Genomic DNA, 122977 nt, shown 5'->3' on the forward strand with positions numbered 1-122977 from the left:
AGCAGTGGCCTTCCTCTTCCACTCCAAGAGGGTTTGAAGGTATTTATCAGGAAGATGGATTCATGCCCCTTCCCCTGCTACTCCCTGCAATCTGGTTTGGCTCTCACCTGTGTTCAGGGGCTGCCAAAGCACCTTCAGGGAGGCTGCAGGCTGGAAACAACAAGCTGGGAGATGCACTGGTTCCTCAGGGCAGAGCAGCACCCACATCTCCATCTTCTGCCTTCCCCTTCCCCAAGGGCTCAGAGAGAGATGTGGCTTCAGCCACTTGAGAGGGATGAAGCCAGCCCAGGCACCCAGGATGAGAAATTTTCCTGTTCCCAAAAGGGTTTGGATTTTATCCCATGCTAGGTACTGAGGGATGAGAAATGCCACATTGGCAGTTTTTATCCCTATGGGAAGGCCTCCAAGGCTGACCCTAATGGGAAGATCTGCCTTGAGCCATTCCCAAACAGTGCCTTCCCTTTCCAGGCTTTCCAGCCATTTCAGCCTGGCTTGATACCATTTAGCTGCAGATGCTGAAGGAAACATCACTTCAAATTAAACCAAAGGGGAGCACTTCGGCTGGACAGCTTTGAAGTAGGAGGCTTTGATAAAAGAATGTATTTCCGCCCCCTCTTGATCTTTCTTTCTTCCCCCTCTCCTCTCCAAATGGTGAGTTTTGGCATGGCTGCTCCTGCACAGCCACGGGAAAGGCTGTGACTCCCCCTCCAGGGGCATCTTCCATCACTCAGCCAAACAGCCTCTTCTCCAGGATGACGGACTCAGTACCAGCAGCTGAACCCAAGTTCAGCCTCTCCAAATCACCCAGCAGATTTAAAGCAAAACCACCCAGAGCTCTGTTGTCCCTCCATGTGCACCCTAACAGGCCAGCTCCCTGCTGCTGGGAGGGTGCAGAGCCCAGAAGATATTTCCAAGGACTTCAGTTCCTAGAGGAAAGGTGCAGCACAACTATCCCAACCCATTGCCTGCCTGTCCCATGACTCACCACACACTGAGGTTGTCACATTGAAACCAGGGTAGGATGCCCTCTCCAGAGCCACAAGCGTTCTGCCATGGGAATAAACAAGGAGATACTTTCAAGCTGTCATTTAGTTACCCTGTGTCTTCCAGGCAGCTCCCACGGCCCCAGGAGGCTCCCATCACTCCAGGCACTTTCCCGAGCCCGTTTGAACCCCAGTGCTCGGCCCTGAGCGGGCTGGGCTGTCAGAGCACCAAGCAAGCCCCCAGTGCTGACCTTGGATGAAGGCTCATCTCCCATGGCCTCCTCACCAGCCCTCCTGGAGGGCAGCAGGAGCAGCCAGACGCAGGCAGCACGTGTGCCTGCCGGGGAGGTTGTGTAGCGAGGGCTGAAGGGCTCAGAGCTCATCCTCCCTGTGCGACAGCTAAACGAGCCGAGACAATTAAATGTGCCGTTTGATGGCTGCCTGGCAGAGCCACAGCCTCTCTCTCTTTTAATAAAAGGGCTCTTCCCCAGAATCGCTCAGGCTGCAGTGAGGGCTGCAGCTTGTGAAGTGTGAGAGCTCTTCACATTTAATTAAACAGCCCGTCCAAGCCTGCCTCGTGTCAGCAGATGCCCTGGCACCTTGCTCCCACTGCCTAAAGCACCCCTGCCTCCTTCCATCCTCACTCCCAGCATGGACAGAGCTGTGTCCCAGCTCGCCTGGACTGCCTGAGCCACCCCAAACTGCTGTGCCCCCAGACAGCAGTGCCCAGAGGGTGTTTAATCCTTGCAGAGCTGATAACCCCCTTGATGTGAGCCAGGCTCTCCAGGGCGCTGAGACCCAGCGGCTCACTCAGTGTGTGCTGCAGAAATGAGGGGCTGCTGGAGTACCCAGGGTGTGAGACAACCAGGGATAGGGAATCTGCCAGTGGATCCAGCCCCATGGTGAGCCATAGCACCCCTCCACATCCTGCCCTGCAGCCACACAGGCCACCCCACAGCTGGGACACCACGGCCTCCCCTGAGCCCTGTGCTCTCAGCCAGCTTCCGCCTGTCCCCAGCTCTGCTCCTCGTCAGCCGAGCAGGGGAAATGCCCTGCTCTTGCCCAGGGCAGATAAGAGAGATGGATAAGGGTGGGGGCAGAGGGGAGGCCAGCATTTGGGTAGCTTGGCTGACTTTTCAGAGAGCACTTGGTTTGCTGAGCCCTGTGGCTTAACCCTTCCTTCCCCAAGGCCAGGGCAAGCTGGCAGTGGGAGAGAGCTGGAGCTTTGGCCAACTCCTGATAATACCATCCTCATGGGCTCAGTGCTATTGGACCTTCTCCATGTTTAAAGTTCCCTGCTGAGCTGGCATCACTCATTTCTGGTTCCTCCATCCTTGGGCAGGGAAGGCAGCATCCCTCCCTCCCAAAATGCTTGCAGGGGAACTGCCACTCCCATCCTGCAACACAGCAGCATGGTGTCTGATGGTTTGTTTTCTACAGGCATGGAGGCCTTCACTCCACTGTCTGCAGCTGTGCTTGCAGGACGTGCCAGACCAGGGAGTTCCCTGGACCTTCTTGGTCCCCCTGACACCAGCTAAGATGCAAAACCAGAATTTTTCTGTTTTATTCTTCCCACCTGAACTCTTCCCACCTGGCTCCAGCAGGTGTCCTGGAGAAACACTGAACAGCCACCCCAGCCCTTCACCACATGTGGCTGCAAAGTGGGAAAGGTGGATGGGGGGAATGGGATATGCAAGTTGCAGCTTCTGCCTCTCCTCACAGCCATAGCTGTGAGAGGGAGGTTTTTAAAGGGGAGGGCTCAGGCTGTGCTTTGATAGTGGACATCCAGCCAGGTGAATATTTGGGGTTTTCACAAGTAGCCCAAAGTTGCTGTCCCCTGCTCCCCTCCCACATTCTCGAACCGGCAGAGCAGCTGGGGGAAGCTGCTGACGGGTATGAGCTCTTCCCAAGCCGCCAGGGCTCAGGGGCTGCTTTGCAGAGACCCCATCACTCACGCTTTCAGGCCTGCCAAGCCAAAGGCGCAGTAATTGCACGGCAGATACCCCCCCACTTCCGAAGCAGTGTGCTCTGGCAGGGACCAGGCACGGGGGCTCCCATTTCCGCCTGCCTCCAGCTGTTACGGAGCAGAGAAGTGACAGAGAGCAGCCCCGGGGCAGAAAGGGCTGCGAGGAGAGACAGCAACCAGCGCTGCGATAAGGCGGATCCCTGCTGAGCACCGCCTTGCCTTTGAGATAACGCACCCCAGGCGCTCCCTGAAGGATACCCGTGCGCCCTGCAGGTTGTGCCCTCACATGGGTTATTGCCTGCTCCAGCTCAGCCCCCTCTCTCCGTGGAGTCAGACCCCAGTCCCAAATTCCATGCCCATGAAGAAGGGAAAGCCCAGAGCATAGGGAGCAAACCCAGGACATCAAATGAGCACACAAGAGGAGATACAACCAAGACCATGCCCACACACTACTAAGGATAGGTCTTTCCCCCACCTGATCACAGGTGAATGTCAAAGAGTCACCTGTGATGCAAGAAGAGTGTGGGGACCCTCCAGCCCTGCCTGGGCTGGTGCTGCTCCTGAGGAATCTGCACAGGGATCATCACCTCAAAGGGACAGGCAAGATACTCTGTCCCTTCACTGGATCCAGATTCAACATCCCACTCATAGCCTCAGTAATGGTCATGGATACAGTCACATCAGCAGCTCTTGGGCTTTTCAAGCCAGAGGAAGTGGAGCTTTCAACAGACAGAGCTGAGAAAAAAAAAAAAAGCAGTCTCAAGTTAAAACCTTTTACAGGCTCCAGCAGGCACCGGTGCTGGCAGAAGCAGAGGGTGTTACCCTGCCTCAATCCCAGCATAAAACCTCTGCTGTCAACACCAGCTAAAGAGTCCACAAAAGCTGCCCCACGCACAGCCCTGCCAGCACTTCAGCCAGGCTGGAGGACAGAGGCTGCTTCCATGGCTTTATCTGCCTGGAAAGCCCTCCTTGAGATAGGAGGCTGCTTGCTCTGCTGGAAGGAGCTGCAGGTGCCTGGAGCTGGTTTAGCCCCAGACTGTCATTTGGCTGCACTGGGACAAAGCTCCCCATCTCCCAGAGCCTTGGTAGAAAGGGACTATCTGTTGTCTGATATAACACAAGCAAAGCTTGTGTCAGGGGAACTGCTTCTCCTTGAGACCACTCCTTAAACCAGAGCACAGAGCAGTCATAGATACCCATTTTCATGGGGAAACAGTATGGGCAGTCCTGCACCACTTCTCACATCTCTTCCACCTGCCGTGCTGTTCTCTGCAGGAGTGGGTACTGGGGTTGGCAGGGTTGCTCCCAAACAGAAAGGGCACAGCTAGGATACAAGACCAAGGAGAGGAGGCAAAAAAAGCCACAGAGGCGAAGTGCCAGCATTCTAGTGTCCAGGTAGGCCTACAGCAAGGACAGGGAGAAAGCAGCATCTGGATCCTGCTAAGTGATGAATATGGGATGGTGCAACATCCTTCAGCCCTCACCTGCACACAGAGGTGCCTCCAGACATAGCTGGACCTGTTGAGCCACCTCAGCTGAGCCACCTCCCGGATAAGCTCTTGCTTTTCACCAGCCCTTGAACAAATCCATGTCTGGAGGGCCACCCATGCAGCCCAGTGGACAGCACACAGACTTGCTGCAGCACCAGGCACCAGCTGTTCCCTGTGCCTCACATCATCTCACCTTGCACAGCCTCTCTGCCTCCAGGAGGCTCAGCTTTCCCCTCTGCCTCCTCCTAAAGGCAGCCCAGGGCTGGTAAGGGTGGAGCAGAAAAGGGCTGCCCAGGTGGAGCTGACTTAGGAAGGGGTGTGGGTGATAAAGTTTTGCAGAGAGGGATTGAACCCAAGGCTTTAATCTGACCTTGCAAGCAAGCTGTGAATCCAGGGCAGAGCTCTTCCCTGGATGGCTGGGCAGCCATACAGGGTGCAGCATTTCACACCTTACCCCTGTCCTTGCAATAATCCCCATTTCCCCCGGTCTGGCTCACGTCTCCATGCACTGCCCAGGATTCCTGCAGTGCCAGATTGAGGGGCACTCAGCAAAGCAAACCCAGCTCAGCGTGTCCCTGCAGCCAGCTCGCCCAGCCTCCCCCCACAGCCAGCACCCTGCCACTTGCTGTGACTGATACAGGGAACCTGGTGCTTTTATTAAACTCTTTGCTTCCTGTTTTAAGCTTAATAATAAATTGCATGTCACATTACGGCTGTGTTTATTAAAACCCATTGGCGTGGGCTCTGCTCTGCAACAGCATTTGAATTATTGAAAGCAACCCCCCATGGAGACCTATTTGCTGCAAACGCAGGAGGATTTATTTCCATTTTGTTTATCAGGCAGTATAAGTGCTGGGTGGAGGCAGGGAAGCCGCCTTGCTGCTTTATTTTCTCTCTGAGCCACTACAGCAGGGGGAAGAGGTGCCATGCAGAAGGCAAGGGGAAAAAATGCCACTCCCAACAGGGGAGGGGACAGGTGGGAGACAGAGGCCCTGGGGGTAGCTGGTCACTCTGCTGTTGAGTTCTCCATGCATAGTTGCTTTTTGCCTCAGTTTACCTGTTTGCAGAGCAAGGCTACAGTGCTGCTTCCATCCAGGCATGACCAGTGATCAGCTCAGGCTCAATGAGCCTCTGCCAAGGCCACTGATCTCCCATGGGAGGTGCCCATGGCGTGGGGGGATTGTCAGGGTGGCCATGAGGGGCGTTTACCCTTTTGCAGCCCTAGCTCAGCGCAGACACCCAAGGATTGCAGCTGAACATCTCCAGGCTCTGCCTCATCCCAGCTCTGCCTGCAGCAGCCACCCAAAGCCAGTGACAAGAGGATGCTCTGGCTCTGGGACCATCCCGAGGGACAGCTCATACTCGTGTCCCTTGTATCACCCCTCCCAGCAAGGCAGAGGTTCTGCCAGGGGCAGGCACGGATGGATCTGAGGGTCGGGGTGCCCAGGGGTGCCCAGGGGTGCCCAGCGCGGTGGCCGGCCCGGCCCGGCCCGGGTGGCTGTGCCGGGAGGTGGCACTGTTTAGCGGATAATCGCCGCCCTGGCCCGGCACGGACCGGGGGGAGGCGCGGGTGCGCCGCAAGAAGCACGGCCAGCAGGTTGGGGACGGTGATTCTGTCCCTCTGCTCTGCTCTTGTGGGACCCTACCTGAGTGCCGTGTCCAGCTCTGGGGCTCCCAGCATTAGAAGGATTTGGACCTGTTGGAGTGAGCCCTGAGGAGGTCTGTGAAGATGCTCAGAGAGCTGGAGACAGGCTGAGAGAGGAGTAGGCTGGAGAAGAGAAATCTCCAGGAACACCTTAAAGCATGTTCCAGAACCTAAAGGGTCTAAAGAGAGCTGGAGAAGGACTTTTGACAAGGGCATGTAGTGATAGAAAAAGGGTGAATGGCTTTAAACTGGAAGAGAGTAAATTTAGGTCAGATATTAGAAATTAATTCTTTTTGTGAGGATGGTGAGGAACCAGCATAGGTTGCCCAGAGAATTTGTGGACTCCCCAGCCCCAGAAGTGTTCAAGACCAGGCTGGGTAGGTCCCTGAGCAACCTGGCCTAGTGGAAGTTGTCCCTGCCCATGGCAGAGGCATGGAACTAAATGACCTCTGAGGTCCCTTCCAATCCAAACTATTCTGTGATTCCATGTGCCTCCTGCCCAGGCCAGACAGGGACAGGTCCCAGCACCCCCAAGGGCAGGGAAGCACAGGGGCAGCATGTCTTTGTTACAGGAGTGTATTTACTTGCCAGACTTGGTGGGTTTTCCCTGCAGACCACAAAACCCTGTGATTGACAGCTGCTCAGAGGGTGCATCTCCAGGTTTTTTCAGGTCCTGGCAGGACAAGCTGCCTCTTCTTTGTACCCAGGCTTGCAGTGACCTCTGGTGCCCTGGGAAGTACCCACACCCTGCTCCTCCCAGGTGGCCAGGAGGTGTGGGTGCTGTGCCTGGGCCAGCGGCCATGTCAACACTTCCCAGTCCAGCTCTCCTGGTCCCTGACATCAGCCTGACCTCTGGGCTCACCTGATCAGGTGCTCTGAGTGCAGTCAGCTGGGCTGGCAGGAGATGCTCAGCTTCCTCTGCCCCCAGAAAGCAACTGCACCAAAGATCAGCCAGGAAAGGAGTTTGGTGCTGCATGCATTGGGGCACACCCTCTGAACCCACAGGGACACCAGGTTTGGTCAGGTCCCCAGGACCCTCTGCCTGCCTGGAGCTGAGAACAGGATCTGCAGAGCCTGGGGTGCCCCCTCCTTGGGGCTGCAGGAAACATCTGAGCAGCCAGCAGCAGAGGTGACCAAATGTTTTGAGAGCCAACAAATAACCTCAATTAAGCTCTGTGGCAGTGACCGATTCCAGCCGTGCAGCAATATTGGCTTCTTTAATTTTTAAGTGACTGGAAATGGCAACCCTGGGAGCTGGGATGAGGAGAGGCACAGCCCTCTCTGTGCCCCTGGAGCCACTCTGCTGCCCTTCACCTTGGAGTGGAGCTCAGCTACTGGCTGAGCTCCATCCTGCCAGTCAGACAGTGGGATCTGAGGAGTCTGGGACACCAACCCTTGGTTTGGTTAATTTTGGCCAAGAGCTTTTGCATTAATTCCCCCCTCTCTCGGTCACCACATTCCCACTGCTCTTCCTGCCAGGCAGGAGCCACCAGCATTCCCTGCCAGCTCCCTACAGGGTATGAAGGCACTGGGTGTGAAGCAGAGGGGGGCAAGGCTGAGACCCAAATGCAGATGCCCAGGCAGGGCATTGTCCTGCAGAGCACACGGAGAGCCAGGGATGGAGCGTGTGGCACATTCGACTCTCTCCAGCCAGACCAAAGCTGCACCCACACCGGCACGACCTGGCTGTGTGCCAACACAGGCAGGGCAAGCCTGGCCCTGAGGAGGGTTGGCATGGCAGCCCTGGCTGGGGGCCAGCCCCGGGCACCGGCAGGGAGCCCAGCAAGCAGCTCCTGACTGCTGAAGCTCCAGGAGGCTCTCAGATTTCCCCGCGGCAGCCTCAGCCTGAGTGTGGCCCAGTTCCACCAGCTCATTTGTGTGCAAAACAGGAAAGCGATCAGGATGGATAAAAAAAGGCCCAGCTTCTCTGAAAGAATGTTTTACACCCAAAAAAAGCAAAATAAAAGCCAATGGCACACTTCTGTCCCTGGTCCCTCCTAAACACCCTCTGACTCTGATGGAGCAGCCCAGGAGGATTCTGTTGTGCTCTTAGATGGAAGGAGAAGCTGAGGCATCAATGGCTTTCGCATTTCTCTGGCTGAGAAGGGGTTTTCTGCCAGAAAGGGTAGGCACCCCAGCAGGCAGGGAAGCAGTGCTCCATCAAGCTGTGGTGCAGGGGGCCAGAACTGGCCCAGCCTCACCATCTGCAGGAATTTTGCTCTGCTGCCAGTTCCAGACAAATCCCTTTTATTTACTTGTTCAGGTTTCAGTGCTGTAATTGTGTCATCTGAGCCAGCTCTCAAGAGAAAAAGGAAGAAAAGAAAAAAAAAAAACAAACATGTGAAGGAGAGTAGCACGGGACCCGAGCCACCAGCCTTATTGCATCCTGCCTGCTCCTGCCCAGGGTCTGCCAATTCCTCTCTCACAGGGCCTGGCTCTCTGCCGCAGCTCTGGACCTCCCCAGAGCTGGGACTGAGTAACTGGGAGGGGTTTGGTCCATATGGAGCTTTTGAGCACCAAAAGTCATGTAAATGTTGCTGCTTTGGGGGATAAAGCACCCCTTGAATGTGAGCTCAGCCCCAGAATGCCCAGAGGAAGGGTCCTGGCAGCCCTCTCTGGGCAGTGAGCAGCACTGTGCAGTTCTGAGCTTCCTTCCTGTGCTCCCTCAAATGAAAGTTTGCTCTAAATCACCAGCTCTGGGAGGTAGGTGGGATTTTTTTTTTAATATAATGTTTCCAGTGGAAACTGGAGCACCCCTTCACCAACTAGTCACAGAGCTGCTTCACACTTGACAGAGCTGTGGTCACCTGGGTGAAGACCCCAGTGTCACAGAACTTAGGACCCCAAGAAGAAAATGGGCAGCAATGGGATGGAATCCAAACACATGGGAGTGCAGTGATTGGAGCTGATGCATCACCACTACACAGGAGACTGTGCACTGGGCACCCCGATCCCCAGGTGGGGTGGGAAGGGCAGGACCCACACCAGGACCAGCTGTGAGCACCGGGATGGGCAGGAGGGCTCCTCAACTCAAGCACCCCACAATGGACAAGGTAGCATCCACAGTTTTTGCACCCTTCCTCACCCCCATAATCATTCTTGTGGATGCAGGACAGTCAGCCAGCCTTGGCTTTGACCTACATGTATATTTTAAATAACATCAACTGAAATGACAAAGGAAAGCATGAAGTCAGTCAAAGGCATGATAGGGAAAAATTAAGTCAGCCAAAAAAAGGCCAAAGTGTTTCTGACCTCAAGGGTGGTTCAGCTGGAGAAAAGACAGCTCTGAAAGCCACAAGTGCCTTGTTCCTCAAATCACTACTTTTCTGGTTAAAAACAAAATAGAAGAGAAGGGTGTTTTGGCAGCAGGTTCCTCAGGCTCTGGGGAGAAGCTGGGATGTGTCTGTGCTTGGAGGATACAGAGCAGGTGGAGAGGGGCAGGGGGGTGTGACATGCTGGTTATCACAGTCAGGTCCCAGCTCTCTGCTCCACCTTCCCCAAAAATTATTCACACAGGACACAATGGGCCTGCCCTGGCCTCACTCTCCCAAAGGAGGCTGTCTCCATCTCCAGCACCAAGTCCTCATCACACACAGCACAGCTGTCCCCACAGTGTCCTACCTGCCATTGTGTCTCCACTCAGTGCCAGAGGACAGACCCACCCTGAGCTGTCCCTGGTCCCAGCCCTTGCCAAGCAGCCAGTATCCCATCCCCCAGCACCTCAAAAGGTTGTGTCACCCTGTCCCCCACCCCAAAAACCAGGCTGTTGTGCCAGGGTTGTTCAGAAAAGGAGTTTTGGGCCAGAGGATGCTTGCTCCAGAGATGTCCCCAAGCCCAGGGAAGGGTCGCTGTGGGCAAGGTGGTCTCTGCAGCTGAACATGCCATCTCTGGGCTAGTAGTAGTCCTCCTCACTCTCCCTGTAGTCCTCAGGTGTCGTGCGGGGCTTCAGCAGGGAGAAGTCTGTCAGGTTGAGTTGGTCTGAAATGGCAGCATGGGGACAGTGTGACCTTGCCGCCCTGCAGTGCCTGTCCCCTTCCCCACCAGGACCAAAGCCAAACCATGCACAGCAGCATTCTGAGGCGTCCCCAGCACAGCCCCGTGCTCCAGCAGCTCCTGCCATACTGGTGCACTGTCCCCAGGAGATCAGGGGGACAAGGACGTGCTGCTCACCCGGTGTGAAGACGGTCAGGCTGGCCAGTGCCACCACCTCCCCGAGCCTGTTCCTGGCGAAGCAGCGGTACGTGCCCTCGTCTGTCACCCGCACGCCCTGGATCTGGAGCCAGCCTGTCACCTCGTATTTCTGGGGGCCGCCTCTGAACTGCAAGAAGGGAGGGTTTCTGTCAGCACTTGTGGCAGGAGCAAGAGGGAGTCTGTGCCACAGAGCCCTGGGTCCCCTTCCCGCAGGCACTGAGGTCCCAGGATTGCTCTGGCAGCAACCATGCTATTTTCTGTTTATCCCCAGGAATAAATAAGCTTTTCCTGACCCAGCTGGGCTGCAGCTGTGTTTGCAGGCTGCTATTATGGTCTGGTGGCCAGGGGTGGAGGACAGTAGAGTTTCCTCCAGCCAGGCAGGGTAGTCCTGCTTGGGGTGAAGACCCTCAGTCAGACCCTGCAACAAGCTCTGGGGAGGCTTGAAGGACAGAATGGGCCATGGTGTGGGTTCCACCTGCTCCTCTGGCTCCCTCCATCCATCCCACCACAGTTTCTTCCTTGTTGGTGCCTGGCTGAGGTGCATGGCCCCTTTGGCTCTGCCCACACCCTCTAATAGCTAGGTACACCCAGCTGGGTGCTATATTTGGGGCTGGCCACAGGCAGGATGCTGACCCCTGGGCCTGCCAGCTCTGGGAGAGAAGCCCTGCTGATGGGAAAAAAGGGCAGGAACTGCCTGAGTGTGCTGGTAGGACCAGAGGACAACCCAGGCTGTAAGGCACTAGGGAAGTCCTCTTTCCTCTTTCCCTCTCTCTTTCCAACCCTGCCAGCAAGACTGCAAGTGAAGCCAGCACACAGAGCAAACTAAAGGCAGGCAAGTGGGAAACTCCCTGCTGCAGGACTCTATGAATAAGTTCAAAAATTACTAGAGGAAATCACAGAAGAGAGCTATGCTGATGGCTCCTACCACTGAGACACCAGCACTGGCTCAGTCAGTCCTTGTGTTATAGAGCCTCCAGTGACCCCTTCCCACCCCCAGGCAGCCAGGCTTGGCCATTCCCAGAGTATGACCACTCTCAGGTCTGGTTGTCCATGAGCCCTGAGAAGCACTGGGTCACTCTGGGGTTGTCTTCAATGCCCTGGGCACACCCCTCACCTGGACAGAGATGTGGGGGTCATCTCCAGGCAGCAGCATCTCTGTGCCATCCTTCCTCCACTCAATGGATGCCATGGGGTAGGCGAAGACCTCGCAGCCGAAGATGACATCCTGCCCGGTGATGTTCCATGTGTCATAGGGAGGAGAGGTGATCTGAGGCTCTGGGAGGGGGGTAGAGGAGAGCAGGGTGGGCTCAGAAGAGGTCTCACTCTTGGCAGGTCCCACAGACTCTCCTGGGCTGCTCCCTGGAGCATTTGGTTCACACAGAGATGCTGGGACCCTTCCCATGTCTGTCTCCTCTCCCTCCCACGGCACACCTTCACCTTTCCAAGGACATGGTCCCTCCTCACAGCTGGGACTGGGAGCTCCCTCCCCAAGCCCCCCCAGCCCATGGAGGGTTGCCATCCCTGCTGGCCTCAGTTTCTGTGCCTGTGCAGTGATGCTCAAGCAACACACACAGCAGGAAGAGTTGCAATGAGTTTTGTAACATTGCAATGACAGCAATGTTACAAACAAAGCTCTCCTGAGCCATTGGAGCACGCCCCTCCTGTAGGAGAAAGGCCAAGGGGCACTCATCCAGCCTGAGGCTGGTGAGGATGGATGAGGTAGTTGAGCTTCCAGCCAAGTGAGGCCTCTGCTCTGACACAGGGCTGGTGCCAGCAATGAAGGGAGTCAGCAGGTCCCCCTGTCCTGGATGGAGCCAACAGCTCCATGTTCCACATCCCTTCCCTGGAGGGACAGAGTGAGGACTGTCCTTCTCACACACACTGCTCCGTGATCTGGCCCATAGCATGAGCCAGAGTTCAAGGGAAGGTTTCCACCTCCAAATATACCTGGCAAAACAGATGATGATCTACAGAAAATAAGGTCAACCTTGGCACCCCTCAGGCTGCAGTGACATCACTGGGTGACCTGTGCTGGACTGGGCAGGATGGGGCATGGCCTTCCTGCTAGAATGTCCCCTCTCAACCCCCACCTGAGTTTTAACTGGGAGATGGAAATCACACAGCCAAGCCAAACCAACCCTGGTTTCTATTTGCAGGAGGCAGGCACATTTCTCGGGAGCAACAGGCCAGTGTGAACCCAGCCCTGCCGCCAAGAATTCACTAACAATTCCCTGGAACTTCCCCATCTGCTCCAGCAGGATTTGTTGCTTCCATAAACTCCACTCCCTCTTGGCAAAGCTGCTCCCAGATTCCTCCAAGCACTGGATCTGCAAGGGGCTCCCCCAGAGCAGCAGGGTGGGGGCACTGGTGGGAACCTGGCACTGCAGGGAGCAGCCCCCAGCACAGTCCCGTCCCTGGTTTTGCTGCCAGGTGAAACAGCCTGGCCAGACCCCCTTGCCTGGGTCTTCCCACAGCTCCAGGGCCACTACCTGACTCGCAGGGACCTTCATGGGCCACGGTGAGGTTGGCATCGGGGTGAGCACGGGCAGCCTCCAGGAACCGGCAGATCTGGGCGTAGGTTTTGCCGTCAGAGCCACAGAGGGCCAGGTGGGAGAGGCAGGCGCACTGGGGCTCGGGCACCTCTCCGTGATGCAGGTCCCCAGCATCCAGCCGGCACTCCAGGTGCTCCCCACACTTGCCGTAGAAGTGGTTGGTGTTGTCCAGGTCACAGATCTGTCCCTCCAGGTTGGCACATTCCCAGCAGCAGTCGCAGGCATCCCGCACCGTGCCTGCCAGGCACCCACGCGGCGTCGGGCACTCTGCTGGCTGGCACTCGGTGCAGCCCTCCCCTTCCTCCAGCAGCCGCTGCCAGCCCCGCTGGAGGTAGTCAGAGGTGCTGGGAAAAGCCTGGCCCAGCTGGAGCAAAGCCCAGTGCAAGGAGAGCAAGGAGAGCACGAGGCAAGAGATGCTGAGGGGCTTGGCTTCAGACATCCTCACGGCAGCTCCTCTATCCCAGTCCCACTGTCACTTGGATGGGGATTTCTGGCACTGCTCTGGTCTCCCTGTCTAGATCTGAGGAGCCATCCTGGCCTGTGAGGAGGGAGAAAGTGTGTTACTGGTGCAGGAAGTGTCCCCCACTCCTTTGTCTCTGGCTGGCTTGTTCTGAGCAGCAGCACTGCATGATGTGCAGAGGAGGGTTGGTCCCAGCCCCTCTCGCCCCCAGCCCTGCAGTCATGGCCTTTGCACCCTGGAGCTCCCCAACCAGCTCCTGTCCTGAAACACTGAGCATCTTCTGGAGAGATAGTGCTGATGACCCCAGCCCACGAGGTTTCATCCTTGTTCCCTTGGCAGCCCAGCATGCAAAGTCCAGCCTCCTCTGACCCCAGCATAGCCTGGGAAGCCACAGGGCTGGCAGGGCACTGGACAGGCTGTTCTACAACATTATGGATCAGCTCCTTCATACCCTGCTCCTGGTCTCCTGTCAGAAAGTTGCTCTCAAGCCCCTTTCTTTTCCCCACTGCTTTGCAAGAGTCACGAACAGTTTTTTCCTCCCTCACCATGCATACAACCACAATGGAGTGGCTGATCCTGCAGACAAGGTGCTCTTTCTGTGCTGGAGGCAGCCAAGCCAGGAGGATGCTCCCACTCATGCCTGGCTTTTGTTCTACTTCTCTCCCTCTGCTGTAACCCCTCTTTTTAGGCACCACCTATTTGAGCAGAGGAACAAATGTCCACTCCCCAGAAGGTTTTGTGACCCCCTCAGTTATCCCACAGGCAACTGAAGCTGAGCATGGAGGAGCCCAGTGCACAGGTGAGCAAACCACTGGACTGAGAGCAGACCCCGTGTGATCAGTGTGTACGAGCACAGCAGGGTCCCTGCCCTCAAACCCCGAGTCTGCATTACCTGCTCAGGCAAGGAAGAAGCTGATCTACTCCGGGCTTCCCATCTCTGCCTGGGGGGTAAACGTGGCATCTCAGAGCCTGTCCCCAGAGAGGGTGACAGTGAACCAAATCCCTTTGCGAACATCCCTCCCTGCCCCCGTTATACCTTGGCTGCCTTCCCTGAGATGGGTGAAATTACGGTCCTCCTCCCCGGGGCGACTCAGCAGAAGCGAGCGGGGCTGGGGAGGGGACCTGGGGAGACAGGCTGTCCCCTCCCTCCCTCCCGCTGGGAACAGCAGCGAAGGGCAAGCTGCAGCCCCCCAGCTACACCCCCACTCTCGGGGCTAACACAGCCCAGAGCTGGGGTGGGGATGGCCCGGATATTGGGTTACACATATGCATCCCCCGGATAAAAAACCGTGCAGATTTGACCCCTTTACCAGAGACCACCAGGCGCCCCAGGGGTGGAAAGGGGCAGAGGGTCCCAGTGCCGGAGCCCTCCCCCTGCCCACCCTACCCCAGTCTGTACGGAGTAAGGCTCCATCCCGCGATGGATGTGGGGGGCCAGAGAAAGGGTACGGGGGAACTGCAAAGTTGGTCTCTGGCTCCGCATGTCTGGGGTGCAGGCGCTGGGGGGGCTGGAAGAGCGCTGGGAAGGGGCACGACGTCCCTTGGGGTCCCCCAGGAGCCCCCCCGCCATCAGCCGCCACTTACCGGAGGCGCCGGTGCCGGGGGTGCGCAGTGGCCGTGGCTGCTGGCCCCCGGGGCTGCTGGCCCCCGGCCGCTCCAGCACCGCCGTGATGTCAGCGAAACGTGAATCCCCCCGCCCCTCTCCGGGCCCGCGGCCCGTCCCTGGACCGGGACACGGGCTGGCTGGCACCCCTTCCCTGCCGGGGTCCCGCCACGCACCCAGCCTGGCCCCGGGAATCTTCCGCTCCGCTCCCTGGCACCGGCACCTCCCCGCTGCAATCACCCCCGGTCGTGTGCGGGACCCGGGCTGATGCTCCGCCCCATCCAGGGGCAGGAAGGGACTGGGGTCCCCTCCTTTGCAGTCCAACTTGGCAGCAGTCCTTGGGGACAAGTGAATGGGAGAGGAGGCCATGGCTAAGGAAGTGGTCAAAAGCATCTCTCAGGCTGTAATTTGGTTAGGAAACACAGACTGAAAAGTTGAGCAGCTGCTGTAAGTAAATGGGGGGATAACTCCTGGGAATGTCTGCACTCACCTCACACCAGGAGCCACAAGTGAAGGGGGCATTGGGGTGTAAACCACGGCGCTCCCTTGGCTGGAGCGGAGCTATTGGGAGCAAGGGTGGGGCTGCTCCATGCCACAGCAGTGCAAAACCCATGTGCACAGGGCTGGGGCTCCACACCTCCCCAGAAAGCTGCCTCACTGCTCCCTGCCTCAGTTTCCCTCTGGAATTGGCGCTGAGGAGTGGGGGAGCCAGCCTGCCTTTGCAGCACAAACACACACCTTGCCTTTGCATCTTGCTCTGGATGCCATGCCGGGGGAGGGGGGCAATCACACAGCCTGCTCCTCTCCAGGCAAGGAATTTGTGGGATTTAGTTCCCCCATGAAGCTCAAGCAAAGCAGGACCCCTCTAAGGATCTGGTTTCCTTCACCATCCTGCAAAAATCTCCTTTTGCTTTCCAACACCCTCCTGCAAATTTGTTCTGGGTTCCAGAGCTTTTGCTCGGTGACATTGTGAGTCCAGCCATGTCTAACGAACGGAAAATGCAGCAGGCTTCAGCCCCCTTAAATCTGCCTCTGCTGGCTAAGCTCCCCTCCCCAGCCCCCTGCTGCAGAGTGGGGTTTCCTGCCAGCTCTGCCTTCAGCCTCACGTCCCACTCCCCCTCTGTGGCCCCCAGCCCCTTGGCTCAGGGCTGCCTCCCCCCCTGGCTCCCCTTGTCCAACCTATTGAGTTCAGTCCCCACATGCCACAAGTTTTCAGGTCCAGCATCCACGAGTTTCTGAGCAGCTGGGGCTGCAGCTGTTTTGGGAGCAGGGAAAAAGTCAGGAAGGGCTGAGGTTTTCCTACATGCTGGGTCAGAGCCTGAGCAGAGAGGAGACAGACAGGAGTGCTGAGCCTCCTGGGCTATCCCTCCACAGCACTCTTCCCACTTTGGAATGAAGAACTGCCTGCATGTTCAGGCATCCCTGCACACCCTCACTTGTCCCTGATCCACACAGGGGGCAAAGCAGTGAAGCAAGCCTGGCCCTGTATGCCACCTCCTGCTCACAAAGCTCCTGGCCAGCACAAAAACAGAGCCAGCACTTAAATCCCAGGCACTGCTGAAAACAGACCATCAGTGTTTTGGGTTGTTTGTGTCTCTTGCCCTCAGCAAGGGGGAACAGGCCCCATTGCTGCTGTTCTTTCCCACACATGGTTCCTCCTCCCATGTGCCATGGCCCAAACACTTGCTGTGTCTTATCTCCATGGGATTATCATGGCCTCTGGGTGGCTGAATTCACCTGAGCACCACAGCAGCATCAGCCACTAACTGGGGAGAGCCCCTGGCCAAAGGTGAAATCCAAACACAGGTCTGAGCAGGAGCAGCTCCAGTTGTGGAGGAATACAACCCAGCCTCAGAAAGCCAAGGGCAGCTTAGCTCAGCTCAACAAGATGGAGCTCAAACGTGGCAGTTAATTAAACCTCCTGCTTAATGACACTATTGAATGTGTTAATAGACAGTAGCAGCTATGAATGAGAGGTGGAAGAGCTAACCTATGCTTAACAAGGAGTTCTGCTCAATCACACCTGAAGTCAATCAACACAGCCGTGGCTGCAAATGGGGTTTGTGGCTTAGGTTGCTTGAGAGCTTTGTGAGGAAAAGGGTGATCCCAGCCCTGCATGGCACTTGGGTAAATTGCATTCCTGGCTCCCTACCAGTGCTGGCTGGTTATCTCTCTTTCCTCACTTCATGAGCCCAGTGAAGCCCCTGGAGCTGGGCTTTGAAGGCTGATCCTAAACCACCAAAGTCTCCTTCCTTCCTGGTGGGTTGCTCCCCATCACTTTTCCTCATGTCGTGATGGTCCCAGAGAAGCCAGGAGTCCATGGGTGCTCCTGGCAGGCCCACATCCTTGGCATCCCTGCAGGGATCTGCCTTTAGAATGAAACACATCACACCCAGTCAGGGGTACCACACTGCTCCTGGCCCCACTGACACCCCTGCAGCTTTGGGCTGACCCCCCAGACACCCCATAGCAATCTGGGGTTTATAGAAGACAAAGCCAAGGGAAAAATCCACTCTGGAAAAAAAAGCCCCAGCCCTAGGCCAAGTGACTCAACGTACGTCACGTCAGGCAGGGCTGGCGAGCAGCACTGGGGCTGGGCTGGCGGGGTTGGGAATGTGGGTTATGTCACAGCAGAAGCACATGTCACCAGAGATCCTGGGACAGAATGCTGCCGGCACACTGCCTGGGCCGTGGGGGTCTCCTTCTGGTAATAAACCAAATCTCTCTCATTTCACATCAAATACACTCTCTGCTTCCTGCTGTCTGACAGCCTGAAACAGCCCGGTTCTGGCCAGCCCGGCTGGATGGTTCTCGAGGGCCCCCAGCCACATTCCAGGGTTCCACTGTGGGGACAAGGCAGGGGCAGCAGGCAGGTCACCCCGCCTGCGTGCCAGGCCGGACCTGCTCTAGGAAGCAGCCAGGCTCCGGTTTCTCCAGGCTTTTCCAGACCAAATTCCTCTGAAGAACCAACCCGTCAGCAAATTCTTGGGGAAGCGGTTGCAGCTGTGCGCAGGGTCACCCGGCCCCGAGGCGCGTCCCGAATGGTGAGGGACGCCCCGGTGTCCGGACTGCCCGGGGTCCCCGGCAAGAGCCGCGGCTCAGCTCCATCCCGGCAGGAATCCTGAGGTTTTCCCACCAGCCCCATCACAGCGCAAGTCTAATAACCCAGGGGGTAGGAGCCGAAAAGACGGCGGGGGCTGCATTCCCGGGATGTCCCCGCACTGGCACGACCGTGCTAATTTTGACACTGCGGTGCTGGGTGAGAGCGGGTTCCACGGCCCGGGACCCGCCCGGCTCCTCCCGCAGCCCGCGGCGAACGGGGCCCGGCGAGTCCCGCCCGGCCCGCAGGGCTGCCCCGGCTGCGGGGGCGGTGGCGGCTGCGGGGTCTCTGCTGCCACCTCCAGGGCACTGCTGGCCTCGTCCCCGGCCCGTTGCGGTGACACTGACCCCGTACCCGGGGGCTGCAGAATCTGCAGTAATGCATGGACACCTCAGCCCCACCACCCTTATCTTCTGCGCGCTAAAAGCCCCACTGTCAGCCGAACCTGGGAGCGATGTAATGCCCTGAGGGGCTTGGGCACATCCTCCTGTGACGGTGGAATCCTCTGTTCAGCCTGCCCTGGTGCTCAGGGCTGCATGCCCCCCCCAGACGGGGTGGGTGCTCCAGAGGGTGCTGCCAGCTCAGTAGCAGCGCGCCCGCTGCCGCCTTTGCCACCCTCCCTTTCCCCAGGCTCCAGAAGCGCCGGCAGGGCTGGGATGCAGCCAGGGAAGGTGACCCGCTGCCAGCACCCCGGCACCCGCTGCCACTGGGGACGGGCACTGGGGAGGGGGAGCCTGCCCGCTCCCCCCTGCAAGAGGCTGCCCATTTCCAGGCGTCATTAAAGAGCAATTAGCTGGAAATTAAGCTGAGAACAAGTATTGATTAGCTCATTAAGGCTGGGGGAGCCGGCTGAGGCGGTAGGAATTGCTGCTGCTCGCCCTCATTATGGGCAAGGTTAAAGCATGTGGTCGGGCAGCTCATTAAAAATGCCAGGGACCAATCAATGTCCCCAGCCCAGCGCCGCCCAGCAGCCCCAGCACCCCTGGGGACATCCAGCTGCTCTCTTTCTGGGACTGGCCCTTGACCTCTGTGATGAGCCAGCTCGGGAGGGACTGAGCATCCTTGCTCCCCCACTGCATCCTGGGCCCCCCTGCAGAGGCAGCAGTGTCCCTTTTGGGCTTGTCAACCCCCAAAACTCACCGGCCAAGTAAGATTTCTCTTCCCCAGTCAGGGGAATCCAGGGTTCCCCCTAGTGCAGTGAAGTGGCTGAATCTGCACCGCTGCTGGCTCCAGGAGAGAACAAACACCGTGGCTGAGCAGCCCAGACCTGCAGTGCTCCGTACTGAGTTTTTCATGTCTCTGCTTAGTGGTGCCAGCTTGTGCAAGTGTGGGACAGACCAAAGGGGTCCTCAGGGATGGAATGAAAGCAGGTGACAGATGAAGGACACTCAGTGGCTCTGTGTGCCACACCACACTGCCCTGTATCCCAGCCTCACGGTTCTTGGGGGTCCCTTGGGGTTAGCCCAGACTCAGCCTGGCGAGACCCATGCAGCCAGACCCAGCCACCCCAAGCATCTGTGTCTCTGGTCCCATGGCCCTCCCATTTCCATCTCTGCCTCTCGTGACCACCAGCAGCTCAGGGCAAGCTCCCAGCCAGCACACAGAAGGAGGGTGTCCCTGCAAAGCTGGGTGGTGTGTGTGGGAGGAGGCAGGTGTCATCATTATTTTTGTTTTCTTTACACTGCTCTGGAAATATATTGTATTCTCAGATAATCCCGTTCAATTATACCACAATAAAACACATAATAAAAACGTAATTCATTTTTCCTGAGCGCTCCATCTCCCTGTGCCTTGGCAAGCTATTAAAAATTTGTCTTCATTTTTCTGGCAAGAGGCTTGTACCTTTTCATCTTTAATTTATGAGAGCAGAATAGCTACTGACAAGCCCTTATTGCACGGCAAGGGGCTGCATTATTTATAAGCTGCCAATGGCTGGCTCAGGGGAGATATTTGCAATATTCCGGGGCTGGGAGAAGGAGGGGGACAGATCCCTGATGTGCCTGTCCCAATCCACTCCCTTCCCCACCCTGGGCAGGTGCTGGGTGCAGGTGTTTTTCTGCTGCCCCTTGAGGGAAGCAGCTCCAGCCTGGCCTCTGCCAGCCCCTGCCAGCTGTGGAAGCTGTGGCACAGGGTGTCTTTGGGCTGCCTGGCCCTTGTCTCATCGTTGCTGTATCTGCCCATCTTGGCCTCTGCAGTGATCTCACTCCATCCTTCAGCATGGGGCACTGCAGAGCACGGCTGCCTCCATCCCTCCTCTCCCTGGCCGGACATCCACTGCTCCTTCTGACTGCCCTGCCAGACAGAAAGCTGAGGGGGAGGCAGCTGCTGCCCGCAGGCTCGCCAGGGTCCTGCGACAGCAGTGATGTGCTCTGCAATGTGCTCTCTGATAGCTGTACATAGAAAGTGGGATAAAAATAGTCCTGCAGGGAAGGCACAGGAGAAGGGCCAGAGTTGTCCTGTGAGCAGGCTGCAAGAGGGGGTGTGAGTGTGGGCAGAGCCAGGGTGACACTCTGGCCTCTCCAAACCAGCAGCATCCAGGGCAGCAGCTTAGCAAAGCTCTCTGCGCAGCGGCGAGGTCCAAAGCCGACTGTACTAAAAAAAACCCTCCTGACAGCTGGATAAGCTTAAACACATGCCAGGCCAGCCAGAGCTGCTGCAAAGGCAGCGGGCTGGAAAGCAGAACCCAGCCCCAGGGGGTGCAGAGGCACCCCAAAAGCCAGCCTGCCCCTCTCTCCTGCTCCCATCCTCACCCCAATAGCAGTCCCTTTCCACCATATACAAATTAGGTAGCAGCACACTTCTCTTTGCTGTTGGTTTTGTATAAACAATCTGCCTTTATTGTTTGGTATATATAGGTACATTTATATGTATATCAAAAATATCTAGAGGAAACCACAGTGCACTTAAAGCTATTTGAGAAGGTCCACCTGAAAGCAAGCACTCCAGGAGGGGGTAGAGTAACCCCTCAGGGGAAGCCCAGCCCTGAACGCAGATGGCATTAAAATGAGAATAAAAACCAAGACTCTACTGGGATTAAAATGTGCCATTTGCTCTGGGGATGGAAGCAGCAGAAAGCCAGATTAAATCCCCAGAGCAGCCTGGAGGAGAGCAGAAGGTGAGCTGGGAGCACATGCCTGGGCTGGGAGAGCCCCCCACTCTGAGTTCCAGCCACTACGTGCAATCGATCACTCACCCCCAGCTATTTTGGGCATGGGGAGCTTTCCTCTCCAAAAGCTGCTCTGCCATCCCCAGGCACCAGCTGTTGAACCGCTGGGCACTGTAGGGTGCCTGCAGAGGTACTCTACCTTCAATTGCTGATTCTCTGCTGCCTCCTAAAGCTGGGGAGCACCATTGTCTTCCTCATCTCACTTTTATTTTTCCCTCCAGCACAGCTCACAACGTCCCTGGTGTTGCTGCCCGCACTTCCCTGCGCACTGCACAGAGCCACAGGCACACACAGAGAGGAGGAGTGCACCAGGGTGCCACACAGGAGGTCCCCAGAGCAGGGCTGAGCCAGGCACAGGGACAGGGGTTGGTGTGGTGCTGCATGGCTGCAGGCACCCCGGGAAGCAGGGCTGAGCACCTGGGACCTATGGACACACAATGGCCAAGGGAAAGCGGCAGCAGCCCCAAGGGGATCCAAGGGCAAAGCTCAGCAATGCGCTGGCCTGGCAGCCACTCCAGGACCTGCTCAGAGCCCTTTGTTAAAGTAGACAGTCTCCAGCCATGGATCTTTCTTCCGGATCTGGTCTTGGACTTCAGGCTCCAGCCTGCTCACAGGCATTGAGCTGTAGAGGAAACATGGATACAGAGGATGGAGGGGTATAGCCACCAGTGGCCTCAGGTTGGAAACTACCTGCTGCATCCCACGGGGAGGCTGTCCCCATGGCCCAGCACAGACCCTTGGTAACAGAGATGTGTGTGCACTGGCTTAAGCCCCTGACTGCTCAAAGAAGCAAAAGAACCTCTTGGGAGTCAGAAAGCACCCCCATCCCACACAGGAGCCACACGTGCAGGCAAAGTGCCAGTCTGTACCTTTTCTGTGGGAAGAGTGCACAGCACAACGGGGTGGCAAACACCAAACTGCAAAGGAAAGACAGGGAAAGGTGAAGCTGGGCTGCATAAATCACCCACACCCACCCATGGCCTGATCACAGAGCAGCAATGAGGCAGGCCAGAGCTGTGCTGGGTGTCCAGCCAGGAAAGGGCTACAGAGATGCCCTCTCCAAGCTCCAGACTCTGCATTTGGCTCCTGAAGAGGGGCAAAGTCTGTCCCCTGATGATATGGGGGAACAGCAATGCTGAGTAGGAGCCCATGGCAGGCTTGAGAGACACCAAGATGAAGCAAAACAACTCCTAGCGCCGGAACATCATATCCCATCCCATCTGCCCGGGGTGCAACTAGCCTGGCCAGGCTCTGGCATCCCCCCAGGAAACTTTGGGGCAGTTCTCTCCCCCCACTGCCAAGCAGGGTTCCCAGCAGCACTGCCCCATACACTTGGGCTTGGTATCTGCCCAGGGCAGCAATGCCCACCAGTGGAGGAGGACTTACCAGAGTCCCACCAGGCTGACCTGCAGGGGAGCATTCAGGTACGGGTACCGCTGCCAGGGACAGGGAGAGGAAGTGTGTTAGTGCGGTGGACAGGGCAGGAAGGTGTCTATTCCCCAACAGGGTGCCAGCCTTGAGGGTGCCAACAATGTGCCAAGCTTGGTGGGCGTCCCTACGCCCACCTGCCCATCCCAGGTTCACTGGTACCTTCAGGAAAGCTCTCTTCTCCAGCATGTTCATGATCACCGGCGGAATGGCTGAGGCAGGGAGGAAGGAGATGAGCTCCCAGTGCTCACAGTTCCCTGCCAGCAGTGGGACTCCATCCCACTGCCAGGGATCAGCTGCAATCTCCCAGCACAGGCAGAGGAAGGGACACTCACCCATGGCTGGCGCTGCCATGCCAATGCGGGACACCACCACCTGGAAAATGGCCTTCTGGGCAGCTGCTGTGGATTCACCCAGGCGGTTCCCATTCTCATCCGTGACAGGGATCCCCAGCTTGAGCTCTCTGCAGGGACACAGGGGGTCAGGGGGCCACAGGGCACAATGGTGAGGGGATCAGGACACAGGACAGGGACATGTCTCCAAGGGAGACTGGCATCCTCCTGTACCCCATCCACACAATAAATCAGAGGGGTCTCAGCTGGAGCCACATTCACATTTGGCAGCAGCCTCAACAGGGCTGTACAGGGACCAATAACCCCCTGGGTTGCAACCAGGTGCTGGTACCCTCAAGCCATCCCCCCATGCTAAGGATCAGCAAGAAAGTCCCCGCATTCCCCACCAGTGCCTACAAACCGTGAGGCCAGCCTGTCCCACCTCGGGGGCTCACCTCTGCCTCATCAGCGGGATGTTGATGCAGTTGGCAGCTGCCACGGCCGCAAAAGGCACATACCGGCCGATGATGGCTGGCAAGTGCTGGGGGGAAAAGCAGGAGAATGTCACACAGAGGGTCTGGGGACACAGCTGGCTGTCCCTGGGTCTGCCTCTGTCTTCCTGCAAGACCTTGGGGTGTCCCAGCCCCACTGGGGGAAAAGCATTTCCTCCTCCCCTGCAACCCTCAGCTGGTAAAAGCTGCACAGACCAAAGGGTCTGGGGGGACTCAGGTCCCCTGCCAGGCCTGGACAGAGGCTGAGGGGTGAAAGAAGCCTGGAGATACATCCAGAGCAAGGCTGGGGGGACAGGCCATCTCCACAGCCATCACTGGGGAGAGCAGTTGCCTTGTGTGGGCAACCTCAGCAAACTCCTTTTCTTCATTTCTCCCCCACTCCAGGTGAATTCCCTGCTCAGCTCGGAGCTCAGGGAGATCCCATGTGGAGGGTCCACATCCCCCAGTTGCGATGGCCAAGGATCAGCTTACCTTGGTGAGGGATTTGAGTCCCAGTGCTGTGACAACTGCCCCCGTGGTTGCACTCACATAGGCTGTCCCCAGCTGGCTGAAAGAGCAGGAAGTGGCACCAGTAATCCAGGCTCTCCCCATCCCAGCTGCCCCTCCAAAGGAAGGAACAGCATGCCCTTCAAGAGCATCAGGACATCTGGGTTCCTCTCTCAGCTCTACCACTAACCCTGACAGTCCCAATGGCATCCATCTCTGCCTTCACCAGGTCTCCATTGTCCCATCTCCCAGCACCCTGCTATGCAAGGCACCCCCTGGTGTTTTGGGCTGCCTCGAGGACCTGGTCAGAGAGATGCTCACCTGGGGGTGATGGGTGCATCTCCGCTGCGGTTGGTGTAGTTGACAATGGCATTGAAGGACTGGTTGACCCACTGCCAGAACAGCACAGCTGGTGTGGTCCTGCCAGAGAGAGGAGGGTGCTGGAGACACTAGGGGATGTCACCCATGCTCCTACAGCATGAATACGAGTGGGGTACGGGACACGTGTCCCCTCCTCACCCCAGAGCCAGGAGGATCCTCCAGGCATCCTCTCGGTCCTGAGGTGAGGAGAGGACAGGTACCTGTAGAAGGTCAACATGCAACCAGTGATGGTCATGTTCATGGGGACCTGAGCAGACATGCGCCCCACAAGGATCATCTTCTCGCCCGTGTCAGGGTGGAAAGCCGAGTCATAGATGTACTTTGCCCGCCAAAGCTGGTCCTCTGTCAGCCCAGGGTGTACGGTGCCTGCCCTGCCAGGTGAGGGTAACACCTGTTGAAAGACCCTCTGCCAGCACACATGGCCAAACTGGTCTCCCACACCCTTTGGGGCAGCTGGGAGATGCTTTAGGGACCAGCCAGGCAGTTTTGGGGGCTTTGGCTGGGGGAGCCAGCATCACTTCTATTCCCACTCCTGGGAATGGCTCCTGCCTGGGAGCAGTGCTGAAGGTACATCCACCCTCCCAGTGGGTACCTGTAGTCCTCCACCACCCGTCGGGCTTCCTCCAGTGTAGCCCCTGAGAGCAGCAGGTTTCGGGGGTCAGTCACCATGAAGAAGTGCTTGGCCCGGCCCTGAAAGGTGCTCTGGTCCCAGCGGGGCTCCCGGATGTTGATGGTGGCAGGCAAGGACGGTGGCATCTTCTGGCAGGGCAGGGGATGAAAGGGTTATATGGGACGTGGTGCCTGTGTGTCCCCCTGCCCCATCCCTGCTGCAGCAGCTCTGTGCTCTCCCCGCCTGGGGGGACAAGGGGTGAACAGGAAGCCCCTTTGTAAAGGAGCTCAGCAGCGACTCTTGGGCCCTCCCAGCACATGAAGCATTTTGTGGGTGGTGCGACCTGTAAATGGGACTGCACCTTGCAATGTGCCAAAGAGAAACCCCCGACCTTGCCCACACCAGCCGCCAGAAATCAGGGACCCCCCACCCCAGCAGAGCACCCCGGTCACACAGGAGGGAACAGGGACCCACCACGTAGGGGTCACAGCTGCTGCCAGCACCGGGAGAGCGGAGTGAGGAAGGGCACTGGAAGGAGGAACGTCCCTCCCGGCAAGGCACCGACACACCCGGCGCGGCTTTATTTCCACACCGCCCTGCCCCGAGGGAAGCGGGGCTCTGCTCCCTGCCTTCCCGCGCCGAGCATCCCTCCCGCCACGCGTGACCCCCCTGCACAGGGACCCGGGGCAGCCCCCGCACTCACGGCTCCCGCGACAGCGCCCGCTGTGCCCGCGCCGCCGTCGCCGCCGCCACCGCCCCACTCCCGCCCCTGCGCGCGCTGACGTGAGGCCTCGTCACGGGTGGGCGGCCCCGCGCCGGGCGGGCGGGGCGGGACGGGGAGGGCGGCGCGCGGGGGGCGGCGGGGACCACGCGTGACCGGGGCCGGCGGCGGGGGGAGCGGTACGTGCCGAGCCACACGCGGTGCCCGCGGCCCTCCTGCGCGTCTGTGGGCGTGCCCGTGGGCGTGCACGCGCCTGCCCGTGACCGCGCGCGTGTGCTCGCACGTCGGCTCGGCCTCCGCTCGCTCGGGTGCTCGCGCGCGCGTGTGTTTGCACGTGGGTGTTCACGTGCGCGTTTCCGCGCGTCCCTGTGTCAGCCGCGCGCGTGTCCCCGGGGTCTCGATGCCCGCGCCACGCGCGCGCGTGTGTCCGTAGCGCCGCGGACGCGCGCGCCGCGTTGGCGTCCACGCGCGTCGCGGTTGTTGCGCCGGAGCGCGCGGGGCCCGCGCCTCCGCGGGAGTGGGCGCCGGCTCGAGCGTGGGGCGGTGCGTGCCGGAACACGCGCGTGTGAGCGGGGCCACGAACACGCGTGTGCGGTGCTCCGCGGGCGTCCGTGAGTGCGCGCAAGGGCACGGACACGCATGCCGTGGACGTGCGGGTGCATGGGGTGTGTGTGCATGTGGGTGCGTGTCCCCACGCCGGCCGTGCCCCCCCAGCCCCTCACCCCGGCGTTGTCGGGGCGGCCCCCCCGCGCCGGCCCCCGCCCCCGCCGCCCGCCCGCAGCCCCCCCGCAGTCCCCGCGGCCGCCGCGCATCACCTGAAACCGCCGCGGTGTCGGGTTCGCGCTGGCGGCGCCGGGCCCCGCCGGGGGGTCACGGCCGGCCCGGGCTGGAGGCGATGCCCCCCGGGAAGGGGGACACGGGGGGATACCGGCTCGCATCACCGGAGTGAGCGAAGCGGAGGGACGCGACACCCCTCCTCCCCTGACCGTGCCTCAGTTTCCCCCGTGTGCCCCCGGGATGCTCTGCGCTAAGGGAGGAGGTCAGGGGGGACGCCACATCCCTTGCCACACGCAGCCTCCCCGGGGGTCGCGCCCCCGGACCCCCTCGCAGGGGACACCCACGGGACTGTCCCCCCCCCGCCAGCTGCAAGGCCAGCCCCGGCCGCTCTCGATTGACAGCTCCCGCGCCCGATGGCCTCTCCGGTCCCACAGGGAAAGCCAATCCCCGCGGCCGGGGGGGCAGGAGGCGGTGCTGCCCCCCGGCCTCGCCTTCCCCCCCGCGCTGCTGCCAGGTGTCTCTTTCGCAGGTGGCACCATGGGGACAGGTGAGGAGGGCACGGGGCGGGGGGAAGGGAGGGACGGCGGTAGGGGGTCCCCTGCGCCCCTTCTGGGAGGGGGCCCCCGCGTCTGATGCTGGCGGGGGGTAATGGGTGGGCGCTGTGTGGGGCTGGCAGCGGCGGGAATACCGGCGTGTCCCCGCGGCCGGGGCCATCACTTATTTATTGAGGTCAGGCAGGGGCGAGCGGGGAATGAAGTGGGGGGGCACCGCGGTGGCGTTTCACCCACGCCTGGAAAATCCCCGCGGGAGCTGCGTTGGGGACTGGTGCACCCATCTCCAGCCGCATGGCGTTGGGAATTCAGAGGGGCTCCGGGGAGGATAGGAAATGGCCAGAGGGATCAGGTCCTGCTCTCTAGCATAAAGCTGATGTCCCCGTGTTCCCTCTCTGGAGCCTTTCCGGATTTGTGCTGTCAAGTAAAGCCCCTTTGCATCCCCTGTTCCAGATTTACGCTGCGAGGGAGAGCTCCTTTTCACCCCAGCATCCTTACCCCAGGGCAGGGCAGCCTGTGCCCACACCCCCATGGTAGTACCCAGGAGCTATGTGACAGTTTGATCCTTGGGACAGCATAGGACAGGAAGGGATCAGGCTGGAGAGGAGGTCACAAAGCTCCTTGTCTCTCCAGGCTGTGCTGCTGCACCTGGGACCTGTCTTGCCAGCGGCGAGTGCCCAGGCCAGCTGCCCCCAGCATTGCACTGCTAAAAAAGAGCGGTGCCCAAGCCCGGGCATGTGCTTCTGGACTATGCCATGTCCCCCGCTGGCTGACGGGCAGCCCTGGCCCTGTGAGGACACAGCCAGCCCTGAGCCAGACGCCAGGACGCCAGCGTGCCCAGCACCACCATGGCCCAGGAGTGGGACGCGGTGCTGTCGGGGATGACGACAGGCAGCCGCTCGCGGAGCTCCAGCAGCGAAGCCAGCCTGGCTCCCCGCTACCTCCTCAGCAAGCAGAGCCGCCTGCTCAATGGGACCACCCGGAGCAGCCGTGCCGCCTCCCCCATGGGCCGTGTCATCCTCATCAATGCCCCCATCGAAGGTGTGTGGGGTGTCCTGGCCCCCTGCCTGCCCCCATGGCCAGGAGGGCCCCAGTGGCTGAATTCCCTGGGTCTAGGGGCAAGGAGGGCTGTCCTGGGCCTGGGGATGTTTCCAGGGAGAGAGATACCCCTTGCCCTTGGACACACAGCATGTGTGACTTGTCTGCTCCCCTGTCCCCACAGCCAGCAGCAATGAGAGTGATGTCATCAATGCCATCACAGTGGAGAAGAGCGTGGACGGCAAACTGGGCTTCAGCGTCCGTGGCGGCTCGGAGCATGGGTTGGGCATCTTTGTCAGCAAAGTGGAGGAGGGGAGCACTGCCGGTAAGAGGGTCAGGGTGAGGGACACCAGGCACAGGCCAGCAAGACCCTCTCAAGGAGCTCCCAGTGACATGGGATCACAGCAACAATGCCGCCCTTCATGGTGGAAAGCCACCATTTGCTCCCTGCTGCCTTTGGCCATGAGATTTGCAGGCTGTCCAAAGTGAAGGGCAGGACATAGGAGTAGACAGCCCTGTGCCAATGACTCTGAGCTCCATCCCCAAGCCACTCAGGGCAGTTGTCAGGCACCCCTGCCTCTGTTCCCAAGGGGTTCAGAGCAGGTTGAGGAGACATTGAGGTAGGGGATGTCAAATGAGGGCATCAGTACCAGGTCAGGTGCCCAGATGAGCCGTGTGTCCCCTGTAGAGCAGGCCGGGCTGTGTGTTGGCGACAAGATCACAGAGGTGAACAGTGTGAGTCTGGAGAACATCACGATGAGCAGCGCTGTCAAGGTCCTCACCGGCAACAACCGCCTCCGCATGGTGGTCCGGCGGATGGGCCGTGTGCCAGGAATCAAGTTCTCCAAGGAGAAGACGGCGTGGTGAGCAGGGCATGTCCCATGCCAGCACCCCAAAACCCAACCCCATGGAGGACATGCTGGGGGAGGTTGGTGAGGAATTCTGGGCAGCAGGGACCCGTGGGGGACACCCAGGGTGGAGTGGCATCAGAAATCTCTGGCATAGATGGGGAGAGACAAGAGTGGGATACAGGATGGGATAGGAAGGTCTGGAGCAGGTAGGGTGAGTGCAAGCCCCATCCTAAATATCCTCCATCCCCATCACTCTCCTCCTCTGGGTGCCACCAATGGTCCCATCCTGCTGGAGGACAAGACCCAAATCCCTGAGACTACCTACACTGTACCCATGCTCCAGGGTGGACGTGGTGAACAGGCGCCTGGTAGTAGAGAAAAGCGGCTCGACACCATCGGAGAGTGGCTCCGAGGACGGGCTGCGGCGCATCGTCCACCTCTACACCACCTCTGATGACTACTGCCTGGGCTTCAACATCCGCGGTGGCAGAGAGTTCGGCCTCGGCATCTACGTCTCCAAGTACGGCTGCCCCGGGGCGCGAAGGGGTTGTGACACCCCAATCTCTGCTGTGCCCATGCTGGGGCTCAGCCCCTCCTCTCTGGCTGAGCCACACCACTATCACAACACTTTGGGCATTACCACCATGGGTGCTGAGCCACGGGGCCACCCAAGTGGAGGCGTGGGGCAGGAGCAGGACTCCAGCAAGGGCTTGGCCCCATCCTGCTCCCCTGCTTCCCTAGGGTGGACCCCGGAGGGCTGGCAGAGCAAAACGGCATTCGGGTGGGAGACCAAGTCCTTGCAGCCAATGGAGTCAAGTTTGAAGACATAAGCCATAGCAAGGCAGTGGAGGTGCTCAAGGGGCAGACCCACATCATGCTCACAATCAAGGTACCCACGCCCTGCCCCATGGACCTTCGGGTGAGGCAGGGTTGGCATGTCCCTTCGCTGGCACTGCCCCTGCTCAGCCGAGTGCCGGGGGCTGGTGCAGCTGCTGGCTGGTTGGGTTTCAGGCGGGTGGGAGGGGGGGATGCATTATTCATGGCTGGCACCAGATCGAGTTCGCCGGGGCAGCCAGCACTCACTGACCCCCTTGTCCTCTCCCCCTGTGCCTAGGAGACAGGCCGGTTCCCTGCCTACAAGGAGTTGGTGGCCGAGTACTGCTGGCTCAGTCGCTGTAAGGGCAGTGCCGCGCGGGTACTGGCAGGGGCACTGGTCTGGGGCACGGTGGGGCTGGGACTCCCATGCGTGTGATGTCTGACCACTGTAGGGAGGGAGAAGGTCTGCATGCCATGGGGTCCCAAGGCCTTGGAGGAGGCAGGGAGCTCCCTGTGCCGCTGTTAGCTTACCCACAGGCCTGATGGACTTGCAAGGTCCCAGCTGTGCCCATCCTTGGAGGAGGCATGAAGAGCCCCCTGCCATGGCCAGCAGCCTTGTGGTCCCTGTGATCCCACAGCATTCTACATGTCCACTTTCTTGGAGAGGACATGATGATCCCTATGCAATGGCCAGTAGTCCACAGGTCCCCATGGCCCTGCGGGTTCCCGACATGTCTGCTGTCTTTGGGAGGGACATGGAGCTCTAAGTGGCCCACAGTGTGTCACAGTGTGTCCTGCTGTGCCTTTGCAGTGACCAACGGGCAGCTGCAACAGCTGGCTCAGACCTCGGAAACCAGCTCCTCCATCTCCTCCTACTCCTCAGGACCAGCCCCAGGGGCGGTGAATGGGCTGGGGGCAGCTTCCCCAGTGCCCCCAGCCCGCACCGTGGATGTGGCCATCTCCACGGAGGACGGGCCACGGCGGGGCTGGGTGCGGGAACGTGCTGAGCGGGCCATGCAGACCGAGCCAGCCACGGAGGGGCTGCCGGAGACACGGCGCACAGTGCGGCCCCCCGAGCTGCTGCGGGACACGGCCATCCGGGGCCAGGGCACCCGCGAGGCCCCTGGCACCCACCCACGCCGCACCTTCACCCACTCACCCAAGACGGCGCTTCTGCTGGCGCTGAGCCGGCCACGGCAGCCCATCACACGCTCCCAGAGTGACCTCACTGTCGCCGGTAGGCACCAGGGCACAGCCCCACACATGGGACTGAACCCTGGCTGAAGTCCCCTTCCAACCCTGCACACCCAGCCCTGGGAGTCCCACAGCTCAGGCCCTGCCCCATGTGGAGAGCCTGTCTCCCACTCAAGCATCCTATAGTCCCTGACATACATGGATACCTGCCCCCCCACTCCTGGGCTTCCTATAGTGAATGTCTAGGTCCCTACCCTGGCACCTTATAGCCCATATGGCCCCTTGGCCACTAGTCCTGGGTATCCTATAACCCCACATAGCCCCAGCTCTGTCCCTGGGCTTTCCCAGGCACCCCAAAGCCCAGCCCCATGGCCCCTGGTGATCCACTGCACCCCACAGATGGACTCTTTTCCAGTCAGCGTCTCCCAGTAGCCCCTCCAATCCCCCAAAGTTCTGTGTCCCCAGGCAAGATTTGGGATGGCATCCCCTCACCTCTCCATTCCAACAGCCCCTTCTATCTGTCCACAGAGGAGAAGCGGAAGAAGGAGAAGCCAGAGGGACAAGGGGCACGGGGGGCTACCCCAGGATTGCACCGCTCCAAGACCCTTGTCAACCTCTTTTTCAAGGGGGGCCGTGCCACCAGCCAGAGCTGGGCCCCCCCCAGCCAGGAGGCCCCTGGCTCTGAACGCTGGGCACGCTCCAAGTCCCCAGGGCGCTCTGACGGGGACAGAGGTATCAGCCTGGGTGACAGGGCAGAGAGGGACTCGAGGTGGGACTGTTCCCCCTTCTATGGGCCTTGTGGCATCCCTGGCATGAAGGGAGCACAGGGAGGGGTTCCCCAAGCACGCAGTTTTGACAATGGGTGCTGCTGTCTGCCCTGGGCACTCACCGCTCTCCATCTCCCTTGCAGTAGGTGCTGTGCAGAAGTTTGTCATCCGGAGCCTGAGGCGGGGTAACGGGGGTGCTGTGTGCCTGGGGGGCTGTGGGGCAGGCTCTGCATGCGCTGCTTGTGTCTGTCCCGCTCTGGTGTGGAGTGAGCTGCTGGGGTAGGGGGGATGGGGAACTCTCTGGGCTGGCTGGGGCAGTCCTTGCTCCGCTGGCCACCCCTCCTTGTTGTGCCTCCCCAGAGAAAAGCCGGCGTGCCAGCATCCTGGGCCCCATGGGCATGGCCACCCTGCAGCCCAATGGCAGCGACCCTGAGGCCCGGCTCCCGCACATCCAGGACACTGCTGCACGTCTCCTCAGCCCCGATGAGGTGACAGCTGTGCTCCGCCACTGCTCCCGGGTATGCACCGATGGCAGGGGGCAGGCAGGGCACAGGCAGGGCAGCGCTGCCACCCTGGGCTCATCCCTGGACAGCTCCTGAAGTCCTAGGGGCATGGTGAGCACTCTGTGCCCATGCTTAACTCTGGGAGGTAAACCAAGAAACAGGTGATCCACTGATCCCCCTCCTGTGCCGGCAGTACCTGCATGAGGGCAGTGTGGAGGATTTGGTGCGGCCACTGCTGGCCATCCTGGACCGGCCCGAGAAGGTCCTGCTGCTACGGGACGTGAGGCAAGTGCTGCTAGGAAATATCTGGGAACCCCAGTGCTGCCCATCCTGGTGTGATTGAAGTGGAGCCTCACACATACTCCTCAGCCCTGATCACACTCCACCCCAGAGGCTGCTACAATCTGTCCCCACCTTTTTGCCTTGGCAGGAGCGTGGTGGCCCCCACAGACCTGGGCAGGTTTGATAGCATGGTGATGCCTCTGGAGCTGGAAGCCTTTGATGCCCTAAAGAGCCGCTCAGGTAGATCCCAGCCCCCCAGCGACCTTGACTGGGGGCAGGTTGTGGTCAAGGGTGGGTGCAGCTCAGGAGGTGACTGGGGGCTCTCCCTGACTGCAGTGCGCTCACCTGCCCTCCGCCCGGCCCACCATGACGCCCCCCCCAAGAGACACCTCATCACACCAGTGCCTGGTAAGTGCCACCTGTAGGGTCTGCCTGGACACCAGGCTGCAGGGTGGGGACAGGGTGGAGGGAGTCTGGGGCAAGAGAAAGGGGGCTGGGATACCTGAGTGCAGGGGCTCCCAGGGAAGAAGGCATCTGGCATCTCTGGGTGTTGGGAAGACTGGGAGCAGCAAAATCTGTGGATCTTGGGTGCTGGGGTTCTTGGGGAGGAGAACATGGAGTGCTTGCAGACAACTGGGGTGTCTAGGGGTCTCTAGATGAGGGGGGCGCTAGGTGGCAAGGGACCCAGGGCTTTGGGGTACTCATGGGAGGCCTGCGTGGCAGGGGTCCCAGGGAGCAGGGCTGTGGGTCCCTGGGGAGATCCCTGAGCCTCTCTCATTGCAGACTATCGGGGCGGATTCCTGCTGAAGCCAGCAGGGACCCCAGAGCCAGAGGAAGCGGGGGAGCAGCAGGCGAGCCCAGCCCATCCAAGAGCCTCCCCCAGCCCCCGCCGGCCTCACCCCCGCACCTACACCCCGCTCCCTGATGTGCCAGTGGATGCCTATGCCTCCACCAGCCGGCCCCTGCCCACCCTCAGCCCTCAGGCCCCAAACTGGCTGCTGGCTGAGCCCTCCCCTGGCAAGGGCCATGGGCACTCTCGCAGCCCCCGGACCACCTGGCGCAAGGAACCCCCCAGGACAGCGCCCAGCAGAGAAGCTGAAGTGCTGGGAAAGCCCCAGCGGACACGGCCTCCTCTTGCCCCACTCTTTGGGGGGCCAGGGGGTGAGGCAAGGGCTGGAGCAGCCAATGGCCCTGAAGATGCTGGCAGGGAGGAAGAGGAGGAGGAAGAGTATCATCTGCTCACCGTCACCCTCTCCAAGCTGAAGCACTCACTGGGTGGGTGGCACGTGGGTGGGTGGCACATGGGTGGGACTCCAAGAGTGGGGTGAGGACCCTTCTGGCAGCAGCATCAGTGGGATGGGTGGCACCCCCTTGGCAAGGGGCAAACTCCAGAGCATTCCTCCAAAATGAGAATGGGGGGGAATAGCTGTCCCTGCCCCAGTCTCTCATCTCTGTAGGACCTACCAAAATAGGGCAAGACAGAGGTGCAGCTCACCAGGGAAATGTGGTGCTTGGTGCTTGGGAGTGGGTTGGGGTCCCAGCCTACCCAGGTGTGAGGGTCTCATGGCTCCATTGCAGGGATCAGCATCTCTGGTGGTATTGAGTCAAGGGCACAGCCAGTGGTGAAGATTGAGAAGATCTTCCCTGGTGGAGCTGCCTTCCTCAGTGGCATCCTCAAGGTACGGGGGTCCCAGCACATGCCGGGGGTGGGCAGATATCCAGACACTCCCATCCCCTGGTGCCACTGGGTTGCTGGCAGTCCTCTGGAAGTCCTCAAGCAGCTGCACTTCACCCTGTGGTGTTCCCATCTGGGACCTAGGCCGGGCAGGAGCTGGTGTCGGTGGATGGGGAGAGCCTGCAGAATGTCACGCACCAGAGGGCTGTGGACATCATCCGCCAGGCCTACCGCAACAAAGCCAAGGAGCCCATGGAGCTGGTGGTGCGGGTGCCTGGACCGCCGCCGGAGTGATGCTGCAGCCCCTTTTTGAGGAGCCATGCTGTGTTCCAGAGGAGTCAGATGGCTCATTCCTGCACTGAGCTGTGGCTGGCCTCAGTGCAGCCAGAGGGTGAGAGCCAGACCTGCCCCAAGGGCATGGAGCAGCTGCCCACTGCAGGACCCAAGGGAGGACAGCACTGGCGACATAGGGGAAGGACAGCTGGTCCCTGACCCTGCTCTGGACATGCAGACAGAGTCCTGAAAAAAACACAGCCAGGGGCTTGTTTTTAATTGCTGTTTCCGGGTGGTACACTGATGAGCCAGGCTCTGGGAACGAGACATGACTGAAATAAAGTACAAAAATCCCCCCCTGGAGCCAGGGGTGACCAAGCCACAGCTGGGCACATCCAGACTTTTCCTTTGGTTTGACCCCCCCGGGTGCCCAGCAGGGCCCCTCACCTCTGCCCATCCCCAGGAGTGTCCCCAGGGTGTCCCCAGCTGGCACATGGAGCACCATGCCCCTCTCCCCTGGCAGGCTGGGCATCACAGAGGCATGGGCTTTTCTGGGGGGGAAACAGAGGGATGCTGGGGGGCAAGAGCATGGGAAAGGCACTGAGGGCAAGCTGCCCCGTGGTAGGGGTGAGGGGGCACAGACTGGTGAAGTGTGAGCTGGAAGAGGGTGATATGTTTTGGTAGGTCCTATAAAAATAGAGTTATTTAAAATGGCACAGAAACGAATTCCCTGACAAACACACAAAGGGGCATGAGGGAGGCTGGCATGGGCAGAGACAGGGCACACGCCAAGTGACTGAGTGACAGTGCCAGCAGGGATGAGAGGGAGGGGACAAGTCAGCCCTCCCTCTGCCCAAGGTGACCCTGGCTGAAGCCAGTGCTGCTAATCCCCAGGAGCTAAGAGGATCAGCAGAAACCAGTTCCGGGCGGCCCCAAGGCCAGGACTCAGCACCCACCTGACCCCACATCTCACGGGCAGCCCTCCCTGTGGGCACCGATACATCCTCGCCCCAAGACCTCAACGCTGGGGAGGGGCAGCGCCTGTGGTCTCCCCTGCCCCTTCACAGTGGCTGCAGTTTGCAGAGCTGGAGGAGAGCAGGGGCCCCCCACAGCTCCCAAAATCACAGAGGCTGGAGGCCCCTTTAGCCCTCCATGCATGGGGCAAGGGCAGGCAGCATCTCAGATCTCGGTGGCTGTTATCTCCTCAAAGGGCGGGTCCGGTGGGTCACAGGGCTCGGGCAGGGGGTCCTCGCCCTGAAGCCGGAGATGCTGGAGCCGCTGCTCGAGCCGCCGGTTGCGCCGGTACATCTGGATGTAGCTGTACTGCAGCTGCTTCTGGTAGCGGATGACGCGCTCCTTCTCGCCCTGCCACGTGCCGCGCTCCTGCTCGAAGGCATCCCGCTGCTCCTGCCCACGCCGCCGCTCCAGCGCCACCTCCGCCCGCAGCCGCTCCAGCTGCTGCCGCAGCCCCGCACTGCCCCGGGGCTCCTCGCTGGCCGGGGGGCATCCTTCCCCAGGCGGGGGGCACCCTTCACCAGTGCCTGGTGGGCATCGCCCGCGGGCAGCTTCCCGCAGCCCCACCACCTCCTGCTCGAGCCGGCCGGCTTTGGCGCGAAAGAGGTCGGCCTCGCTCTTGCGGCGCTGCAGTTCATTGGCACAGACCTCCAGCTCCAGTGCCTTGAGGCGGGCGGCCTCCTGCAGCCCCTGCGCCCGCCGCTCGCCCGCCTGCAGCTGCGCCCGCGCCTCCCGCAGCTGAGCCCGCAGCCCCAGCAGCTCGGCACCCCGCTGCGCCAGCTCCGCCTGCGCTTCTTTCAGCTGCTGCTTCAGCAGAGAGATCTCCCCCGACTTCTGGCACACCTGTGGGGATGATGGGGTTCAGGTGCCAGCCGGGACCCCCCAGCCACAGCCTGCGCCCCCTGACACACCTGGTGCTGCTGAGTGACTCACCTCCCACTTGGTCTCCTCCAGCCGGGGTGCCAGCTCAGTGCGCTCCCGCTGGAAGGAGGCACAGCGACGCTCCAGCAGTTCATGCTCCTGCAGCAGCTGGGTCAAGTCCTCCTGCAGCTGCTTCTTCTCCTGCTGCAACTGCAGCACCTGGAGCTGCAGGACCTGCTGCCCCCGATGTGCTGCGTGGGCCGCCTGCCGCGCCTGGGCCGCACAGCGCTGCCGCAGCCCCTCCAGCTCCTGCTCACACCGACGCTGCTTCTCCTCAAACACCTGGGCCAGGGGATGCACAGGTGCTGAGAGGGCAGCATGGCACCCTCCCACTTCACCTGCCACCTCCAAGATCTGCATCACAGGAAGGGGGCAGCATACCTCCCCCAAATGGAGGAAGGGTCCAGGAAGAGTGCAATGTGGTGGTACACACCTCCTTGTGCTCCCCTATACTTCTGCATGATGAGCCCCCCATGTTAGCATCCCCAGAGCCTATAGGGCTCCTACGGCTCCATCACAAGCAAGCAGAAGCCACAGGTCCCAGGTTCATTCAAAAAAGGGCATCCCAAGATAAGGCACCCCAGTCTGTTCAGCTGGTCCCATGGGCCAAACAAGGCTCCCCCACGGACCACGCAGCTGGTGGGAAAAACCCACATACCCAGACCCACAGGAAAATGTATCCCTCTGCACGGGTCTATAATGGGTCCTCAAAGTGGGTCCCTACTCCCAACCAGGGGTTATGTTGACACCTGTCTCCAGGGAGGGGGACAGGTACAGGACATGAGGACACCAGGGACATACCTGGCAGATGGCCACCTCGTTCTCATCCAGGCTGTCCCGCAGGAGCCGCAGTTCGGCCTCCCTCTCCCGCAGCTTGTCCTCCAGCTCCCGCACCAGCATGGCCTCCTCGCCAGGCAGTGGAGAGCGCCCACAGGAGCCACTCTCTGAGGAGGGCCGGCCCCGGCCGCTCAGCGAGCCCGTGCTCTTGCTGGAGGATGAGCGTCCGCTGTCCGAGTTGGAGGGGCGGCAGCCCCCCGGAGGGTCAAGGGGGCCATGGGGGGTGGTCGGCAGGGCACCCACCTCTGGGTGCTGGCTGCAGCCCGTGCTGTAAGTGGGCAGGCTGGAGAGGGAGTTGCGCCCCGAGTCCGAGAGTGTGCTGGCACGGCAGCTCAGAGAGCCAGGCTTCTCAGCAGCCAGCAAGTGGGTGAGGCTCACCTGGCTCTCTGAGAGCCCTAGGCGTGTGCCTGGCTGGGCATTCCGAAGCTTGGATACCACTGGCTTGAAGGCCATGGGGCGGATTAGGGTCTTCTCCACATTCTGCCAGGAAAAGAGGGAAGAGTGAGGTGATGGGGAGGACCCATTAGCCCTAAAAAGGGGTGCCTAGGAACGTTACAGTGGGTGCTCCCAGCCCTGATGCCTTCACACCCCAAAGGAGACAGAGGCCAGTCACCACCCACTTCATTGCCTTTCCATGCGTGTTCAGGTGAGCTCCCAGACACCCTTGTCATGATGGAGGGGACATTAAGAGCATAGGGATTGCCACTTTCCCAGGGACACCAGAAGTGTGGCCATATGATCCCATTTCACACATCTGAGCCAACAGTCCCAGTGTGGCACAGGGTGGAAAGTCAAGACTGCAGCACACACCCACCCACCCTGCTGCCACCCCCCCCACCTCTTCCAGCTTGCCAGACACAGGTACAAGCTTGGGGGGCGGCCCCCGAAGGTGATCACTTGGTGCTTGGTCATCACGGAGATCATCTGAGTCGCTACAGGGGCTGGCAGGAGAGGAGGCATCAAGCCAGTCGCCACAGAAGCCCCCATTGGCATAGGAGTGGGTGACACCGGGCACAGACACGCGGGGCTCCTCAGGAGTGGCTCGGAGTAGCCCCTCCTGCTTGCAGAAGGAGGCGGCGGAGGGGTCCCCATCACTTGCGCAGTCGTGGCGAGGCCGGACGGGCAGGAGGCTGCCCACACTGCCCATGGCGGTAGGGGGTGAGCGGGCAGTGGCACGGAGCTGTGTGGCCCCCTCAGACACAGCCTCAAGGGGCACTGGCAGTGTCTGCACGATGGCCATGGCGGGGTGGCCCCCGGCGGGCAGGGGCACGTGGGCAGCCTGCAAGCAAGGGAGACAGGGCATCAGAACCATGGGCACTGACAACAGTGCCCCACCAGCCACCCAGGTGGGCATAGGGGCATCCCCAGGTCCCCAGTCACCATCCCCAATCTTCTAAGTGAAGGTTGGCCCAAGGGCAGGAGATGCCAAATTAATCAGAACAAAATCAGGATTAGTTGGGGGGAGTGGTACTAGGAACCCCCATGCCGGCCTCAGCACCCCAGTGGAGCAGCCTGGGGCTGCCAGGGGCTCTGGGGTGCTGGTAGCACAGTAGGGCAGTGGCGATGCAGTCCTGCCTCGTGCTGTGCCCTGGTGTGACCCTGCCATGGGAAGTGTGCCAGGACTGGATGCGAATCCCGAGAGGCCTGCAGAGAGCTGGCTCACAGGCAGCCTGCCCGCCTGTCTGCCTCATGGGCATCATGGAGGGGACAGCCCCACACACCAGGGTCATCCACTTCCTCTGCCCCAGAGTCCCCACCTCTCAGCAGTGACCCCACAGAGCCTGCTTTCCACCTCCAACCATCCACAGTGGGGCACAGGGTTCCCTAGGGAGGGCCACCAAGGGGGAAGCTGCCAGGTGGGCACCAGGCTCTTTCCCAGCCCCAACACGTGGAGGCTTGTTCCCACCCCTCCAGCTGGGGGGGCTCTGCCGGTCTCTGCTGTGACTCCCCCTGCCCCAACCCACGCCATACGCCCGCGTGACGGGAGCCGGCCGACGGGCCGGATCCATCCCCTGCTGCCTCATCGCATCTCGCACATGGCTGCGGCTGGCACAGGGCGCGGGCGGGGGGGGGGCGCTGCCCGCACGGTCTCGCCCGCCGAGCTGTCACCTGAAATCAATCCGCCTGCCAGCGCCCGGGGAGGGGCGAGCAGGGCAGAGATGCCGGCGAGCCAACCCCCCCGCCACCGTCACCCCCACCGGCACGTGCCATCCGCAGGCACCGTGACCTCACTCCGCGCTCGTGATACCCTTGGGGGGGCAGGTGGGGACCCCCCTAACAGCTCCGCTCACCTCGCCAGCCGCTGCCCATCCGTCCGGTCCTCTCGGGCCCCCGCACCGTGAACACGGCTCCGCCGGCCCCTGAAGCGGGGAGGAGGAAGAGGAGGGGGTCAGGGGACTGATCGGCAGCAGGGTCCCTCGTGTTCCCCGCTCCCCTCCAAATGCCCCGGCCGGCAGGGCCAAGGCAGGTGGTGCCAGCGTGGCACTGAGGGTGGCACGGGAGCCCGGCGGCGGGTGCGCTGCTCCTGGCACCCAGGGTGGGCTGCGGTCAACCCTGGAAGTGTGCTGAGAACAAGAGCCCGCCACTGGGGACCTGCTGCTGCCAAAGGAACGGGAATCGGGAACCAGGAACACCAAAGGGACATCTACTGGCCCCTCAGCCCAGCCAGCCAAGGCACAGTACCCCACCCCAGCAAAACTCCCCCAGGATGTGCAGGTCACGGGGACGGACAGCCCTGGGGACAGTGGGTCCCTGCGCAGCTTAGAGGGGACACTTCTGGGGCCCCGCTGGGCAGGCGGTGGGAACAGACTTTACCTTCTCCCTCCCCCCAGCCCCCCGGCCTGCCGAGAGGGTCCCACCGCCGCCCACGGGGGGAGGGAGTGCCCAGCCCGGCCTCCAGCCACCCAGTAAAACCAGTCACCAACTGGGGTGGCGTCACGTCCAGCCACTCCGGCCGGAGCACAGCGCTGCCGGATCCCACCGTTCCGACCCCTAAATGGCAAGGGAACTGTCGGTCCCTGCTCTGCCAGACCCCCACCCTGAGATGCTGTGGGGATTCCGGGCCCCCAGGGACCCCCGTGCCTCGACGTCATCTCAGGCGCACCCCCGAGCAGGGGGAATGAGGGTCAGCCCCCGTCCCTCCCCACACACCCAGCATATGTGGGACGGATACCATCCGTGCCCGGCTGTGCCCCTCTCCAGGCCCCCGGCATCCTGAGGTTCCCTCAATGATGCTGCCCCCCTTTGCCCGCCCAACGCCCCCCCCCGCCCTCCCACCCACCTTCCGCTGCCCCATTGAGCCCCAGAGCGCCGAGCCTGACCCGCGGTGCTCCCACCCATCCCAACCCCATAGCACCCTGAAATGCCCTACGGTGCCCGTGGGCCCCACTGCACTACAGCTCCCCCACTCTGCCCTAAACCATCCCCAAAGTTCCCCATGACACCCCTAAAATGCTTCACGGCGCTCCTGGGCCTCTGCCGCACCACCCCGCCCCTAAAGTGCTCCTAAACCCCCCCCAAAGTGCTCCAAAACACCCCCAAAGTGCCCCACGGGGCGGCTAGGCCTGCACTGCCCAATAGCTCGCCCCTGAAGCACCCCAAAAGTGCCCCGCGACCCCCTCAACTACCCCACCGAGCCCCTGGGCCTCTGCATTCGCAGGACGGTCCCGAAGTGCCCCGAAACATCCCCAAAGCACCGCACGGAGCTCCAGGGCCGCCGCTGCCCCCGCAGCCCCCGGACCCCCCCCAAATCGGCCCCGGGGGGCCCGGCCCCACAACACCCCAAGGGCCAGCAGTTCCCCCCGAAGCACCCCGCCAGCCAACTCCCCGGAGCGCCCCCTCGCCCCGCCGGCCCCACGGGACCCCCGGGCGCCCCCGGCCCGGCCCCCGCACTCACCGCGGCCCCGCCGCCGCCTCCCGCTCCGCGCCGCGCCCCGGCCCCGCCCCGAACAGGCCCCGCCCCTCGACCACGCCCCCACTGTCCCGCCCTCTCACGAGGCCACGCCCCTCGGGCAGGGGCCGGGGCACGGGGGCACCGGGGGGTGCGCGGGGACCCCGCCCGGGACATTCCCAGTCACCTCCGTCCCGGGGGATTCCCGGCGCTCATCCCCTTCCCTCCCCCAGCCAAGCCCCCTGAGGGTTCTGCACTCCCAAAGTATCCCCGGGTCTCTGGGCTGATTATGCCCCCTCCCTAGATTGCGCCCCCTCCGCAATTATTTGGTGAGCCCAGCACTCTGCTAAGGGGCCTGAGGGCCTTTGACCCGCTTGACATCACAGTGTGCCTCCCCATGAGTTGTTACAGCTATTGCCATCCTCTACCCTTTTGTGGAGACCCAAACTGGGGGCAAAAGGAGAATAAAATAAACCCTCAAGAAATCACCTGCCTCCCAGGGTCTGGGAGCAGCCAGCATCCCCCCACAGGCTCACCTTCTTCACCTCCTCTAGGGCCCATGGAGGGATAGGTAGGAGATGGGGCCCTGGGCTATCCCACTGCCTTACTTCCTCTCTAGCCCCCCATGACAGCACCTTACCTGAACTAGACTGGGTCAAATGGAAGCCAGTGAGATGGAGGGAACCCTTGGGCTGAGAGGGGAAACCCACTGCCCTCACCCACACCGCCATGTGAACCCTGACCTAGCTCCACTCCCCCCTGCCTTACCTCTGCTTCCTCAGGACCCTCCTCTGCAACCACCCCTGTCCTGCCTGTGGGTGCTCACACCTGCACTGACAGCACCCAAGGGTGCTCTCCAGGTGAGCTGGTGCACCCCGGAAACCCAGGGCTGGGTGTGTACCACCCGCCTGCTCTGGGCCCTCATTATGGCTCAGGTCAAAACTATTCCCAGCATGGGGGTTGGTAATAATCCCGTGAGCCAGGACGTGAGCCAGGACGGAGGCAGGATGCTCAGTGCAGCAGGGACATCATCGGGGGGCACCTCCTCCCTGGCCAGGGTACCCTCCCCAGACTAAGGGTACTCCAGTAACAGAGACAAAAAGACACTCATATTTATGCTTTAATAAAACTAGAAAGAGGGAAAAAAAATCAAAGGGATTAGACCAAGATCCAGCCATGGACACTCCCTACCATGGCAAGGACTAGTCAGGTCACAGTATTTGCTGCCCGCAGCCCTGAGGACTGGGGGGATGGCAGCTCCCCCAAACCCAGCAGAGCAAGGCAAGACTGTTCCCCACATGGTTTTATTGCTGGTGATGCCCCCCAGAGAAAGGGGCTTGGGAGACCCTGAGCAAAGGGGGCCAGGTCAGGCACCAGTCCAGCGGGTAGAAACAGCAAGTTCCATGTAACACCTGCTCCCACCCTGGAGCATGAGCGACCCACAATCTCCCACACTTTCCTTCACCATCTTTTCCTTGCTGGCTCCATCCCATGCAGGATTGAGCCCACAGACCCCATTTGTGACAGGGAGATTTCTACTACGTGTCCCTCTGCATAGTTGCCCTCCACAATCCCCTCCCACTTTAACGACAGCTCAGTATTTCAGCTTCATTTCAGACACAATTTAACGACCCGTCCCAGGTCCAGAGATATCCAAGTCCCAGACCTGCAGATCATCCTCACCATCATCCAGCTCACTCTGCCTCCACTCCCACCATGCTCCCAGCACTCAGCACCAATGTGGAGCAGCCACGGTTTGTCAAAGCACCTTCCCCATCCGCTCTTCGCTAGGATGGGACCACTCCTCCTCTCATGGTGGTCCCCCATCTCAGACACTGTGCTGGTGGTCAAGAGGTTTGTTCATGCAGGAGAAAGTGCCACAGAGCCCCATGGCAGAGGCTCCCAGGGAAGAGAAGCTGGCATATCCCAGCCTTGGGCTGACAGAACTAGGATCTGTTCCTCCAGACAAACTGAGGAAGAGACCTGCTGGGCTCATGGCTTCTTGGAGGCTCCTGAGCCTCCCTCCACGATTTTGTTGGCTAAAATCTCCTTCTCCTCCTTCATCTTCTTCAGCCTAACCTTGCTTTTGGAAGATGAGAAGGAGAGCGAGGCCTTGCTGAACTCCAGAGGGAAGATACCCACGTCCCCGTCGAAGCGATTCTTGGACACCTGCAGGTAGCGCTTCCCTGGCCCTGTCACCAGCTTGCGGTCCTGCAGGATGAGGACGTTGTCGGCCTCCTGGCTGGCCTGGGGAGAGGAAAACATCTCCAGGAGGGTGCCAGGAATGCTGCCAGAGTCACAAACACTTTCCCAGCTCCTTTAAACCCTTTTACAGGGCGCCCCATGCCACAGCAACTCCAGCATTTCCCCAGCACCAACCACTTGTGTTCCCCTGGAATGGCCAGTGACCCACCAAGCACATCCTGTGCCACAGCCCACCCTGGGGAAATGGGATCACTGGAGGGTTGTGCACAGAGAGCACCTCCTGCCCACAACTGCAGGGCTGGTCAGCATCACGGAAGAGACTGGAATACTCAGAGCCCGTCCCCACACCCTCCCTGCCTCCCTCTTTAATTATCTCCTACTACATTCCACCCACAGTCAGTATTAATTAAATGCACCTAAAGCCCCAACAGAGCTTTAGCTGACAATGGGTTTGCTCTCTGCCTGCATCAGGACTCTGGGAGACATCCCACACCTTTCAAGTCCCCAGTGATGATCCAAGGCACTGATGGCAGCTGAGGACGACTGCCCAACATATCCTAGCCCCTTCCTGGGAATACACTGTGCCCAAGGAAGGGCCAGCTCACCTTGGCAGAGCCAAAGATGGAGGCTGTCTGCAGCTCCTTCTCATCATCCTCCTTGCGAGGATGGATGATCAGGGTGATGTGGCACGTGTTGTCCGTGGCAAACTTGCGGAAGGCACCAACGATGAAGTCCTGGGCAGCGAGCCTGCCACAGCAGCAAGAATGGGGTCAGGGGCTGGCATTGCTCAGTGGCAGAAGGCAGCGAGGTGCTGATCCCCACAGCAGAAACCACCCAGGAACGTGAGGCAAACAAGCCCACACGGGAAGAGGGATGTGGTATGGCAGGGATGGATGGTGACCTGCTCACCCCTTCCCACTTCTTCCTCCCTAGGGCACTGGTTGCCCTTTAATGAAACAGGGTGGCCAGAGAGGAGTAAAGGTGACACCCTGTGCAGAACCCCACGCCCTGGCGTGACACCTGACAGGGACAGCTCCAGCAGTGAGGGTGACAGAGGAAGGAAGGGTCCAACTGAAGAAGGACTACCTGTCCACAGAGAGGTGCTCATGTCCCATCATGAACTGGAGATTGTCAACAACCACGTGGGTGATGTCGTACATGTAGACTGCGTGCTGCATGGTGTCAATCACTGTCCTGAGCAGAGGAGATCAGGATCAGCCCCAGGAATTAGTGGAGGTAGGGATGGGAACGCTGAGCCAGGCAAAGGGATGTAGAGAAAGAGCTGGAAGGCACCAGATCCTGATGGGATGTGGGCACATCTCACCTCTGCACCTCCCCCACTGTATAGCAGGTGCAGCCCCATCCCCCAGGTAAAGGTAGGTGGGATCAGAAGGACCCAGTGCTGCCCACACAGTCCCTGCCTACTGCCCTGCAATGCCCCCAGCCCACAGGGATCCTCAGGGCACATAGGGATGCATGCAGGTGCACAGTGCCTGATGAATAAAAGGGGTTGGAGATGCCTGTCCTCCCTCTTCAGCAAACAACAGCACCGCAGGTAAGCAGGGTGTGAGGGGACATGTCCTGCCATGAGCACAGGCTGGCTTCAGAGCACATGGGATCAAGTCCCCTCCTTTACCCCCACCCCAGAGAGAGTCTGTGAGAGTCACCATGACAGGAGGAACACAGGTGGTTGGCCACACAGTCCCCACACACCAACCCTGGGACTTGAACAGTCCCAATGTCACTCCTGCCAGCCCCAAATCCATGAGTAACTGAGGGGGAAGAGCCCCAGCTCCCCAGGGCCCTGCAGCACATGCCATGAGGGGTAAATGCCACTGGGAATGGAGGTGCAGGACCATACTTGATGTTCTGCTGGCCATGGAAGGTCATGAAGTAGAGCGGGAGCTCCTCGAAGCGATCAGCCCACTCATCGTACAGTTCCAGCTGGTCCTCCAGGCGCCGGCCAGCAAACTGTGTCAGCATGATTTTGGCCAGACGGACATTGTTGATCTCAAAGCTGCCCCACAGTGTGCACACGCCCTGCATGCACAGGTCCAGTGCATACTCGCTGATAAACGTGGTCTTCCCACTGCCCGTTGGGCCTGGTACACGGACAACAACAGGAGAATTAGCTGGGGGAGATGATCTGACCCATCCTGACCGTGTTGGGGGGTTGTTTAGAGGTGGAAGCACCAGGGACTAGGGTAAGAGAAGCCCATCTGAAGCACTCAGACCATAAACAAACTTCTTGTGCCACACTACACACCTGGGTGCTTGGGCACAGGCTTCCACAGCTTATGGGTCCCCACAGGTCCCTGTGAAGGGCTGGGTAGCCAGTGGGATGAGCACAGGGAGGGCTCAGGGTGGCAGCTGGGAGCAGGGGTAAGGGACAGCCCAGGACTTCCTACACTGCCCCAGGCAGGGAGCCCTTCAACACACTGGCATGCAGGGTCCCACCGAACTGAGGAATGCACCCCAGCCTCTCACACACCCGAAAGACAGGCTCAGCAAAAGCCTTGAGCAGAAAGAGACCTGGAAGACTCGTGAAGCACCACCCCCAGGAGGGTGAAGCCACCAAACAGCCCTCTGCTTGCCCTGTCCACCAGTCGCTACTCCCATTACCTGTGAAGATGGTGAGCTCCCCTTTGCGGTGCCCTTTGAGGAGCTTGTTGAGCTCGGGGAAACGTGTCCACTTGACGCCAGACACCTGCTCGGTGTTCACCAGCTCCCCAAACACCTCCTCGCGCAGTTGCCGGAAGGAGATGATGGATTTGTGGCTGGCAAGCAGGGCAGAACGCAGGATTTTGGTGACGTTCAGGCCCTGGTTCAGAGCCTCCAAGGGCCGGGGCTGCATGTTGCCAGGGCGCACCAGAGAGCAGCGCTTGAGGCTCAGCTTGCGAGCAAAGAGCTTGGCAGCTTCCCAGGAGCGCAAGTCCTCGCCGAGCCACAGCGTGATGCGCTTGAACTGCTCCAGGTAAGGAAGAAGGGTGGGAGGCAGGGAGCTGGCCCCCCGTGGCAGAGCCAGGCTGGCCACTCCTGCAGCTTGGTGCAGGGCCAGGGCATCCAGCTCCCAGCCGGTTAAGACTAGCTCTGTGTCTCGGCGGCCAATCAGGGGCAGCCCAAAAAGATTGCGATAGGAATCAAAGCGGGGTAAAGTCTCTTCCACGTAAGTTTTTGTGCCACCCTTTTTCTCCACCCTCAGGAGTTTCAGGCCCTTCAGGGTTGCATCTTGAGGACTGAACCAGGGGAAGACGAGAGACCTGGCAGCCCTCAGATAACGCACACCGAAGCGTTTCAAGGTGGCATCTGTCACCTGGGAGATACCAAACAAAGCCTTGGTCTCCTTGGTCTCCTTCTCATCCAGCAGCTCCCAGAGCGGCAGAGCCCGTTCCCAGATGCAGCGGGCATCCTCTCGAGCCTGTCGCATTTCCTCCTCCGTCTCCTCCGAGCTGGCAGGGGGAATGGGGGTAACGCCATGGTGCCGCATTTCCACGTTAGCCTGGAAGTCCTGCCAGGTGCCCTCGGCCAGGGTGGCTGTGCACAGGAAGCTGCCCGTGGTCTTGTCAATGAAAAGCGTGAACGGGGCATTGGCGGACAGCGGCTGGTCCCCGCGGTCGCCGGTGAAGAGGCTGGGGGTGTGCAGGCAGCTGTACCCATCGTGGAAGGGGATGTCCTGCGCCCGCAGGTACTGGCGGATCTCAGTGATGGAGACGGAGGGCGCGGGCCCGTCGGGGGAGGGCAGCACGCCCTTCTTGTAGCGTCGCTGCCCGAGGCGGCCCGGCGGCCCGGGGCTCAGCGAGGCTCCCTTGCTCCTGGCCCCCCCGCACAGCAGCGGCAGGAGGCGGCTGGCGGCTCTCCCGGGCCGCAGGGGCACCAGCGCCATCCCGACCGCCCCGGCACCCGCCCGCGCCGCCGCCGCTCCGCATGGGCGGCTGCCCCGCAGCCCCCGGCCCCGCCGAGCCGCTCAGGCCGCAGCCCCCACGTGGGTCCGCACGGACACCGCCATTGCCGCTCCCGCTCCCTGCGCGTCACTTCCCGGCGCGGTCGGGGCTGCCCCGTCCCGCCCCTGCCGCCAGTTCCGGCTCCGGGTGAGCGCGGAGCCATGACAGGCCGCGGGTCGCCCAGCCGGTTCCTGACCGCCGTGCTGCACAACGGCGTGGGCCGGTACGTGCGGCAGCTCCAGCGCTTGCAGCTCCTCTTCAGCCCCACCGCGGCTGACGCCCGCGGCGCCAGGTACCGCCGGAGGCACCACCCGACTGCCGGGGATGGGGCGGGGGGAGCCTGCTGACCCCTGAAGTGGCAGGACGGGTCTTCCCTGGGCCTGTCAGCGTGGGGAAGGGACAGTGCTGCTGCCGCTGATCGCACGGGGGGCAGCGGCGGGGTGGGACCCCCAGCCTCCTGCGAGACGGGGCAGGAGCTGGAAGGCGGCACAGGGGACATCACTCCAAATTCTACGCTGTGACCCCTCCCGTGGGCCCGGCACGGGCGGACGGTGACCCATGTCTTGCGGTTGTGGCGATTCGTCCCTTCTCTGGCTCGGCTGGGGCTGAGGGTCCCCTCTGGCCCCCAGGCAGTTCGTGGAGGAGGCGGCACAGGACTTCGCCCGGCAGCACCCCGATGTCGTCCTCTACGTGAGCCCCCACGCGGGCCCGGGCCCTGCCCCGGTACTGCGGGCCGAGTACTGTGAGTGCTGGGGGGCTTGGGGAGGGGACGGGGGGTGGGGGGTGGGTCTCCCTGCCCTGCCCCGACTCTGTACCACCTCTGCCCGGCACAGATGGTGCCAGGGCAGCTGCTGCGGGATGGGGGGGCAGCTGCTGCGGGATGGGGGAGCAGCAGATGCCCCCCCGGAGGCTGTGGAGTGAGGGGATCACGGCCTGAACCCCTCACTCTGCTGCAGTGAACGGGACGGTGCGGGACGAACTCATTGCCAGCAAGACGAGTGAGGAGATCGTGCAGCTGGCCACCAAGCTGGCCAACCAGTCCGGCCTGGACATCATCCGCATCCGCAAGCCCTTCCACACTGACAACCCCAGCATCCAGGGCCAGTGGCATCCCCTCACCAACAAACCTTCCATCCTCACCGTCCAGGGCCCACGCCTGCAGCCCGAATAAAGCCTCCTCCACCCCCATGTCTCTGCATCCATTTCTCCTGCCTTTGGAGGAACACTGCTACACCACGTCCAGACAGAGCCATTTTTATTGCAGGGGGAATGTGGAGCTGTGCATGAGGAGTGCCAGACACAGAGCAATGCCCCTCCTTGGAGGGTTGCAGGTGGTCCTTGGGGTAGTCCTTGGGGGTGGCTCACGCCCCCTCTTGCAGCAAAAACAAGGGCTGGGGCAGGGTGGCAGAGTGTGCAACTCTTGCCTTTTCCTGCTAAGCCTCACTCTTCTGGAATAGGAGGCCTGAGCTGCAGCTTGTGAGAGACTCTGGGGGTTGTCACCCATCTCCTGTTTCCCCTGCAGGGCTGAGCCCTTGACCATGTCCTGATCATGGAGGTATGAGCAAGGAACATGGGGGAGGACATGGACCCCCACAGGCGTGTCCCTCCCCAGTTTCTCCAGTGTCACCACACTGTCCCTGGAGCATGAGATGCTTTTGTCACCCCCATCTCTCAGTCCCCAGGAGGTGGCAGTTGCAGAAACAGTTATGAGGATTTAGGGACCGTGGCTGCTCCTGGAAAGTGCCATGAAGAGAAGGCTCCACAGGGAGGCAGGCCCTTGTCCAAGATTCTTCTTCCTCACTATGTGAGGATATTTCCCTGCCCATGCATTTCCCCACGGGTGGCAGGGCTGTGCCTGAACTCCAGTTCACCAACGGCACTGCACAGGAGGGCAGAAACATGTTGTGCTTGGAGCCACAGGGGCACTGCAGACATCAGGGGTATGTGGATGATGTGCTGGTCCCTTGTCATGCTGTAGGGCACGGTGGTGGCTCCCAGTCCTGCTGCTAGTGCATTTTGCTGCCTGCTGCTGCATCCAGTGCCCTGGGAAAAGGGAGCAGAGCCCTGTCAGGGTTGGAGGCCCTGGGGGTGCCACCTTCCCAGTGCACCCAGCCCCGTATTTCACCTGTGGCCTCTGCAGTGGGCACGTGCCCCTTCACCAGCTGCTCCAGGGTATTCAGGACATCAGCTCCTCGCCCTATCTCTTGTGCCTTGCCAAACCATCCTCTCCCAGAGAGGAAACCCTGAGGGAGCAGATGCAGAACAGCAGATAGGGGCTGGAAGCCACTGAGACCACCCCTCACAATGTGAGATGTGTCCAGGGCCCCTCTCCTGCCTGAGGGCTGGCAGCTGGGAAAAACCCACCAGCCCTCCATCAGCAAGGGATCCTGTGCCCTGTGAGAGGCACAGGCACAGTATGTCAGCCCTCAGCCCCCCTCCATGCTCTTCACCCACCTCTCAGCAGCTATCCAGCTCCTGTGTGCCAAGGGACACCCAGCAGGGCTGGCCAAGTCCACACATCCACAACAGCGTCTCTCTCATGCCTGGGTGAACAGACAAAAACTCTCCCTCCCCATGGTGTCCACCTTCAGCCAGGTGCCAGCTCCTGTCTCCAGCTCGTGGCCACTGTCAGTGAGTTTTTATACATAAATAGAGCTCCAAATTTAAATAGATACTTCTTCCTTTTTTTCTGTACAGCAAGTCTCAGAAGTGAATGAGAAGCCAAAGGAAATTGGCTGAGCCTGGGCCCGGCCCAGCTCTGCCATCAAGGAGGTAGTTTTGCCTGAGACTTGTAACACTGCTGGCAAAGGGTGGGAGAAGGGGCTGGAGGGGAGGAGGGCCCCACTGGCAGGACCCCCCTCCCCAGCCCCTACACAGAGCTCTCATCCAGCTTTTCCACCAGTTGCGTGTGTTTTCGCTTCTCCAGGATTTTGCTGAGCTCCTCGGTGAAGGACGCGTTGTAGAGCGGGGAGGCCAGTGGCTCCTCCTGCTGCTGCAGCAACATGTAGCTGTTGCCGTTCATCTTGCGCAGGACGTTGGGCAGAGCCCCCACGCCATTGGTGAGCTCGGCTGGCAGCGGGGGTGGCAGTGGGGGCACAGCAGCCGGCAGCTCCTTGACTGGGGAGGTGGCAGCCGTGGGCGCCTCACCAGGGATGATCCGCAGGCAGCCGTCGGGGTAGGTGAGCTCTTCCTCCTCCTCCTCCCGGTGGCCCTTGCGCAGGCAGTTGGCCGAGACGGTCTGCAGCTCCACGCTGGCTGGCCGCGGCTCCCCTAGCACGTACTTGCCCTTGCGCTTCTCCAGGCAGGACACGTACAGGAGGATGATGCTGAGCACAGTGCAGAGCACCACCAAAGTGACGATGGCAGAAATGTAAACCACCTTCATGTCGTTGGTCGTCTGGCTGGAGGCATGGGGTGATGGGGCAGCTGTAGGGCTGCGGGGCAGCTCGGGCAGCACGGAGAGGCTGTAGGTAGCCAACAGTGTCCGGAGACCCTGCTCCTCGCCGTAGCAGCGGTACTCGCCGCTGTACTGGGGCAGCGTGTCCGTCACCAGCAGCCCATCCACCCCCACGCGCAGCCGGTCCTGCCCCGTGCCCAGCACTTCACTGCCGTTCAGCAGCCACACGGCCCGGGCCAGGTTGGAGCGCTGGTCACAGGGCAGCAGCACATCGTCCCCCTGCAGCACCGTCCGGTTTTTCCACAGCAGGGAGCCTGTGGGGACACGCACTGCCTTGCACCTCTCCCGGCTATTCTAAGGGATGCTGGGCACCAGCATCCTCATGGTCCCAAAGGGCAGGAGAGACTCACCCCGTCCAGAGCTGCTCCGGCATCCCTTGTTGCCACTTTGAATGTCCTGCACCAGCCCTGTGCTGCAAGGCATGGGGGGCTCAGCCATACAGCCCCAGCTGAACCCACCCTTATGGGGGTCACGGCCACCACGAGACCCACTGTCAGATGCCAGACCTTTGGGGTTGGCTCTGGGGTGACGTGAAACAGCGTGGGATTGGACAAGTGGAAGGTTCATGGGGACCCATCTGCAGATGGGCAGCCCATCCCTACCTGTCTGCGGTGGCGATGGTGCGGCATGCCCTGCCATCCCAGGCACAGTAGGGGTCCCGGGCAAGGATGCAGTCATAGCAGGAGGAGTACTTGGCACAGGAGGCCAGGGGCACCTGCACGATCCCGCTGGCTGCCCCCACGTACAGGCTCCTCTGAGGGGGAAAGGGCTGGCTCAGTATGGATCTGGCATGATGCTGCTGGGCTGTGGAGTGCGCCATGGTGCCCAGAGATCCTCCCCAGCCCCACAGCACAGCTCTCCCTTCGTGGGTGTGCATGAGAAGAGCCCCTAGCTCCCAGTCAGTGCTGATGGCCAGGCTGGTTCATTTCCCCAAGCTACTCTCCTGGGCTCCAGCACATATCCCGAACTGGGGTGACCCAGGAGTCATGTCCCCACAATGCCCCAAACAGCACAATGGCAGCTTCACAACATAAGCATGCCCCATGTGTAGTCTCCCCTAATTGTTCCACCCCTCACCTGGATGTGGGAGATCACCAGGCTCTCCACAGGCTGCAGGTCCCTGAACACCTGCACCTCCTCCACAATGTGGATGCCAGAGTTCACCACCACAGCCTTGTGGATCCAGCCATCCCCTGGAGAGCAGAGCAGGGGATTCAGGAGGGAATGTGAGGTGTGGCCTTTGCCCAGCAGAGGCCTATCAAACTCATCTCACACTCACCTGTCCCCATGAAGAGCACATCGTAGGAGCGACCATCCAGGGCCTGCACCCTGTCTACAGCCAGCTGGCTGTACACCACGTTCTTCTTCACCAGGAGCGGCTCCCCATCAGCTGGCTTCACCTCCTCAAACATGAGTGGGTGCAGCTTGACAAAGTCCAGGACACTGTTGGGCAGGTCCTGCGAGGAGTTGTAGCCCTTCCTGCGGGAGTGGTCCGTGATGCACTGCCCAGGGGAAACAGGGGTCAGAGAGGAAGGCAGCTGCCCCCTGCCACCCCTGCTCTGCACTCCTAGGCACTCACGGAGCCGGGCCGGGGCTCGGGCACTGCACCGTCGTAGCGGGACCATTTGCGAGCCCAGTCCTGGTACTCCATGTAGGGGCCCTCAAAGGCACGCTGCACCGCCGAGATGTTGTAGCGGCACACGGCCGAGGCCTCCATGGTCCTCCTGAGAAGCAGAACCTCGCCTAAGCCTGGGCAGATACGTGGGTGCTCCCAACAAATGCACCCCCAGGTGCTCAGCACCTGCCTGTGCATCCCCTCGCACATCTCTGGCTCCCCTGGTGCTGCAGACTTTTAGCCCCAATGCTTTTGGCCGCTTCCCCACTCACCACTGTGCTGAGAGTGCGAAGGCAGCATAGAAGACGGTGCTGGCCCAGCCGCCCCCGTCCAGGCTGCAGACACTGCGCAGCACCTCGTAGTAGGGGATGTAGCAGACCAGGCGTGCCTTCATGAAGGACGTCCACTTGCGCTGCAGAATCTTCTTCCCCCCCACATCGCTCTGGGAGGGTGCAGAGAGCATTTCTGCACAAGCTGGACGGTTGCTCATTCCCCTCTGCCTGTGCCTCAGTCTTCCCACAGGCAGAGGCGTGCTGCCCCTGCACCAACAGGAGCAGTGCTTCGCTCCCTGTGGCTGGGAGCATGCCTACCTTGCAAACACGGGCCACCCGGGCCACTCGGGCCACCTGACTCTTGTCAAAGAAGGATGTGGTCTCCTCTCCTGCCCGCTCCATGAAGAAGTAGTAGATTTTGTCATCGTCACCCACAGGGCTGTCCCTGCTCTCCCGGACCAGCACAGAGGTCACAAACTCCGCGTCTAGGAACACAGAGAAAGAGGTGGTGATTGGAGACCAACACAGAATGGGGAATCCTTCCCTGCCTCAGTTCCTTCTCATAGCAAACCACACAGGACTCCAGAGCCATCCCCCACACCTGCTCCACAATCTCCAGGGCAATGCACAGTGTGCCACAGCCCTCGAGATGGGAGGGACAGGGACATCTCACCATTCAGCCAGTGCAGTGGGGACTCCTCTGTTTTCAGTGGTCGCTGGTGCAGGTTCCTCCGAATGTCAGGGAGGCTCCGAAACTCGTAGCGTGTTGCTGTGTACAAGCCTCCATCTGTGCAGGGCAGGTGCCCATCAGCATGGCCCTGCAGCCTGAGGACAGGCCCACAGGCCACCAGCATCCCCACACCCCAGGCAAACGACTGGGGGGAGGACCACTGGTACCCCCTGGAGAGGTGTTGGGGATGGGGCCATGGTCAGTGGCATCCTGCATGTCCCCACCAGACCCCGGAAAGGTGCTGCTTACCCACAATGAGCCCAGTGTAGCCACGGGCAGGGTCATATGGACACTTCTCCTTGCCTTCTTCAAAGTGAGATGGCAACATGAACCTGTTGGCATCCTTGAGGGGGACAGGGAATCAGGTTAGACAAGAGGGGACAGACCCACCTCACCTGCCGGCCTCAGGCTCTCTGCTGAGCCTGCTAGCAGGGACAAAGTGATGCCCATAGCCATGCCCTTGTCCAAGTAAGAAGAACCCCCCTGGCACCCTCCAGCTGGTCAGGAACCACACAGCCAGCCACAGCCCCCAGCCAAGAGTGGGTAGAGGGCTCTGGGATGAAGAGGAGCCCCAGCTAGGCTTTGCATGGGCACTGGGCAGGAGCCAGCCAGTGCAGCCAATATTCCCAGGCAGTGCCTGGTTGGCAGATGTTGCTCAGCCAGCCTGGAGTCCCCCCAGGTGCTGTCCATGTCATAGCAGGAGTTACTTTCTTTGGGGTTTGCAGTTCAAAGCATGTTAAATAATGACAGGGCCCTTCCAGCTTGGCAGCTCCTCCACCCAATTTCCAGTGTGTGCGAGGGCCAAACCGGACCAGCAGCACAGCCATGGGAACAGGCACAGCCTCTCCAGGGCTCCCTGGCCACACTGCAGGCATGGTCACGGGGCCCCTTTGCCCTCCAGCTCAGAAAGAGAGGTGGGCAAATGGCAAATGAGTCTCCACTGACTCAAGGAGCTACTGAAAGGGGGTCAAAGTCCCACTGCCAATAAAACAAGGCTGCTCTTGGACACATGAGTCACAGCCATGTGTGGACTCTCAGACTAGCACAGGAAGTTCCTGGGGAGGGGCTGCTGAGTCAGTTCTGCCCCTGTCACCTTTCCCTGGGCATGCATACCACCTGGATCAGCCACTCTGCAGCCCCTCCTCTGAGAGGGTATTCTGCAACAGCAGGCAGTGGAGACCAAGTCCAGGGCTGGTGCATCCCATCCTGCTGGGCCCACATGCATCCTCCATGACACTGATCCATCCCCAGCCCTTGCTTGGGGTCAGAGTCCAATCCCAGTGCTGGACCGGGGACTCATGGCATCTGCATCATGATGGCCACATCCTCAAATTTACTCACCCCAGCCTGGGAGTCACTCACCTGGGAGTGAGCCAAGCAGGGGCAGGGACAGCGGTAGAAAGGGAGTGGGGCTGTGGGTGGAGATGGTAGGAGAGGACAGGGGTTGCACCTCTCCAGGGTGACACAGTGGCAAGGGACAGGGGCAGCCGCGGGTGAGCCGTACTCACGATGGCGGCGCAGAGCGGGTGGAAGGCGTAGGTCCCGCAGGCATAGAGGTGGGTGCTGTTCAGCCGCTGCAGGAACCGCACGTGGTTGAAGCACTCGGTCTGCAGAGGGGGAGGGCAGGTGTTACAAACCAGGAAAAGTGGGGGCAGCCCCTCCCTGGCACCCACCCAGCAGCTCTACCTTGTTGTTTTTGCCCTTCTGCAGGCAGTCCATCCGCTTCTCCGGGGAGGCTTCCCAGTGGATCTGCAAGGGGAAGAGAGACTGCTACTGCATGACCCCCATCACTGCATGGTCCCCCTGTCACTGTAACCTCCAGCTTTCATCAGAGCCATCAGAGATGATAAAATCCTTATTTATTTGTTTAGGGAGGGATGGTTGCTCAGAACACAAGATGGCACCCTGCACACATCCCACCAGCCTGGGTCAAGAGTGGTCCCACACCCCAATTAGTGGGCAGACATCCCAGAGCACTGCAGGAGCCTGGAGGATTTTGGGATATCCTTCCCTGGGGGAGCAAAAGAGTGTGATTCCCTCCCTGCCCTTCATTCTGCTGGGGTGTCCCTGAAACAGGCAGCTCTGAGCTTGGGTATGTCTCCCACCGCTGTCCCCACGCTGCCTGGCTGGGGAGAAGGACCAGGTGTCCACAGGGGACCTGGGGACAGACGTGGGGACATCACCTCCAGGTAGGACCTGAGATGGTGAGGGGGAGGTTGAGCAGGGATAGAGTGGCCACGATTTGGATGGGGATTGGGCAGCGTGGCTCACCGTGTGGTGGGAGCCGTCGGCCACGTCGCTGGAGTTGAGGGCGAAGATGGCTCCCCTGGCACCCACGTAGAGGATGCCCCGCTCATCCTCCAGCAGCAGGGTGCTGTAGTTGAGGGTGTGTGCAGTGAAGCGCCGGACTCCCGACAGCTCTGCAAAGGGAACAGGGGGCTGAGGGGGACCCCGGGGCAGGCACAGCGCGAGCCACTGGGAAAAGACAAGAGAATGGAGCTGGAAGTGGGTGGGATGGCACTTGCTGAGGTTATCAGGCAGGCAGTGCTGGGTGACAGCAGTTACAGCAGGAGGAAAGGAAAGGAGAAGGTTTGGTAAAAGGCAAAAGGCATTAATCGGCCTCAGGTCACAGAGGAAATTTCTCTCCGCTAATTAAAGCACAGCTCAGGGGTGGGAGCTGCAATGTCTGTGCTGGGCATGGACCTGCCATGTTGTTTGGGAAACTGCTGAAGAAAGCAGAAACATGCTGGCAGTGACTCTGTCTCTGAACTGAGCCCAGCCAGCCCAGGGAAGGATAAAAAAACCTGAACCAAAACTGTCACACAAGGGGAGTGATTCTGCTGTGAGGCTGAGTGCTCCTGTCCACCAAGCCAATGAAACCATCCAATTTGAGGTGCTGAGAAGTGTGAGGTAGGACTCAGCCCTGGCCAGAGGGACCAGCAGGAAGTGAAAATTCTATGAAGCTTGGGACCCTGTGGGCAGCTGGAAAAGGAATGATTCCCCATTTTTCCCAGAAAATAGGCATTGCCTGGAGAGAAAAGGGCACCCCAGCTACAATGAAACTCTCCCACCATCAATTGCTGAGTTGAGCCTCACTAATGAGGTCAATGATGCCATGTGGATCCCATTGTACCAAGGGACAATGACACTGCTGGGCTCACTGACACCACAGAGGCTGGAGGTCAAGAGCTCAGTGTCATTTAGAGAAAATCATGGAAGAAAGTTTCCTGCTGACTATTTGGGCCATGAGATCCCAGTCCAGGTGTGATGCCAGCTCAGGACACCCTCCAAGGGCTGCTGGGCAGGGCCAGGGGTTGGTCAGGGCTGGTTGACTGCACATCCTCGTCCCCTTCTGGCTTTTGGGGAGATGATTTTGCCATGCTCATTTCTTTGGGGCACACAATACCAGACAGCCATGTGGGCTCTGATTTCTGGAGCCCAGGGGATCAGAGGCCCCATGTAGCCACTCTCCCAGGCTGAGCCCCTTGCTCCAGGTGGGTGGCAAAGCTTAGATGCAGTCACAATGCACCAAGGCCAGTGCCAGCAAAATCCCAAACCTCACTGCCACCACCAGGACCCACACCCCCTTACCATCAAAGGTGACTGTTGTCCTGGGGGTGGCATCCAGGTCGGTGGCAGAGCGCCGGGACAGGTAGCCCATGGCTGCCGCTGCCATGAAGAGAGTTGTCAGGAGATGTGCCGGCCCTGCGCTCATCTTCCTGCTCTCTCAGCCGCCGGGCCGGCACAGCCACTCCTCAGCACGGGCTCTCCAGCTCTCTGGGACAGGGCTGGCCACCAAACCCTCCTGAAACACAGAGTGCTGGCTCAGACACTCCTGCTGTCCCAGCACCTCACAAGCAGGCAGGCTTGGGAAGGAGCCAGCTGCACACACGCATGGATGCTTGACCCAGCACGGCCTCAGACCAGGGATGGCTTCAGGGAAAAACAAACCCTCATTTGCTCAAGGGGAAAGCAAAGCATAGCACAAGGCATGGAGCCTGCAGCCATCACGGAGCAGGGAGGGGAGTTTGAGCACAGTGACCTTCTGCAGCATCCCCCTGGGTCAGCAACCATTCTGTCACAGCAGGGAGCTGCTTGCTGAGCACTTGGGTCAGCTGCTTGGAGGTACATTTTCCTTCAAGTCTTCTCTGGGTTCATCCCTCATTTACCCCCAGCCTTTTGCTCCTGCAGATCCCCCTGACCGAAGGATATGTTTCAGCAGAGGCAGCTGATCCCCCCCATTGTATATCACATCCAAAAAGCAGAAACATTTTTCCCTCAAAAGCAGAGAAAGGGGCTCAGGGCCAAGCCTCTCTGTGGGTCTCTTGGCACACAGGGGTACCCCAAGACCCACTGCACCCCCAGAGTGGCTGCAGCAGGAATGGCAACAGTGAGGGTCCTGGGGAGCCCAAGGTCTCCTCTCCTTCCCAAAAGCCCAGCTGACCATGTCCTGCTGTGCAAGGACATGGTCCTTGGCCCCAGCTTTGCCCCCCATGAAGTGATGAGACTCCAGAGGACTGAGGCATTGGAAAGGATGCTTCAGGGATGTAAGGTGAAGGAAAATCCATACAGGAACTGCTTGGAATCTTCAGCAAATCTTTTCAAGCGGAAACAATTTTTCCCTCCTGTGTTTTTCCACAAGATTTCAGGTTCTCTTTCATCCCAAGCTGCCTTGAAGCTCCACATCTACTTCAGCTCTCACTTTCATGCATTCGATCCCTCACAAATAACCCCCACCTCTTGCAGCTGCACTGAGCAAAGCCACTAGCTCATCTTGCAGGCACTAAGGAGGAAAAAGATGACTGGGTATCTCTGAGCTGGAGAGCTCCCAGTAAGCAACCAGCACCTAAGTATTTGCTTAGAGGTTTATAAATACATATATACACCCACATATAGATATATATATATATATATAAAGCCCAAATACCTGACCCTGTAGAGAATTTGCTCAAACACGCTCACTTCAAACAATTTCCCTGAAGCAAATACTTTGCTGAGTCCCAAGAAGAAGGGAGGTAAAACCAAGGTGAAGAGGGCTTTGGGGCTGAGAAGGAGAAGTGAGGGGCTGGATGTGGATTCAGCCATAGCTCTGGAGCTTGCATCAAAGTGCTGGTTCCTTCAAGGGGTTTCAGACACAAACCTCACACCTGCACTGGCGGCTGCCCGAGAGCATTCTGGGAATGAGGCAGATGGGAAATATTTCTCCCTGCTGCCCCACTGTCCCCCCAGACCAGCACAGAGCACCCAAAAGCATCCAGCCCTGGGTTTATGTAGGGTGCTGCATGCCGGGCTGAGCTCCCTGGGGAGCAGATCCCAGAGCAGGCTCACTCCAGCTTACTCCTGTTTCCAGGACAAGCCCTGTACAGACAAAGGGTCTGCACATGAATGACAGCACAGCAATGCAAGGCAGGTGAGTGCAGACAGACATCAAGAAGAAACAATTTGCTTTGGTGGCACCATGTCTAGCATGAGCCAAACCCACCAAGCTTTGGGCAAAGCAAGTGGTGGGGTCACACCTGGAGCACCAAAGCACCCTGGCCAGTCCCATGCTGACACATCTCCATCCCACCAGTGGGAGCAGGACCACTCTGGAAGTTACAGGGACCCTTCCCCAAGTGTCCACATGGGGACACAAGTCTGGAATCATGCACAAGCCACAAGAGCTGCTGCACCTGGGATGGGAGAGCAGAGTAGAGGAAAAACCTCCTTAAGACAAGGCAAACAATGATCTCTCATAAATGAGTAACAGCCCTGGGCGTCCTCAGCTTATCTCCCCTGCACAAACAAACCCTGAACTTTGCCTGCTGCTTGGCTCCTGATGTGCCAGGGAGCGGAGCTGGGAGTGTGGCTGGCCAGGGTGGCAGGGATGGTGTTTATCACAGGGCCAGCATGGTGCTGTGAGCCAGCCCCAGCTAACATTAACCATCATACACACCGAGCCAGTACAGGGGGAAAACAAAAATATATTAAACTGGGATGTTGTGCAGGGTTCCTGGCTGGGCAGGGGGAAGCAGCCTCCCATGCTGTCAGGGCTGGGCTCTTCCGCTTTTTCCAGTGAAGCAGCTATGCCCATTTCCAAAGGTTCCTTTGACCGAGATCAGATGTAACTTTGTCCTAAAGAACATTTAGTCAGTTATGTTGTAAGAGCCAGTTAATATTTACTCAAGGAGAAGGGCTGTTCCAAGAATCCCTATTTTTTTTTTTAACTTTCTAGTTCTTATTTTTCATACCTAGAGTTGGGGAGAAAAAGCAAGAAGGAACTGAAACAATCCTTTACTACCCTGAGGTCAATACCCTGGTGTGCAGCCACACCAAACACCCCCAAACCCATCACTTCCCCCTTGTCAGGGTGCACGTTCTAAGCTCAGGGTGAAGCTGAGGGCTCAGGCAGGAAGTAGAGGAGGACTTGATCCATGGGACTCACCACTAGGACTGGGGGAAGATGGATTACACAAATCCAGCACTTCAACAAGAAATAGAAAAAAGCTGGGAATGGAAACGCACAGAGTTTTCTCTAGGGAAGGGAAACAAAAAGGGGAGATGAAGAAGCTAAAAAGCAGCAGCAGCTCCAAGAAAGCTAGGAGTTTAAGAGAAAAACTGCCCAGAAAAGCCCACCCCATTCTCCAGGAATGAGCTCCCAAGTCCCTTGGCACCTCACCTACTTCCCAGCACCGAGGGGCCAACATAGGACCTGATGGTCCAGCCTCAACTCCCACTGAGGCTCCCGTCGCTGGCTGGTGATGCTGAAGAAGCAGGACGGTGGATGCAGGACACAGGCACAGGACTGACGGACACCCTGAGAGGGGCGAAGCCAGGAACCAACTGCTCTACTCACAACGCGCAACATCCACAGAGGTAAAAGCCCACCCTCCTACCGCTGGCTATCAGTGCCCCTACGGGCTTCAGCCGCAGCTCCCAGCACAGAGCCGGAGCCAGGTACCGTCTCTCACCGGTGGGATGTGTTTGCTGGTCCCTGGGGAATGCAGGAAAGCAGCGGGGCAGCAGAGGCGTGCAGGCGTGGGTGAGCGCACAGGGCAGCGAGCGAGCCCCGGTCAGGTCTGACTGGGTTTATTGGGTCACCACGGGAGCTGTGTGAGCATGACTGTGCTGGCCTCAGCCTCCCACCGGCAGCCAGGCACAGCACACCCAAACGGGCTGGCCCAGTTGGCACCTCCTTAAAATCCACATGACCAGCGTCTCCGGAGGAGCAGAAAGCTTTTGATGAGTGAATTTCACACTCTCACCAACCTGGATCTGGCCAAAGAAACAAGCCAAAGCTGGCACACACCTCAACAGCCACTGCAGCAGGACATTCTGTGGGCATAGGAGCCCCTTCCCAGCGCCCCATGGTCCTCAAAGTCACAAGGCAGCAACACCTGGGAGCACAAGGTGTTTTCAAGCTGCACTGCAAGGAAGCTGTGGTGTCTGTGGGGCTGCCAAACAGACAGGGTCTGGGAGAGACCACAGACAGGGTCTCACAGGCCCCCCATAGATGTTTCCTCAAAAAAAAAAATTATGCCAGCTTTTTAATTTCAAAGGAACTCAGGAGAAAGAAAGGAAGAGGTGCATGGGAGCAGCACTTCTCCAGCTTACCCTCAGCATCCATTCTGGATGGCAGGACAGATTTGCGGAGTGGGATAAGACACTTTCCCATCCCACTCCTCCCTAGACAGCTTATAGTTGTTCCACCAAGATCTAGTAAAGCCCAAGCAGGCTCCCAGAGTGGCTGCTGGACATTCCTCCTCCATCATGGGCTGTTCCCCTTGGCATCACAGACTACAAGCAAGCACTGCCAGTTTCCCAGTGGGAGACAGGGATTTCCAGTGGGTCTTCTCTGGGTTATGGAGCTGCAAAACAGCCTTAACAAAATCCCCAGGCACCGCACCAGAAGACACCAATTGCACTTAGCTTTTTTTGGAGCCTGGGCACTCCAAACCCCATGCAGCCGATTCCACTCTACTCACTGATGCCAAGCCTGGCACATCCCCCTGCAGCCACTCGCATTCCCACTGTCACTGAACTGTCCCACCCCCCAGGAGATCCACTCAGGTTGCTCTCAGGTTCAGCTGAAACAGCCTGGCCCGTTCCTGGGGCAGGCTGGGGGAAAGGCACCTGCCCCAGGGGATGGTGAGGTGGGGAGAGGTCCAGGCTGCCGGGCATGGGAACAGCCAGTGAGTTATGGGAAGGGAGACAAGCCTGGCCCCAGCCTGGTGTGAGCGCGGTGCATTTTGGGCCCCCCTTCCCTGGAGGCGGCAGACCTTGGGTGGGAAATCCTGCGAGATGTGGGAAGAGGAGCTGGGATGGAGGTTGCCAGGCAACTTTAATTCAGCCCTTGACGAACTTCCAGCACTTTGCTTCTGCTGCAGAGCCCAACCAGCAAATGATAAAACATCAGATCCGCCCCAAGCCCATAGTGTCCATCCATTTGTTCAAGGAGTTTGCTCCTGGCCTCGTGCCCAGATTGCCCTGCAAGGACATGGGTCCCCCGTGGCAGCACCCCCAAAGGCCAGCCCAAAACAAGCCGCTGTTCCCGGCACAGATTTGCAGGGGCAGGATTTGACCCGTGGGACTGGGCTGGCGCTGCTGCACAGATATTTCTCAACCAGACAGGATTTTTGTCAACAACACAAGAAAAAAATGCTAACTTGCCAAATGCCCTCCAGGAAGAGGGGACCCATGCTGGGTCAGGGAGAGAAGGAGCACAGTGACCTCCTGGGAGCCCCTCCCTGGGTTTATTTTTGCTTTCTTTAAACAAAACCATGCGTGACCCTGAGGTGCTTCAGCAGACACACACTAGAGCTTCCGCCATTCAGGAAGCAGATGTACTTCTCCTTTACCCAAATTTGGGATTTGGGCACAGAGAAGGGGAGGAAGAGCTGCAACTTCAGCTCCTCTCACAGAGTATCCTGCCCTGCTCCCAACGCAAAGCCCCCACGCAGAGCACAGCCATCGTGGAGCCAGGGAGGCGGGTGGGAGGCTCCTGCAGGCCATGGGAACAGGCTCTGAATTCCCACAGCAGTCCTCACCAGCCACCAGCAGAGGAGAGCACCCAGCTCTGATCCCAGAAATGTCACGGCAGGGAGGAGACATGCGAAGTAGCCAAGTGATGGATGGGAGAGAGAGTAGGGACAGTCGGGGATGTGGGACAGTGTAAGGGGCCCCAGTGCTGGAGGGAGTGGAGGGAGCCAAACATTCCTGGAAAGACAAGCTGAGCAGTCAGCAATAAAACTAACAACAGCCCAGTTTCCAAGAGATTTGCCCCCCACCCCTCCCACCCTGCCCCCAGCCCCATGCCTTTATCGACATCCCCCTGCTGCATTCCTGTGGGGAATGTTGCCCACCCTACAAGGAGCAGGGATTCATGGTGTCATCCCTGCAGGGCTGCAGGGATCAGGGTGTGTTAGCTTCTCCCAAGCTCCCTGTTTTCGCTAATCTCACAAGAACTCGTTCCTCTCCTCCATCAGGCCCGGTCTGATGTGAAGCAGGAGATTCAAAGGGGCTGCCAGGCAGCAACAGAGCTCAGTGCCAAGTCCCCATGAGAGATCTCCAGCCATTCCCATCCAAACCCACCCAAAAAAGTCCGACTGAGAAAATAAGGAAAGCTACTCTGCCCTGTGCCATGGCTGCCAGGCACGGGGACAGCTCTGCTCCAGCTGCTCATGACACCACACAAGCAGACAGCAAGAGCACAGTGCCCATGACAGCAGAAGAGATCACTCCTCCACTGCCCACCCGAAAGGAGAATCCACCAACACTGTCTGTTAGTTGAAACAGTTCCCTGCCTGGGTCCAGAGGCCTTGCCAGGAGATCGTCTGGAAGGCTACAAGGAGGGGAGGCTGAAGGGCAAACCCCTGCAGCTCAGTGGTTGGACTGAGAGCACCAAGGGATGCCACAGCCAGCCCTGGACAGAGCAGCAAAACTTTCCTCACAGGAGCAATTCTTCACATGCTGGAGGCCATTAACTCTTGCAGGACAGCAGTGAGGACACAGTCCCTATGGCTCTTCCCTCTCACAGCACATCTCTCCCCTTTGGAAAGGCCACAGCAGCAGCCCTGGGTTGACCCCACAGCCTGGGAGCACCTGAGAGAACAGCAGGGAGTCGTGCAACAGCCGGGAAGTGAAACCGGATGGTGCCGAGACTTTGTGGCCTCGCTCTGACTCCACTCTCACGCCTCCAACCCAGGACATGGGGGAAGCAGAGAGCAGCCACTGAGCCCTGAGATACGGGATGCAGATCCCTGGCGCTCCCACCTCCCCCATCATTAGGCAGGCTTGGTGCTAGCAACATCACCTCCAAAGCCCAACATGCTCCATCCTTTTTTCATTTGCAGCATGACAAGCTTCACCGCTGGCCGGCAGCCCCTCGGCAGCCTGGACAAACGAACAGACAGACAGCCCTCCACATCACAGCAAATTCTCCCAGCAAGGGGGCGTCTGCATCCAAGTGGCTCAGCACTGGATGTGATCTGCAATTCAGCCTTCAAAGGCTTTGTGGCTGAAGCACATTGTCTCCTCAGCAGAAGCAGCAAAATAATTGTAGAATTAAATTCCCAGGAACAATTAGAAAGAAAACAAGGAAAAAAATCCCAACCCTAAATGTAAAAGGACATCTCAAAGCCAGCAGATTTCAGGGCTTTTTAAAGCATCTGAATCCATTTGCCCGTCCCTGTGGCTGCACTGTTTCATTTCACTGGGCTCATACAATGCAAGACACGGAATTAACTTGGGTGTTTGTTTAGAGCCGGTTTGTCTTCCAGTTATTTTACAAAGCCAGGTTTGAGTTTCAAAGATGTTTCTTGGCAATGCCTGGGGTTCCCACCGTCGGGACGGTGCAGGGCTTTCACAAGGGGAAACAGAGGCTCAGAAATCCCACACAACCTGGGGTCCCTAGGAAGCAGGGGCAAGAGGTGGAGCACAATCCAGCTGGTCTGCAGTGAACATGGGGCTTTCTGCTGCAAGCCTGTTCCTCTCCCTTTTATTTATTCCAAAGATAAACTGTTTTCTTTTCCAAAGTCCAGCAAAACCAGATGACGGGAGCAGTTTTAGGGCTTCTAGTTTCGACAACATCTTCTTGTTTCCTTTGCTTTCCCTCCAACAAAGCTTCAATTCGGGGTCAAACCCAATTTTGATATTCCACTTTGCATTCAAAACTGCACAGCAAAAAGAAGTAACATCTGGCCTTTCCCACAGTTGTTTGCATACCGCCAGCTTTGCTGCCCCAAAATCAGATCCCCACATGATTTACATGGGCTGGGCTTTGCAACAGGCAAACAGTCTCCCTCTGTCAGGTAACGGAGGTGGGATTGTACCTGGAGGGATCTTTTAAGCAACAAGAAAAGCAGAACCCAGAGCACACCCTGAACCACGAAGATGCATCCCGGCCCCCACACAGTTACCTGGAGTCTGAAACCCTGGGCCCCCTTGGTCTCTGAACAGCAGAGCTCAGGCCCCAGGAGGAAGGAGGGGGTGGCTTTGGTGATGACCTTGCTGTGGCAGAGCCCTCATGCTTGTAAATCACGAGGAGCTGGTGGCACAGCCAGCCAGGAATGGAGGAATGGAGATGGCAGCATTTCCTCCTGAAGCAGCAGCCAGGCAGGGAGCTCTCACCTTTGAACAGGAACAGGCACCCACCCAGCACCACTGTCGGGGGAGGTTACATAAAAATGTCTGGGGGCATCACCTCTCCTCTCTGACGAGCAGCAGGTCCCCAGGACAGGCCCCCTCTCACAAAACCACCCATCACATGAGGTGCTTCCCAACAAGTCTCATCAAGATGCCAAGCAGAGCCGGCGGGCAAGTGCAAGGAAATTCCCCACACGCGGCCAGGCGAGGCTGGCACCACATCTCCCCTGCACCCACCGCTGCCCTCCTGCACGGGGCCAGCAGAGGCCCCTCACCAGCCTTGCTAAGCACACCTGCACGCTTTTTCCCGGCACATGACCTGCCAGATTTGCTGAATAAACCTTCCAGCTCCAGCAAACCCGCTGCATTCCTGGTGGGTAAAGTGGTGAAATGTTCAAATAGATGTTGGAAAAGGCAGAGGGGGAGAACAAAGCCTCATCTGCAGCAGCTGAAAGGGTGGTTTGGATTTGTTGCCTTTTTTTTCCCCCCTCAGGTTGCAACACAAAAACAAAGTCCTGATAGGGATCTCTCCTGCTGGGGGGCAGCTCCCTGCCCCTCATCCCTCTGGGCAGAGCAAGCCTGGCCAAACCGAGATGAAGCACAGACCTGTCCTGCAGGGCACACACGCAGCATCTGCGGCTGCCAGGGTCACCCTGCCCAGCTTCGGGGTTCGGGGGGGGGGCCCCAACCAGCGCCTGCTGCAGAGGGAAGCGAAGCAACCGGAGCCCGCAGTGGCAGCCCAACTAGCACCAAAAATGCCGCTGTTGTTATTAATAATTTCCCTGCATCTGAGCAGAACTGCACTCCTCATCCATTTTGGGAAGCCTCTTTGTCTGAGGAGACTGGGTTTTTTGGCACCCGAAGAGCCTTTTCACGGTTCCCCCTCCCAGTTCACGCTCTTGGTTTAAAGGCCAGGCACAAGTCACTGGCTCACCTGGGCACTAATAGAGAGAGCAAAGAGAGCCCCAAATTCCAGTGCTGCAGGTACTTTCTACCTTTGGATTAGCACGAAGATGCAGAGAAGCCCCAGCACAGGCTGGTCTGCTTTGCCTGGGGGCCATCTGCAGCCCCCACAGCAATGCATCCCAAGGAGATGAATCTCGACGAGTCAAGGCTCAGACAAGCCACATTCCATGACCACCCCCTGATTTCCAAAGGGAAGGAGAGGGGGCAGGGATTGCACTGCACCACCTGCATCGGTTTTAGTACCTCATCCGAGCCATCTGAAACACCAGCTGACCCCAGGTAATGCTCAGCCTTCCCAAACACCCCCAGCAGTTCTCATCCTTACAGACTCCTGATCCCCCCAGCCTGCTGGGGAAAGAAAGGGCAGTATCCAGCCCTCCCTGCCCGGAGCTGGTGCCCCGTCTGTCCGTAACTCCTAGAATCGCGTTCCCTCACACCCCCAGCATGTTCCCCCGCCACTCCTACCCAGGTCCCCCAGACCCAGCTCACTCCACACCCCAAACCTGTCCCCAAAGAAAGCTCCTGCACTGCCACCACATCCAGCATATCCCACCTCCCCTCCGGCTCTTCACCCCCAAATCCTCACCTGCATCAGCCCTACCCTGAATCCCTTTCCCTGTCGTTTCCGAGGTTCTGCCCTCTTGTTTCCCCAACGCATTATTCCCTGGATTTCAACCACAGCAGGTCAGAGCCCTGCTCGTCTTTCTCTAGACCCTTCCTGTGAGCAGCACCCACACCCAGCACCTCAGAACCTGCCCGTGGACTCAGCACCCGGATCCAGCACCCGAGCAGACAGAACCAGCATTCCAAACCTCGCTTGTGGACCCCAGCCAAGACCCGGCACTCCAGATCCAACAACCCAACCCTGCCTGCGGACTCAGCAGCCGGACCCAGCACGCCTAATCCTACCTGCGGACTCAGCAGCTGGGATCCAGCACCCCAAACCCTACCTGCAGACCCAGACCCGACCCCGAGCCAGCACCCCAGGACTTCCCAAGCGATTCAATACCCGCACCCAGCACTCCAGATCCTGCCCGTGGGCTGATCACCCGGCCCCAGCCGTGTGCGCGCAGTACCCGCACCCCGCGCACGACCGACCCAGCTTCCCGGATCCTGCCCGCGGACGCGGCGCCCAAACCCAGCACCCCCCTGGCCTGCGGACCCGCGCCCGCCCCGGCCGCCGCTGCTCGCGGCCCCTCGGTACTTGCCTGGTGGGGCGGCACGGCGGGCGAGGGCAGGGCTCGGCCGGGCTCGGCTCGGCTCGGCTCGCAGCGCAGCCCGGCTGTCGCGGCCCCGCCGTGCGGACCGAGCCGCGCCCCGCAGCGCCCCCTGCCGGCAGCGCCGTGCGCGGGGGATCGGCCCGCAGCGTGGGGCCGCGAGGAGGAGGAGGAGGAGGAGGAGGAGGAGGGGGGCGGAGCAGGGCCGCCCCTGCCTGCGTTGCGTGGAAGCAGGTGGCAGCATGTCCCTCGGCAGAGTCGCGGCAGGCAGGGACGGGAGGCTACCGTGCAGCCCCTAACACGTAGAGTGGGCCGGGGGCTCACTCAGCACAGGTGGTTTGGGTGATGCAGCCCCCAAAAGCCCGTGTGAATTCCCTTTGCAAAGTCAGAGAGGCAAAGGGCTGATATTGTGGACTTAGGACTGTGAAAAAGCGTGACTGAACACGGATAAGTGCCATCCTACTCTGCCAGCACAGCAAGCACATGCTACCTGTACCATCACACCAAAACCTCAGCCAGAGGCACCAGTGTCAGCACAGCACAGCCCCCTCCCAGTGCCATGGTGCTCACTAAGGTGTCTTGCCCCTCAAAGTCACCCCAGCATCCTGCACTGCACGCCTGAGTCAGGCACTGTGCCCCATCTTCTCCCTGCTCTCAGCACGTCTCGCCATTCACGCATGGCGGAAGCTTGTTTGGAAACACAGGCAGGTAATGGTTTCTCTGGGGCCCTGTGTGGAGCCTTTTTATCCTGGGTGGCTTCTGCAGCTCCTCCCCATGTGGAGGAGCTGCCAAGTCCAGGCCTGTGTTTGCTTTCCTTTCGTAAGCTTCCAGCACCTGGCCAACCCTCCCTCCTCAACCCTCACAGCAGCAGCAGGCCTCCCAAAACCGAACTCTGAGCCAACATTGTGTGTAATCAGCAGGTTGGATCTAGGGCAGTTGGAAATCAGCTGGAGCAGGAGGTGGGGAAATGCTGTACTTGTGTATGCTGAATTACAGCTCTCTTGGAGCTGGCAGGGTGGCCGGGTGATGCCAGCCTGTGGTTGCAAAGCCATGTGGTGCCCAGTCCCAGCACCATCACCTCTGGATGCCAGTTCAACCCCTCCACTCCACACCAGCCTGTCCCAGGGGTGAGATCTCCAGGAAGGGGACAAAGACCACCCCAACCCCAGACCCTGCAGACCTGGAGCCAGACCCATAGCAGGGCATAGGGCTGAGCAGGTTGTGCCAGAGTTGCTGAGCATTGTTTGGGAATGAGGGTCAGCCCTAGCTGAGATTCCACCACCTTCTGGACCTCAAGGGTCAGTAAAGATGGCAGGGCCAGGGTGTTCCTGTGGGGAGCCTGACTAACATGCCATTCCCAGGGCCTCTGACTGCCAGGATCCTGCCTCCCATAAACACTGTAGGTGGGAGGGAGGGTAACAGGGTTTGAATCCCCCCAGCCCTCACCCACCAATGGGTCTCAGCTGAGGAGGGACTCATCCTAGTGCTCTTGATGACAGGTGGTTCTGTCACCCTTGCACACACTCCCCAAGCAGCCACCACTCGCTCTCCCAGCATGACATCCCAAGGCCCATTCCTTGTCCCCTCTCTCAGAGCAGACGCTACCCACCTCCTGGAGCACTCCCTGCCTTCCTGCCCTCGCCTCCTCTGTGCTCCAGAGGCTAATTACCATTTCCTCCTGTCCTTGGGCAAAACCCCAGCGTCTCCTCCACGCCTCACCTTGCCTCGCCCCTCTGCCCACCCTGCGGAAGTGGGAGGCCCACGCACCGGGAGCCAGGCAGGGACGGGAGCCAGGCAGGGACGTTCTTGGCCAGCCTGTCTTACCTAGGTATGGGGTGTTCAGGTGCTGCAAGGCAGCTGGTGCTCCACACCCTCTCCAAACCCTATTCCCTACCTTAGCAGAGGCACAGCTGGAGTGTGTGGGGTCAGTTATGGGGAGAGGTGGTCCATGAGTGCTGGGGAAGGGGATGCCAGGGCTGGGATAGCGCTGCCCAAAGCTCCCCCTTACCCAGGGCACTGTACCCATCCCATCCTGCAGCAGCACTCCCTGCCTCCCACATGGCTGGAAGCCGAAGCCAGCACAAATTGGAGCTTCGTTAGCTGCTGGCCTTGCAGTAGGATAATTAGTGCGTGAGTGCAGAGCAAGCCGAGCCTGGCGCGACCAGCACTGGGCTTTTACAGGCCCGAGCTTGTGAGGCTTTAATTAATTAACACGAGTCATTGGCAGCTGGAAACAGATCTATTTTCAGAGCTTTGCTTGCTCTGCTGCCCCCATGAGATTAACTGAAGGAATTTAGGGCTCCAAGAGGTTGAAGGCCAGGACCTTCCTCTTCTTTGCATGGCTTTCCCAAGAGTCAGAGAGGCACTTTTCCCGGCAGCAGGAGCCCAAACAGACCCAACCCTCTCCTGTACTTGCATTCCTCATATCCATGGATTAGTTCTGCTAAGCAGGGAGGTCTGGCTCCTGCTTCAACCCTAGCCCAGATCCAGGAAGGTGCTGGAAGGGGAATTTCCTATTGGGGCAGCTCTAGAATCATAGAATCATTAAGGTTGGAAGCGATCTTCAAGATCATTGAGTCCAACCTTTGACCAAACAAGACCTGGTCAAGAAAGCCACAGCACTAAGTGCCATGTCCAGTCAATTCTTGAACATCTTCAGGGACGGTGACCCTACCACTTCCCTTTACAGTCCATTCAAATACTTAACAACACTTAGAGAGAATAAATTCTTCATGATGCCCAACTTGAACCTCCGCTGGTGCAGCTTGAGGCCATTTCCTCTTGTCTTATCACTTGTTACTTGGGAGAAGATGCTGACCCTCACCTTGCTACAACCTCCTTTCAGACAATTCCAGAGAGTGACACAGTCTCTCCAGAACATCCTTTTCTCCAGGTTAAACAACCCCAGCTCCATCATCTGCTCCTCATAGGATTTACAGCCCTGCAACTCCTATCCCAGCCCAAAACAAGGGACCCTTTGAGTCACGACATGGTGCCAGATTTTGTCTGTAGTGGTCTCTCCCTGTTAGTCCAAACAGCCTTTAGGAAAAGGAAATGTTTCTGTGCCCTCATCACCATCCCAGAGACTGGTTACTGTTTAATTTCCTCTTGTTGTCATTTAAACACTGTGTCCCACAGAGAGAGGACCAAGTAGAGCAGGCTCTGCCGTGTCACAGCCCCACCCGTGCATGGGCCAGCTGCCCAGCACAGCACAGCCCCACCACTCCAGCACACGGCAAAACCAGGCTGATGCCAAGAGCCAGCATTTCTGAGTTCACCTGTTTCTGCCACACAACTCTACCTGTGGCAGCCAGTAGAAAAGCTCACAGCCTCTTTCACCCCCCAGATGCCCAGGGAGCCAGGGCAAAGCCATGGCAGGTCTCATGTTTCACTTGGCACCACACCCCCATCCCAGCCGGCATCCCAAATGATGCGAGGAATTATAACAGGGCCACGACACCGTGAAATATTGATGGGATTAGCACAGATCAGCTCTCCCAGCACGCAGGCTGCGCTCGCCCCGAGCAGGGAGATGCGACCTGCCCGCACTCAGGTTGCAGCTCAGCTCCCAGGGCAGCAGCACTGCCAGCTGCTCCCTGCCAGAGACACTTCCCCAGCCAGCACCAGCCTTCAGCCTTCCTGCAGGGACATGCAGACCCCTCAGAGCACACAGGGATGTGATTCAGGGTGCTTAATGCATGACACTGCTCTGCCTCAAGGTCTGCTGGGGATGAGCCATTGTCTGGCTTGGCTGTAGCTCGGCACCAACAGTCACCCTGGGCCCCAAGGGACCCTCACCCTGCCTGCAGTCCCAAAATGTGCCAGCCCCCAGCCCCTTTGGCCCCTCTCAGGCTTATCCTGCACAACCAAAATCTTATGGATGTCCCACACATAAGATCTTGTTCCAGACACCCTGGGGTGTCCAGGGTGGCTGTCAGAAGACCCCCACACTCCCCACGGCTCTGTGTCCCCTCTCCCACTACTGGAAACCAGGTTTGGTCAGACAGATGATTTCATTATGGATCAGAGAGGTGTAAAGACAAACAACTTAGCAGGATCAAATAGCAGCCAGGATTAAATTAGAAATACACTGGCAGGGTGCACACCATGGGAGCAGCGTGTCACAAAGGGTTCTGGTTTGGGATTGCAGCACTAGCAGGGCATTGGTACTTATCAAACCCATGGGGCTGACCAGGATTCCCAGCATTTGGTAGGAAACTGCTTCCTAAGGCAGGCCTGGCTTCTGCTCAGCAGTACCTGCAGACTGTCTTTCCCTTGCCCCAGGTAAGAAAACTGAGATAAAACTCCAGATCTGGGATTTGGTTTGCCAGCCTCCTATAGTCCAAGAGGCAGCAGGCATCCAACCATTTCAAGCTCCTCTCCAGACTGGTTTAAAAGCCACCTGGGAGTTACAAAATCATGGTGCTCCAGCCGCTGGGGTTTATGAAACCCACAAAGGAGTTGTGAAACTCAGGCTAAGGCCGTGCCAGCCCACACCACAGCGAGAGGCTTGTTATAAAGGCAAAACCACCAGCGGAAAAACGGGTACTTTCCCCTTCTGACATGAGAAAGCAACAAGCAAAACAGCCTTTCTCCAGGCCCCTCCATCCTTCAGCTGTGCTGTGAGACCTGCACTGCTGCTTTACCTGCCTCCATGGAAAAAAACCCCCATGGGGAGAACACCAGCCCCATGCCACAGGGGAGTGGGGAAACCTCATCAGTCTCCTTCTCCCCCCACAGGAGCAGCCTGCCCAGATTCCAGGCCAGCAGATCTGTGTGGAGCAGAGGAACAGAAAAGACCACATGGTGTTGCCTGGACTCTGACAGCAGCACTTGGGGCTTCCCAGCAGCTGAGTACACACTCACCAGGCTTGGCTTTGTTTCTTGAGAGCGTCACGGACTCATCAAGCCAAGTGTGATGCTCCACAGATTAGCCCCAGGAAAAAAAATATTCCAATGGGCACAGAGCATGAAAGGCTTGGGAGCCTCTTCTCTTCAAGTCATTGAGCAAACTTTCCAAACCACTGTTTCTTCAGGCTGAGAGCCAGTGGGGAAAATTACAATTGCAGAAGAATTTGTCTGAGAAAGTTATAAGGAGATGGAAAAAGGCAGGGGCAGACCAGAAGAGCCAGCCTGTGCTGCAGCCCCTCCGGCCCAAGGCTCAGCTTCAGGGAGGGATGGGACTTTTCCCCCCAGCTCAGTACAGCACAGAGTTGCTGCCTCCACTTCCTGCAAGATCACATGCTGCATTTCTCCTCCCATAAATGCTTGGCAGTGGAAATTGGGATGTTCTGCCCAAGGCCATTTGTTGATGAAGGCTGCCAGGTGCCGGCAGCCCCAGCCGCAGAGCCAAGCACCGTGCCAGGGCAGATTTTCTCAAGGGAGAAGCAGCTGAGTCACAGCAGCCTCCGATCCGTTCCCACAAGCCCGGCTGCAAGAGGCGCACGGGAGTTCACGGAGGACAGGCGCTCACACAGCGAGCTGGCAGGTTTGGGTTGGTTTGCTTGTCTGCAAACCTCCCTAAGCCAGCGGAAAGCATCTCCCTGGCTCCGGATCTGTCGGCAGCGTGCCCTCAGGGAAGGGCTGGTGAGACTGCGGGAGGGCAGGGTCCTGACCTGCCTTTCAACCAGGCAGAGCTGCTTTGGGATGCTCCTGCAGCATGGGGGGGGAAACGCCAGCAGGCACTGGGAGTTCCATTAGAAAATGGAGTTTTGAAGCTCATTGTGAGGTCTTGTCCCAGCTCTGGGGCAGGAGCAGGACAAAGGTGGCTGCAGACAGGGAAGAGACAGAGGGATAGCTCCAGGAGAAGTGATTTGCTGGGCTGGACATTGACAACCCCTCTGCCCATCACCCCAGCTGCTCCCAGTAAAAGCAGGCAGGCTCCAGCCTGGCCAGGGAGCACAGGGGTGTCTCTCTCTGCTTCTGCAGTGGGGCACAGACCCCTGTGTTTCCCCTGCATGGCAGGTCAGGTCCCTGCCACACACTGCCTAGAGCAGTAACACAAATACCTGGGGTTGCATGAAGGATGGGATAAGACTGGTGGCTGTTAAAAGCTGCCCTTTTGGGTGAGCCAACCTGCACCCCCCAGAGCTGAAGCCAGGAAGGTGTTATGGCCCCCAGCATCCACCCTTTGGGCCAAGCCACCAGAACAGGATCCATGTCGCCATGGCTTCACCTTTTTTGCTCTCTATGTCACTGCACCCAAGCAACCTCTGTCCCAGCCCTGCCTCCTCCGGCCAAATGTTTGGATGGTCCATGGGCATCCCACCCCTCCTTCCCAGGCACCAAACTGCTACACTGCTGTCTCTGCCACCAAAGAAGAAACAACCCCAGCAGTGCAGTAAATAACCCCCCCTCACAGCAGAGCACTGGCAAGCAGAGCTGGGCACATCCATCACTCTCGCAGTTTTTCTTCAGCTCTGACACTGATAGGGACGAGGGGGTGGGGAAGGAAAGGAGCTTCCAAAATTTATGAGCTAGGATTTAAAAATACAGTCTCCCAGAAGCACTGCAAAACCCAGGGATGGTGAAGGCGAGTGGCTTAGAAGTTGCCTTTAGAAATGAATGCAAAAGCTGTGCCTGCCTTGGAAAGAGGGGCTTGAGAGACCTGCATGGCTGATGTCACAAACCACAGCCCCAGTGGGATCATTTTGCAAGTCACAGCTCTCCGTGCTGTGCATTACAAGCAAAGTGCAAGGTAGAGGTAACAAATGATGGGCTAAAATCCCTGCAGCCCAAAGGGTAATGTCACCCTCAGTGCAGACAGGACTTGGACTGTCACCTTCAATCTCCCGGAGTTTCTCCTCTACATCCCTGACCTTCCACTGGTACATGCATAAACAGCCTTCCAGCCCTTTTGGAAACAGATCCCCTTCATGCAAAGAAAAGAGCTTGTAGCCGTAAATTTAGCTGAAAACATCTCTAAACATTTCCTAGCCACAGGGAATCACGTATCAAATAATAAAGCTAAATGAATGTCAGGAAGAGAAACCACAATATTGGAGTCCTTGGTCTTTACAGATGGACTGTCCCTCAGCAGGGTGCTGCAGAATGAACAGCTGAAAAACGTTACCCAGTCATTAAAAACATCTAAAAGTAATTTAGGCTGAGTGACAATGATGCTCAAAGCAAGTTGTTTGTGGAGATAAAATGAGCTATTTCAAGCTTGCCTTTTGTTGTAGTTTTCTGTTGAAGTCAGAAAGGACTGAAAAACGCTGAGCTGACAGCCTTGCCAGCAGAGCCCTGGTGCTGTGGCAGTGCTGTGAGGAGCATCACCATGAGCTGCTCTGGTCCCCCCTGCCATCATTCTCCCATATTCCCTGGAAGGATGCTCAGAATGGTCAGGGAAGATGGTCCCCAGGGCCACCTCAGCATCTTTGCTGCATTACAGTGCCATTTATGATGATGGTTTTGCTATGGAAACATCTCCTCCTAACAACAGATCTGTCAGCACATGTCCCAAAAGCAGACCAGCATTCATTACATGGTAATTTTTGCTTCCCATGATGGAGGCGAGGGACTTATCCTTCCCATGCTTTTCTTAAAAAAAGACAGAACAAAAAAACAACCAAAAAACCAACAAAAACCCAACAAAACTGAACAATGCGAACATCTGGGTTCACCCATCAACAGCATGGCATGAGCCCAGGGTTCCTCTAAAATCTCCTCATAAACATATTTTTGGTGGGCTCTTTGGACACACAGAGCACTTCAATTGCCCAGTGTTAAATATTTCAGGTGAAACATAACTCTTCTAAGTGCAGCCAGCCTTACTCTGAAGCTTCAATTCAGTGAGATTTCCCAGCAGCCTTCAGGAACTGATTTGCTTCTTGCTGGTACCTTCTCTCTGTGCTGTTCAACTGAGTTAATGTATTCCAAAACCTGATTTTTTTTTTCCTCCCCCTACATAATCAGATTTTTGGAGACTGCAGTGAGATGCCTTACAAGCAGTTTTTGTCCTTAGGTGTTTTCTGAGCAGGCTGCATCCATCACATCCTGGTGCTTTAGCACATCTCTGTACGAACGGTTCATTCGAGAGTCAGCTGAATTCCTTTGATTCATGTTCCTGCATATCCATATAGCTAATTTACCTTTATTAAAAGAAAAAAAAAAAAAAAGGAAAGAAGAGGAGCTATTAAGAGGGACAGTGTCAAGGCCAGCAGAGCAAGTGCTGGAGGGCTGGGTTAATGAGCTGCGTGGTTGCTGCTGTCCAAGTGCCCAGGCTGGCTGGAGCCAGGAGCTGCTGCCCCAGCAAGGCTGACTCAGTCCCTCACTGGGCAGACACAGGCTGCAGGGCCCTGCACCCCCCTTTGGAGTAGTCCCTATGCTTTGGGGTCCATGGTTAACCTCACTTGCTCCAGCCTCCTCCCTGGTATTTTCCAGAGGACAGGCCCTGCGTGTATTCAGCTTGGGCCAAGCCCCTTGCCCAGCCCTAGCTGCATCCCTGTGCTTTGGGGAGAAGGTGAAACACGACTATGGATAAATGGATTTGCCCTCACATCTCACAGGAAGATCACTCGTTCAGCCCCATGGGCCAGACAAGGATGCTGCCCCTCTGCTGCCTGTGCCAGCAAGGTCACTGAGCTGTGCCCTGGCAAGGACACTTCCAAGGACAGGGAGCAGGGATTTGCAAGACGCTCGTCACAATCATTTATTCTTGTCATTTCTGACCCTCAGGGTAGGAAGAACATCAGAGCACTGCAGGCACAAAACAACAAGCTTTGTAGGTCATATCAGCGTGTAAAGTACCATTAGGAACCACAGCACGAAGCATGAATAATACTTCCTTTATTCCATCATATACCTCAAAGCCCTTTAAATAAATGCAAATGGTTTTTTGTGGATGAGGTTTGTACGAGATGCCTGCTCGGGGACTCAGGGCTGAAATGGAGCTGGAGCAGTAATTTTGCTCTCCCCCTGACAAATCAGAGTGTCCTCAGCACTATCTGATAGGCTTAGTGACAGTCCAAGCCAACCCAGGCAAAAGAGCCAGGAGAACACTGTAAATCTTCCTCGCAGAAATTTATGCTCTACCCATTAAACCAGAACCACAAAACACGTCCTTCCATACTACCCTCCTCTCTCTGAAGGACACCAAGGCAGGAAAAAACTTTGAAGGACTCCAAGCCTGGAAAGGGACCTTCAAGAGCCAATCACATCGTTTCTGAAAAGCCACCAACAGTCAGCCTCGACGGCTGAAATCCTAAAATCCTTTCAGCAAATTATGACCTCGATTACTAAAAATGATCAGATAACGCAAAGGCAGAGAGAGATGCGCAGTGAGTCATCGCCCCCAAGCACTCGAGCTCCCTTTGGTCTCAGCCGGAGTGGGGTGAGGTTGCCCCCAAGAGGCAAATCTGACACAGCAAGTAGAGAGGGAAAATGCTGAATTGTGCTCTAGTGGTACCACATAGGAAGGATTTTTTTTTTTTTTAAATCTCCTCATCTGCTCTTATTTGTACTTCTCCCTAGCTGCAAACATCTGTGGATGAGGTGGGAGGGGAGAGGAAGGAGGTCAACTCTGGCATGTGGCTGGCTGTGTTCTGCTGGAGTTCCTGAACCACACAACTCGTTTTCCTAGTCTCACTCACAGGGTCATTAGAAAGATCAAAAAATGTCACTGAGTTTTCTTCAGCCAAATGAAACATTTGACCCCATACACCTCACTAGGCTCCTTCAGAGTAAGGGCTGGCACCACCTTCAACAGCAACTTCTGTCTCAGGAGTGGATGGAGAGACAGAATGGTGGACACAATGGACTGTTTGGAAACTGAGAGATGACATGAAATCCCTCAGCTGTTCACGTAAAGCATACAGGCATTAACAGCACACTGGACCAAACCCTAGCACCTTGCAGGGGGTGAAGGAATGGGACAGACATCTGGGATATCTCCCCAGCACATGCTCCACCCTCCAGGGATCAGCAGCCTGAGCTTTCTCAGCCAGGGAGAACAGCTTTCATTTCACAGACCCCTGCTGCATTTTTCTGCCATAAAATGCTCTTTGAACCTCTAAGCTTTTAGCATCCACAACATCCTGAGGCAAGCAGATCCCCAGCTCCTGTCTCCTTTTGTTTGCTTTGAGCTTTCCTGCTAATAAAAGAACTATGGAGTCTGAAGCCGTATGACAGAGCGCCATTGAATGGCTTCTCCTTATTTGCCCTTTTTCAGGCCATTTGATTGTTGAGCTCTCCATCTTACTTTCCAACATTACAACTATTTCAGAGAGATGCAGCCGACTTAGGGCCACTGCAATTTATTCCTGTCCTTTACACACACACAGAGACACCCTCACAAAGGGCTAAACCTGTGACATAACCACGGATTTAACCATTCCTGCAGCTGCTTTTCAAGAGGACACAGTTCAAACACCCAAGCACCCGGGGTACTCACTGCTCCTGCAGCAGGCTCCTTGCGGGTCCCCCTGTCCTGCTCAGCCGGAGAACATTCCTGCATCCCCAGCAGCAGCGCCTGCTGCAGCACCTCAGCTCCCTGTCAGCTCCAAACTGGAAGCGTCATCTCCAAAATTACTGTTGCGCTGCCTCCTGCCAGACTCTTAATTAGAGGAAGGCTGACACAGTTTCTCAGCAAACGGCGTTCGCATACTGCGGGAAAAACAGAATGAGGGCAAGAGGAAAAATGGGCTAATCAGAGAAAATCAACTGGAGGGAAAAACACATTGCGTTGTGCAAGCCTTGCCATAACAATGCTGGAGCACAAAATACTGGGGGGGGGGGGGGGGGGGGGGGGGGGGGAAATGGGTTAGTACACAGGGGAGGCAGGCAGTGCTTCACAAAGGTGAAGGAGAGCTGATATGCAGTGCAGCAGCTCAGCATCCTCACCTGGCAGGCCTCTCCCCACACCTGGTCAGGGCAAAGGGACATGCTCAGTTTCCAGCATGCAGATCAATGTGTCTGAGAGCCTGAGCGATGCTGTCTGCGGAGCCCACGGCTGCTCTGCATGATTTACACTGCCTTTATAAAAGCCTGCAGTGTGAATAAAGCATGAAACTGGATGCCTTGCCCCCCTCTCCCCACCACTGCCCCTGGCAGCTTGAAGCTATTGTTTTTATTTCAGCTGCAGCCTGGCGGTCAGTCCGGAGAGGAAGGGGACCCTCTGCTCCTGCATCTGCTCCGAGAGCCAGGAGTTCCAGCAAGCCTCGGGAGAAGAGAGCCTGAAACCCAGAGGCAAAGCCCCGGAGCCTGCGTGCCCACCCCAGCCCAGAGCGCTCACTGCGCCGGTGAAGGACTCCCCCGCAGCACAAAAGCAGCACAAATCCATTCACCCTTTCTGCTCCTCTCTGCGAGGGAAGGAGCATCGCTCGCCCGGCTTCAGGCAGCTTCAGCCGCAAATGCAAACCCAAGGGGAAGCACTGGGACAAGGGTGTGTGAAAATGGCCCCTTTATCCACCCCCACACACCATGAGGGCCAAGCCTGCCTTGAAAAGTTTTGGGTTTCCCCCCAGGCTGATGGCAAAGGCGCTTTGATGACAATGAAGGGAACAATTCCAGTGGAGTTTCCATCCCCTCCCCTGTGACCTCCCTACAGGGAACTGGGAGGTGGCAGGGAAGCTGAAGGAGGTGAAACATTAGCAGCATCTCACCACGCAGAGACAAGGGAGGCATTCAAAAAAGTACTACATATCCAAAAGCCACTTAAAAGCAGCCTTAAAGCATAGGACTGACTTTCTCCAAACAGATCAAAATATCAAGATGGAAGATGCAAATGTTTTTCTTCGCTCACCACCCAGCCTTGCTTTTGCTACCAGATAAAATACTCCCTTTCAAATTCCTGACTGCAAAGGCGAGGAAGCACTGCCTGAAAAAAGCATCAGCCAGGCAAAACTAAAAGCTTCTCTGCAAAGAGAAGCCCTTCAAGGAATTCACTTTTCCTAGGATCCTTCCCACCAGCAGCCCGCACCATTCCCCAGCACTGAAAGCCCTTTTCAACACGTGATAAGAAGGGGCCCTGCCAGTAAAGCTGGCAAAATATCCACAAGGCAAAACATGAAAGTATTTCACAGCCTGGGGGGAATATGGGGAAAAGGGCAATTAAAGGAATTTTGATAAGTTAAACCACAAGGAATAAGCTAAATCCACTAATGATTGTCTGACCCCTCTGGGCAGCTCCTTTGGAGCTCCTCAACAGCTGCTTAGGCTCCTACAAGCTCATCAAACCTCTTCCCTCAAAGTCAGCCGGTCCCAAGAGCCTTTTCTCTTTCTAGATGCAAAAAGAAGCACTAATATGCCAGTGGAAACCGCTGCCCCTCGGGCAGAGGGCGGTGTTTCCCACTGGGGAACTTTAGGCAAGAAGCAGTTTTCCAAAAGCTCACAAACCCAAGGAATAGGACCCCAGAAAAATTAGGAGGGTCATCTCCAGCAGAAACCTTTCTGATTTGCCCTTCTCAGTAAAACAAAAAGTCACAACCACCACAAACCAGTGGAAGATGAACCAACAAAACACCAAAACACAAACCCCGAGCCAGGGATACTGTGCTACACATACAGCTCCCCTGGGAATGAAAAAACAAACAGAAGACCAGCATTAGTACTGGAGCTCCAGTATTCCTGCTAGTGACAGGGTGAGCAGAGGAACCCAGCTACCTGGAAGTACTTGCCTGAATCTCCACAGCAGCAGAGTCTGTTGCAGCCCCTGTGCCCAAATGCTGGCCCCCAGGACTGGTCCTGGACAGTGCTGAGCACAGACCCCTCTCCTGGAGACAGACCTGGCTTTCTGTGCTCAGAAAACCAGCACAGCAATTTTATTCTGAAACACTTGCCAGTTTCCCATATGTGAATCAACCCTCAGTATTAAGTCTTTTTCCACACTGAAATCCTACCTCTAAAATGTCTTTGCAGCAATCTAACCAGATCCTCCACCAATAACAACAACACACTTCAAATGTTCCAGTCACCTGCTTTTCCCAAAGACATTCTCAACTAAATCATTATCTTGGGGACTTCAGAGAGTTCCTGCAGCTGCTGCATCAATGAAATGTCCTACTGACCTTCAGCCAGACCTACCTGCATATCATTAATCACTTCTGAAATCCCCATCCATTACCAAGTTCCATAATAGGAACAGTGAGAATATGAGATGCACAAATAGTTTCACTGTCAGGCTTCTTCAACTTTAAAACCAGAAGTGTTTGGGTTATTTTAAGCCATAGAGAGGCTTGTCAGAAAATTAAAGGAAAAAAAAGGCAAGGAGCTACAAACATATATTTTACAACCAGACTTTAATTTTTTTTTTCTGTTATTACTGCAATAAAGTGCACCTACTTCCACATGAAATGTGATAATTGGGCTCTTAATATAGCCAACACAGTATCAAAAGATAGACCTCAAGTGCAAAATGCTTCTCTGAAGACATCCAAAGCAGTTAAGACCTTTAGTGTGCAACAACCTTTTGCAGGAAAAGGAAACAGCCTTTTCCAATGCATGCAAGTCCTGGCTGAGGGACAGCAAATGAGCTGGCAAAACACAAGGGCAGCAGGTTTGCTATTTCACTGCCAGGACCCTCTTGTAAAGACCCTGTAGTGATGCTTGGGAATCATTTCTCTAAGGATTCTGATGAGCACCAATTTAACCCACACCTAGACTTCAGCTCTTGAGGAATTACTCCTCAGCTACAGAACAGATGGAAGAGAAATCCAGACCAAGCAGGAGTGGGGGAAGAGGGAAAGTGCTGGAACAGGCGTTAAGCATGAAAACACAGGACTGGCTGAGCTGAGAATGATTTCAAGACTGTCTTCATCTATAGTGAGCTAATCAGCTGTAAAACCAAGAATTGTAAAATGTGCCATAAGAATAAAATAGGACCTGTGGCCATTTGTTTTTAGTGAAACAGAGCCCATTTTCTCCAGGGATATTTAACTAGAAAGGAGTGTCTGGTTTTATTTTTTCATTGTTCTGTTAAATGAAAGTAAATAGCAAAGTGGCTATTTTGTGTGGAAAAACCCTCAGCAGTTTCAACATGCTTTGAACTGCAGTACAAAAGCTGTTCATCTAAACTCCTCCCCTTTTAGTCTTCAAAATATACAGGCCAGCAATGTCGACTTTACACCGTAAGAAAATATATACACATTAAATACAGTAAACATTCCACATTTTTTTACCTTTATACAATATTAGTGAAAAAAATAAAAACATTAATAAAATGACATACAATATATTCAACAAAGTAAGCAACTGCTATGAGAGGGAAGGCAGATGAGCTATCAAAGAGCAAAAGATGACATTGACGTAGCAGTGTAACACTTGAAAAAAAATAACATTTAGTATGAATTTTCAAATCTAATAGACTTCCTCTAAGATGTGTCCATTCTATAGCAGTTCTTTTATATGTAATACACAAATTAAATTTGAAGGTTTTGTAGTTGGCAGGATTTTTAAGCCTTATTTTACATTCTTATTATACAGAATTCCATACAAGACAGAGTAATCTACAAGAATTAAAACAGTATTTTAAAATACAAATGTTGATGTTATTAAAAATCTCTTATTATGGGAATCCCCATTGGTGTTTCTACCCAATAACTGAACTTTTCTTCCTATTACATCCATTCTACAGACAAACCACAGTGTAAGATTTAAGTGATAGCATTTGTACAGAGAACACAAAAGGAGATCACATCTTCCTCTGATTATTTCATAAACAGCTCCTGAAGCTTTGAGCACATATTGTCTGTGCAGCAGGACTTCACACCAAGGAATTCAGTCATCATATGGCTTTCATAGTCTTACAAAGGTGAGCCAAATGCTGTTCTCTAATCTCCACTGAGATGATATTTTATTCTCCATTTAACGAAGGTGCAACTGCTGTATTTTGTATTTTTAAGAGACACTGGATGTTGATACCAATTCTGCTTTGCAGATTACTATGATTCAGCCCACATCTGAACCACTTCCTCACCTGCTCACAACAGGGGAGGTCTAACACTCCTCCTGAACTCACTTTTCATGTCACAGGGTAGTTCTTTCCCAGCCAACCTAAACAATGCTTGCAGGTATGTGCAGGCAAGAAAATAAATACTTGCTGTTATCAAATAGGTCTTGTGATTAACAAGGGAAACAAGAAAAGTTCCCTCAGCTTTCAATATAGTAAAATATTTCTAGCCAGTTCTGATAGGGCTATAGGAACAGCTGGGTTTTTTTCAGTTGATCAACTTCAATTTTTCAGAAGTAGAGCACTTGTAGTAAAAAACAATGTTAGTCAAATCAGATTCTCATGTGTCTAGAGCTTGTCTGAATCAAGCTCAAGTTCTAACTCAGGTGACTAATTTCTTCTGTTCCAAACAAGGTGAAGCTCCATTCATTCTACATCCTCCTTGATTTCAGTTTCTGCTATTTTTCCTTAACTAGGCAAGATTTCATGAATCTGGCTCCCAGAAGTCATGCAGTTTTCCCTAGAGAATAAAAACAAATTAGTATACAAGTCAGAAATTCAGTGTCAGAAGAAATTAGTAGAGTAGGCAAGTGCTTAGCTTGGGAGCACCACAACGTGCTGGAAAAAGTCCCTGGAATTTTATTCTGAAACACTTGCCAGTTTCCCATATATCAATCAACCCCAAATACCTCCAAAAAAACAATACTGAAAGAGCCACCTCGTTACCAACTTTCATTAATTTCTAAGGAGATTCTGTAGCCATGTGTTACATGTGTCACTCCTTGATCTGGAGTGCTCAGAACATAAAATATCACACACACTACACAGAACTTTTTTTTTTGCACATTGTTGGGAGGAATCAATAGTCTTTACTAATGGTTAATTACACAGTTTTTGACTGGAATCAATACTAGGCATAATGTATAATTTAAATTTTATGTAAATGATACTCTGCAGGACTGGAAAGTTAAGCTTTCCAGAGAGATTGCTTTATGTTCCAAGACAGGACTCACACAGGTGGTCTGATCACATTACAACCGAAACCTTACGAGCCAAGGCTGGAAGAAGGAGCTCTGAACTTCGTGTATCAGCAGAAATTATCCACCTATTCTACCAAGGCCAGCTAGGTGTCACAAAGGCAAATATTTCTGAGACTTATCAAGGCATTATTTACTACTGCATACTTTTACAAACATGAGAGGCTTTGCCTAATCATGCCATGAAATTTGACACAATCAAAGGGGGAGGAGTTGTTGAGAGCCCTTAACATATGTGAATAAAGCCCTGGACTCAAGAAGTCTCAAAGCCACACGGTGCCAGACCACAGCAGGATGTGCCTCACTGCATTCCTGCCCCAATTTCCTTTTGGAAGCATCTGCTAATAGCTGTAATCAGAGACAGGCCCTGTGACTCGGCTCAGAACTGGGATTTCAGTGTATTACACACACCTTCACAAAAACAGAGCTTTTAACAATGGAGAGGAGATCCTGCTTTTACTGAAGCCAGCAAAGTAAGAATTTTAATTCAAATCCATTCTAATACACGTAAGTGTATTTCACAGCCATGCCATTTATATAGAAAAAGAAAATGTCTTGAAAGGATTTGCCATTTTCAAGTGCTAAAAAACAGAGTTAAATGCACAGCTGCAATGAGGGAAGAGAAGTTTCATTACAGTACCTGAGTAAGCCGAGTGCTTTGTATCACGTCCTGCCATTTCTCAAATATCCTAGCAGCCAAGCAGCTTACCTGCAAATTCACATTGATTAATTTAGCCATTTTTGTTAAAAATTTAAAAAATCATACCCTGTGCTCCCCCTCACTGCTCCAAACTCAAAAATAAACAGATAACCCAACATACAAGGTTTACTGGAAAGGAACAATTTTATTGTCAGGAAGTATCATCTCAACTTCAGATCCCTGTAACTCATTACTCTGAATTGAAAGTCATGCACTCCACAAACATTAGAGGCACATGACTCCTCAGGTTGAATGTTTGGAATCACCATGCAAACCTCTGCCCTCCAAACACCACCTCATCCCTGGGAAATGAGGTTTGTCACAAGTCTGATTGTACCTAGAACAGGTGCAACTGCGGCCACAAAAGCCAACAATGCAGCACTGGCTGCTTCTGAAACAAATTCCTTGCACATAAACTGTGCTTTTTCATAACCAGGCACAAGCAGGTGTTTAATCCAAGCCATTCACACTGACATTTGCTTCATCTCCTGAGTTAAAACCCAGTACAGTGGCATCCTCTAGAAGTTACTGCAGTATTACACAAATGAAGCAATGGAGAAACCAGAGTAAGATTTTCCCCTCTCAGTGCAAAGACAAATAGAAACAGAAGTGAAAGCAACCAGCAATACAACACTCCAAGGCAAGAGCAATTAACTTGTTCAAAGGATCCATGCTCCACTAATCTGAGTAAGAAAAGAAGAATGTTTTTGAGAGGTAAGGAAGCACACAACTGCAAAGGTCTGATTTAAAGCTGAAGAAGCCAAGGCTTTTCAAAGCTGGGGCTGGTGACTTTTTCACTGAGCTGACTTGTTTTGTAGCATGCAAAGCCTGAAGGTCACAAAATTGGGACTATCAGATGTAAGGCTCACAGACAAAGCAAATAAAAGGCAGCTGTCCAAGCTTGATGCTACATCACATACAGCTGGCTTAAATCCAAAGCACTTTTAATCAATTCATTTATTTGAAAAATAAAATGGAGACTCGTGCAAAACAGGCAACTTTCTCAGTCCTCTGTACCTGCCCTGCAGGTAGGCTCTGCTCTTACAACTGGAGTCAGCTACCAGTGACTGCCACAAAGAGAAACAGAGCAACTCTGGGGGCCTAAACGTGGAGATGCCTGGCTAAAGGGATGATCAGTCACATTTCAGAGCTGCTAAGAGTCCCACTGTTAGCATTAGGAGTATTTTCAGTGAATTAAAATGGGCATGTATTTATTCCCACGCAAAGACATGATGCAGATAGAAAAAAAGAGGAAAAACCCCCGGGCCCATGAGCAACTCCTAGAATATCTAGGGCTGAGATGAGGGAACAACATGCATCACAAACACAAAAAACCACCCCAAAACCAAAACAAAACACAAAATCAAGTTCTGCATCTTACCTTAGACCGATAAAACATTCGTGCATCTTCCCTAATATCACCTTTCACGTGCTTAACTAAGGCACGACAAAGCTTCACTAAGTGTTGCTAAATAAAGACAAAAGTGTACAGCTCTTAATCCTCCATGTCAAAACTACAGGCTTTATTTAAATATTGTATCAATTTAAAAATTACATGCTTCAGGTTGAATTTTTCTCAGAAATACATAGTTAAGAAAGGGAAAAAAAAGAAAACAAGACCACATTGCAAGATCCTCTATCTCTTGCTGGCATGCTCCTGGTAAAGCAGGTCTAAGAGTTTTTAAAAGCAGCTTCAAAGTATAGCAGAGCTATACAACACAAATTCTAAAGTTCCTGCTAACTAATCTGCAAATCCTTTCTGCCCCCAAAATAGCAAACACAGTGCAGTGCCATTCACATCTTTTATCAGCAAAAAAATTCTGAAGTTACAATAGCTGAAAATAACCTTTTCAGTAATGATGACTCAGGTAATTTCTTTTGTAGGAATTGGCTGAGCAGGTAAAATATATCCAAGGTTTTATGCGCTGATCTTTTATTTTCTCTAAATTTCTGATTACTTTAATAAAGCAGTTTTGCACTTCAGGATCTCTTGATAATGACTCCCAAGGTCTTTCACATTCTGTTAATTTCTTCATAAAATTCCTGTTTTCAGTCTCTCACTGAACAGCTGCCAAGAGGCTCCACTCTGCAGAACAGGTGAGACATGCTGAAATTCTATTTATAAACATTTGCTGGTGTCTCAAGACCACCAGAATTTATCCTCTCTAACTGGAAGAGGGGCAGAAATTAAATAGTCAAGATTGATTTTGCACAAGTTCAGCCTGCACAATATTCAGCCATACCTCTCTTGCCACTTGATGGCTAATAGGTCAGTGAATTATAAAGTTTTTCTTCCTTAAGAAATTGAGACATTAAAAAAATAATTGAAAATATCAAGTTCTCCACAAATCTAAGTACTACTGAGACACCTAAGCATCCAAATGTAGCCAAACATTACTGGTTTATGTCTCTCAAACAGTTCCTGTGACAGATTTCTTAAAAGGCAAGAGTGATTCTACAGGGCAGAAGGTTTACACAGACACCTTGCAGCAAGCAACTCCCAGCAAATGATCACAGAAATCTGAATAGAAATACTGAAAGGCTAAGCAGACAGAATTACTTGTAAGATGTTCACATCACATGGCAAAAAGGAACTACCACTACAGAGAAGAGCTACAGTCTTGCTTTCACTTGCTGCACACCAGCACAGGAAACTGAAATGTGCTTGAAAATATTTTACTGGGTATCTTTGAAGTGATTTTCTCCTAGACTGAAAAATTTCAAACCGACTTCCAAAGCTGATAGAATCATTTGACTTAGAAGTTCTGTGTTAAGTTTACCTCCAGATACCTTCTGAGAAAGATTAATACAACAAATGCCTGCTCTTTCACAGCCTTATGTCTGGAGGTAGCTCCATTCACAGAAACACAGAAGAGTTTTCTCTGCAGTAAATACACACAAGTTCTTCTGCATTTACCTTGCCCAGAACAAAAGCTTCCCCCAGTGCTCTTATGCACTGGTGATCTTCCATCACATGATAGCTCTTACCAAAACACACTAAATGTGCATGATAGACAACATTTTAAAATCTAAAGGTCTAGCCACTAAAGTTACTTACCCTTTGACTAGAATTTACAACATCAAGGAAACTGGCTTCACTGACTAGATGAAGGAGGACATAGATTAGGTAGTATACCTGGAGAGAGATCAAAAGAGCTTTAGCAGTGAAAGCACCATTATTTTAACTCTTCACATCTAGACATGGAACCATCTCTGCTTTCTGGAATGAATCCTGCAACAGCCAGGCCAATGGACAAGTATATCAACACATCTGCCTAAATAGCTAATTTGAAACAGTATATTCACATATTAGAAACATTTTAAACCAGTATTATACTGGTTTAAATAACCTAAGTAATCCATAAAAATGTGGTTTTACTAACTGAAAATTAAATTCAGTAGTTGGCTTTATTTTCCCTCAATCTACCCCCAGATCAAAACACTTGCTGAGAGATTCCATGACAACCACTTAAATAACCAGACCAATATTCAATTTTTGGATGGATGGAAATACTAAATCTTTTTAACACTTGTTTGAGAGAAGATATTAATAGAATATTCACAAATCTTTTTCTGAAACCTGAAGTTAAAGTTTTGGCTCAGCACTGAACAGTTTTCACTGATTACATCAGAAGGGAGGGAAGATTGTCCCCTGATTACAGAAGTAGAGACTCAGGACTTCCCTGTGACTTCAGAAAATCTGACCATTTCCCTGTTTGCAAAACAACCCAATACAGGTTCCTCCACCACATACTCCTTTCCTTCCCCCATGGCTATAACCAAAATTAGTAATATTTTAGAGATGAACAGTAACAAAACAGTGTATTTACAGTTCCACATAGAGAACTTTTTAAAAGTAAAAGAAATATTCCCCAAATAGTATTGTAATAGATGATATTACACATAAAATATTAAAAAAATGCATAAAAAACAAAAGCAAAAAAGCACTTGGCTATATACCTCATGTTCTAGTTCTGCATGAACTTCATCATCTTCATGTTCCTTCTGCCCTTTTCTCATCTCTCTCATCTTCTTCAGTAGATAAGAAGGTTTCATACGCACCAGAAACTGATGCAGAAGAAACATCTACAGATACAAGCATTAACAAATTGGACTGATTTACTAACAACAGAAAATTGGAAACTGAGTGCCCCTACAATATTACTTATCCATTGGAACAGGAACAGAAAAGGGATTTTTAATTAAAAAAGAAGTTTTCGTGCTTTGAGTAATTTTTGACTATTCACAGACTTCAGTGTTTGTACACTTTCTCAATAAAAGATCAAACCTATGAAAACAGCATCTCCACATGATTACAAAAGGAAGACTCAAAGAAATGTAGACTTCTTTCTAATGTCTAAAACTAACATCTGGGCATATAAACAAGCACAAGCTGCAGAACGTGCAGATTACACACATGTGCAAATGCACTTTTAACACTAATCTAAACAGAAAATTATTAATTGGTCATTTGGTAAAGTTCTTGAAAACAGGCTTACAATATTAAAACATAAAACACAAGCATACAATATTAATGTTTTCTGAACTTTCAAATTCTAAAAAGACAATATATGTAAGCAGTACCTGCTTGTCACTGTCATCAGGTATTTCTACATGCTTCTTATGAAGAAATTTTGCAATTATCACTAGGCTAAGGCGCCTTTTTACTTCCCTGAAAAACAATTAAAAATTATTTCCCTTAGAATTTTTTAAACCCATGGTTTCTACAAAGTATGTAAGCCTATGCCTGTCTTCCTTAGACATAAATTTGCTTACAACTATTAAACTGGATTTTCTGAATATAGGAGCTATATAAACCAGTAAGTCAGCTAGTAAAACAGAAGTATCCTTAATCTCATTGCAGCTCAGCTTCTGCACAAGTAAACAATGCTAGATACTTGTCTCCAAGCCTGAAGGTAATGACCTAACTTATTCTGCTCACTCACTTACATTATAGTTTACTAATTTCAAAGATACAGAACTCAAAATAATGCTTAGAAGCAGACATGAATCATCCAAAGAAGATTTAAATTTTGGTCACTCAGACAAGAATTAGAGTGATGGATGTCAGAACCTGAAGCTAAGCCTTCCTTTGCTACAGTGTACCAAGAACCCACAGCCCAGAAACTACATAGAAGGATTTAACAACCCTTTTTCACAGCAGAGGTGATCAGGAAGCTATACATGCACACCAAGGGTTGCACATATATCTGTAACATATGAGAAAACAAATCCCTTTTGTTTTTTAAGTGTTAATGATCTATGCATTTCTGACACAACAGTGTCATTACCGTCCGCGCGCGATGCAGCTGGGCACCAGCTGAACGAGCCACAGGAGGTTGTGGGGATTGCTGGAGAGCTCACTCACTGACAGGCACAGCTCAGGCATCTTCAAAAGAACAACAAAACATCCTGAAACTGAAGAAGGGCTGTTTGCTTTATTTGCAAAGGAGCACACACCTACTCCCCAGAAACACAGGCGGCATAATTGATAAAAGGAACTGATCTAACAAGAGATGACGTACATAAAAATGTCTGTGCTGCACCAGCAAGTGAGTCTGCTAAATACAGTTTAAAGTAGGGTAGTTGAGATCAGAATGTCTTTAATGACAGCTTACCAGCATAGTGCAATAATTTCTTCATTCTTTCAGACTGCCATTTTAAACATACAGCTATTTTAGCACACATAAGATAAACAAACTTGTAGAAGAGGACAGGCAACTCAATGTCATGCAACAAAAACCCTTTCAGTATACCCACCCACTTCCTAAATCTCACACAAAGACAAAGCTTGGAATTTTTCATATTATTATTTGTACTATTATTGAAAATTCTGTATTACATCTTCAGCCAGTACTTTTCTGATATGTCAAAAAAGAAAAAATAAAGAAAACTTCAAACACAAATTGCAGTTTCACAAATCTAGTACAATAAATTCATGAAGTTACCTTTGTATCCCAGTCTTTTATATTCATCAGAAGCTTGAGAAAAAGGCACTGGAAATCTGTCAGAAAAGGTTTTAACTGTTTCTCCAAGCTTATTTTAAATAGCAATATAAGCAGCAGCCATATTTCTTGGTCAGTATATCCATCGTGAATTACCGACGTACAGAAAACTAGAAACTTTAAAAGAAATACGAAGCATTAAAATATGGAATTATTTTAGCTTATTTTGAAGCATGATGAGAACTTAAGTTTTCCACACTCACAGTAAAATGTACCTCAAATGATGTACTGTTTTGGCAGCACTTGTCTACTAACATGTCCCTCTCTCCCAGTAACACCACCCTTTTATTTTAATACCTGCTGGAGACTCATTTTTTTGAGCAATGGCAATATTGCCCAGACACTACTGGAGCAGGAAAGATCTTTCTTTACTACATAGATAATCCTCCTTTAATTGAGGGAAAGGCCAAAATATTTTCTAAATACTTCAGTAATACTGAAAACTGAAATCAGTGGATAGTTTCTTCTATGTGAGGGAGCCAAGATATTCTATGAAGTGCCAGAGCTGTATAAGGGAAGCAGAAAAACTCTGCAGTTGGGAGTGAAGCCAATGGAAGACAAGAAACTGAAGTTTGCAAAATGCCTGCAATAAATTCTGCTGAATGTGAAGCTGAAGTCTCAGGAGAGCATCTACTCAAACACATGCTCAGGACTGGATTGCAAACCCTATCCTCCCTCCCAAAAATAAACACACATACACAAAAAAGAAACCCAACCCACAAAAACCTTGGAGTTTTCTCACCTTAATCATATTAATTAAATTGTTTTCAAGTAGATTGGGGAACACTGGACTGGCAGTGGCTTCATCTCCTCTTGGCTGTTGACTCGCTGATTCTTGCACCTGACTTCTAATAGAAGAAAGACAATCTGAGCAAAAAATGAACAATTCAAAAGCCCACAAAGGTTTATTGACATCAAACTGAAGGAAAAAAATCCTGCATGTATCAAAATGCCTTCAAATCAAAATACTCCTCAGTTCCAGAGCACCCAACACACATATCTAACTCCACTTGTAGCCAATTACTTTGCCCAGCTATTTAGCCAGTATTCCTACAAATCCTCACGAGGAAGATGCAGGACAAGGACAATGCTCTGGTTTGCTGAATCCTTACCTAGAAGGCATTGTTTGAATTCCAGAGTTATTTATTCTCACTACAAGCTGAGCCAAGAACTTATAGAGTATGGGAAAGGAAATAAAAAAGAAACTTCTGATTCTAGATTCTGAGCAAAAAGCTTGTTTTCACAGGATCTAGGGAAAAAAAAATCAAAAGGAAAACACTTACAAAATATCATGCTCATTGAAGAGGGGTTGAAGATGTTGCAATGGAAAGAGAGATCTGAACCCAACACCCATATTGACAAAAACAGTTGATATATCAGCTATTGTAGGAATCCATGGTTTAAGCTGCTCATCACTGATGGAAGCTACAAATAAAAGACATGGAATGGATTAGTTTAAATTTAGTTCTTAGCATTAGTTCCTTTTAAGGGAAACAAATAAGCTTAGCAGTTTGCATCAATTCTACCAGCTCTCATCTCAGAGGAGTCAGTACATTAAGCAGTAAGCTTATTTTCAGAACAAGGAGGGAGGAAAAAAAGTCTAATACAGTATTTTACACTAGGGACACATCTTGCCTACATAACAGGTCAATTGCTTTCAAATTCCACCCATTTTCTGTCATAGTTCTCTTTCATCACAAACAGCAGAACAAGCAACAAAGCAATATTTTTGTCTAAGAGAACACAAATTACTGCCTGTGTAGGCAAAGGTAAGAAGGTGTTGTTATCAGAGTGGGACTAGAAGAGAAGCTAAGTGAGATTTGAAAACAGGCAAGGTTTCTGGAACAGAAGAGGTTAACAAGGAACTCCCAGCCTTAATTATTTGAATGCTCATTCATTATCTTGAACTGTTCATTCAGAATCAAGCCTAATGCCAGCAAGGCATAAAATAAAGGAGGCTACATTGCCTCTGATACCAGCTCTGATTTCAAACAAGAATTAAAATACAGGATACAATTTGGACAGGCCTGAGTAAATACTTCAAGAGAACCACATTACTTTAACAATGTCAACTGGTAGTCTTAAATGAATGTCACTTTTGATGGATCTGAATGAGGACATGGCGAACATACAAAGGAACTTGTAGTGGAGAAATATTTGAGTACAGACAAAGGAAGAAGACAAAACACAGAAGACAGTAGAAGCACTGTGGGCTGAAGCAGATCCTTCAAAATGTTTCTGTGCAGGTGTATGATTCACTTCATTTTTGTCATTTATCTGGAAAAGAAATCATGAAGTGCTACATACTGGGAATGACAATGTGAAAAACATCTTGCAAAGCTTAAACTACAAATGTCTGCATCATCCAAAGTAAAAGATGGAAAGGAGGGCAAACTTTTGAGCAGACTGAGCTTCTCTTCAGGTTAATTCTATTTGTGAAACACCAGGAGTGAGTTTAAAGGCTCTGTACTGGATGCGCTACTTTGGAGGTATGTGCCAGGACCATACACTGTGATACAGGTTGCACACACTCAGTGAAGGTCAGCCCCATTTCTGCATTACATTAGTAAAACTAGAGCCTAAATTCAAGCCAAAAATCACCCAACAGAACTAGTGCCTTTTACTTCCTCACTAACACTTTTCTAAGCTGATGAGAGGAGAAGTGCTTTCACTCAGGTGGTCAGTTTTCCATCCTTCAAATGCTTACAGTTTTTTAGTGATAACTCCATCAATCTGTCCAAGATCTTGGTGGAAACACAATGGTCAGGATGAATAGACATCATCTGTGAACAGAGAAGCTATGCATCAAAAACCAAGCTGCATGATGGCATCATTTTCTTTGATTAGAAAAAAAACCCCACATCAAACCAGAACAAAAACAAACCAAACTTCCCAGCAGAGTAAAATGAGTAACAGATTAAAAAACAAACAAACAAAAAACCTAACCCCAAAGCCTCTAAAGCAAGATACACCAATGAGAACAGAATACTGTGAACATTGATTATTTCAAGCACTGCAAAGATGATATGAATACTGTAAAATTAATTATTTACAGTATCAGAATGCTGTAACCCCACGTTGGTTTATAAACAAGTTCTGAGGGTTAAGAGAATAGAAAGTATCACATACCCCTTTGGAGCCCATTAGTATCTGTGATCAAATTGAGCTCCCTGAGCAGGAGTGAAGGCAACAAAGTTAACTACACCCTTTTCCAGTCACAGACAAGTTGGACATATGCAACACTAAACCCAAACAGTGAATTCTTAGTTTTTCACATAACTCTTAACTACAAAAACATGACTATGAAGTACAGTTCAGATATACTGGAGCACTTCACTGGCCCAACAAAAACTTCTTTTTCTCCCCCAGGTGCTGGATAGTTTCCTGCTCTGCAAGTGATCTTAATTGGCTCACACTTCTTCCTTATTAGTGGAACACCAGAGCTCACAGAAAGGAGGAAAGCAATTTTTTAACTGGCTGGAGGGAAGGACATGGAAAAGCAAAATGTTTTGCTTTTGGCCAATGTAGAAAGTCAGTCAACAGACTGAAGCTGCAACTTCCCAGGTGGTCCAGATTTCTTTTTTTGTTTCAGGTGCAGTTAGAATATGGCAATTAATAACAGAATTGAGACTGCAGGGAGGCATTTTTGTGACTAACAGCCCTGTGTAAATTCCTGGTGATTCAGAGACTGACACAGATATCTTGAAAGGAGAGAGTCACCACATTTCCTTTGAGAAAGACTCCAGGCTTCTTTCTGAGCCATAAGGTACCTTTTCCAAATGAAAATTATCTGACAATGCTGGTATCACTGGTGATTTAGAAGATTATATATGTAGAAAATGGTACCTCTGCACTTTTGCATACTGCAGCATGTATTGTTTTTCTAAGAGTGAAAGTTCTAAGAGTGAAAGGAAATAAGATTAGCATTTGCTCATGATGTGGCCCACAGCACCTTTCCTCACTTACTGTGTCCTTTTTCAATACAGTAGCATATATGAACATGGACATGCAGCTTTGCATTCACTCAGAGTGTGGAGAAAAGGCTCTCAATTGTTTCACCCCTAGTGGCAATCAAAGTACTTCAGATGGGAAAACAAATCAGAACCCAGGAGAGAAAATAATATCTGATTTAAAAGTTGTTAATGGAACAGATTCACAAAGTTCTTCAACTGGCTTCCAGGAAAAATATTACACATGCACAGAGTTATGATAACTACATGAATTGCACAGACTTACCTGGAACAGCCACTTCAGAATTGCTATGGGACAAGGTGTATCATGGTAAGCAGAACTTAGAATGCCATTAACAACTAAAAAAAGCTGCTGTGTTATACTAGAACTGTAAGAGAAAAATGGGGGCAAGGAAAGAGGATAAAAATTGATTAGTGGTTGCATCATCACTTTCACAAAAACATAAGAACTTCCTCATCCCTCAGATCATCATCAACAGCAAAGAAAGATCTGAATATGCAATACAGGTGTTATTCTTATGCTATTACTTATATAAAATGTCATAGTAATCAAGCCTTGATTTTTAATAGCAATCAACTTTACAAATGTCCTTTAGAACAACTATCTTTCTCTCTATAAAGCCATACTATACAGTCTGGAAACATCTGCATTATTAGGGAATAACAGTTTCAAACAAACATTGATTTACACTACTGTACTGTGAACCACTGTGCCTGACTACACAGACAGCCTGCTATACTCAATGAGACTATTAAATAAGATTTTTAACTGTCCAATGACCTTTACCAACAACTTCAGAATAAGAGAGAAAAAATATTGTTTCCAAAATTTTTAAAATTCCCTTTTAAATAAAGGGTCTGGAGGGCAAACTAATGCAATTAAAATCCCACAGCCTAATCTCACGGTGCAAATTTGTGGGGTGCAAACAGTAGCTGTTGGGATAACAGAATGTGTGCCATTGCTATTACTGAATTACTGGAGCTTTAGTCACCAGGGTGAGTTCAGCTGGTCAGAGCACAGTGCTGGTAACACCAACCTCATGGGTTCAAATCCCATATGGACCACTGCCTTAAGAGTTGGACTTGATGATCCTTGTGGGTCCCTTCCAACTCAGGATATTCTATTATCCTTCTTTAGAAAGTTAGGGATGTCATAAGCAGCTGAACTAAAGATATCCTGTTTCCCCCACACCCTTCTTTAGTCTCCTCTATTCTCTCTGTCTACTAAATCAGGTAACTCTGTCGAGAGATCTGTGTCCTAACTCCCACATATACCCTCTACCTGCCTGACTGGTAAGACCTCCATGTGCCAGCTGGGCAGCCAGTCTGTGCCAGCCCTGCCAACTGGGCTGAATGCATAAGCAATTAAATCATAATTGCCTTCTGCAAGGGATGATCAGTGTAATCCTCATTCCTCTAGTCACTGATTTACAAGATGCTTTTGAAGCTCATACCCTTGTGATCTTCAAAACATTAACAGAAAGGCCTGAAGCCAAAGGAGTGTATCACAACCACCATTTCCTCAAGAGATGAGAAGTCACTCTCCACCTCTTCACACCCACAACCACACATATTCATGTACATAAAAATCCTTGAAGAGTAATTGAACTCTCTCAGTTCCTCCAATGCATGTTTGGAATAAAATACCAAATGAAATACCCAGAAATTTTCAGGATTTTCACTTGTGGCATTAGGCAAGTATTTGTCCAGCTATTTGTAGTGCAACAGCCCCATAAATATAGAGCAGAGATGCCTGTGGGTTACAGAGCAGTTGTTTATGTACACAGAGACACACCAGTGGCTCAGTGACTGAATCTAACAGATGTGAGAGATCCTGACCCTCTGCAATCCTCATCAGAGGGAGCCCCAAGTGCCAGGCCCATCCAGCATGGAAGCACCAAAAGTCTTTCAGCAGACATAATGTAACACTAGAAGGTCACAAACAGGTAACCACAAAGGTCTTTCAGTCTGCACATGGTTAAGCTTGTGTTCATTATAACATTTCACTTCTGCTTTTGTCGCCCACAAACTGGTAAGGTTATCAACAATAGCCCAGTGTGGTAGAAATATGGAAGAGGCCAGAACAGCTGGTTTTCCTCATGTCTCATTTAAGAGGTTTTTCAAGAATTCCAGAGGAGAAAAGAAGGAAGCTTCAAATTACAATTTACTGTTCTGTAAAGCTAACTCAGAAAGGAAAATTCCAGGGAAAGGGAACCAGTCTTGCCTATTTAGTAAGACAGAGCTCATTTGCATGCAAAGATTAAACAGTACATTAAAACTACTAAAAATAACAAGAAAATTGTACAAGTAAACACAGCAAAGTGAAGAGCATATTCTTACTTCACAAGCAGATATTCTATACGATTTTGAGGGACAAAGTGAAAATTCCTCAAGTCAAGGTTATGTTGAGTGAAGATTTTCCCAGCAGCTGATAAATCAAATAAATCTTCTCCAGGGTGTTTGTCAGGTATGACATAAGTTGCTACTGAAAATCTCTTCATAAAGGCCCTGTAAAATTCAAAATTGCTTTTATCAACTCAAACACTGAGAAGCTATTTCCCGCTTGAGAAAGTTATTTGCAGATTATGAACACATCAGTCTTATGTGAAAGCTGAATTGTTAAAATACAGTTGCACCCAAGGAAATCCACCCAACCCCAAAAGATTTTAAAATGGTTCTCATTAAACATATTAACAATTGTTGGAAACAGAGAGAGGTTAGGGACAAAAAGGCTAGAAAAGCAGAGATCAATATTTCATTGGTTTTGGAGTTGCAAGTACCTGTGTTCTTCTGGGAGATCATCTCCATTGGCATTGTCCTCTTTTTCTCCATCTGAAGCATTGTCCTCTCTTTCTATGTCTTCCTGTAACCGTTTCACTATTTCCTCTAACCTGAAATAACAGCAGCAGCAGAGCATACCATCACCATTTGATATTTACAGCACAATCAACAAAACCCAAGCTCCGAATGTGAACCCTGGAATCAGTAGCCATTTACACACAGCAAAACCATGTGAGGCATTGCATCTGTGTAAAACCCAAGCATCTTGCTATTCCAAGACACAAAGTATTTTTTCCCAAAACCTAATGAATTTCCAACAGCACAATCAATCACTGGCCTCTCAGACACAAATACTCAACCAACCTCTGATAAAGTCTTTGTAATTACACAAAACTTTCGATCTTGTGGCTGAATGTTTACTTTTTTCTAAGCACCAAACAAGTATTTTATTTGTTAAACACTATTAGTTACAGGAGTATCTGCTATTCCATTGGCAGTAAGCCCATAGTTACCAGGGTCAAATTCTTTAATCAAAACAGTTAATCACATAAGCAGTTAAACACATATACTCATCACCACCACTTGCCATTAACACAAACCACATTTCCCTTCCTACCCAAAAGATCTCTTGTAAGAATACTCATTAGTTCTGTTCACTGACCTGTGTAACTACTCAAGACATCCATAGCCTGCAAAATTTGGCAACCAATACTGAGCTGCAAATGCCTTTAAAAAAACTACTACAGTCAGTCTACATAAATATTTCTATTTCATGCCTGACCAGCAGCTGCTAGCTGGCTCACTGACCTAAAACGAAGGCATCAGTAAATTTAGCCTGGCTCTTCAGGGATAAACAGATGTAGCACAAATCATTCCTTGTTGCTTGGAGGGAGCCTGTCATTCAGCTTTTACCATTTAAACAACACTTGTAGGTTCCTGTCATTCAGTTGTATGTTGGTGGCATCAGCAGGCAAAGCTTAGCCTGCTGCTAATCAAACTCCATCAGTTCTGGGGAGACAAGGCAAATCCAAGCTTCTACAACACCATCCCACATTTTTCAAACCAGCTTTAAGAAACAAACCTTCTATCTCCTTCATCCTCCTCGAAGAGATGATCTAAGCTGTTCACATAGGACACCTTGCTTATAACAGGAGTCTTAGAAAGCTGTAAATAAAATAGCAAGACATTTAAAAAATACCATGAGCCATGAATTCATTATTAAACAATAATCAAAATAGAAACCTCTTCTAATTTTAATGATATTTTACATGCAGATATAAACCTAAAGGAGACCCTGCAAAACAGGATGATTATCAGTTTAAGTTTCTCAGTCCCTTGACAATTTTACACGAGCATTACCATCAGAAGCCTTTTACCTCACAACTCTACTATTATTATCATCCACTGAGACCCTGGGAACCCCCATTCTTGTGCATGAGACAAGAACCTCCAAAAATTACTTAGTTCTTTTATTTTCAGAGTCCCTAGAGGGCAAAATTCCAGTGTTTGCTAAATGATCTCTAAATAAATCAAACAAAAGAAAACTTCCAATCAAAATCCCAATATAAAACCAAATTAAGGCACTAATAAACAGAACACACAGAAGTTTTAATAAATGTTGCTAGTGGCTTGTTTTTCAGTAGCCAGTCTTTCATTCAGCTTATAGCAGACAACAGATTTGAAAACTTTTATGGCCATGATTCCATTCTTTGGACGAGCACAGCTCTTTTGACGCCACCCTGGTATTCAGTCATCTCTTAAATGTAACAAGCAGCATGTCTTTGTGTGGGATATCTGCAAGACTTCTTAGCTTATTTTATATTTGGTCAATATCTGCCAAGTAAACTGTTGAACAAACAGGGAATCAAACCTTTATTCCAATGTACACATACATCCTTTCTTACAAGAGAAGAATGTGGATATAACAAAAATCATGGTCATGGAAATGTTAGGACTGCTCTAAACTGTTCTGTCTTACTTGGCCATTAATTTTATCAGGAACAGGCCAGCCAAATGTTGTGGTCACACACATGTCCCACAAGCATTTGCTGCATGTGTTTATCAGGCTTAACCATTAATCAGGTAGTCATGTTGGCTGAGATTGTGAAATACATATGAAACCACACAAGTCTGATCTCTAACACTCTTGATTACAGAATCATAAAAACAGATTAAATAATTATGGCTGCTCAACATCTGCCCATGGAGACAGTAACTCAGTCAACAAATAAACCCTATCAGAGATTGAAAAGCATGAGGAGAGGGGAAGGCAGAAGAGAGAATTTATACAGGTATTCTGCTGTTTGTTTTCCACTCTAGAAACCAGTGACGGGCTGACCCCAGCCAGCAGCTAAGCACCACAATACAGCTTGGCCATTTCCCCAGCCAGTGGTGCAGGGCAGTGGAAAGAAAAGCAAGAAAAGCAAAGACAAGAGAATTAATGGGTTAACAACAGATTAGTAAGGGAAAGGGCATAAGCAAGAAAAGAAAAAGCTATTCAAAGGCAGTCACTCAGCACCTCTGACAACAGAGGGATGCCCAGCTACACTCTGAGCAGTGGCTACATGCCAGACCAAATCCCCCCGTTGGTTTTTTGATTGCTGAGCATGACATTATGTGGCATGGAATACATCCCTTTGGTCATCCAGAGTCTGTTTTCCAGGCTCTGTTCCCTCCCAGCTTTTTGTCTGCTCTATGGGGGCAGCATGGGAAGAGGACAAAGCCTTGATGCTGTGCAAGTAGAGCTCCACAACAGGTAGAAGACTGATCTGTTATCAACCCTGGTTTTGCCTGAAACACACAGCACCATACAGCTGTTATAAAGAACATTAATTCCAACCCAGCCAGGCTCAGTACAAAATATCTTTGTTTAAATACAGCCATTCCCAACCTGTACCAACTGTCAGGAATGCCACACTAAGACCCACTGCAGGACCTTCCCTATTAAAACATCATTTTACAATAAAACTTCAAAATCAGTACCTATTTGACAAGCTCTTATTGAACAAATGAGCTAATTTTAAAAACACCAATACATCACCATAATATCCTGTACACAGGGATTTAAAGACATCATCTATCCCCTGTGATCAGAATTCATTCAGCTTTTTGAAATCCTAAAATACTTCCAACTTCCATGAAATACAACCTCAAAGAAAACACCACACTTACTCACACTCAGATCTCTGACAATCACAGACTGTGGCAAGGATATATGACTGGAGTCTAGCACACAGATCTCTAAATGTCTGTATCAATTTCGTCCAGTTAACTTCAGCTCATCAAAATCTTACCTGACTAGGAAAACAAAACCATTAGACTGCATGCATTTTCTAAACGTAGCCTCCTAACTTTGGGGGGGAAAGAGCAAAAACAGAACTCCTAAAAACAAGCAGAAGGGATAGAGCTAAATCAATCTGGCTGCAGAAACCATCTTTCAGGCATTCCCAGGACAAGCACAGTAACAAGCACATCCCTGCTCCAACTACACTGTAACTGCACAGCAGCACAGGACCCTTAAGCCAAGTAAGCAGCTTTGCAGGCAAATAATTCTGAATTATCATGCATTATGAATAAGGGAGAAAATCATATAAAAACAGAACATAGAGCTGATTATCTGCTATCTCATTATACTCTGCTATAGCTTTAATGGCATAATGAGAATCAGCAAGAGGTGGCTGAGTGTTGGTACATTTTTGACTAAAATTAATGTAAAGTAACTATTAACAAACAACCAGTCACACACATCCTGACTGAACAGGTACTAGAAGACTACTGGACATCTTAGCTGCTCAAGTAGCTTGTTATTTGTTTATAAAACTGAGCTAAATAGTAGAAATTAGTTCTGTGGCACACCTAAACAAGCTGCTGTCTGTATGTGCCAGATGAACAGGTGAGGTTGGAGCAATTTTATTTTTGAGTATGAGATGTCTCCATTCACCTGGGCCTCTGTCTGTGTTTTGGTGGTATATCCCTACTATATAAAATTTCATTCTCCTAAAATTTGAAATATGGGGTAATAACTTAGCACCCACTGGGCCCTGCACGGTGCTAAAATCTCTATTTTTCTTGCACATAACATCTATAAAAGAATACTCGAAAGAATGTGTTTTTCTGGTTTTTAGCCAACTTACATGAAGCTTCAGTAATGGAGTTAGAGTGTCCTGAGAAACACTGTCAAAGGAGTCCTCCAGGGTTCTTGCCTGTGGTTTGAGACTTGAATTAAGCATTTTGTGCAGTGGCATTAACGCTTCTTCTTCTTCTTCATCATCATCTAGAATGCATTCCAAAACATCATCTTCACTCTCAGAGCTGCTTTGCCATTTTCTGCTCAGCTTGGACTTGTGTGTAAGGTTCCTTTTATCTTCCACTTCTCCTGAGGGTTGTGAAGACTCATGGCTGCTGTCCACAAAAGACTCTTCCAAAGGCAATGAAGGGGGAACACTTTTGCCAGTCTCTGGGGACAGTCCAAGTTTGGCAGAGATTTCCATTCTACAGCAATCAGGAGTATTTTCAGAAATCTCAGGGACTGTATTTGAAAAACTGTTGCTGGGTTGAATACTGTGTCCTTTATTCCATTCATGTCTTTCTGGTCTTTTATCTTGTTCTTTCCTAACATCCAATACCTGAGGTAAGCCAGCAACCTGGAGAGGGGATTTCATGATTTTTGTTTGTGGGAAGTGGTGGGGAGAAGGCAACACAGTACTTTTTTCCTGAGAAAAGGGAAGTGACTTTTCCAAGAAAAAGCACGAGTTAGCCAGCTGCAATTGATTCTCTTTGGTATCCACAACAGAAATGCGGTTATTTTTAGCACTGGGTGCAGAATAAGAAGATGATAAACCTACAGTGGAGTAATTACTTTTCTCCTTTTCATTGCTTGAATTGAGGAATTCCTCTGAAAGAGCCAAATCATGTCCAGACAGGGTAGCAGGCTCCTTGAGCTGCAGAACATCATCATGAGGAGACTTTAAAAAGATATTTTTTACAAAACCACACCTCCAATTTTTGCATTTTGGTGATCTACTAAAAGCAGGGTCGTCCACTTCAGATTCATCTGAACCATCTACATCCACACTCATGGCAGAGTGTTTTCTCTTCCCAGGAGAGTCTCTTGGTTTGGATAGCCCAAAGGATGCCTTAAAGAAGTGAGAAGGAACAGCTGGGCTCTTTGGTGCCCCAGAGGCCATCTCAGATGATGTTCTAAATGCCTGTGGAGAAGATGGCTCATGTTCTAAAATCTGAGTTAGCCTTGCTTGAGATGGGTCATCTATGAAGTGTTGGAGAAAAAAGATAAAACATCATTATCATGTTTAAAAAAATCAAAATAGTAACAGTAATTGTCTTAAAAAACAAACATGTAACAGCTCTCCATTTTAAAAACTGACTTCTGTTTTTAAGTCAACTAGGACTAGAGCAGTAAAGAGTCTAATGAGTTTCCACCCCCATTTTTTTTATCTTTTTAAAGTTTATCTTCCTACTGACCTACCTCAAGCTTTTTAGATTTCATTCTACCACCCATTGAACAAAATTATGTGCTTAAAAAGGTCAAAAAACAAACAAAAAAAACCAAACAGCTTAAATTTAGTGGCTGGGTCAACAAGAATATCTTTTCTGGATTAAGCTAAAAGGCACAATTTATTAACCACCACAGAAAATGTGGATTATCCAAAACACAAGAGAAACCATAAAAAAATCTGGGATCAAGGTTTTAAGACAATGAAATATCATAAATTCTAATTAAGTTACAATCAATGTGTTTTACACTAAAATCCTAAATTACTTTTAAAACTCTCCAAACTAGCCATATATTAGAAATAATATTGGCTATTCAGTAGCAATTATTGTTTTAGTAAAAGAAAATAGAAAACAATTTCAAGGAAAAAAAGCCATTAAAAATAGACATGAAGTGATTAATTCAATTAATTAATTCTATATTAACAGCAATGCACATACCTGAGGCAATCTCCCTTGAACCAAAAGGCATTTTTTTTCTTACAGGACATCCCTAAAAATAAAGATAGAGGGAGATAAAAAAATTACTTGTATACTTTTAAAAACCAACGTTGAACCTAGCAAAGACTTAGTTCCACACACCCCCAGAAATATGTTAATGGACCTATTTTCAAGACAAATTTAAAACACAGATGCAAAGATCACTCCAGAACCCAAATTATATATTTTTTCCTTCAGATTAAGGACCTGTAAATTGACCTGTAATGAAAAACTACATTTGTAATAGGACCACTCCCATCTCTATCTAAATACTGTGGCTTAAATGTATAAATCTGAACTGCTCTAAACTGCAACTTCTAAATAGCAGAAATTTGTCAGTCTGCTCCCTAAGCTACATTGAAAGAACACACAAGATAAGGCATTTAAGATAAAGGCATCTTTTTCTACAAAATACAATTTCAAATTACAATTTCTATTGCATTTCCATGCTTGCATCTAGCCCAGAATATTTCCCCTGCTTTTAAAACAGGATTTTTCATTGATTGTAAAATTATTAAGAACCAGCTTACCCAAGCATGACCTAAAACTTAAAAAGGAATAGGAAAAGAACATAAACTGGTGTTACATTTGAAAGAGGCAGCACCAAGAATCTGATCTTGCCGTGTAAAATTTTAAAAATCTAAAAATTTAAAAACTCATATGCACAATGGGTCAGTGATTTCCACCTTTAATAACTCCTTTAAAAACATCTGATACAAAACATTTATCCCTTATAATGCTTTTACAGGATATGGCTTAGATTGTTTCAATTTCTATTTCTCCCATTCCCTTTCTCTGCAGAGAGCTTCCAGTGACAACCTAAATGCAGGAGAGCAGGGCAGTGGGGAAATCTGGCTTGAGCGCAGCAATGTGGTGCTCACAGTGCCATTTTTCCAGCCCAGGCTTTTCAATATATATCAGCTTCTGCAGGTGAAACCCATTTGTCAGAGTCTGTGAGATCCATAGAGTCATTCTTCTCTTCCCAACTATTTCCATAAGACAATGGTGCTCTCCTTTCACCCAGGCACTTCTCATTTCTTCCCTGCTCTGGCTAGGCAGTCTTTTCCTTTTTGGTCAAGGAATGCCCCTGAGACCCTGCAGCAACAAGGAGTTTCTGAATCACAACTTTTGCCTACAACAAACCCAGGGCCCTGCACACTCTGCCATTCTCTGACATGCTCGCACTGTCCCTTTTCCTCAATTCTTTTCCAAAAGACACCTACCACAGGACTCATTTGGTGTTTGGTCTGGCATCTTTTTCTTCTGACCTTCTTTGGAGAAGATGAACTCCTTTCAAAACCTTCAGTGCATAAGACAGACAGTCCCATTCCTTCATCTTTTACATTTCCTTTGTCTGGTGAGGACAGCACAGTTCTGTCTTTATGGACATGGTGTAGGAGAAAAAGAGACCAATTACTCACAAAAACTATATTGGGAAAAAAAAACTAACCAAAAACAAAACAACAAACCCTATTAGAGTGTATTACTTGATATTTTCTCTCTCTCACATATAATCCCAAATTAACTAACTTAATCATCCAGTTTTGCTACTGCCATGCAAAGAATCACATGACCTATGATGCAACTTCACTTGTTATAAACAATCTGCCATAAGCATGAGACAGAACTTGAAATAATAATTACATCACTATTTGAAGAAATTAATTAAAACAGGAAATTGATATTTTCAATTACATTATTTGAAAAATTTAAATGTGGTCATTTTGACACATTTGGTAAGCTATACTCATTATGTTGTTACTGCAGAATGAAATTGGATTATCATTCTGCATGCTTACATAATTAAAATTCATATAAATATCTTCCACTCAGAAAAAAACATATTTACCTGGACTTAAAACTGGCTTGAAGAATTCTGTAATCAACTGGTTTCTGAAGAGAAAACATAATTTTATCTTTATAAAAGAACAATAAATAAATGCCCATTCAGTGAATGTTACATAATTAAAATACTACAAATTACTTCTACAGATTTTCTTTAGTACCAGCAGCTCTTATTTCTGATAAATCAGAAAAAGCATCATCATTGTCTCCACCTTCTAGCCTTTGTTCTGCTTGGCTAATGAAGTTAAACATGTCAGTTTCCTCACTCCAACTGTTTTCTTTATAATCCTGGTAAATCTTAACCACCTTTCCACCTTAAACTAAAGCTGTCCTGAATGGGACTGACCTCATCTGCACCCACGATTCCAGGTGAGACCTCACCAGCACATTGTGATGACATGATGCCATTTAACAACCTCCCCATGTCCACCATTACTCTGAGCTGCTAACCCAAGCTAGCATCTATCTCACCCAGCTTCCAACAGAGAGCAGCCTACTGCCACCTACCAGGTAATTACTAGCTTGAAATCAGAGGTTTTTTCTCTGGCAAAAACAAGTGGGACATGAGAACACCAGGGCATTCTTCACTGAAGAACATCACTTCTAAAAACGGGCAGGTTGGCTGAACAAGGTGCACTTTGAGCAACAAAACGCATCAGAATCTCTGAATTTGGTATCTTCATCTTCCTCCACACAGCTTGCTAATGACTTTAAGGCTATACTGAGTGCCTGCTTTGGAAGTGTCTGGAAGTTCAAGCAAAGTATTGATGTGAGCACAATTGTTCACATTGTTGCAAGAACAGCAGAGGTGGTTTCCAAGTTTCGTTGTCTTTCTGTGCCTTCCAAGGCAAAGTTACATTGTTGTTGCCTGAGTAACAGCGATAACAAAGGCAAAACCTACTTACTCCAGAAACTAAATTAACATATACAAGTATCCATACATGACTGTGTCCCCAAAGATTCAGTAACCATATTCGAAGTTTAGGCCAGAAGAACCCACTGTGGTTATTTTTATCAGGACTGTGTGCAGAATATGAAGATGACAAACTTCAAAAAATGAAATTAATTTGGATCTCATTTTGAATCTGTAAGATTGTAACCATCAATTTTTCATTTTCTGACACAGCATTTGCATTGTTAGCACCTACAGAAATACAAAAAGCTGTTTATAATGCACTGATACTTCTTAAATCAGGATACTGGCAAGCACTGATATTTGAAGATACTGTAACTCGGTGAAAAGTAACCTGTAATCAGAATCTGTGGGTGCACAAAACTGGGTTTGGCTTACCAAAGACAGCAGAGAAACTACTTGTCAAAGACTGGCTGCCTCCAGCTTATCTCAACTCAGTCTGACATAGGACAAAATATGTGTGTTCTTCCCACATATTACAGCAACAGTGTTAAATTGTGGACACCAGGCTCTCAACTCCATTAGACAAGTTTAATGGCATAAATCAGTTACCTAGTGGTAGCTTAAGCTGGTGCCTCAAAAAAGGGACCACAAACAGAAATCCCTGGGCAATCTAAACTACCCACCAGTCCAAACCAATAGTGATTTTACGGTCTGGCATCTTGTCAGTCATCATTGGTTCACTGTTTTGCTACCCAGTGGTGCTCTGTGGTCATATTCACACCCTCCTAGGCTGTTTCAGGGGGAATTTCAGTTGGTTCTGTGGTCCATGTTGTAAATATGGTTGTTACTGTTCATGTACCACTATTTATGGGCTGTCCACTCCAGCTATTAATTTTAAAGTAATATTTAAGCCATTAACATTGTCTAGTCTAACAACTGTTAATGTTCAGGTTGTTAGCCCCAGGTTTTGCTATAGTCCATCTTTGACTCACTCAGCAGAGCTTGTAGTTCAAGTAGAGTTCAACCTGCAGCCTAACAACTCTTGTTATTTCTATCACTCAGCTACTTTCAAATACGAGAAAAATTTCAGCACACAAGATTCCTGTATTTCAGTTCAGCAGAAGAACCAAAGACTTAAATGCAGGTTTATTCACTGTTACTGCTGCTGACTGATTTGTTTTCCTGCCCTAGACCTCCCTGCACTCCACACTGGCCTCACCTGCTTGCAGCAAAGCCCTCTCCACCTTGCATTCCTCAGGACACACCCGGTGCTTGCTTGGGCTGCTCTCAAGCCGCAAAATCATCCGGTGCCCAGAGCTTTCCACACTGCCTATCCTCCAAACCCTTCCTCTTCTCCTAACTGAGCTACTGTACGCTTCTTTCTTCCCCATTAAAGCCCCAGCTGCACACGAAGCACTGCTGGCAGGCCACATCTCATCTTCAGTCACCACCAAACGCCTCTCTGCACCTAAACCTTGCAGGCAAATGGCGAGGGACAGAAATGTTAAAAGGTCACTGACTCAAACATGCAATACTGCTGAGGCCCAGGTTTGCACCCCTCCATGGAAGGGAGGAAGGAGAGGGTTTTTGTGTGTGGTGTTGAAACCTCTGATGTGCCCAAGACAGAAGAGGGTGTACGCCCACATCCGGAGCACGACCACGACAAAACAAGCTGAGGCTTGAGCCAGACAAGGGACAAGGACGATAAGGCACAGACCCTGTGGGGGTGGGAAAATGCTTTTTATCACACCAATGTCCTCCATTACACAACTGGCTCAGGTGCAAAACAGCACCCCCCCACCCAGGGGGAGGTATTGGCATATTCACACTTAGGCTGAAGGTATCTATCCCTTCTGATAAGGCATAATGTGAGAAAACATTATGTGAGAAACACTGGTCAAAGATGTGGTCATAAACCATCAAAGCCCCCCGAAGTGCCCCCAGACTCATTTCTGGGGCCTTGCAACAGAGAGTGTTAAATTCACCCTCTCCAAGGGAGGTACCTGGGCATTCCCACCTGAACACCCTTTAACCCACTGAACTCTGCATTTTGGGGCCTTCCCACATCCAGACTGATCAAGACTGCAAGTTCCACTTTGCCCAGCAGACATTGGAATTGCAACAATCAAATCTCATCACTGGGTCCATGGTGCTGATACCTCTGCAATCTACTCCTATCCTTGCTTTTTCTCTCTTTTCCTTAGATATTTCCTTAAGTGGTTTCTTTATATTTTTATATTGTCATATTACTAGAGATAACAACCAAAATGGCTACATACCTCATTTCCATTGCAACCAAATTATCATAAAATAAACCCTATGTGGGCATATATATAAACACCAGGTATTCAGTGTTCTTTCCCTCTAATCTGCCCCAAGGGACCGATTAATAAGAACCTCAGTTACTCTGGCCTTTGGGGGCAGCTTGTAACAAAACCAAAACCCAAGGCCTTCTGCCATCTCTGTCCTTGTTTCCACAGCCACTGATTCCAAATGACTGCTTCTGTCCTTCCCATAGTGTTCTTTTTGCTGTCTTTTATTATAAATCCAAGAGCTTTGTAACAGAATTTCTGTTTATCCCATAATTATGCAAAACAACAGGGAGTGAAGGCACTTCCCTTCTCCCTCAAGTTTTATTTGAATGAAGACATGGCGAGTGATTTGTCTTAGGCAGCTTGTTTGGAAGTGCTAATCCACCAATATTTTCTCCTCTGAGTTTGTAACTCTGCTTTTTGAAGTGCAAGGAACTGTCCAGCCAAAGTTCTGCATGGCGTCTCAGACAAGGAAGTGTACTAGAAACTTCAGACAAAAGCAAAGGGTGGAGAAAAGAAAAAAAGAAAGAATTCAATGCAGTACAAGGAAGAACGTGAAAAAGAATTGGGCCATACAACTTGCCTTTTACATACATGTGAAAGTACAAGGAGAAATGTGATTTTCTATGTGAATGGGGCCATAACTGTTCACAAACAGTTCACAGGAGAATCTCCACCCTTTAGTTGAAGGCTACTGTGTTTCACTCTTTTGCTAACATGAAAATCACAGTTGTTTATCTTCCTGAACCACTATACAGCACTGGTTAACACTTTTCAGCAATATATATAAATTCAGCAAGACCTTTTATCCCAAATAAAAATTATCACATCATATTTTGTGAAATCTCAGCTTGACTAGGACACCAAGGAGACCACTAAAAATCCAAAAGAAAATGCAAAACCCATAAATACATTATCTGACCCAACAACAGAAAAAAGCTGCATGACCAGGAGATGAACCTAACAGACCTTCCAGGCCTTTCAAAACTAAGGACACAGCCTGCATGGAAGAGGGAAGGAGGAAATACTTTCATTTGTCCTAAAAAACAACCCCCTAAGCATTTTGTAAAAGCTGTTACTGTTTACAGCCATATTCATGGTTATCTCTGGCTGGATTAAAACAACCCTTTTAAAAAGTTGTATTGGAAACACTAGCAATAGCTCCGAGATAGCACATTCTCATAACATAGGAATAAACTACAAAAAGCTACTACATCTTTGATAACATAGAGCATCTTGAAAAGCTCTGTAAAAAGAGCAAAAACAAACAAACACCCAAAACCAAAGAAAAACACAACAAAACCAACCAAAACAGAAACTCACGTAGAAAAATTCGGTCTTTCAGACAACTTCAACAAAACCGAAATTGCAGTTTCAATTCACTTTTTTATGCAAAAAGTAAGATTGAAACAATGAATGTTTGTGGCATCATATGTTTTAAAATGTTTATAAGAGTTTGGTTGTAAAGTTAGTTATCCCTTTTATAAGTTAAAGATATGGTTTGGTTCTCGGCTCCCCCTCACCATGGTTTCTCCCTGTTTACCCCTTGTTTTCCTGCCAATGGCTTGTCCCTCGATGTGACCCCTTGATCCTTCCCTTTGTGCCCTTATAAGTTTATCTCCTCCCTCCTGGTGCTGCCCACTTCCTCTGTATCATTTATTACCACCCCCCCCCCCCTTTATTTTTCACGAGAATTTTCCGTGTCAATCATCCCTTACTCGATGTATGATTTGCCTCCAGAGCCCCTTCCCTCCCCTATGTGATGCTCACTGGTCCAGTTGTGTCTCGCGTTCCTCCCCTGAGCTTCGTTTATTGCTCACCTCGTGTCTCCTGCTATCACGCCCACTCCCTTTATCAGTGCCTCCCCAAGCCCTTCCCCTCTGACACCCGTCCCTGGTCCAGCCTGGGAAGTAAATCTCCTTGGCATCCATACGAGCGTCCAGTCTCTCCTTCCTTTATCTCGGGACTTCGTAGCTACGCTCTCGCCTGCGCCACCCACGCCGCAGACGGCACCACTATCCGAGGGTTTTCGAGGAGAACCCAGGAGTGGCCGGGTTGTGGCCCCCTCCGGCCACACACCGGGAGCGGCTAGCCGGCATTTGTCCGGCTCCCGTGGCCGCTGGGCAGGCTACAAACGTTTACCTTGTCCCTTTCATTTAAATGACAGTGCCATCAAAACAGAGGATCTGAACAAAGTAAGGTGCTACTAACAGCATAAGAAAATTATGACTTGTCTCCTTCTGCAAGAAACAGCACAGCAGCCTCTGAAAAACCTCAAATCTTTGGCAGAATTTGAATTGCTAGTTAGCAGACAAGTTTGTCGAGTCTAAAAACACACTATTTAAGGCTGTCACTGACAGCCCGTGTTTTCCCGGGGCCGTGTCCCCCAGCACCGTTAGGAGCAGGTCCCGGCCGGAGCAGGTTCGGGAGCTGAACCGACAGCCCAAGTTCTCGGTTAGACCGAACCGCTGGAGCCGCCGGGCTGCGCAGGTGGGCTGGGTAACGCCCGGGCAGGGCTGGGAGGGCACAGGGGGGACGGCCCCGGCATCCTGAAGGATGCGCTGGGAATGCCAGCCTGAACTCTGCTGGACACTCCCTTCAGACTCCGGGACGCTGCCAGACCCCCTGGCCAACGAATAGCGGCACCACGAGCCGGTTCCGATGGGGAGGCACCGGCCGGGCCCCTCGGTGGCTGCAACACCGGGGCAGGCTCCCGGCGATGCTCCCGGGGAGCTCCCGGTCATCCCCACCGAGCCGACCCCCGCCACCCACCCTGGGCAGCGCAGCGCACACCGGCAGCCGGGGCGCCCCACTAGGCGGGCTCGGTGCCCTGCCACGACCACGACCGCGACCGCTCCTCTCCCGCGCCCCGCCCGTACCTGCAGTCCTGGGCCGCCTCTCTGCCCGCGGCCGCCGGCGTAACATGGCGGCGGGACATGGCGAAGGGCGGGCCCGGAGACGGCAGCCCCTCGCCGAGCGGTCGGGTCATGGCACGGGCGGCACGGCGGGGCCCGAGCGGAGGAGGGGAGCGGCCGCCGCCAGCAGCATCGCCAGGAGCGCGGCTCGAACGCCCCACACGGCCGGAACGCCCAGCGCGGCCGCAGGTCACGGGCGGTAGCTAACGGGCTCCGCTCTTCCTTTTTCAATGGGCTCAGACTCTGATTGGCTGAGCGCCTGCAGCAGCTGCATCTCCCATTGGCTTCTTTCCGGTGGGGGGCGGGACGTGGAGCCGGATCGTGGCTGTGATTGGCTGCTGCGGAGCGCAGGGCGGGAGCGCCGTTCCGCGTCCGAGGGAGGAAGGGTTGTTTGGCGCCTTGATCTCGTGCCGGTCCCCCGCCCGCGCTGCCGTTCTCTGATTGGTGCGCTCAGGACGGGCCCCGCCCCCGCCGCTCCCGGGGCGCTCCCGGTGTTCCCCCGGTGTCCCGGGCGGGGACGCGACATTCCGGGCGGGGACACTCCGCGCGTTTCGGCCACGAGCGGAAGCGTCCTGCGAGCAAAGCGCCCCGGATCGCCACCGAGCTGCAGCCCGTGCGGCTTGCACTGAGGCTGGAAGGAGATCCAGGCTGCTCATCCACTTCCAGAGCTGCGAGACAAGGTGGGGAGGCTAAAAAGTTGGAATGGAAGTAACTTCTTCAAAAAATCACCACTAAACCCTGTGCCTGCCCGTCCTCAGACTGATATGCAAGATTCACTCTGCGCCTGGACTTCCCCCGAAAAAGGCATCCTGAGTGGAATCCCGTGTCCTGCACCACCACCTGGCAAATATTTTGGACAAAATTTTGGACTAGGCAACTGAAGAAGCAGACTTGCCAGCTTAGAGAATGCCAGTACTGCTATCTGTAATATTCTGTGTAAATTCACATATTTAGTCTGTAAAAACTAGCAGTATCAAAAAGTTGCTTTAGCAGTTCAAAGCAGGCATTGCACAGATAGGAAATATTCTTTATACATATGTGCTGGGGGTTTTGTTGGAGGTTTTGTTTAGCACTTTGCCCAAGAGTGGAAAAACACCAACAAAGCCACTGTTTTCTTGGTGTTTTTCTTGGATTCAGAAACACAGGAGACAGCTGACTCAAATGTAAAGGAGTGACCCACCCCACATCTCTTCTCACACTCTACCTTAGGCTGGCCTACAGAGAGGCTGCAAAGCAGAAGTAACAGTAACACAGAAAGGGAAGCACAGGACAAAATAAGAAAATGTTTTTTGAACACCCAAATATCTGAGTCTGCCCTGTGCTATGCACCCCACCCCCTTTCATCATGCCCATCCTTCAGTTTCTGTTTTTCAAAAGCTTTGAGCCTTGTAATTTCTGATCTCTTAAACCCAGCCCCAAAAGCATAAAACACTGGCTGCCATCACAACATGCACCTTGCTTCTTCCTTGCTTGAGCCCTCCTGCACAAATTCTGCCCTCAGCTGCAAGCTCTCTGCCCAGGGACCACCTATGACTATTTTGTTTTCTGGAGTGGATCCCACTGTTTGACAACACACTTCTAGACCCACTATGCACAACACTACAATAAATCTATGTTTATGCTGGGTGTAACTTCGTTGAGCAACAAAGGAAGAATAGTTTGACTTGCTGTTATATAGACTTGTTTGAAAAGACAGTAGTGTATATATGAAACACCATTAATAAAGTGTTCAAGCTTCATGCCCAGTGTTATCCAGGAATTCCAGAAATATTTATAACACATTGAAGGAGCAGGTGAAATTGAAGTCCTATAAACATTTGCTTTGTCATTCAAGTTTAATACTTTAACCATGAAAAATGGCAATAGACATAGGGGCATTTCTACAGTTAAGTCACCTTAAAGAGTTTCTAAAAGACAACCAAGGAATTGGATACAGAGCAGCTTCAACAGAACATCCAATTCCAGCACCGGTGACGGCAAGGTGAAGCTGTTTATCATGGGAAGTAAGGATGCATTTCTGAAGTGGCAGAGGACTGTGCAACTCTCCTATAACTGTAAGTACAAGAATAAAAGTAAACACAAGCAGTGAGGCTGGAAAAGGAAGATTTTGCTAAGGAACCGCAGGGAGTGGCAGGTAAGAGCAAAGACTGGTATTGTCATAAGTTACCCCCTTGAGATTAAGTGTTGTAAATTACTTTTTCCCCAATACAGGACCCAGTCTGTGTGGAAACAGATCAACCAATATTTATTAGCATACCTTTTTATAAATTGTTGCAGTCTGCTTACTAATAGCAGATCATTATCCAGACAGAAAATTCAGTTATTCTATCAAGAGTCACACACATGCCATCACTCATCCTTACCCAGTAGGGAAGGAAAAGCTGATCACAGTGGTTTTCTCAGATACACACTGATGTGCCACTGGCTTCAGGGTCAATGCTCAGAAAGAGAAAGGAAATGTTTAAAGATTTTCATTGTTTTTCCTGGGAGAACACAGATACTGAAAAAAGTTGTGGAACTGATGGAAAGGATAAAGCCCAGTGTCACGTGGAAGTGCTCTGATATAGGCAGCCATTATTCTTTGTGCTGCACATGTAAAGGGGACTGCTGGGCACTATGCAGGCTGGGGGGGGGTTAAGTGAAAAACACTTACTTTGAAACCAGAATAATAATAATGTTTTCTTTAGACTTAGGCTGGTTTCCTCTGACTGAATCATACACCTGAGCACAGAGCCAGGAGCATGGCAGCACCTCCCATGAACATGTCTGAGCCAAGCCTGTGTAAACTCATCAGGGTGATGTACTCTTCAGGCACTTCCACACTCAGCCTCCTGCCTGGGATTGCCTCAGCTGCTCTTTGTTCCCTTCATCGCCAATTTGCTGTGTGGTTTCAGCACAGCCACAAATTACAGCAGAGTTCAGATACAGACATTTATTTCTTGGCATTTCTGGTTTCCTTTCCTTCCATCTTTCTGGAGAAAAGATTCCCTTTCTCACTAGTTCCCAGATGTTATCAGATCAGATACTCCCTGCTGTGTGTTGCAGGAACCAATTTACACCTCCTTTACCAAGCAGACACTGATATCTTGACATGCAGCTCATGGAGCAGACTAAACTTGGCTTTAGGTAAACATCTGGAGAGAATATTTATGGTACCACTTTCAATTGCAATAACAGTTCAATCAGGGGAGAGGGTTTGTATCTCAAGGTTGTGAAGTATATGTGTTTTTCAGAGCCTGCTTCACCCAGGGAATTGTAATGTGGAACTCAACTCGCACACCAGTTCCTTTTTTTGACTGGACAAAAAGCTGGCAGCACTGCACTGATATGTCAAGGGGACACAGTGTGTAGAAAATATCTGTCTCTACATAATAATTCTACTGCATTAATATACATTTACTAATCAGTACATAGTTTGCTCACTTTAACTAACACTAATGGTTCTCCTGACACTCATACCTATTCCCACAACCATTTTCATGGAAAACTTCAAATCAGTCTAGGTCAGTTGAATTCCATCTATTCTATTCCCTACCTTTTATTTATTCAAGTATTTCAAAGTTGTGAGTTCCAGATCTCTCAATACTTAAAGTTTCATTGGCAATAGCCATGTAACCACACACGCAAAATTCCTTTGTCATGACTACAAGGAAAAGTCTGGTTTATAGCTTAAGCAAATTAAAAATGGAAATGGCCTTCACCTGTGGCTTCTTCAGCAGACATCCATGATGTTAACATTCACCAAGGCTAATTCCTGTCCTTGATGCTCCCTTTCCATGGAGGCTGCCTCTGGGTAAACTTCCTGTTAATCACTAATTGTTTCTGTAAAGATTAATCGTTCTTGACACAAAGGTCAAACACGAAAAGAAAAGATGAGGGACAATCCACTGCTAGCAGGCAATGAAAAGGGCTTTCCTTCAGCAGCTTATAACTGTTTCTCTGGCCTTTCCTCCACAACATGAAGACTGTGAAATACAAAGCTGTGTTTCATGTCAGGTACAAACAGGTGACGTGTGTATTTGTGAGTGCGAAATGTGTGGACACCGACAATGGGAGAGCTGTGAATTCTAATAATAACTGAGGAAAATAAAGCATGGAAAAAGGCCTTTGAACCTATCTTTTGTTTGCAATTAACCCTGGTTGATTTAGGAGCATTGGAATTAAAGCGTTAAGGATGTTGCTTTTTGCTTGCAGTTAATCCATAAAGAGCTCTGCAATAATAACCTTTTGAAGTATAATTTAGAATATTACTTATATCCTTGAAACTATAGCTTTAGAATATATATAAAGGAAATATGCTTATCTCACGCCTTATTGAAGCAGAGAAAAACAGCTTGAGAAAGGAAGATGAACATCACCTCAAGGATTTATGGTTTCAACCAAAGGGAAGCTGGACATCACTGTTGTTAGATTTATAGTCTCTGCAATTAAAAGGTGGACCCACATCTGGGGAGCTGGACTCCACCAGATGGGATTTGTCTTTCTTCTTTTGGAAACTGGACCGCCACCATCTGGGATACTCCTTTTGAGATACATCTTGAGAGAAACTAAAATCACAATACTGTATAGAATTGTGATGTAATAATTTGGAATAAAAATTGCTGATGAGTAAAAATTGGAAATAGAAACTGCTGGAAAAGCTGATGAGTACCCCTATAAATACCTGTAACCCTCAACTATCGGTGTGCAGTTGGAGGGAAAACTTCCCCCTCTGTACCCAGCGCTGTATTGCTCATACTTTACCATATTAAATAATAAATTGATTGCTGCTTGAATATTGGCCTAGTCAGGCTTCTTATTCATTACAAGATGTTGCTCTCTGCTTAACAAGCAACAAAAATTTTAGTTGGTAGGTTCAGTTAGCTAACCAAGTTGCCAGACCTCTCTTATCTTCTTCAATTTACATGTTATGCTGTGACCAAGCTCTTTCAAAGATATTTCTTTTGCAAAGATTGAGGGGATTCCTGAATCGGCCTTAAATATTATAATTCTTTCACAATCAGAGTTCTGATGAAGCTAGGGGCTGCTCAGCTTTCAGAATAATTAACAGGGAAATGCCTGCTGGGACAGGGGAATAAGAGTCACAACCTCCTTTAGAGGTAAGCAGACAGGACATGTGATGTCTGGCCAAAATGAGGAAACACTGTTATATTTCAAAAGCTAGACATGCAATCACTCAGTAAACCCCCTTACACTGACTTTCTACTACTTTTAATCTAAGTTCCATGTCTGTGAGTGAACAAATGGAAGGCTATATATCAAAAGTGGCATGCCCTAGCAAATCTTCTTTAAAGGGTTTTTTATTTAGTAACCAGATAAGTCTGCAGGACCAGCCAATTCACCTAGAAGCCAGAGAGCCTCACAGCTGTTACTTCAGTGAGGAAAAGGCATCATCACAGCTTGGTGAGAGAGGAACAGGCTTTGTAAAAGCAGAAGAGAGATGTTAACAGGAAAAGTTGTGGCCACCTTGTCTAAGACCTATGGAGGAAGAAGCAAGATTTTTAGGGAGACAAATTTACTGCAATAACGTGGATTTCTTAAGTAAATTACACGCTAAAAGTTGGTTCAAACCAGCTCAAAAACTAGATCTAGCATCATCAAGAGGAACCCAAAATATGTAACAAGGATTTGAAAGCCAGCATCACATCCTTAGTGTTATGCAAGCGGTCCTCATGGGTTTTGACACGTGTCTTGGAATCCACAAGCACAAGGGTGTGAAAACTTGAGTAAAACATGTGACACGGAGTGAGGAAAATAAGTTCTCTTTGAACTAAACTTCACTTTTCATTAAGAAACACACTGAATCTTGTTACATTAATTTTTTTACAGGCATAGGTCAGCAAGTGTAGCACACATCTCATCTTGCCAGAGCCTTGTATGCTTTAGAACACCCTCCCAGTCTAGCACTCCAGCCAGCTCCCCCATCCTTGCTCATATCAGATGGGAAGGATGAGTCCTAGCCTCTTCCTTGGATGTCTAAAGTCAAATCACTGCTAGAAATGCACAAAACTGGACAGCACAGGGTGTTGGCCAGAACCTTTTCCACTTAAAAAGATCAAGTATTGCTACAGCACACCACTAATTGCTCTCCTCTGAATTCCCTCAAGACATTCACAGTTTTCCTGAAGAACAAAGTGCAAACCCTTTCACCACAGGAGCCCCACTAGAGCAGAAATATCTGTCCCCATATCCACAGGACAAACTTCTGCTCCCACAGGAGGAAGAGGGGGTTCCCCCTCACATACAGCTCAGATCTGATGTGACCTGCAGATCATTTCTGCAGAGCTGTTGCTGAACAGTCGCTCTCCATCTGACAGTCTTGCAGTGCATTGTGTTAACTCACTGCAACTCCTTGTGAGTTCATCAATGCATTCCTGAGACCATTCCTCAAGATAACTTTTAACCCTGACTGTTTTCCAGGGCTCACCATCCCTCCCAAATTCACAACAGTTTAAAAAACATACTCCACATAGTTTCAGGCCACTGTGTGGACTCTGGATGAAACACTTGAATGCCCTTGAACATAGGACAGGTTCCTGGAAAAAATTAGGCAACAAATTCTGCTCTTCTGGCAACATGCCCTCAGGAACTCACCTTAAGTATGAGTGAGCACAGGGGAGGGAGAGATGGCCAGGAGTTGGTGCAATTGAGGTGCACAAACTGGTGCAAAAGACTCTCATGTCAATTTTGCAGGCTACAAGTCAAGACAGACAGGCATCTAAATGTACATGGCACATGCACAAATAGGCAAATATACCTTGCCAAATTCGGCTTCACAGGGCCACACTGTTAGGGATTTCTGAGCTTGTAGCTTCAAAGTGGTTTCAGGTGTACTTATGTCAGTTGGAGTTGCACTTCATGGTGATTTACATGTGTAAATACAGTGTAGTGACCAAGTCCCAGGGTAATCAGGCAGCAAAATGCAGCACAGCATTTGAAGAAACAAACCTGCTTTTTGCAAATGTTGGATTAGCAGGGCAGAGTGACAAATAAGTTAAATTGGTAAATCAAATAGTAGAAGAATAGAAGCACACTTAAATCTCAAGTGACACCTGTCAGAGAGAAAACTGAGGCAACACTCTTTATGCCAATTATTCTCCCACTGTTGAATCTTATCACTAGATGTACATGCAATCAGTATCTGCAGCTTGGCTAAAAAGGAGATTGTTCCCCCCTTGCTTTACTTCATGTTTTCATCATTCTGAGCATTGCTAAAACAGGCTCTCTCCACCACAGCTTCCTGCTTCCAACCAAACCTTCCAGAGTGACTCTGCAGAACAACCCTGGGACACCCTGAGGCCTTTTTATCAGTGTCTGCCTTTTCACTTAACGATGAACTGTTGATTCTGGCATCTACATAAACACCCTGTGATGATCCAGAGGTCAAACCCTGAGCTAAGACAAACTGGCACAGTTTTAAAATAAGTGTTGGGAAATAAGAGTGACCTTCCAAAACATGCATTGGCATTTTAATCCTTAGAAACTCCATTTATAGGTACAAGGTCAGTATTTGCAAAAGGTTAGCTGAGTCTGATTATCTGAATATCATCTCTGATAAAGAAATGGTTTGGAACTCAGCTATGCCTTTATATTGTGCAACAGGCACAGTTTATAATTAACTTGTAATTATCAACATTTATTCATCTTGTTTATAAAAAAACCCAAAACTCTTTAAAATCTGTTTTCATGTAATAGCCTAGAGGAAATTGAGGCTTTTTTAAAATACACCAAACATGATGCAGCATAAACTCACTTAAAAAACATTTCTTCTGTTGAAACTATGAGATGGTAGAGTTGAGTCACACAAAGCAGGAATCATTTACAGCTTCATTAAATGGGCCAAAAAAATGTAAAGGTTATAACTTGGCAGGTATTCCTACACTTCCCTCAACTGTGCCAAAGGAATTTCCTTTAATTCCTTCTTAGGGAAGAATTTAACTTTTAACAAGAAGGATATAATCAATCCAATCATTAGTTTCATCCATGTTCCTTATCAGTCACAGCTGTGCAAGACAGCTCATTGCTCTCTGCCTCTGCTAAAGGTTGCCACTTCCTCAGCTCTCCTTCCTGGTACTGTAAGCACACCTTCCCCATTTCCAGTAAAGTCATTTTTCCTGGTTTATTAAATAGATCTTTTTGCTAATCCAGATTGTGTTGACTGAAATGAGCATGTGTGTGTAGAAACAAAATCTTCCTGCATTTTCCCACCAATAGCTCCAGCTCATATGGGCTTTCAATTGACTGAGTTTCTGTAAGTTAATTCACCTTTGCCTTAGCTGGGTTGATCCTGCTAGAAACATTTATCTCTAATGGTCTGTCCATGTTCCCTCTCCCTGTCAGCCAAACCCTCCAAGAGGATCAGGGTGTACATTTGCAGTACATGCTTGCTCTTCCTATATTTCTGCCCTCAGAGTGAACAGCTGTGGCTTTTCGAAGGGAAGGAAGCAAGGAAAGCATGTTTCACTTTCATATACTCAGTACAAAATATACAATATACATATACTCAGTACTTCATATACAAAAAAGCTGGATTGCTTCATTATCATCTGTAGCTGTTCAGGTTTTGTTTCTTAAGCAGCCCTGCACACAAGGCTGGCTGTGCTTGGCACTGGTCAGACACAGTGGCCTTTTGCTTTTACCTTGGGGACTGGAAAAGTGTCCCTGAACAAAAGTCTTTGGTGGCAGTTGGGTCCCTGAAAGTGGGCTCTGCTGCAAAAACATCCCACCTGGAACCCTTCCAGCCTCCTCTTCACCATGCTGGGCTTAGCCCCATACCACCAGATATCTTTACAGCCCTGTGGTGAGAGACTGAAAACTCCAAATAACCCCAAGGCAACAAAAAATTTATATATTTCAACAGAACCAGTTCCCTGCCCTGCTGCATTACAGGGTGTGAGGTGGAAGGCACAAACCAGCTAAGAGAGAAGGATGGGATTTGCTTTTTCCCCAGCAGAATAGCACTAAACCCCAGCCTTCTGCAAAACCAAGACAAATTGAAGAGATTTAATTACCATATCCCACATTCCTAAAAGAAGCAGGTACTGTTCTAGAGGGCATTTTGATTTATTCCTGATATCTATAACACAAACTAATGTTTAGCATCAGAAACCAGACAGACTGAAATGAAAAATAAGAAACAGAAAAAGAGTGGCAGTGGTTAACTAGTAAAACAAATTATCAGGGGAAATGTTGGTTTTCTCATTTCCCAATGTCTTCAGATCTGTCTTTTTTGGAAAAAATATGTACTTTAGTTCAGCATAAATCACTGGGCTGATGTCAAGAGAAGCAGGAAGAAATTGCAAGGCCTGTGAAAGATGGGAGGTCACTCAATGGGGTCTAATGGTCTTTGCCTGTTCTGCAGAGCTGAACTCCAGAACAGGAAATAAAGGATTTCTTTTGCATCCACATGCACACAGGTCCTGCACCCGCAGGATTCCTGCAGGCAGCTGGGTTTAGTCCCACACAGGGTGTTCCCCTGCTGAACCACTGCACCCACCCTGCTGCTTGTTCACAGCCACGTGCCAGCTTGTGCCACATGCAATTCCCAGCCCTTCTGGTTTTCTCATTCCAGGGCACTAAACAAGTTCATGTCCTTTTCCCTTCTGCTCCACTCACAAAACAGATCCTGAGTGTCCTACACACATTATCTCTCTTTACTATCCCATTATCCCTTTAAGGACAATACAAGTTTTGTGTAGTTTTTTCTATACTTTGACAGTCAGATTAGATAAGGAACCCACAAGTACCTGTCACTTTTTGGGGCCCCACTTGGATCACCATACCATGAATGTTTCATTCAGCAGAAAAATAGTCTTTGCCTCTTGTTTCCCACTAGAATCAGTAAGGTGCTTTTACAAAGCAAATCCTGACTAGTAACTCCCACACCCCTCCAGCTGTTCTGTGCTCACTCAGCTGCTGGGACAGGGTAAGTCTGCCCAAGTTGCCTGTGTGTGCTGTGCTCCTGCACCAACAGGCAGCACAACACACCAGGCAACTTGGGAAAGGTCTGAACAGCCTTGTGACAAACCTGTGTTTTGTTTTCTGAATCCCAGAATGCCTAACATCCACATTCCTCTACAGCCCCCCATAGCAATCTTTCCAGCTCTGGTTAAGCTTCCATTATACTTAACTGTTATCAGTCTCTTTGGGACCACAGTATTTTTCAAGATAACTTAGCAAAATACTCTCATCACAAAAATTGTTAGAACTTCATCCACTTCAATTATTGCATACAAATTTAGGCAACAAATCTGAGTTTTTACCTAGAAAAATCAAAAGCCTTCTGTACTAAAGAACAATTGTGTCTCATATCACTCCCATTACCTCTATATATCTGCTAGCCCATCTCCCAGAAAGTTTGCCATTGGGAAGGGATTTGTGTTAGCAGAATCTCTGCTCATCTCCTGCCCACCAACACCAGTATTGTGAATAAATATGGTCACCATGTCATAGGAAAACAGAGGTCAAGTACTTCTATAAAGGCACATCACAATTCATCTACCAAGCAGTAAAAAAATACCAGTCTTAAATATCTCCCACCCAACCCTGCTACATTCTCCCTGGACTCTCCCAGCAGGAGCAACTGGAGCAGGTTGATTTTTACCTCATCTCCCAAGCAAGTTCTGGCTTTTTCCTTCCTTATCTTTGCACTTTATCAGTGCCCTGAGCAATACCTGCAGACATTCCCTCATCCTCACATATTCCTGCAGTTCTTTCTTCACACTCCATTTATATAAGACTTCTGAGGACAAAACCAGTCATATTTTCCTTTCCCTCCCACCTTGGTGGTTATTCCAAGGTAGGATGAGGCAGGACTCAGCCTGATGAGCTCATATGGAGACCATCTCTGACAAATGCCTTCCTTCCACACAATTTTCACCTTTGAGGACAGGGGTTTTACTTTATCCACCTCTGTCAGTGTACAGACACCTGCAGAGTGCATCAGTTCATGCTGTCCTGCTGTATACTTCAGGATAGCCTTGCCTCTCATGAGAGACCTGAATATTTATCCTTGTGCTATTTACAAAACACATAAATTATACATGGTCCTTTTCCAGATTAAGTACAGGTGGCCCATTCACTTTAGTCAAAACCAGTGGTTTATGCCTCAAATTCATGTTACAGGTGTCACACTGTGCTTAAGAGCCCCTTACCATCCCTACATGCCACCAGCCCTAATGGAAACTGGCTTGTGATGGCAAACACACCCAGGCCAATTTAGCACAACCCTGGACAGGACATCTCTAGCTAACCCACAACCGATAATATATTTCAAGTTTTAAGTATAAGGTGTTACAATAAAAATATTAAATAGAAGCAAGATGTTACAGTGCTATGCAACTTGGTAGCAACTGCATGCGCTCACTTCTCAAAGGTCCTGTGAGGCATAGGCGGCTTTACAGGGGGTAACCAGTCTGCAACAACTCTTCCATACACTTCCACAGTGGGATTTCAATTCTCCTTCTGCATGCAATTCAATGGCAGCAACATTTCCCATTCCAGGTCCCTCCTCTTCTTTTTCACTGGGCTCTTATATAATACCTTTTTTTGCCATTTATCTGTTTCATGGTTTTTGATGGAATATACTCCCCAGTCAACTTGTTTTTTCTCCCTTCATACTGCTCATCCAAATTTTCCTCCTTGGTCCAGTATTGCCAACATGCCCTTTGTGCAGATCTTTATTTGGGATGGGAGGCAGTGATCCACACAATATTCCTGATAATGGGTGAACCAGGCCAATTTTAATTTTGAATTCTTTTCTACATACCTCACAAACCCATCCCTCTGCTTTTCAGAATCCCCTTGTGCCATGGGACATGTCAGGAAACACTGTTAATGCTTCACCTTTATCTTTCCACATTTGGCACAAAACCACAAACTTTCTCTTCCCATGCTAACTCTTGAGATGTTCAGTCAGTCACAGGATCTATCCTGTCTGGTTCCCACAACATGGACACGATGGATTTTTGCCCAGGACCTTTACACCAGTGTGTCCTGCAGTGGGAGGTCAGTGGTGTCACACAGGGCAGGTGACACAGGCACTGAAGGAATGAGCACCATGGCCCCCAGAGGCAAGACCCTCTTGCCATCACTTCCTCTCTCTTTTCCAGGCTCACGCTGACACACCTGATAACTCTGGTGTTTGGTGTCTGGTACACCTGTGGATACCTGGCCAAACCTTCCCCTCAAGGAGAAGGATGGTAACCATCTCTGTCTCCCACCATGAGGGGTGGAAGGGATCACAGCTGGCCCCAAAGCAGCAGGGATTTCCTGCAGGCCAGAAACAGGTAAGAAAAATAAAGCAGTGGATGTAAGTGGTCACAAAAACACTGCTCCAAAATTACTTTAGATGACTCAGAGTAAGAGTACCTTCATTTTACACCTTTCCAGTGCTGTCAGGTTCCCCAGAAATCCATGCTAGGAGGGAACCCAGTGCATCACCCAAACCTGAGGCAGGATCAGCCATACCTGCAGCATCCCCAGCCACTCCTCACCTACACTAAACAACCCGAGGACCCCACTGCTTCTGCAAAGGACACAGCTTTCCGGGGAATAAGGGCTGTGCTGGAGAAACTTTCAGGGGCTAAGGGAACTGGACAAGCTCGTCACATACCCCCCAGCATCAAGCCCATGCAGTACTT

General features: G+C 52.3%; 8 protein-coding genes across 18 annotated transcripts; 2 read left to right on the forward strand and 6 right to left on the reverse strand.

Moving 5' to 3' along the window:
• Positions 1-8314: 8314 nt before the first annotated feature.
• On the reverse strand, positions 8315-15129 carry KAZALD1 (Kazal type serine peptidase inhibitor domain 1). Its single transcript, XM_071446226.1, has 5 exons — positions 14872-15129; positions 12765-13365; positions 11390-11550; positions 10255-10402; positions 8315-10062 (listed from the first exon to the last, which is right to left on the reverse strand). Exons 2-5 carry the CDS (start codon positions 13264-13266, stop codon positions 9977-9979), a joined length of 897 nt encoding a protein of 298 aa, XP_071302327.1. The 5' UTR covers positions 13267-13365; positions 14872-15129; the 3' UTR covers positions 8315-9976.
• A 5671-nt stretch (positions 15130-20800) lies between these two features.
• Positions 20801-26570, reverse strand: SFXN3 (sideroflexin 3). Of its 4 annotated transcripts, none has more exons than XM_071446005.1 (11): positions 26442-26570; positions 24888-25054; positions 24496-24666; positions 24236-24334; positions 23900-23975; positions 23372-23457; positions 22920-23047; positions 22747-22796; positions 22543-22592; positions 22026-22073; positions 20801-21778 (listed from the first exon to the last, which is right to left on the reverse strand). In XM_071446005.1, the coding sequence occupies exons 1-11, from the start codon at positions 26562-26564 to the stop codon at positions 21682-21684; spliced, it is 1095 nt and encodes a 364-aa protein (XP_071302106.1). In that variant the 5' UTR covers positions 26565-26570; the 3' UTR covers positions 20801-21681. The 4 variants fall into 4 exon arrangements, with proteins under 4 accessions (XP_071302106.1, XP_071302108.1, XP_071302109.1 ...); XM_071446007.1 differs by having other exon boundaries at positions 24888-25051; positions 26442-26568; XM_071446008.1 differs by lacking the exon at positions 26442-26570 and adding an exon at positions 25609-25751.
• A 244-nt stretch (positions 26571-26814) lies between these two features.
• On the forward strand, positions 26815-34737 carry PDZD7 (PDZ domain containing 7). 3 transcript variants are annotated; one of them, XM_071446001.1, is made up of 17 exons: positions 26815-26950; positions 27588-27995; positions 28177-28317; positions 28681-28855; positions 29187-29363; positions 29585-29732; positions 29958-30018; positions 30471-30896; positions 31382-31585; positions 31764-31805; positions 31981-32138; positions 32317-32408; positions 32554-32645; positions 32742-32813; positions 33189-33680; positions 33984-34084; positions 34225-34737. In XM_071446001.1, the coding sequence occupies exons 2-17, from the start codon at positions 27803-27805 to the stop codon at positions 34372-34374; spliced, it is 2724 nt and encodes a 907-aa protein (XP_071302102.1). In that variant the 5' UTR covers positions 26815-26950; positions 27588-27802; the 3' UTR covers positions 34375-34737. The 3 variants fall into 3 exon arrangements, with proteins under 3 accessions (XP_071302102.1, XP_071302103.1, XP_071302104.1); XM_071446002.1 differs by lacking the exon at positions 31764-31805; XM_071446003.1 differs by lacking the exons at positions 26815-26950; positions 27588-27995 and having other exon boundaries at positions 28184-28317; positions 28686-28855.
• Positions 34598-41072, reverse strand: LZTS2 (leucine zipper tumor suppressor 2). The gene is made up of 6 exons (XM_071446004.1): positions 41021-41072; positions 39417-39485; positions 37964-38404; positions 37090-37605; positions 36301-36570; positions 34598-36210 (listed from the first exon to the last, which is right to left on the reverse strand). The coding sequence occupies exons 3-6, from the start codon at positions 38363-38365 to the stop codon at positions 35533-35535; spliced, it is 1866 nt and encodes a 621-aa protein (XP_071302105.1). The 5' UTR covers positions 38366-38404; positions 39417-39485; positions 41021-41072; the 3' UTR covers positions 34598-35532.
• A 1044-nt stretch (positions 41073-42116) lies between these two features.
• TWNK (twinkle mtDNA helicase) lies at positions 42117-47341 on the reverse strand. 2 transcript variants are annotated; one of them, XM_071445957.1, is made up of 5 exons: positions 45842-47341; positions 45081-45321; positions 44306-44413; positions 43825-43966; positions 42117-43256 (listed from the first exon to the last, which is right to left on the reverse strand). In XM_071445957.1, the coding sequence occupies exons 1-5, from the start codon at positions 47100-47102 to the stop codon at positions 43089-43091; spliced, it is 1920 nt and encodes a 639-aa protein (XP_071302058.1). In that variant the 5' UTR covers positions 47103-47341; the 3' UTR covers positions 42117-43088. The 2 variants fall into 2 exon arrangements, with proteins under 2 accessions (XP_071302058.1, XP_071302057.1); XM_071445956.1 differs by having other exon boundaries at positions 42117-43261.
• Positions 47289-48348, forward strand: MRPL43 (mitochondrial ribosomal protein L43). Its single transcript, XM_071445958.1, has 3 exons — positions 47289-47452; positions 47790-47902; positions 48117-48348. Exons 1-3 carry the CDS (start codon positions 47322-47324, stop codon positions 48329-48331), a joined length of 459 nt encoding a protein of 152 aa, XP_071302059.1. The 5' UTR covers positions 47289-47321; the 3' UTR covers positions 48332-48348.
• Positions 48349-48398: 50 nt separating this feature from the next.
• SEMA4G (semaphorin 4G) lies at positions 48399-78017 on the reverse strand. 4 transcript variants are annotated; one of them, XM_071445953.1, is made up of 18 exons: positions 77879-78016; positions 77430-77641; positions 56826-57039; positions 55506-55654; positions 54921-54983; positions 54743-54841; positions 53484-53577; positions 53178-53291; positions 52823-52989; positions 52505-52674; positions 52197-52341; positions 51897-52119; positions 51695-51810; positions 51220-51371; positions 50968-51029; positions 49615-50871; positions 49286-49403; positions 48399-49203 (listed from the first exon to the last, which is right to left on the reverse strand). In XM_071445953.1, the coding sequence occupies exons 3-16, from the start codon at positions 56947-56949 to the stop codon at positions 50030-50032; spliced, it is 2520 nt and encodes an 839-aa protein (XP_071302054.1). In that variant the 5' UTR covers positions 56950-57039; positions 77430-77641; positions 77879-78016; the 3' UTR covers positions 48399-49203; positions 49286-49403; positions 49615-50029. The 4 variants fall into 4 exon arrangements, with proteins under 4 accessions (XP_071302054.1, XP_071302053.1, XP_071302056.1 ...); XM_071445952.1 differs by having other exon boundaries at positions 49615-50886; XM_071445955.1 differs by lacking the exon at positions 56826-57039 and having other exon boundaries at positions 49615-50886; positions 77879-78017.
• A 2240-nt stretch (positions 78018-80257) lies between these two features.
• On the reverse strand, positions 80258-110583 carry SLF2 (SMC5-SMC6 complex localization factor 2). 2 transcript variants are annotated; one of them, XM_071446079.1, is made up of 20 exons: positions 110301-110582; positions 104258-104301; positions 103632-103786; positions 102370-102421; positions 100551-101683; positions 97499-97581; positions 96417-96527; positions 95977-96144; positions 93902-94004; positions 92373-92448; positions 90949-91090; positions 90408-90513; positions 89609-89782; positions 88952-89049; positions 88245-88332; positions 87621-87746; positions 86719-86796; positions 85042-85128; positions 83601-83669; positions 80258-82443 (listed from the first exon to the last, which is right to left on the reverse strand). In XM_071446079.1, the coding sequence occupies exons 1-20, from the start codon at positions 110408-110410 to the stop codon at positions 82408-82410; spliced, it is 3039 nt and encodes a 1012-aa protein (XP_071302180.1). In that variant the 5' UTR covers positions 110411-110582; the 3' UTR covers positions 80258-82407. The 2 variants fall into 2 exon arrangements, with proteins under 2 accessions (XP_071302180.1, XP_071302181.1); XM_071446080.1 differs by lacking the exons at positions 80258-82443; positions 83601-83669; positions 85042-85128; ... (1 more) ...; positions 87621-87746; positions 88245-88332 and having other exon boundaries at positions 88963-89078; positions 110301-110583.
• Positions 110584-122977: the final 12394 nt, after the last annotated feature.

Source organism: Agelaius tricolor, unplaced genomic scaffold (assembly GCF_023055355.1).
Source record: "Agelaius tricolor isolate 1412-34295 unplaced genomic scaffold, bAgeTri1.0.p SCAF_22, whole genome shotgun sequence".
Taxonomy (NCBI): domain Eukaryota; kingdom Metazoa; phylum Chordata; class Aves; order Passeriformes; family Icteridae; genus Agelaius; species Agelaius tricolor.

What these genes read in the sequence shown, in the direction of transcription:
- KAZALD1 (XM_071446226.1), bottom strand. Translation starts at nt 13,266, where the DNA reads ATGTCTGAAGCCAAGCCCCTCAGCATCTCTTGCCTCGTGCTCTCCTTG. An exon ending in TGAAGGTCCCTGCGAGTCAG is followed by an intron (nt 11,551 to 12,764) that starts GTAGTGGCCCTG and finishes CCCCCCTCCCAG; the next exon opens with AGCCTCAGATCACCTCTCCT. An exon ending in CCTGACCGTCTTCACACCGG is followed by an intron (nt 10,063 to 10,254) that starts GTGAGCAGCACG and finishes CTGCCATTTCAG; the next exon opens with ACCAACTCAACCTGACAGAC.
- SFXN3 (XM_071446005.1), bottom strand. Translation starts at nt 26,564, where the DNA reads ATGCGAGCCGGTATCCCCCCGTGTCCCCCTTCCCGGGGGGCATCGCCT. An exon ending in GACTCAAATCCCTCACCAAG is followed by an intron (nt 23,458 to 23,899) that starts GTAAGCTGATCC and finishes TTTTCCCCCCAG; the next exon opens with CACTTGCCAGCCATCATCGG. An exon ending in ATCCCGCTGATGAGGCAGAG is followed by an intron (nt 23,048 to 23,371) that starts GTGAGCCCCCGA and finishes GTGTCCCTGCAG; the next exon opens with AGAGCTCAAGCTGGGGATCC.
- PDZD7 (XM_071446001.1), top strand. Translation starts at nt 27,803, where the DNA reads ATGGCCCAGGAGTGGGACGCGGTGCTGTCGGGGATGACGACAGGCAGC. An exon ending in GGAGGAGGGGAGCACTGCCG is followed by an intron (nt 28,318 to 28,680) that starts GTAAGAGGGTCA and finishes TGTCCCCTGTAG; the next exon opens with AGCAGGCCGGGCTGTGTGTT. An exon ending in GCGCTCTGACGGGGACAGAG is followed by an intron (nt 31,586 to 31,763) that starts GTATCAGCCTGG and finishes TCTCCCTTGCAG; the next exon opens with TAGGTGCTGTGCAGAAGTTT.
- LZTS2 (XM_071446004.1), bottom strand. Translation starts at nt 38,365, where the DNA reads ATGGCCATCGTGCAGACACTGCCAGTGCCCCTTGAGGCTGTGTCTGAG. An exon ending in TGTCTGGCAAGCTGGAAGAG is followed by an intron (nt 37,606 to 37,963) that starts GTGGGGGGGGTG and finishes TTTTCCTGGCAG; the next exon opens with AATGTGGAGAAGACCCTAAT. An exon ending in ACGAGGTGGCCATCTGCCAG is followed by an intron (nt 36,571 to 37,089) that starts GTATGTCCCTGG and finishes CCCCTGGCCCAG; the next exon opens with GTGTTTGAGGAGAAGCAGCG.
- TWNK (XM_071445956.1), bottom strand. Translation starts at nt 47,102, where the DNA reads ATGGCGCTGGTGCCCCTGCGGCCCGGGAGAGCCGCCAGCCGCCTCCTG. An exon ending in GGAGCTCACCATCTTCACAG is followed by an intron (nt 45,322 to 45,841) that starts GTAATGGGAGTA and finishes TCCGTGTACCAG; the next exon opens with GCCCAACGGGCAGTGGGAAG. An exon ending in GAGCACCTCTCTGTGGACAG is followed by an intron (nt 43,967 to 44,305) that starts GTAGTCCTTCTT and finishes CTGCTGTGGCAG; the next exon opens with GCTCGCTGCCCAGGACTTCA.
- MRPL43 (XM_071445958.1), top strand. Translation starts at nt 47,322, where the DNA reads ATGACAGGCCGCGGGTCGCCCAGCCGGTTCCTGACCGCCGTGCTGCAC. An exon ending in GCTGACGCCCGCGGCGCCAG is followed by an intron (nt 47,453 to 47,789) that starts GTACCGCCGGAG and finishes TCTGGCCCCCAG; the next exon opens with GCAGTTCGTGGAGGAGGCGG. An exon ending in GGTACTGCGGGCCGAGTACT is followed by an intron (nt 47,903 to 48,116) that starts GTGAGTGCTGGG and finishes ACTCTGCTGCAG; the next exon opens with TGAACGGGACGGTGCGGGAC.
- SEMA4G (XM_071445952.1), bottom strand. Translation starts at nt 56,949, where the DNA reads ATGAGCGCAGGGCCGGCACATCTCCTGACAACTCTCTTCATGGCAGCG. An exon ending in ACCCGCTCTGCGCCGCCATC is followed by an intron (nt 53,578 to 54,742) that starts GTGAGTACGGCT and finishes GTCCCCCTCAAG; the next exon opens with GATGCCAACAGGTTCATGTT. An exon ending in TGGTGATCTCCCACATCCAG is followed by an intron (nt 51,372 to 51,694) that starts GTGAGGGGTGGA and finishes TTTCCCCCTCAG; the next exon opens with AGGAGCCTGTACGTGGGGGC.
- SLF2 (XM_071446079.1), bottom strand. Translation starts at nt 110,410, where the DNA reads ATGACCCGACCGCTCGGCGAGGGGCTGCCGTCTCCGGGCCCGCCCTTC. An exon ending in GAGGATGAAGGAGATAGAAG is followed by an intron (nt 96,528 to 97,498) that starts GTTTGTTTCTTA and finishes CTGTTATTTCAG; the next exon opens with GTTAGAGGAAATAGTGAAAC. An exon ending in AAAGCACTCGGCTTACTCAG is followed by an intron (nt 82,444 to 83,600) that starts GTACTGTAATGA and finishes TTTATTCTCTAG; the next exon opens with GGAAAACTGCATGACTTCTG.